This window comes from Oncorhynchus clarkii, chromosome 14, assembly GCF_045791955.1.
Source record: "Oncorhynchus clarkii lewisi isolate Uvic-CL-2024 chromosome 14, UVic_Ocla_1.0, whole genome shotgun sequence".
NCBI lineage: Eukaryota > Metazoa > Chordata > Actinopteri > Salmoniformes > Salmonidae > Oncorhynchus > Oncorhynchus clarkii.
In genome coordinates this window covers 5,598,385-5,720,280 of record NC_092160.1, presented here as the reverse complement: position 1 = coordinate 5,720,280, position 121,896 = coordinate 5,598,385, and the positions used below count along the sequence as shown (strand labels likewise).

At 42.6% G+C, this 121,896-nt stretch overlaps 6 protein-coding genes and 1 long non-coding RNA gene across 9 annotated transcripts; 5 read left to right on the top strand and 2 right to left on the bottom strand.

Annotated features, from left to right (window-relative positions):
• Window positions 1-13,953: 13,953 nt before the first annotated feature.
• Window positions 13,954-32,755, top strand: LOC139366164 (pre-mRNA-splicing factor RBM22-like). 2 transcript variants are annotated; one of them, XM_071103336.1, is made up of 11 exons: window positions 13,954-14,061; window positions 18,000-18,053; window positions 18,148-18,177; window positions 21,949-22,081; window positions 29,539-29,639; window positions 29,750-29,922; window positions 30,136-30,336; window positions 30,497-30,661; window positions 30,833-30,921; window positions 31,007-31,135; window positions 32,170-32,755. In XM_071103336.1, the coding sequence occupies exons 1-11, from the start codon at window positions 14,008-14,010 to the stop codon at window positions 32,304-32,306; spliced, it is 1,266 nt and encodes a 421-aa protein (XP_070959437.1). In that variant the 5' UTR covers window positions 13,954-14,007; the 3' UTR covers window positions 32,307-32,755. The 2 variants fall into 2 exon arrangements, with proteins under 2 accessions (XP_070959437.1, XP_070959438.1); XM_071103337.1 differs by lacking the exons at window positions 13,954-14,061; window positions 18,000-18,053; window positions 18,148-18,177 and adding an exon at window positions 19,005-19,120 and having other exon boundaries at window positions 19,399-22,081; window positions 32,170-32,692.
• On the bottom strand, window positions 32,663-39,231 carry LOC139366165 (myozenin-2-like). Its single transcript, XM_071103338.1, has 6 exons — window positions 38,896-39,231; window positions 37,710-37,794; window positions 36,257-36,414; window positions 35,225-35,375; window positions 34,538-34,712; window positions 32,663-33,535 (listed from the first exon to the last, which is right to left on the bottom strand). Exons 2-6 carry the CDS (start codon window positions 37,786-37,788, stop codon window positions 33,349-33,351), a joined length of 750 nt encoding a protein of 249 aa, XP_070959439.1. The 5' UTR covers window positions 37,789-37,794; window positions 38,896-39,231; the 3' UTR covers window positions 32,663-33,348.
• Window positions 39,232-42,273: 3,042 nt separating this feature from the next.
• On the top strand, window positions 42,274-49,476 carry LOC139365787 (soluble guanylate cyclase 88E-like). Its single transcript, XM_071102860.1, has 18 exons — window positions 42,274-42,393; window positions 42,758-42,898; window positions 43,075-43,214; window positions 43,365-43,499; window positions 43,787-43,910; window positions 44,107-44,226; window positions 44,358-44,442; window positions 44,582-44,668; window positions 45,077-45,194; window positions 45,354-45,483; window positions 45,678-45,824; window positions 45,982-46,128; window positions 46,266-46,422; window positions 46,549-46,658; window positions 46,832-46,921; window positions 47,884-48,042; window positions 48,391-48,540; window positions 48,751-49,476. Exons 1-18 carry the CDS (start codon window positions 42,274-42,276, stop codon window positions 48,910-48,912), a joined length of 2,322 nt encoding a protein of 773 aa, XP_070958961.1. The 3' UTR covers window positions 48,913-49,476.
• A 2,721-nt stretch (window positions 49,477-52,197) lies between these two features.
• Window positions 52,198-52,617, top strand: LOC139365922 (profilin-3-like). The gene has a single exon (XM_071102981.1). It carries the CDS (start codon window positions 52,198-52,200, stop codon window positions 52,615-52,617), a length of 420 nt encoding a protein of 139 aa, XP_070959082.1.
• Window positions 52,618-55,062: 2,445 nt separating this feature from the next.
• LOC139365921 (ADP-ribosylation factor-like protein 3) lies at window positions 55,063-59,922 on the bottom strand. Its single transcript, XM_071102980.1, has 6 exons — window positions 59,686-59,922; window positions 57,826-57,972; window positions 56,521-56,637; window positions 56,221-56,271; window positions 55,810-55,995; window positions 55,063-55,598 (listed from the first exon to the last, which is right to left on the bottom strand). The coding sequence occupies exons 1-6, from the start codon at window positions 59,701-59,703 to the stop codon at window positions 55,551-55,553; spliced, it is 567 nt and encodes a 188-aa protein (XP_070959081.1). The 5' UTR covers window positions 59,704-59,922; the 3' UTR covers window positions 55,063-55,550.
• Window positions 59,923-70,826: 10,904 nt separating this feature from the next.
• On the top strand, window positions 70,827-90,390 carry LOC139365919 (regulator of G-protein signaling 14-like). Of its 2 annotated transcripts, none has more exons than XM_071102979.1 (15): window positions 70,827-70,935; window positions 72,453-72,474; window positions 72,680-72,828; window positions 72,957-73,049; window positions 73,266-73,409; window positions 76,234-76,413; window positions 76,632-76,671; window positions 76,810-76,901; window positions 79,686-79,904; window positions 80,048-80,124; window positions 86,939-87,065; window positions 88,168-88,249; window positions 88,836-88,876; window positions 88,987-89,080; window positions 89,247-90,390. In XM_071102979.1, exons 1-15 carry the CDS (start codon window positions 70,888-70,890, stop codon window positions 89,558-89,560), a joined length of 1,722 nt encoding a protein of 573 aa, XP_070959080.1. In that variant the 5' UTR covers window positions 70,827-70,887; the 3' UTR covers window positions 89,561-90,390. The 2 variants fall into 2 exon arrangements, with proteins under 2 accessions (XP_070959080.1, XP_070959079.1); XM_071102978.1 differs by having other exon boundaries at window positions 70,846-70,935; window positions 76,807-76,901.
• Window positions 90,391-91,194: 804 nt separating this feature from the next.
• On the top strand, window positions 91,195-104,736 carry LOC139365918 (uncharacterized). Its single transcript, XR_011626706.1, has 5 exons — window positions 91,195-91,279; window positions 103,341-103,454; window positions 103,628-103,705; window positions 103,822-103,872; window positions 104,028-104,736. It is a non-coding gene; the product is annotated as an uncharacterized lncRNA (long non-coding RNA).
• The last annotated feature ends 17,160 nt before the right edge of the window (window positions 104,737-121,896 follow it).

Sequence of the window (121,896 nt, the reverse complement as noted above, 5' to 3'; positions counted from 1 at the left end):
AGGCCTAACATTGTCACTAGTTCCTATCACACCAGCCGTCCTGGGAATGAAGCTACTACTTTAACCCTTGATTAAGAATACATTACTCATGTACTGTGCTCAGGAATTCTGACAATATAGTCAATTGCATCCTTCCGAGCATGAGTCATGACCATGACCATGGGCTTACCTCATCTCATCTATCTTCCATTCTCCTGAGTGAGTGTCATCCCCAGAGTAACTACTAACTAGGCCTATATGATGTGTGTATGAGTCACTGTACAGGATAATTCAGCGGGGGAATTATGACAGTGGAAAATCATTTCCCTGGGCCTGGGCTGCTGAGGGAATGAGAGGAGGCCGTGGCTAATCGTTCAGTAATCTGATCCACCGCCACCACCGCATACTGCATACTGGAGCGTTCAGACACAAACATAGGCAGCCATACACACACAGTCACACACACACATAGCCACACACACACACGGCCATGCATGTGCGCGCGCGCGCACACACACACACACGCACACACATACACACAGACACCCCCCGTGACTGCCAACAATCTGTCTTGCCATAGATATTCAAGCTGATTTAAGTCAAAACTGTAACTAGGCCACTCAGGAACATTCAATGTCGTCTTGGTAAGCAACTCCAGCGTAGATGTGGCCTTGTGTTTTAGGTTATTGTCCTGCTGAAAGGTGAATTCTTCTCCCAGTGTGTTGGAGAGAAGACTCAACCAGGTTTTCCTCTAGGATTTTGCCATTTATTTTTATCCTAAAAAACTCCCTTGTCCTTGCCGATGACAAGCATACCCATAACATGATACAGCCACCACCATACTTGAAAATATGAAGAGTGGTACTCAGTAATGTGTTGTATTTGCCCCAAATATAATAATTTTTATTCAGAACAGAAAGTACATTTCTTTGCCACATTTTTCACAGTATTATTTAAGTGCCTTGTTGCAAACAAGATGCATGTTTTGGAATATGCTTTATTCTGTACAGGCTTCCTTCTTTTGACTCATTCAATACTCATTTAGGTGAGTATTGTGGAGTAACTACAATGTTGTTGATCTATCCTCAGTTCTCATATCACAACCATTAAAAAATCTAACTGTTTTAAAATCACCATTGACTTCAAGGTGAAATCCATGAGCAGTTTCCTTCCTCTCCGGCAACTGAGTTAGAAAGGATGCCTGTATCTTTGACTGGGTGTATTGATACACAATCCAAAGCCTAATTAATGACTTCACCATGCTCAAAAGGGATATTCAGCATCTGTTTTTTGTTTTTTACACATCTAACCTCCTTGATGTTTGTGCTTGAATCTGTGCTTGAAAGTCACTACTCAATCGAGGGACCTTACAGATAATTGTATGTGTGGGGTAGTTATTAAAAAAACATATTAACCACTATTATTGAACACTGAATGAGTACGTGCAACTTATTAAATCGATTTGTTAAGCACATTTTTACTCCTGAACTTATTTAGGCTTGCCATAACAAAGGAGTTGAATACTTATTTACATATTTATCATTTCAAGACATTTCTACAAACAAAATTCCAAAATAACCTGTGTGGGTTAGTGACACAAAATCTCAATTTAATAAATTATATATTTATATCTTTGCTTATTCGATCTGGTTACTAACATCAGCCAACAGCACAGCACCAAATTCTTGTTTCAACAACATCTAATCTGTTCTTCAGAACCAAAGAATTGTACCGCTTGACTGTTGAGCAATGATCAGCATTGGGAAAGGGGGATACCTAGTCAGTTGTACAACTGAATGCATTCAACTGAAATGTGTCTTCTGCATTTAACCCAACCTCTAGGAATCAGAGAGGTGCGGGGGGCTGCCATAATCAACATCCACGCCTTTGGCACACGGGGAACAGTGGGTTAACTGCCTTGCTCAGGGGCAGAACAACAGATTTTTACCTTGTCAGCTCGGGGATTCGATCCAGCAACCTTTCGGTTAATGGCCCAACGCTCTAATTGGCATGCAATAGCGGGCGCACATAACCAGACTTAATTGTGACCAAAAAGCGCTTGTTTAATTTTCTCCGGGTTTGCCTGCCAAAAACAGAGAAGCCTACCTACATTAATATTATCCATTTAAATACAGTTTAGCAATCTACTATGGACACATATTTTCCAGAATAATAGGCTACCTGGTGATTTCATTGATCATTTTCCTATTTCACATAGGCCTAGTTTGGGTGGGTTAAAATGATATACCTCAGTGGTGATACTGGCTAAGCCACTAAAGAAAGCAGTAACATCACACTACCTTCAATACTTGTGTACAATGTGACATGATATCCATAGTTGATTTTGACTGCTAACATGAATGACTTTCAGCGCAAAATCTGTATCTTGCATTTTGAAAATGCATCATGCTTTATGGCTGTAATGACAGGCTACATTGGCACAGCCATCGTGCGGGCATTAGCCCTGTGCGAGTGCGCGAGGGTCGCAAGCTTTGAATCACTCCTTTTTAGGGGTCACAGGTCAAAAAGTTTGAAAACAATTGAGCTCGCAAACAGATTTCTGATTTGCTGTAGGCCTACAGCTACACTCTTACGTTAAAGCAATCTATGATTATCATGAAGCTCGCGTGTCCCAATCTTCATATTACTTTTGCTTTGACCTTCAAACAAACAACATGCGCGATGAAACAATGCAATAGCCGCTCTAAATGCAATGTGAATAGGGTATATTCAGTAGCCTATTATCCCTGGTATAGCCCTCTAACCTGCATCCGATGCATTCAGAAATGAGCTGCTACTCAAGAGAATATTTCAGGGACATCAAATTATGATGCTGCATGAGGTTCCGGACCGTTGACTGTAGCTGGAGGTTCCGGACTGTTGACCGTCGTTGGAGGTTCCGGACTGTGAACCGTCGCCGGAAGCTCTGGACTGTGAACCGTCGCCGGAAGCTCTGGACTGTGAACCGTCGCCGGAAGCTCTGGACTGTGAACCGTCGCCGGAAGCTCTGGACTGTGAACCGTCGCCGGAAGCTCTGGACTGTGAACCGTCGCCGGAAGCTCTGGACTGTGAACCGTCGCCGGAAGCTCTGGACTGTGAACCGTCGCCGGAAGCTCTGGACTGTGAACCGTCGCCGGAAGCTCTGGACTGTGAACCGTCGCTGGAAGCTCTGGACTGTGTATGCGCACTGGAGACCTAGTGCCTGGAGCCGGCACAGGTGGTACCGGACTGGTGACACACACTTCAGGGCGAGTGCGGGGAGCTGGCACAGGACGTATTGGACTGGGGAGGCACACTGGAGGCCTAGTGCCTGGAGCCGGCACAGGTGGTACCAGACTGGTGACACACACTTCAGGGCGAGTGCGGGGAGCTGGCACAGGACGTATCTGACTGGGGAGGCACACTGGAGGCGTAGTGCGTGGAGCCGGCACAGGTGGTACCAGACTGGTGACACACACTTCAGGGCGAGTGCGGGGAGCTGGCACAGGAAGTATCGGACTGGGGAGGCACACTGGAGGCGTAGTGCGTGGAGCCGGCACAGGTGGTACCAGACTGGTGACACACACTTCAGGGCGAGTGCGGGGAGCTGGCACAGGAAGTATCGGACTGGGGAGGCACACTGGAGGCCTAGTGCGTGGAGCCGGCACAGGTGGTACCAGACTGGTGACACACACTTCCGGGCGAGTGCGGGGAGCTGGCACAGGACATACCGGACTGGGGAGGCGCACTGGAGATCTGGTGCGCGGAGCCGGCACAGATGGCACCAGACTGATGACCCGCTCTTCAGCCCGTCTGCGCTGCAGCCTACTCCTTGCTAACCCCTCTCTCCGGTATCCTTCCTCACATTGTTCCATCGACACCCAGGTGGGCTCTGGCACTCTCCTCGGCTCAACCAGCCACCCCTCGTGCCTCCCCCCAAACAAATCTTGGGGTTTCTTGGTCCCCTGCGTTGTCGCTGTCCCTCCATGCTCCTTGGCGACTTCTGCCAAGGAAGGGTCTCGTGTCCTCCCATGATTTCCTCCCATGTCCAAAACACATTCTCCTCCATGGCACGCTGCTTGGTCCTTGCGTGGTGGGATGTTGTTTGTGTTTAGTTGCCTGTGTGCACGTCATGACTTCACGTTTCGCTGTTTCATTATTGTTTTGTTTGTTTCACGGAGATTAAAAATATGTGGAACTATACTCCCGCTGCGCCTTGGTCCGCTCATTATGACAATCGTGACAAAACGGACTGAACTAAGGGGGTAAATGCACCAGAGTTCAGAAAAACACTTTAATCCAATTTGGTGTCAAAGCCCCCTTGTTTGCATATATCCCAGGGTGCCTTTTCCATGAATTTTTAAGTTACCAGTACCACCCGTGACTGTGTTTGCTAGGGACAGAGACATGTTGTTGCATTCATTCATTTTCAGTCCTGTGGCCTTCACCAAGTGAGATCCTAAGTGAATTGATTGTCATTCAAATTAAATTATTTAAGACGATACATATATTTTATAAGGCCTTCTAGTTTTACCCTAATTACTAGCAGCGTGCATGCCCCGCCCACCCAAGGACTGTCTTTTTCAGCTGTCTATTTCCTGTTTTTGAAAGGAGCAAAATCCACTTGTCACTTATAAATCTCTCTGGATTGATTGCTTTCATTTTATTCCTGCGACTCTTTCATACTCTTGCTTGTGCCTGTCGTTTTTTCCCTGTCAACGTTACGACTGTGGAAATGTTTGTGATGACCAGTCAAACACACCCCGGTAACAGTTGAAATGGGTTCAAAATACATTGTCTTTCCGTTGAACCTATAAGAACGCTAAAGCTTAGTCTGGGATTTAACGCACCTTATCAACACTTGCATCACACGAAAGAGAAGAAAGGGAACTTTATTTTTGATGGGTGTTCATTTGGTGGAATTTAAAAAAGTTCTAATTTAATAAGAGTTGAAATGTTTACATGCGCGTTTAGATGCGCTGAAATGAAAGCAACTTCCAAAAATGAACACTCGGATTATAGTGATATTATGTTTGATCTCACAAACAATGTAAAGTATGTTTATATTAGGTGTAATCTCGAGCCAGCATGTTGATTTTTAATCCGAGGTTATCCTGCTTTTGATACACATTGAATTATGCAAGAGAATGTGACAACAGTAATTCAAATAACATGTATTGGTCACATACACATATTTAGCAGATGTTATTGCGGGTGTAGCGAAATGCTTAATTAATGAGGCAGTCGAGACGGTGCAGGTGAGTGCAGGTAGGGTAGACAGAGCATGTTTTTGCAGTGGTTGCAGCCTTGTCCCACCCCTTTATGTAAATATATTAATATATGAAAATACAACCAGTGTGTTTATGCAAATTAGGCACATACTTTTCTTTATTTTAACACAAAATATTATTTTAGAAACCTGATACAATAAGAACATGTATATGTGTGTGCATTCTAAGAAAACATTCTTATATTTGACAATAGATTGAATCCCTGAACTCCATGTCTGTGCCAGTGAAATGTTTTATGTGTTATAATTCAGTCAATTTCTGATGAAATATAAAAATTTGTCCAACTGTTGCATTTCTTAAAATTGTTTTTAAAAACGTAACAATTTCGATTACCATTGCTACTAATACAATTGCCTGAAACTCATAGTTTACAGGCCACATCAGGCTTGCAAGTCACATACAGTATGTGCTGGCTTGCAAAGTGATGTGTAATTCCTATTGGAATCCAGCCAGAGTGGGGATATCCAACTTTTATTAATCCGCAACCGGCCTTCAGAATGACTGCCAGGGTTAGGAAGACTAAGATATGAGGCTTCCTAAACAATTTAAACTGGAACAACCATTTCAGTAGCATGTGCAATACGTCCAAGTAGCAGATTGGAATAGTTTAGAAAAAGTTATGTTATTTAAAATTTGAGTAGCATAAGATTAATTAAATCAACCAATGTACGTACATGGAAAAACACAGATATTGAAACAAACAATTCTAGAAATCGACCTGCAATAGAGCGTGCTGGGAAATATGATAACGATGGGCGTGGTTTTGTTTCAACTCTGGATATTAACACCAACACTGGGGTTCTGTTAAACCACTGAGTGTTCATTTAACTCTTGAATCAACACTAAAAGTATTACACACAAAAAAAATCAACAAGTTAACACTGGCCAATTTGCTGTGTGCTATGAAAGGGACACATCTGCAGGCTTCCATACATTTCAAGAGTCTTTTAGAATTCTGAAGAACCGTAGATGTCAAGAACCACACACTTAACTCAAAGGTTGTTTATCGGGTAAGAGTTTTCCTAAGAACCTTCGTAATGTTGGCAATGATGCCCTTTATCTACTACCCCAGAGTCAGATGAACTCATTTGTATGTCTCTGCATGCAGTTTGAAGGAAGTTGCTAACTAGCACTAGTGCAATCGCTAACTAGTGTTAGCGCTCATGCTATTCATACTGGACACAGAGGCATAGAAATGGTATCCATGAGTTCATCTGACTCTGGGGTAGTAGATAAAGGGCATCATTGCCAGCATTACGAAGTATCCCTGCAGATGTGTCCCTTTCATAGCACACAGCAAATTGGCCAGTGTTTACTTGTTGATTTTTTTCCTGAGTAATATTTCTAGTGTTGATTCAAGAGTTAAATGAACACTCAAAGTATTCATTTAAGAGCTGAGAAAGAACCATTTAAAACCTTGCTTTTTTTCAGTGTAGTATCTATCGGGTGCAGTGCAAGCGTCAAATTCTTGAGAGAGAGAATTGCCATCAATAAATATGCTGCTTAAATGTTTTATGGTGATCAAGAATATTAACAGTTTACTTTGCATGCCCACCAGCAATGGGGCAAGCAACAAATATTAGCATAGACCTACTGGTCTTTTGCTATGTCAACATTTCTTGAAATTGATAGTTTACTTATGAAGCTTGCATCTGGAATTTGTTGTTAAAATGTATTATTACATAATCAAAAAGTGTCGATGAAAAAGACTGAAAAAGACTGTCTGGTACCCTCAATAAATATGCAAAGATTTGTAGCTGAACAAGACATTGCACATAAAGATTTTTTTTTTAACTCGATTTGAACTTGTGACTTGACTTGCTCTTAGAATGCACGACTTGGACTTGACTCGACCCGTTCTACTTTGGACTCGACTTGAGACTCTGACCTTGTGACTTGAGACTTACTAGTGACTCGAATAAGTGACTTGGTCCCACCTCTGCCTTTTTTTATTCAAACAACTCTCAAGGTTTTCCTCTAGGTTTTACTGATATGATCTGGTGAATCACTAATACTGGGCTGTGCTGTAGTTGTACTGTCCAAATATGTTTACTTCTACGACACTCTCCCAGTCAGTACCGAATGCCACTCCGTTGATCTTTTCCAAGAAATCCAATTTCAACATATTGGACATTGTCAGCATTAGGCTGATCTGAATAAATATCCTATATAAACATCTAATGAATCGATCCCTTACAATCAATTGGCCAAAGAGCATACAGCGGACAAACTAATGGAGAGGGAGAAGTCAAAGGATGAAGTACTATGGAACAGCCACTACATGTCTATGGGTGCCGCCAGCAGTCTTGTGCTGGGGAAGAAGGATAGGGTCAGTGGACCTAATGTATTGGAAGTTTTCCTGGTTCCCCTCTTATTCTATAGACTGGGTTCTGGGTTGGCCCCCCACACACACTGAGCACTAGTGATGGGCGTTCCGTCTCTTTTCAGTGAGCCGGCTCGTTCGGCTCAGCTCACCAAAAAGTGCCGGCTCTTTTGGCTCCCAAATGGCTCTTTAAAAAAAATATATGTTTTGTATTTTTTCAAGTCGAACCGTTTGAGATAGTTTGACTATGATTGGTGTTAAAACAATTCTAATTAAATTATTGAATGAAAATCATACTCTACCTTAACCACGATGTATTTAAAAATGCATTGGTTTGTTATGAAAAAGAATGCTATTAAACATTTGAATTTAACAAAGTGCATATAAGTCTAACCATTCAAAACTAATACAATCTGAACAGCATAATAGAATATTGCACCAAATCAAATAAAAATAAATAACAATTTGCAAAACTGCAGCATCCCACAAATTGAAATAAATGTAAAAAAGAAGGATGCTATTACACATGTGCATTAAAAGTATACCTTTTTTAATGTATATAAACAAAGTGCAAATAAATGTAACAATTCAAAACGAATACAATCTGAACAACATAATAATAGAAAATCACACCATATCAAAGAAAAATAAATAACAATGTGCAAAACTGCAGCATCTCACTTAAAACATTAAACTGGTCCCTCTTTTCTCTCTCTTCTTTATTGCCATGTTATAACCAGCAGCACACAATAACGCTGACCATATTTTGCTTTTATGAGAGATTTGCATTCAGAAATGCAAGCTGCCTGACTTACGAGGGGCTGATGCGGTTTCTTCTCTCAGTAATTATTTGTCCCGTTTTCGGAGAAGACCCTCTCAGAGGGAACGGATGTGGCCACTATGCAGAGTCTCCCTATCATGACTTTAGTAAGCCGTGGGTAGACAGAGGCCTTGTTCTTCCACCAGCTCAGAGGATCTGCAGATAATTGGAGGAGGGGCTCCTCCAAATAAGATCAGACATCCATTATGACATCTACTGAGGGATTCCTTCGTGCTGCATCCCTAGTTGCTCTCTCGTCAAACAGCATCCAAAGAGCAGATGTTTGTGGCACTACTGCTGGTGCTTCTGCTCCATCTGATCCCTCTTCTTCCTGTTGCCCTGGTGCCTGAGCCAGCTGACTGCCGGGGCTGTCCCTCCCTGCTGCTGAGGTTATTCTTTGAAGAGCCTAATCAATCTCTCTGGCATCACTGAAGGATAACTTCTTAAACCTGGGGTCAAGTGCAGCGGTTTCTGATAGTACGTGATTATATTCCATTCTGTTGAACTTTCTGTCCATTGATGAACATATGGTGTCCATCAACTCTGTCACATGTCCTGTGGTTACATTTGCTTCTCTCTGGAGGCTGGCTGTGATTCGCTGCAGGCCCTTACACAGGAGTATCATTTTTGAGGCTGTCACATAGCTGAAAAGAGAGAACAGTAACTTATTAGTTCAGGTTCATGTTTTGTCTACTGATACTACATTCGCATCTACTGCTCATATACATATATAATACTGGATTAAATAATGATGTAGTAATAACTGCTTACTGTACCTCTCTCCACTAATCTCCACAGTGACCTGCTCAAAGGGTTCCAGGACTCTGCACACCTCCTCCACCACCTCCCATTCCTCTTGGGTCAGAGCATCAACAGGTGCATTGACAATGGCCAGGGTAGAGATGATGGCATCCTTTGACTCAAGAAACCGCTTCAACATATAAAATGTTGAATTCCACCTGGTTGTGCAGTCTTGTTTAGGCCTCAGCTCAGGCAGCCCCATCTGACGTTGTGTAGACTTTAGTTGTTCAGCATCTACTGTGCTCCTGTGGAAGCATTCCACAGCTGCTTTCACTTTGTCCACAGTGGACTTCATCACCTTCAGAACATCTCTTACAATCAGGTTGATTGTGTGGGCAAGACATGGATGATGGGTTCATTTAAACATTTTCATGGCTTTGGTTATGTTAGCTGCATTGTCGCTAACACAACAGACCATTTTTCCATCTACTTGCCATTCTCTGACCACTCTCGACGGTTCTTCTGACAAGTTCTCTGAGGTGTGTCTGTCGCTGAACTCAAAGTAGTCCAGAAGACAGCTAGACATCGAAAGATCTTCAATGAAGTGACATGTAACCAACATGTAAGAAGTGGTTGCCCTTGATGTCCAGCAGTCAGTGGTAAGGCAAACTGCAGTAGCTTTTTGGACTCTTTCCCACACTGAAGCCTGTGTGCTCTTGTACAGTTGTGGAATAAGTGATTTTAAAAGGGTTTTCCTGCTTGGAATTGTGTACATTGGATTTAGACTATTGCTATAATTTCTAAAACCTCTGTCCTCCACGATCGAAAAAGGCTGGAAATTGGTGACAATAATTTTAGCCAATGCAATATCAATTTGGCCTTGTTTTTCTACAGACATAGACTTTGGCATAAAGTGGTCCATAGAAGCCTGCGTTGCTGTGGGTCGCGGAGGTGGCCTACTTGACTGAGAGGATACATCTCCGCGTGTGGAGGTGCTGTCTCCACCACTATCACTAGCAGGCCCGCTAGTTTCTCGAAGCTCCGCTACAGCTAGCTTCACAGTTGGGTGCATATTTCGCATATGCCTGTGTAGGTTGTGCATAGAACCAGCTTTATATGAGATTTTGTTTTGGCAAATCTTACACTGTGCTCTAATATAGTCTACATTATTAAAATGCATCCAAATGCTACTGTGCTTCTGACTAATTTTCCAGCTGTTGTTTTCACAGTTGTCCTTCCTCCCTCCTCGGCTGCTAAGTGAGTGACTGTGAGTGAGTTGGCTCGGCCCTCCCTCACGCATCTTTGGTTCATTGGTTGACACTGCGTGTCTGATTGACAGGAACAACAGGTGAGGCTGTTAGTCTGAGCAGACAGTCTGAACGAATGTGTGAGCTTGAGCATTTAGGCCTATATTACTTTATTTATTTGTTGTTCTTTGAATTAGTTAATTCTATCCATTTAAATATTTGTATTATTCATATCTTAATTTTTAAAATATTTTTATAAATAGATTTGGATCTCCTGATATGCAAGCCGGCTCCCAACATTCAGCTACAAGAGCCGGCTCTTAGAGCAGACTCATTCGCGAACGACCCATCACTACTGAGCATGGCTTTGAGGGGCACTGACATGGAAAAATACAAGAACTAGTATGTTGTGGGGCTACTGTGGTTCCCATCAGCCTAAACTTTTCATGAATAGCATTACATTCTCGTCAACACAGCAGCATGTTTATAACATGCTTATAACAGCCTTACATATCCTTTATAACAGCACATTAGGATGAAGTTCTGCTGAGATTTGATCACATAGCAGCAGCAAACGTAAAAAATGCACTGGCACTTCTCTATGTGGAAACTGTCTGAATTTGCCTCAATAGGAAAACGTGTGTATAAAAACGTGTAAACGTAGGATATACATCTTTGTACTACTTAGTCATGTGCATGTATATCATCACTATAATGATGTTATGTAGCCTACAGTTTCTCAAAAACTATGTAGGGTGGATACTGAAGTTGGCTACTTTGAAGGAAGGCTCTTCTCGACAAACGATGTAGCAGCCTAATCACTACTTGCCTTCCCTCCACATCAGTCAGTCCTAGCGGGACATAGCCTACATAACCAACTTTCCACTGTCACGTGAAACGTTATTGAATTAAAAATGAATTGTTGGGTGCAGTCAGAAAAAAATGTGGTCCAAAGTGCTCCATCTTTAGGTATAAAAATAAGGAAATATATGTACACTTTTTCTCGCATAATTCCAATCAGCAACATTGCAAAAGATGAAGACAACCGCAGGTTGTTTTCCCACTTCGACAGTGTTTTCAGATTCTGTCTGTACACTCATTCAGAATGGTAAGTAGACTTACTGAACAGTTACAATCAATCCTAACGATACTCACAGGCCACAAAGTTACAATGATAAGTTATTAATATCTTGCTCGTGCGAAGTTGTATCACGGGGCTTCACTTGCTTGATGTAGATATTAAAACACCCGGACACAATTCCAGGCGGAAAACTTCGACTAGAATTCATACAAATGGCCTTCATTGGTACCACTATTGAATAGCCAAAAACTGCTGTGAGATTCAACTCTGTAATTACCCGGGCTTCGTTTTCAATTCATGGGAAATTCAGGCCAAAACTGTGGCTGCATTTTCAGTCTGCGCCAAGGCGAGTGGATGATAGCAAGCCAGTCGAGGCTAGTAGTTGAACGATTAAGCCGCGATAAGCTCGTCTTGACCAAAACATTTGCACCAGAAAACGATGTACTTTGTCACACTCACCTTCTCAATCGGCATCTGGTAGAATTAATACTTGGATTCAACCAAAGCAAACACGACGCCTCATCTCGCTTTCCCTGTACCCGGGCTCCGTTCTCCCGTTTTTGCAGACTTGTCTGATGAGAGAAATGTCAGAATGTCCCTCTTTCTGCAGAGCTATACAACACTGCCCCACAATGGTCGACAGGGGGCACCAGCACGGCATCAATTGTCCCTAATCAGGTTACAGCGTTATCTCATTAAATGAATAGTTAAATTACATATTTAGCTCATCTTCTGGACAGTCTGTCCAGTAGTCCACACAATATTTTAATTTGTTTATTTAGTAATACGGATGAAAAGGAGTTCAGAAATAGTTCCTACCTGTTCATTCATTTATACATTGGTTGAAAATGTGTGATATACTGTAAATTCATTCAAGTACTGCTTGCCAAGTAAGTACTGAGATTATGGCTGCATTGAAATAGTAATCACACAATTCAAACCATTGTCACCCCACTACTTTCAAGAGGCTCTCCAGACCATTGAAGAGCCCAACCGAAGAGGCATTCATGCAAACATTATTCAATATTCATCATGGCAGACCTATGCTTAACATGTAATCTGTAATAATAAGTATAAGTAGTCTGCTATTTTTATCACGTTTTATGTGGACTTGTATTGCTTATCTCTGTCAAGGTTGCTGACAACACATTGACAGACGAGACCAAAAAACAAACATACTGCTTGTATGCGAGATGTAATGAGGGCCACTTCAATTGGAGACTTGAAGTTGAAGGTTAAGCAAATAAATAGCTGGAAACACTGTATGTTTCCATGGCTTCACCTTTCTTCTTTCTCTCTAAAACAGAGAGGGGCTAACAACAAGTGTCTGTCTTAACGCCGATGTCTCATTCCAAACCCTTCACCCCGCTGAACAAGCAAATAATGTAAAACTGATTCAGGATCAGTTTTCAGGGGAATAAAGTCACCACACATCTATGTCCTCTGACCTTGAGACACATGTGGCCTGTAATTTGATTTTGGAGGGGCTAAACCCGGGACGAAGCCGTCCTTCAAACAGATTTGCCTGTCTCGCCCAGATCTTATGACAGGGGGCAAGGGGGGTAACACCACACAACTAATTTGGAGTCCAAGACAGGCAAGGAAACCAACACTGAGAGAGTTAACTTTATTGTCTTTGTCTTCCCCAAAACGAAGCAGACGCAGTCCTCAGTCAATACTATGTGTGTCCTGTGGCTAAATGTGGGAGTATATCAGGCATTTAAAATCCGCCCTGGCCACAGGGGCAATCGATAAATAAACAGAGGTTGTCGGATGAGTACATAATTAAAAACTATATTGATGTGTTCTGAGGGAGGGACAGTGGCTGTCCTGTGCCATGTGAAAACACAGGAGACTGCTATACCCAGTGATAGGTGAGCCAGTTCACGGCAGGAGAGGGCATGACTGCCTTTATCTGAACAACATCCAAGTCCAGAGTTAAGATCAACCAATGTCTTCAACCTAGAGGTCAACTACTCAAGTCAGTTTGGGAAATGAATTTAAATTAATCAAAATAATGACCCATAATTTCTTACGAAAAAATTAACCATTTCATGAACTTCAAACAACATATTTCCTGAATTGAAAGTCTGGGATTGTACAGTTGACCCCATCTCTGTCTGAGCCCAACCTCCTGCCTGTTGTGCCAAGCAGAATACTCCAACCTCTAGGCTTGTAGATTTATTATTATCCCTGTATGTGGTGTCTCAGCAGAGAGCCTCTTCCACGACCTTATATAAACGTTAGGGTGTTATGACTCCATTAGTGTTCATCCCTAATCTGAAACATCCTCCAACTACAGCTCCAATGTGCTAATTGGGGTTTTCCAAAACCAGGCGCACATCTTCAATTAATTCCAGATATTCATTAATATAGTTGCATAATGATTAATGAGTTTATTTTTCATATTTATATTTGTTTATTTAAATAAAATAGGAGGTTAATGTCATGAAAAGAAGCATGCGCCGTGCTGCATTGTGGGATGTGAATTCATTGTCGGGGCGGTGCATGCGCGGTAGGGTTGTGTTTTACTACCACAAGTAAAAATGGCGACGTCCCTAGGAGCTAACACATACAACAGACAGAATTGGGAAGACGCGGTAAGTATTAAATCGTAGAAATATTGTGTGTATTATAACCTGGAAAAGGAGGGTATTTGACACCATAAACTAACGTCGTAATTAATTTCACTTTGCCAATACTTCAGTATGTGAATCATGATTTGCTACCAAAGGCTAACGTCAACTAGCGAACGTTAGTAGCGCAAGCATGGCTGTGTCGCAAGTTAGCTAGATAACTAGTCAACTAGAAGCGGTTTAGCCACAGGTGAAAGGGGTAATTAATAGTATTTGGTTTAGATGTTTACATTTCTTCATAAACTGGCGGTGCGTGGGTAAAATCACCGGGGTAGCCTTCCCCCTGTTAATTCATATGCTTGCGACCGTGATATATGACTAAAAAAGGCCGAGCCAATAAGACAACTAATTGATTGGGCAACTGCTCGGCCTCCGACCTCAAGCCGCTACAGAGGGCAGTGCGTACGACCCAGTACATCACTGGGGTCAAGCTTCTTGCCATCCAGGACCTCTATACCAGGCGGTGTCAGAGGAAGGCCCTACAAATTGCCAAAGACTCCAGCCACCCTAGTCATAGAATTTGTTATCCATGCATAGTCACTTTACCTCTACCTACATGTACATATTAGCTCGACTAACCTGTGACTCCTCTATATAGTCCCTCTACAGTTATTTTATTGTTGTACCTTAATTGTTAATCATTTAATTTTGTTTTTACTTAAGTTTGTTTTAGTAAATACTTAACACTTATTTTTTTCTTAAATGCATTGTTGGTTAAGGGCTTGTATGTAAGCACGTTCATGCAACGCATGTTCACTCACCCTACTTGTAGAGAAACGCCACTGCCGCCATCCTCTTTCATGTTGACAAAACGGTCTATCACTCTGACATACACTACATTTATTTTTTGTTGTCCTAGGCTACCTGGCTAATATGCTTGCTCACTAGCCTAACTTACATTCATGGGCAACGTTAGATAGTTAATATTAGCCTTCTACATCTAGCTACTGTACATGTTTAACTTCCATCCTCTAGGCCAGGGTAACAACAATATTTGAATTAATGTTTGGATAAGAATCTCCCTTGTAATCATTGGCCTGTATGGAGAATTAAGTAAAACTTCAAGTCCAAATCCCTATCTCTATCCATGGCTAATTTAACACAATGTGCAACAATTCCAGTTTTTCTGTCAATGGCGTGCGCTCAATAGGATTTGATAGGACTGACGCCAAATCCAAGCTGGCTTCGCTTGACACTTTTTTTTTGTTGGTACGCCTGGACCATTCACATTTGAGCTCGCTCGGTTTAGCTCAACACTGATTGGCACTTAAAAAATAAAAATAAAAACATTTTGGGCAAGAGAGGCCAGATGCTCTACTGGCTTCCCTTGCCTTCAATTCTACAGGTGGCAGCAAAGCAACCTTGACTTTTTCCACATTTTGTTACATTACAACCTTATTCTAAAATGGATTAAAGTTTCTTTCCTCATCAATCTACATACAAAAACCCCATAATGAGAGAATTTATTTAAATTTAAAAAATTATAATGGAAATATAACATTTACATATTTGGCTTCAATTCAAATATAAGTCTTATTGTAAAGTAGAATAATTTGTTCTAGTAATTATTATTTAATGCAAACAATACCAGAAAATGCAGTTTTAAACAATCAAGCTGGGTGTTGGTGCTTTTTAAGTGAAATATGAAAAAATTGTAGTGTAATATTTGAATGTTTTCTGTTTGTACTTTTTGGCTGAAGTCATATTTAAAAGCTCACAACTCGGGCTCTGTTAAAGATATCTCAGTGATTTAAAAATATCTGGATTTTGGACAGTTTTCAGAACTATAAAAAAAATCACAACAGTTTGACACTGAAGGGCTTCCCTAGGCTGCCGCACGTCAATTCTTTAAGTTCAACAGTGCTTGTTCGTCCCATTGGGCATATCAGCTTAGAGACAAGGGAGAGATACACTGCTCAAAAAAATAAGGGGAACACTAAAATAACACATCCTAGATCTGAATGAATGAAATATTCTTATTAAATACTTTTTTTCTTGACATAGTTGAATGTGCTGACAACAAAATCACACAAAAATGATCAATGGAAATAAAATGTATCAACCCATGGAGGTCTGGATTTGGAGTCACACAAAAAAATTAAGTGGAAAACCACACTACAGGCTGATCCAACTTTGATGTAATGTCCTTAAAACAAGTCAAAATGAGGCTCAGTAGTGTGTGTGGCCTCCACGTGCCTATATGACCTCCCTACAACGCCTGGGCATGCTCCTGATGAGGTGGCGGATGGTCTCCTGGGGGATCTCCTCCCAGACCTGGACTAAAGCATCCGTGGCGTTGGTGGATGGAGCGAGACATGATGTCCCAGATGTGCTCAATTGGATTCAGGTCTGGGGAACGGGCGGGCCAGTCCATAGCATCAATGCTTTCCTCTTGCAGGAACTGCTGACACACTCCAGCCACATGAGGTCTTGCATTAGGAGGAACCCAGGGCCAACCGCACCAGCATATGGTCTCACAAGGGGTCTGAGGATCTCATCTCGGTACCTAATGGCAGTGGACGTCGGGCCCTCATACCACCCTCATGGAGTCTGTTTCTGATCGTTTGTGCAGACACATGCACATTTGTGGCCTGCTGGAGGTCAATTTGCAGGGCTCTGGCAGTGCTCCTCCTGCTCCTCCTTGCACAAAGGCGGAGGTAGCGGTCCTGCTGCTGGGTTGTTGCCCTCCTCCACTTCTCCTGATGTACTGGCCTGTCTCCTGGTAGCACCTCCATGCTCTGGACACTACGCTGACAGACACAGCAAACCTTCTTGCCACAGCTCGCATTGATGTGCCATCCTGGATGAGCTGCACTACCTGAGCCACTTGTGTGGGTTGTAGACTCCGTCTCATGCTACCACTAGAGTGAAAGCACCGCCAGCATTCAAAAGTGACCAAAACATCAGCCAGGAAGCATAGGAACTGAGAAGTGGTCTGTGGTCACCACCTGCAGAACCACTCCTTTATTGGGGGTGTCTTGCTAATTGCCTATAATTTCCACCTGTTGTCTATTCCATTTGCACAACAGTATGTGACATTTATTGTCAATCAGTGTTGCTTCCTAAGTGGACAGTTTGATTTCACAGAAGTGTGATTGACTTGGAGTTACATTGTGTTTAAGTGTTCCCTTTTATTTTTTTGAGCAGTGTAGTTATACAGTTATATTGACTAATACGTACACACGACTTGGACAGTCAGGGGAAAAGGGGTCCCTCAATAACCATCACATAGTCAGAATAGCACAGGCTCATGTGAACTGGCAGTGTATGAATTGTAAGGATGTTGAGCCCTATCTTTTAGGGGTTCAGTTACAACCGGTTACGCGAAAGCAACCTGACACATCAACCAGCCATGAGAAGTACTGTCAGGTTGCACAGATCGTATTCTGGGTTGACTTTGGAGGACAATCCTCTCTTGTCCCAACTTATATGCCCTCATACTTCAGACTTAATTTTGTATGATAACTCTTGTCATTGTAGAGCCTCCAGAAATATTAGCCTATTATGTTAGTATTTTGATTCTAACTCAAAACACACTTGTAAACAAACACTCACCTCACTCTCTCTCTTGGGTGCGAACCCTGCAACCCAAGACTTCACACAGGACGTTTGTGCTCTCAGGAGATGCTTATATTTAGGCTTCCTGATGAGGTGGTTGATGTTGAAGACCTGAATGGTTAGAAGTTTGACTGAAACCACATCTTCCAACAGATGGTAAAGTAGGTGCTACTGGATCCAGCACTTGTAGCATATGGCCAGAGTACACACTGGGTCAAGCAAGAAATGTGTGAGAATGTGTAGCTTGTGACCAGAGAAACTATGAGGCTCTGTTATTATGATAGACCGGGATTGCTGCGTGTTGGCTGCACTTTTAGTTAACATTTTTTTGTATTTTCCTCCAGGATTTCCCAATTCTGTGTCAGACATGTTTGGGGGAAAATCCATACATCCGCATGGTGAGTTTATCTTTCCAGTTTGTATTTGCACTTGTTATTTTGAAATTCAAACTTGCTGCAGAATCCTTAATTTTAAACTCATTTTTTTTAACAGAGCAAAGAGAAGTATGGGAAAGAATGCAAGGTAATATAATTCATTATTCCAGTTTAGTCCTCTTGTGCAATATAGGAAGCGCAGTATTCAGTGAATACATATCTTGAAATATTGTGTGGGGCCCTGCCACTATGTTCAATGGCCATGTTTAACCCCCTAGAGTCTATTTCTACGGCTAGAGGAAATCTAATTAGCATAATACCAAAAAATCCCCATAAAAATCTGTCTGTTTTTAATAGATTGTTTTTTTGCATTGGATATGTCTCAATCGAACTGTTGGAATCATGGAAATAGAATGATTATTATAATTCTATAGTTAGAATATAATAGTGGGGACTTAGAATAGTGTTTGGCCTGACAACAAATGAAAATGCCAGGGAGGAGTTACGGTGACAGGGTAGGAACCAGTGTTAAGTGTTTCCTAGGGGACCATACAATCTGTTTTCTCTTAGCTACTTCATGTAGCTAACGTATTCATGCTTTGCGTATTTCTCTTTGATTTAGAAGATACTGTTTCACAAACATGCTGATTTAGGTATAAACCATCACTCGTATTATCAGACTGTGTAGCTAATTACATTTGTTCTCAGTACATTTATTAGCTAGCCAGCTAACTAGCGATTAGCATTAGCGGCTAATAAGGTTGCGAAGGGTCAGGAAATTTTCCATGGGAAGTTAAGCCCGGGAATGTTGGGAATTTTGCTTAAATTCATCAAAAAGTTAGCTTATAACAGTGAAACTTTTTTTGTGGGATATACAAAGCAATTCTAAGTCTTGTGGCATATTTTGGTTAAACCATCCCCAATTAAATGGAATTGCAACCCTCTGCATGCACAGTGCATTCTTCATTACATGTGCAGTGCACTCTTCCATCACATGTACAGCTGATTCACAAGATCTTGCACACTAATGAGATGCTGTTGAGCCCACGCTACTACACTGTCTGAGCCGATGACTACATACATGCTTTCTGGTAAGTTTTGATTACAATACTGGGTGGGGTGAATACATTTCATGACAATTTTTTGTCAACTAGTAAATAGTATCCTACAGTAAAGTGTGTTTAAATAATTTCTAACTTGTTAACCGTTTCTGCTAGTTAGTTTTTGCTACCGTTTGGGTTTTAGCTTACTTGAGCCTGCTAACTGAGGAGTGTTTCATTTATCTTACAAAGGAGTTGTTTAAATCTAACTGCTTAACTATCTGTACATGGAATTGTATTTTACTTTCTTTTTTTTCTAATCTTTACAGGAAAATGCCACAGCCACTATCTGATGTGTGGAGACATTTCACTGCAGCTAATGTAGAAGGAAAAGCTGTGTTTACTTTTGCAAATACTGTGCTAAATCACATGTTGGACCACAGAAGGTATTTGCAATGGTGACAGACAATGCTGCAAACATGAAGGCTGCTTAGTCAAAAGTGGAGGAGTCCTACCCTCACATCACACCCATTGGCTGTGCTGCTCATGCACTGGATATGCTCCTCAAGGACCTCATGGCACTGAAAACAATGGATACACTCTACAAGAGATCCAAGGAACTGGTTAGGTATGTGAAGGGTCATCAAGTTATAGCAGCAATCTACCTCACCAAGCAAAGTGAGAAGAATAAGAGCACCACATTGAAGCTGCCCGGCAACACCATTTGGGGGTGTGTTGTCATGTTTGACAGTCTCCTGGAGGGGAAGGAGTCTCTCCAAGAAATGGCCATATCACAGTCTGCCGATATGAACAGCCCCATCAAGAGGATCCTCCTGGATGATGTATTTTGGGAGAGAGTGGTAAGCTACCTGAAACTCCTGAAACCTATATCAGTAGCCATTGCATGGATTGAGGGAGACCATGCCATCCTGTCTGATGTTCAGACTCTGCTTGCAGATATGAGAGAAGAAATCTGTACTGCCCTGCCCACTTCACTGTTGCTCCAAGCAGAGGAAACTGCAGTTCTGAAATGCATCAAAAGGCGTGAAGACTTCTGTCTGGAGCCCATACACACCGCAGTGTACATGTTGGACCCTAAGTATGCTGGCAAGAGCATCCTGTCTGGTGCAGAGATCAACTAGGCCTATGGTGTCTGGATGAGGGCAAGGCTCTTTGCAGTCTGGTGGAGTAAACTTCTAAGCAAGGGCTTTGGGATGGCACGACTGCCAATCTCATCAGCCACCTGGTGGAAGAGACTTTGTGGATCTGCGGCTCTTTCCCCTGTTGCCTCCATCATCCTCCAAATCCCACTAATATCAGCCGCCTCAGAGTGCAACTAGTCCTTGTTTGGGAACACACACACCAAAGCACGCAACAGGCTGACTAATACAAGGGGTGAAAAATTGGTGGCCTGGCAACGAGCCATCCTCAACAAGGTTGGACAGTGAAGATGCGGCCTCAGAGTGCTGTTAAAAAGGTGGACATTGAGGAGGTCCAGGGAGAAGACATGGAAGGCAACCAAAGCTATAGTTTCTAGACTCTCATTTTAGAGATGTACAGTTGAAGTCGGAAGTTTACATGCACCTTAGCCAAATACATTTACAAAATGTTTCACAGCTCCTGGCATTTAATCCAAGTAAAAAAAATACCTGTCTTAGGCCAGTTAGAATCACCACTTTATTGTAAGAATGTGAAATGTCAGAATACTAGTAGAGTGACTTATTTCAGCTTTTATTTCTTAAATCACATTCCCATTGGGTCAGAAGTTTACATAACCTCAATTAGTATTTGGTAGCATTACCTTTAAATTGTTTCACTTGGGTCAAACGTTTCGGATAGCCTTCCACAAGATTCCCACAATAAGTTGGGTGAATGTTGGCCCATTCCTCCTGACAGAGCTGGTGTAACTGAGTCGGGTTTGTAGGCCTCCTTGCTCGCACACGCTTTCTCAGTTCTGCCCACACATTTTCTATGAGATTGGGGTGAGGGCTTTGTGATGGCCACTCCAATACCTTGACTTTGTCCTTAAGCCACAACTTTGGAAATATGCTTGGGGTCATTGTCCAATTGGAAGACCCATTTGCACCCAAGCTTTAACTTCCTGACTGATGTCATGAGTTGTTGCTTCAATATATTCACATATGTTTGTCTTCATGATGCCATCTGTTTTATTAAGTGCACCAGTCCCTCTTGCAGCACAGCACCCCCAAAACATGATGCTGCCACATGTCCTAACCGACTTGCCAAAACTAGTTTGTTGACAAGAAATTTGTGGAGTGGTTGAAAAACAAGTTTTAATGACTCCAACCTAAGTGTATGTAAACTTCATCTGTATGTTGAAAAACACGTTTTAATGACTCCAACCTAAGTGTATGTAAACTTCATCTGTATGTTGAAAATGTTTTTGGGAGATGCGAAGTATCATCGGGGATCATTCAATATTCTTTCTTTTGTTGTTCAGTGAAATCATCCCATGTGAGGAGTCAACTCATTTAATAAAAGTTAAATACGTAGTTATTTTTTATTGGACGGATTTAATCATTTGCAATTATGTCTACTCGTGAGGTAAAATGTTTGTTTCTGTCTCCATTTGATATGGTAAATATATCCAATGAAAATATCTTCATTTTAAATGGTATTAATAGTAATTTGCATATATATTCGTTAATTCCCATATATTCCCATTCATTCCCACGGAATGAATATTCCACCTCTGAATATTCCCCAAAATGTCCAACCCTAGCGGCTAACAAGATTTAGGCCCAGCTTGCTAAGAAAATACAAGCTAGCTGTTTGCAGATGTAAGAAGCGTAGCACCACAGCTAAATGACTGCAGCAGAAACACTGAACTCTTTGCTCTCCACTTCTCCTCCCATCAGATCTGTGCTCGTCCCTTCACTGTGTTCCGCTGGTGTCCAGGAACAAGGATGCGCTTCAAGAAGACAGAGGTGTGTCAGACCTGCAGCAAGATGAAGAACGTCTGTCAGACCTGTCTACTTGACCTGGAGTACGGTAGGTCATATAATTCATAGATGCCTTACCTGTACCACCTTACTCAGTGGTTTCCACAAGTATGTAGAGTAACCGGTCTTCTGTTGAGCTTAAAGTCTTGTTTAAAATGTTACTGCAAGATAATGCCCATATCTTGAAAAATAAATGAATGGTTTTGTTTTTCCATGTTTTTGATCTCAAAATAAAATATTTTAAATGGATAGAACATCTCATTTTATTTAAGTCTACTACAATGCTTAACTTCTTATGGCTGAGATCCCGTTAACGGGATCGATACAACAGCCAGTGAAAGTGCAGGGCGCCAAATTTTAAAACAACAGAAATCTTCTTAATTAAAATTCCTCAAGCATACAAGTATTTTACACCATTTTTAAATATATACTTGTTAATCCCACCACAGTGTCCGATTTCAATTAGGCTTTACGGCGAAAGCAACACAAACGATTGTTAGTTGAGTGCCTATTCACAGAAAAACACAGCCATTTTTCTAGCCAAAGAGAGGTGTCACAAAAAGCAGAAATAGAGAAATGAATCACTAACCTTTGATCTTCATCAGATAACACTCATAGGACTTCATGTTACACAATACATGTATGTTTTGTTCGATAAAGTTCATGTTTATATCAAAAAATCTCAGTATACACTGGCGCGTTATGTTCAGTAGTTCCAAAAGCATATGGTGATTTTGCAGAGAGCAACATCAATTTACAGATTTAATCATCATAAATGTTGATGAAAATACAAGTGTTATACATGGAATTTTAGATCCACTTCTTCTTAATGCAACCGATGTGTCAGCAAAACATGCAATCTGAGTACGGCGCTCAGACGACAAATCAACCCAAAGAGATATCCGCCATGTTGGAGTCAACAGAAGTCAGAAATGGCATTATAAATATTCACTTACCTTTGATCTTCATCAGAATGCACTCCCAGGAATCCCAGTTCCACAAATGTTTGATTTGTTTGATAAAGTTCATGTATGTCCAAATACCTCCTTTGTTAGCTCGTTTGGTAAACAAATCCTAACTCACGAAGCGCGTGCAAGTCCAGCGGAAACTATTGACAAAGTCCAAAAACAGGTCGTAGAAACATGTCAAACAAACTATAGAATCAGTCTTTATTGAAGATTTATGTTAAAAACATCCTAATGTTCCAACCGGAGAATTCCTTTGTCTGTAGAAATGCTATGGAACAGAGCTAACTATCACGTGAGCGCGCGAGACTGAGCTCGTGGCTATCTGCCAGACATCTGACTCATTCCCCTCTCATTCTCCCCCACTTCACAGTAGAAGCATCAAACAAGGTTCTAAAGACACTTGACATCTAGTAGAAGCCTTAGGAAGTGCAATATGACCAATATCCCACTATCTTCAACAGGGAATGAGTTGAAAAACTATTAACCTCAGATTTCCCACATCCTTGTTGGATTTTTTTCTCAGGTTTTTGCCTGTATATGAGTTATGTTATACTCACAGACATCATTCAAACAATTTTAGAAACTTCAGTGTTTGCTATCCAAATACAGTGGGGCAAAAAAAGTATTTAGTCAGACACCAATTGTGCAAGTTCTCCCACTTAAAAATGTTCATCATATGATGACAGACAACTATGACAGACAAAATGAGGGGAAGAAATCCAGACAATCACATTGTAGGATTTTTAATGAATTTATTTGCAAATTATGGTGGAAAATAAGTATTTGGTCACCTACAAACAAGCACGATTTCTGGCTCTCACAGACCTGTAACTTCTTCTTTAAGAGGCTACTCTGTCCTCCACTCGTTACCTGTATTAATGGCACCTGTTTGAACTTGTTATCAGTATAAAAGACACCTGTCCACAACCTCAAACAGTCACACTCCAAACTCCACTATGGCCAAGACCAAAGAGCTGTCAAAGGACACCAGAAACAAAATTGTAGACCTGCACCAGGCTGGGAAGACTGAATCTGAAATAGGTAAGCAGCTTGGTTTGAAGAAATCAACTGTGGGAGCAATTATTAGGAAATGGAAGACATACAAGACCACTGATAATCTCCCTCGATCTGGGGCTCCATGCAAGATCTCACCCCTTGGGGTCAAAATGATCACAAGAACGGTGAGCAAAAATCCCAGAACCACACAGGAGGACCAAGTGAATGACCTGCAGAGAGCTGGGACCAAAGTAACAAAGCCTACCATCAGCAAGGGCATTGAAGATGAAACGTGGCTGTGTCTTTCAGCATGACAATGATCCCAAACACACCGCCCGGGCAACGAAGGAGTGGCTTCGTAAGAAGCATTTCAAGGTCCTGGAGTGGCCTAGCCAGTCTCCAGATCTCAACCCCATAGAAAATCTTTGGAGGGAGTTGAAAGTCCGTGTTGCCCAGCAACAGCCCCCAAACATCACTGCTCTAGAGGAGATCTGCATGGAGGAATGGGCCAAAATACCAGCAACAGTGTGTGAAAACCTTGTGAAGACTTACAGAAAACGTTTGACCTCTGTCATTGCCAACAAAGGGTATATAACAAATTATTGAGAAACTTTTGTTATTGACCAAATACTTATTTTCCACCATAATTTGCAAATAAATTCATTAAACCTACAATGTGATTTTTCTAGGGGAAAAAATCTAATTTTGTCTGTCATAGTTGAAGTGTACCTATGATGAAAATTACAGTCCTCATCTTTTTAAGTGGGAGAACTTGCACAATTGGTGGCTGACTAAATACTTTTTTGCCCCACTGTATGCATATTACTAGTATATCTTAGCTTCTGGGACTGAGTAGCAGGCAGTTTACTCTGGGCACCTTATTCATCCAAGCTACTCAATACTGCCCCCAGCCTTAAGAAGTTTTAAACCACATCAGGAGACCACTTTTGAGGTCTGGGAAACACTGGAGAATTTTTGAATTGGGTGTAGTTACCTTTTTAATTCAAGTGGGCACCTAGGCTTTTTAACAGTGTTTTTGTAGTGCACATGATGGTAGAGTTTGCAAAACATATACCCACTGGATTGATTAATATAATCATATCATTCTGCCATGTAAGCACAGGATATTTTGTAGTTAAAGTTTAATTGAGCAGGTTTTTGGGAAAGCCTTACCATCTAACAGAAGACTTTTCATTAGCATCATCGCTAACAGCTACACAACGTGGTAGACGTGCGCACCACACACACAGATGGGCATTCTCATTGCCTCTTCGGAAAGGTGGTTCCCTAATTTTCATATTTGGACCAGAATGAGGTGCTCCACTACCCATTGTTCCTGCAGTGATGATTCTTCATCAAATGTTAACTGCAGTTAATCACCAAAAAGCCTAGGCCTACCAGTAGCCTATGCAAATTAAAGAGCCAAATGAATGGCTCTCTCACCGATTCGGTAAGGTACACTGACTGACGGGTCACTCACTTTTGCGTCACTGCCTGGCAAGCCCCGGCATCCTAGGAAGTCCTTTGGTTTACTTGTCCCGATGCGATACCATGGACATATAACCACGTATCATTTATGAATGCCAAAGGGATATGAGGTTGATTTTTATTCAGTCAGTTCAAAACCTGTTTTAAACTGGTCAGCACTCACTGTTCAGTTTTCTTTTATTTTATGTTACCTTTATTTAACCAGGTAGGCTATTTGAGAACAAGTTCTCATTTACAATTTTGACCAAACAGAGTTACACATGGGATAGACAAATGTACAGTCAATAACACAATAGAAAAATCTATGTACAGTATGTGCAAATGTAGTTCGATTGGGTGTGCTATTTACAGATGGTCTGTGCAGGTACAGTGATCAGTAAGCTGCTCTGACAGCTGTTGCTTGAAGTTAGAGAGAGAGATATAAGTAATCAATCAACGCACAGTGAATGGCCTTCTATTCGCCACTACACTCAAAATAAAATAAATTGTCAAAGCCTCTTAATGATTATGTACATAGGGCATCAGTCAATACAATGAAGGGTTGAGTACCAGGTACTAGACGGCTAGTAACAGACTAAAGTTCGGGGCAAGGTACTGCGCAAAACTCAATTCGCCTTTGGGACAACGACTCCCATTGTCAGGACAGAGACATATACATAGATCTCTGGCTGCAGTCAAATTTCTTTACACGGACAAGGGAGAGTGCATGATGCTCGTGAAATTGCATGTCCCATGTTAGGTTCACTGAGTGTACAAAACATTAAGAACACCTTCCTAATATTGGAGTTACACAAATCCCACCTTTCGCCCACAGAACAGCATCAATTCATTGGGCATGTAATCTACAAGGTGTCAAAAGCGTTCTACAGGGATGCTGGCCCATGTTGACGCCAATGCTTTCCACAGTTGTGTTAAGTTGGCTGGAAGTCCTTTGGGTGGTGGACCATTCTTGATACACACAGGTAAAATTGTTGAGCGTGAAAAATCCAGCAGCATTGCAGTTCTTGACACAAACCGGTGCACCTGGCACTTACTACCATACCCTGTTCAAATGCACTTAAATATTTTGTCTGGCCCATTCGCCCTCTCCATGTCTCAAGGCTTAAAAATCCTTCTTTAAACTTCTCTCCTCTCCTTCATCTACACTGATTGAAGTGGATTCAACAAGTGATCATAGCTTTCACCTTGACTCACCTGGTCAGTCTATCATGGAAAGAGCAGGTGTTCGTAATGTTACTCAGTGTAAGTGGTAACGATGAGCCGAAATCCACAACTTAAACATTGGTTACTTAAGTAATATTTACATTCCGTTTTACACAACACCATATGTATATTCTAGTAGACGCGTCCTATATAACTACTGCCGTACACACTTTTTCTGTTCATATACTGTCCATAATGTCTATTATACACACCATCATATACATAGTGCATTCGGAAAGTATTCAGAACCCTTGGCTTTTTCCACATTTTGTTATGTTACAGCCTTATTCTGAAATTGGTCAAAGTTGTTTCCCCCCTCATCAATCCACACACACAAAAACAGGGTTTTAGAAATATTTGCAGCTTTATTATTATTATTATTATTATTTTTTTTTTTAGTATTCAGACCCTTTACTCAGTACTTTGTTGTTGCACCTTTGGCAGCGTTTTCTGCTTTCAGCTTGGCACATGTTTTTGGAGTTTTTCCCATTCGTCTCTGCAGGTTGGATGGGGAGCGTCGCTGCACAGCCATTTTCAGGTCTCTCCGGAGATGGTCGATAGGGTTCAAGTCTGGGCTCTGGCTGGTCCAGTCAAGGAAATTCAGAGATTTGTCCCAAAGCCAATCCTGTTTTGTCTTGGCTTTGTGCCTATGGTCGTTGTTCTATTGGAAGGTGAACCTTTGCCCCCAGAATCTTGTTTCTCATGGTCAGTGTCCTTTAGGTGCCTTTTGTCATGTGCCTTTTACTGAGGAGTGGCTTCCGTCTGGCCACTACCATAAAAGCCTGATTGGTGGACTGCTGCAGAGATCCTTCTGGGAGGTTCTCCCATCTTCACAGAGGAACTCTGGAGCTCTGTCAGGGTGACCATCGTGTTCTTGGTCACCTCCCTGACCCAGGCCCTTCTCCCCCGATTGCTCTGTTTGGCAGTGCGGCCAGCTCTTGAAAAAGTCTTGGTGGTTCCAATCTTTCATTTAGAGTGATTGAGGCCACTGTTTTCTTTGGGACCTTCAATGCTGTAGAATTGTTTTGGCACCCTCCTCCAGATCTGTGCCTCGGCACAATCCTGTCTCTGAGCTTTACGGACAATTCCTTTGACCTCATGGCTTCGTTTTTGCTCTGTCATGTACTAGAGGTCGACCGATTTTTATGATTTTTCATCCGATACCGATTTAATTAGCCAATGTTTTTAATTGGTTAATATTTTTTTTTTAAATCTAAATATTTGTAATAATGACAATTACAACCATACTGAATGAACAATGAACATTTATTTTAACTTAATACACAATCTATTTAGTCTCAAATAAATAATACATGGTCAATTTTGTTTAAATAATGTAAAAACGGTGTTGGAGAAGAAAGTAAAAGTGCAATATGTGCCATGTAAAAAAGCTACCGTTTAAGTTCCTTGCTCAGAACATATGAAAGTTGTTGGTTCAATATTCCCAGTTAAGAAGTTTTAGGTAGTAGTTAATATATGAATGAAATTATGACACCAACTATTTCTCTACTATTTGTATTTCATATACCTTTGACTTGGATGTTCAAATAGACACTTTAGTCTTGTCAGCCTATTCTCAGGAGTTGATAGGCTTGAAGTCATAAACAGCGCTGTGCATCAAACATTGAAGAGCTGCTGCAAACGCAGTAAAGTTTGAATGAATGCTTACGAGCCTGCTGGTGCCTACCACCTAACGCTCAGAGTGCTCTTATCAAATTTATTATAATATAATAAACACAGAAATACCAGCCTTTGGTCATTAATATGGTTAACTTGAAACTATAATTTTGAAAACGTTTTTTCTTTCAGTGAAATACGGAACCGTTATGTATTTTATCGAACGGGTGGCAACCCTAAGTCTAAATATTTTTACATTGCACAACCTTCAAGGTTATGTCATAATTATGTAAAATTATGGCAAATTAGTTCAGTTAGCAACGAGCCAGGCGGACCAAACTGTTGCATATACCTGGACTCTTCTTGCACTGAACACAAGAGAAGTGCCACAATTTCCCTAGTTATTGGTGGTTATCAACCATGTGTAGTTAACTAGTCATTATGTGAAGATTGATTGTTTTTTTTATGAGAAGTTTAATGCAAGGTAGCAACTTACCTTGGCTCCTTGCTGCACTCGCGTAACAGGTGGTCATCCTGTATGTAATCGGCCATAATCGGTGCCCAAAATAGCAGATTACCGATTGTTATGAACTTGAAATTGGCCCTAATTAATCGGCAATGCCTAAAATCTGTGTATGCCGAAAATCTCTGTATGCGAACCCCAAAAATTGTATTTGATTGTGTTTGGGGAGGCCGGTGACAAGCTTAGGTCCAAAATAAGCCCATAAAAAGTTTGCTTGAAGTGGAAAATGTAGCTGGCTAATTAGCCGACTGCCAGCGCTAATGGACAACGCTGCTTACCACTTGTTCAAGTCATGGGGACCTTGACTTTACTAAAGCCACATGTAATTGGGTTTTTCCACCTGGGTACCAAACCGTACCCGAGCTGGTACGGGTGGATACATCTTTATTACATTTGGGTGAGTTTTTGTTAAATATAAAGCATACTGAGGAGCGGGGGTATTGCACCTTCGCCCATATTTTAAAACCGGCTGGATGAATCTAAGCAAAAACAAATAACCTGTAAATATTAACATTCTTTTGATGAGGAAGTCACACCGAATTTGGGAAACCCTGAGCTACAGCAACATTCTGTAACAATGTTCAAACCTACATCGGTTACATTTTGAAATGGAAAACCAAAGCATGCCAAATCAGAACAGAACCGAACCCATAAAAACTAAGTCCCCATTCAGTACCGAATCCAAGACATTTACATGTCTGTGATCGACAGGTTTGCCAATCCAGGTCAGGGACACCGGGCTGGACATCAAGGATGATGTGCCGAAGTCAGACGTGAACAAGGAGTACTACACACAGAATGCTGAGAGAGAGGTATGTGTGGAGAGACGGCTGCATCCCCGGTATTTCTGTGTTCACAAATTCAACTTCCAGTGTTTTACCCCTGTTAACCCCCCTATCTCCCTGACTCCCTTTGTCCTCAGATAGGGAACTCTGATGGGACACGGCCAGTGGGTCTGCTGGGTAAGGCCCCCAGCTCCAGTGAGATGCTGCTGAAGCTGGCCCGTACTACGCCCTACTACAAGAGGAACAGACCCCACATCTGCTCCTTCTGGGTGAAGGGAGAGTGCAAGAGAGGAGAAGAGTGTCCTTATAGGTGAGAGCGCAATCTAAAAGATAGCTCCATCTCTTTATAAGGGCTACATTTGGGTCATGTTTGTACAGTACAATGACTATATAGATACAGCCCCTCCTGTCTGTGTGATTTGTAATGACATTTCACTTGGTGGTGCTGTTGAGCAAGAAATCAACCTACATTGACTGGGGAGAACTATTCCTTCTCATGCACATTCTCTCCCTGCCGCGTCAGGCACGAGAAGCCCACAGACCCAGATGATCCCCTGGCAGACCAGAACATTAAGGACCGTTACTATGGTATTAATGACCCAGTGGCTGACAAGCTGCTGAAACGGGCCTCCACCATGCCCAGACTGGACACGCCTGAGGACAAGACCATCACCACACTCTATGTAGGGGGGATGGGAGATACCATCTCAGATGCAGAGCTGAGGTAGGTTTCTGATTATAGTGTCAGTTGATTTGAACTTTTTTTTTGTGTGTTTTTTTACTTTTCCAAAATATACCAGGATTGCTGGTAGTCAGTTTGAATGATCTGTGACGCAGTTGGGAACTTGTGCCCTCAATCGTTGTCTGTCTGTCTGTTTCTACAGGAATCACTTCTATCAGTTTGGGGAGATCCGGACCACCACCATTGTCCAGAGGCAGCAGTGTGCCTTCATCCAGTTTGCCACACGGCAGGCAGCTGAGCTTGCTGCAGAGAAGTCCTTCAACAAGCTCATCATCAACGGACGCAGGCTCACCGTCAAGTGGGGCAGGTAAGAGGTCAAAGCTTACGAGGAAAGGAGGAGAATGTATTGGAAGCCCTTCCTTTCTAGCTAGATGGTGACAACCTTGTAGGGCAAAAATATTTGGGAGTCTTTATATATGGTCTCCATGCATCCCTGCACCCTACTCACTGTGTACCCTAATGTGTTGTGACTGTCCAGGTCTCAGGCAGCCAGAGGAAAGGAGGCCTACCAGGATGGGGTCAGTGAGATGGGAACCAGATTAGACCCTGTGCCAGGACTGCCTGGAGGTAAATCTGTCTGGGAGGCTTTGAAAGACTGTGTGTGTGTGAGCCTGTCTGTGTTCTTGTTCTGACTCTCTTCTCTCTCCCACAGCTCTCCCCCCACCCCCTGCTCTGGAAGAAGACGTTCCCACTAACTACTTCAATTTGGATCCTGGTACATCTCCTAATGTCATGAACATCTCTCTGCCCCCACCGCCCGGCATCAACCCACCACCTCCAGGTACCAGTCACACCTTTGTTGCCCTGGAAAAATTCTGGCCATACTTATAAACTCAGCCAAAAAAGACATGTCCCTTTTTCAGGACCCTGTCTTTCAAAGATAACTTCACAGATCTTCATTGTAAAGGGTTTAAACACTGTTTCCCATGCTTGTTCAATGAACCATAAACAATGAACATGCACCTCTGGAACTGTCATTAAGACACTAACAGCTTACAGACGGTAGGCAATTAAGGTCACAGTTATGAAAACTTAGGACACTAAAGAAGCCTTTCTACTGACTCTGGAAAAACACCAAAAGAAAGATCCCCAGGGTCCCTGCTTATCCTCGTGAACGTGCCTTAGGCATGCTGCAAGGAGGCATGAGGACTGCACATGTGGCCAGGGCAATAAATTGCGATGTCTGCACTGTGAGACGCCTAAGACAGTGCTACAGGACAGACAGCTGATCGTCTTCGCAGTGGCAGACGACGTGCAACAACAACTGCCCGAGTTACACCAGGAACGCACAATCCCTCCATCAGTGCTCAGACTGTCCGCTATAGGCTGAGGGAGGCTGGACTGAGGGCTTGTAGGCCTGTTGTAAGGCAGGTCCTCACCTGACATCACCGGCAACAATGTCACCTATGGGCACAAACCCACCATCGCTGGGCCAGACAGGACTGGCAAAAAGTGCTTTTTGACAAGTCAGGGTTTTGTCTCACTGGGGGTGATGGTCGGATTTGTGTTTATCGTCGAAGGAATGAGCATTACACCGAGGCCTGTACTCTGGAGCGGGATCGAGGTGGAGGGTCCGTCATTGTCTCGGGTGGTGTGTCACATCATCGGACTGAGCTTGTTGTCATTGCAGGCAATCTCAACGCTTTGCGTTACAGGGAAGACATCCAAATATTTAATATATTGCTGAAAATATATGCAGTTGACCATGAGGACATGTTCTTTTTTTGCAGTTTAGTATGTCACTAAGCTAGCGCTCACACAATGTGACACCTAATGTGTACCTTGTTCATTTATGTTGTGTTTTTTTACCTTCAGGTTTTGGTGCGCCTATGTTCCACATGGGTTCGATGGGTCCCCCTCCTCCCATGGGCATGAGACCCCCAGGACACATCCACTACCCGTCCCAGGACCCCCAGCGCATGGGAGCCCACGCTGCCCGCCATGGCGACTAGTTACCATGGTGATACTTTGCTATGCCAAACATCTCTGGTTGAGATAATTGCCCTGGGCAGAAGTTTCTCTTAGGCACAGGTCTAGGATCAGCTTACCCTCCCCCAGTCCTCACCATTGTAATTACGGGGTGAAATGCATAACGGGCCTTAGATCAGCATCCAGTGGCAATGTCATCTAACTTTGAGGTTCACCCGGGTGTTAGAAAATGTCATGGATCAGTGTATTTAGACTTACAACATCAGAATGGAGAAATTGTTGAAATGTACAAGGCATCCTGCAGAGCAGCCCCTTGAAAGGACAATTTTTAGACCTGTTGATTTTCATTCATATCATGGATTTGATTTTTGATACAATGTTCATTTTCCACAAAAATGATTCAGTTTATTATTGTGATGTTTTGTTGTCCACTTCTGCCATTAAAACAAGTTCTCTATCATTTACATTTAAAGCAATCAATATCACAAAATCAATCCTTTATAACAGAGGGCGAGAAAGACAGACTGAGGAAGGAAGTGTGTTGGTAGGAAAGAGGGAAGGGAGCCAAAGGTTATGTCGAGTTGTAGAGTTTGGAGGCAAGTGGTGAGGGAAATGGGGCAGTTGGGCTAAGGAAGTGGGCGTTTTTGATTAAAAAAGAGACAAATCACCTCTCCCCTCAACTGGCCTTTGTTTGTTTGGGCTCAACTCTCATAATGAACTGTTGATTGATTCAGAAGTCCTCAGTTGGCCTCCACACAGGCCCATCCACAGAGCTCTCATCAGGAAACAATCTTATCATTCACCAGTCTTTCCCTATGTCACTGACTGAATACCAGAGGGCTCGAGTTAGAACTTGCCCCTAACCACAGACCCTTATCCTAATATAACCATTAAATAGATGAAAGCATCTTAATATAAAAATAGTTTGGGGCTACCTACTCTAGAGGGAGTCATCTTTGAATCAGGAGGGAAGGGTAATGGGAGCAAAACGATGCTTAAGTCTTTTAGCCTGCGATTTCACAAAGGTCAAGGAAGTTTGAAGGTAATAGGTGAGTGGTGGTCCTCTCACAGGTCGGTGGATTCAGGGGAGTAGTCGTGACCCCATCCCCGTGGTACTCTGTTGAAGTTGGGCCGTTTACACATGCGGTCCAGGGTCGTACCAGGGAGGCGCTGGGAGTCCAACAGCTCGAACCCCATCACTGGGATGACCTTCATACTCTTCTGCTGTGCGCCTCCGAATGGCATGGCCGCTCTGAGGGAGAGGGATGCTTATGTTAGAAGTGTATATTTGAGGAAGAGAATGACTCCGTAGCTTACATAACACCGAAGACGTTCTCTGGGTATCAGATCTTTCTCACTCAACAGGTGGGTAGAAAGAAGCGTTTAGATGTTCTGTGATACCCAGGCATCCACACAGAGCTCCACTAATGACCCTGGCTGGCCTGGTTTAACTAATCTTTTAGGTCGGAAATAATCAACATCTGTTGGGAATTCAGTGAGAACCCTTAAGGAATCATCCGACTATAGATGGGGCTTCTTCCCAGTTGTCCCACACAGTTTGTATGCCTCACTTTAAACTTAGACTTAATTAACCCCAGATACCTTGCTAATTAAAGGAGTTAATCAATGCATCCATGTGTGCTTCAGTTACTGAATGATTGGTACCAAAATGACTGACGGTAGACTAAAAGTTGTGTGTGTGAGGAGAGTCTCAGACCAAGTTTAGCTTTTGTTCTTGCCTCATCGGTGTGACGCAATCTTGCGTGTGCCAGGGTAAGATGAGCCCCTTTGTGCGCCATCAGTCTTTAAGGGGCTGAAAGGCATGCAAGCCCCCGGGGGATCATTTCTCACGAGCCCATGTTAAAATAGCCGCCCGCCTGACAGCCACAGTCCAAGGGGGTGCGAGCCAGAGGCAGGATTGCTTTTCAAACAGTGGAAACATGGACGCGTGCCGAGGGAAGCTAATTTAAGAGATAATTGTGATATTAATTTGATAACATGCTTCGGTCATCTGCGGCTCTATTTGATGATGGGCGATCGCTAATCCTGTGCTAAACGTGCATTAAGCCTCAGACCGAGCCATGTTCGCTTTGATGAGTGGGGTCTTGAATTTGTCTTTCCAAAGAATACATGCATAATATTGTCCTGCCTTTGTACTGTGAAGTGTGAAGTCCTCAGAGGTCCTCTAGTTAGACGGCCTCTGTTTGTGACTTGGCTACATGTGTCAGGGTTCCATGTGATCTCAGTTCCTCACCTGTTGAAGCACCTGTAGTTGGCAGGCTGTAGTGTGACCCCCTGTGGGAACTGGGTGCTGATGGAGGACCTGAGGTCGTCACTGTCACCCAGGGCTTCCCTCCAGGGGGAACAGTAGGACCTGCTTGTCAGGTTAAACTTCTCACGAGGGATCTCCTTCAGGGGACCCACGTAGCCTGAGGTCAAAGGTCAGTCCCAGACTCAGTCCCTGAAAGCTCTTGGGGTTTACACATTTAAAGCAGGTTGTTTGATCTGATGTTGGTCCTGGCTACAATAGAAAGTGTTAAACTTGGTGTAAATCCAGCACAATAAACAAGGCTTCGCTGGATGTCACTCAGACCCAAAAACGAACCTACTGTTAGGTCAGGACACAGATACACTCAACACACTAGCACCCAGAGTGTTATCAGATATTCTCAAGCACAGCCTTAAAAACAAACTGTCAGAGCAATAGTGTTTTGTTTAACCTTGTCCTTCCAAAATGTAACGTGTCCAACATGGGTGGTTAAACCCCCTTTGTCATAACAGCACACTCAAATGGGTAGTTCATCACAAAATCAAAGTTTGTCATTTCCATAGCTCAAAAGTAATCTGAAGTAAAGCTGACCAATATTCCAACCTCTGAATGTAGGGGGTGACCTATCCCTTTAAGCCATGTGGTTCTAATCCCTCTCATGTTACCAGCTACCTGGGGCAATGACGTTGGGGCTGCCGTTCATGGCCTCAGTCTTCTGTAGAGTGGTGATCAGGCTGTGGTTGCCAGGCATCAGATATGCCTGGTTCTCTTTCCCCCTCTGGGGCCCCTGTATGGTCTGGGGGGGCAAGGGCTCTGGAAGGCCCTGGGCAGGGACACAATAACATTCTGGATTAGCTCCATTCAAACTCAGTTGTGTGCATTATCATGGGAAAATAACCACCATGGAATAACAGCCAATTTTGGGGACAGTTCCACTGCCTCAATCTCTCCATCATACAGCCAATGATATCCACTCATTACAGTAGATTTCGCCTAGAATATCTATGTTACCACCTGACAGGTGCTATATAGAACCTAAAAGGGTTATTTGGCTGTCCCCATAGAATAACCCTTTTGGGTTCCAGGTAGAACACCTTCCACAGAGGGTTATACATGAAACACAAAATAGTTCTAGCTCTTTGCTTTTCCATGTAGAACCCTTTCCACAGAGGGTTATACATGGAACCCCAAAAAGTTATACCTGGAACCAAAAAGGGTTGTCTTATTGGGACAGCCAAAGAACCCATTTGGAACCCTTTTTTCTAAAGTGTGGCCCTCTTATTTATACCAATAACCTTGGCCCAGTTCTCATACTCCAAGGGGACAGTGTACAGCAAAGCAGAAAGTGAGAGAGGACGGCCAAGGTTTCACTGCCTCATCAAACAGCTCTGCCATAAATCCAACAAGCTAACAAGCTGCTTGCACAATACTGCACATCAGGATGACAAGTCCGTGGGTCTAACAGTGTGGATAGCTCAGTGGATATGTATGTATATATATGTACAGTATTGCCTTGTGTTTCCATATAAATAAAATGTCTTTGAACATTAATTGAGCATTCTGTTCTACATTGAAATGTCATGGCATCTCTAGTGGAGAGAGGCAGGGTGTGTGTGTTTGAAATGTGAGAATGTGTATGTATGAGAATGTCTGTGTGTGTGTGTGCGTGAATTTGTCCGTGCATACATGCACGTGTGTTCTTACATTGCTGTAATGGTCATGGACTTGGTTCTCCAGTGTGAATCTCTCCACCCGTCTCAGTCTCTCCTGGAACATGCGGGAGCCGCGGTTGGACGGAAGGTTCAATTCCTCCATCATCACATCCTTGGGAACACTGATCTTCTTCCCCAAGTTCATACCTCCTGGCACACAAACAAAAGCACAGCATAAAGATAAAGTATTATATTTGTCTTTCACTAGGTCTCAAAGTGCTTTCCATTGTATGGGGGTAAGTCACTCCACGTACCACTAAGTCAAAGTAATTAAACCCTTTTAGTAAGTAAGACAAGTAAGCAGAGAAAGGCATGAACTGGAGACACAAACAGACAAATACAGAGAATAAGACAGTTACAGGGACTCAGATCAGATAGAATCTGATTTGCTGTATCTGTCTTTGACTTGCACAGTAGCATTTCTATCTGCTGGCCTGTGTCAGTCAGAGAAACCCTGTGAATGTTGAATCACAAAGAGAGAACCTGGCTTCCCCCAGCAACAGGGGTTTCCTCATGACTCATGAAGTGTTCTGAAGTGTTCTTTTTCAGTACGTAGGAGATTAAGGCTCTCTGGCTCCTCTCAGCTCCAAACTATTTATTGAAGATCAACTGACCCGACCCATAAACCATAACCTCAGATATCATATCATCACTTATCCACAAAGCCTAGTGTTGAGTTTCCTATTTGGCCCCATGCATTGCCATCAGATTGTAGCATTACACTATAACTTTGGAATAGCCCTGAGAGATGCAGGCTGAGGGTGTGTAATGTTTTTTGTGGTGCAGTGTTGCATGGGTAACTGGGTATGTAAATAGGATGTTTGGAAGAAGTATCTCTTATAGGAACTCTGTCTTTCTCTTTTTCTGTCTTTCTCTCTCTCACTCACTCTCAGTAAAGTTTATGTGAATTCCTGCCTTATGCCAGCTGCATTGTCGACAGGACTTGCCTTTTGAAGTGCCTGTTTAAAACCCACCAACCGGGGGATCACATTATGCTGAGTCAGACGGGCCTGACGCCAGCACCTGCTGCTGGCTGAGACCATCAGAAAACAGACAAACAAAACCACACGGAATGCCTCCTGAGTATTGTTCGGCCCACTGAGAGTTCTAACTCCAGAGTTCTAATGTAGAGTCTCTAGGGTTTAATCCGTTAACGCACTCTATACGTTTGTGAGTACTAATGTGTTGCGGCGTGTGATTAATAATTATACTCTGTAGCCTAGGCCTGGGTGTATGAACTGTTTGCTACTGCTGTCTAAGTCAAACCTAATGTCTCCGCTTTGGAGTTTAGTCAGGTTTATTCAGTCTGTCTAGGCTGACAGACATTTGAACTCTGCTGTTCTCAGAGCTGATCTCCCCTTTGGGAGATCAATAAAGGATATTTAGTTGAATGTAACTATAGAATTGAATGGGAATAGTAATTGAATATATCTCTATAGTCTTACCTCCCCTGGCCTCTGTACACAGAGCCTTGGCTTGCTGTATCCTCTGCTTGGACAGGTCATCATACACTGATTGCATCATCTTCCTCTGGTGGGGGATGGATGAGGTGAAAGGATGAACAGAGTTTCACGTTAGGCTCTGGTTTGGGAATACACGCTCACACACATCTTTTAGATCTTTTACAAGATCACAGTAGTTGGCTACAGTGTGTCACTCAAAGACGCCCCCCCCCCCCCCCCCCCCCCAAAAAAAAAAACATGCACATATATATGAATTAATCAGAGTATCATTTTAACAGTTCCACACAACTCATCTTTTGTGTATGGAAACATGAATAGAACTCATGAATATGTTGTTTGAGCGTAATATATTCTCTAGATCTAATATAGAAAGTCCCTTAGAGAGCTTTTTTCTGGAAGCTATCATTAACTCTGAACACCACAGTTAGATGTGTGCTCCAAACATAAGCTGTAGCTGCATGACTGCTCCCCATCAGCGGTGGTGTAAAGTACATAAGTAAAAAATACTTTAAAGTACTTTTTTGGGGTATCTGTACTTTACTTTACTATTTATATTTTGGACAACTTTTACTTTTGCTTCACTACATTCTGAAAGAAAATAATGTACTTTTATCCCATAGATTTTCCCTGACTCCCAAAAGTACTAGTTACATTTTGAATGCTTAGCAGGACAGGAAAATGGTCCAATTCACACACTTATCAAGAGAACATCCCTTGTCATCCCTACTGCCTCTGATCTGGCAGATTCACTAAACACAAATGCTTGGTTTGTAAATTATATGTTGGAGTGTGCCCCTGGCTATCTGTACTTTTTTTTTTTTTACTAGAAAATGGTGTCGTTTGACTTTTACTTAAGTAGTATTTTACTGGGTGACTTTCACTTTTACTTGAGCCATTTTCTATTAAGGTATTTTTACTTTTACTCAAGTATGACAGTTGGGTACTTTTTCCACCACTGGCCATCAGCATGGCTGGTAGATGGATAACAAATAGCATGTATAAACAGAAAGTTACATCTGTGTTTCCTGCTGTAAGACATGTAGATTACATTTTCACACACATCCGTTGACATATTCACACTGCACTGTGCTGGACAATACCCAAGTTGGAGTAAAATCTTGCAGGTTGCCTAGATCAACCCCAGATCCTGCCTATGATTCCATCTTACCTGTCTCTCTTCTCACAGGTTCAGCCGTAGAGGTGATGTGAGGTGAAATGAGGTGATATGAGGTGAGTATATCGCTGTGTGATTTATCGTCTCTGAATCTGGGATGCCTCCCTATCCCACTCTGATGCTTCTCATCTGTGAGGGAACAGTTTGTATACCAGTAATCCCTGGATGCTCCGGGTGCTTACCTCACAGGTTATTTTAACAGAGGCGAGGAGCGAGAGAGCCAGGGGATGAGGGGGAAAGGGGGTAAGTTGAGAGGGCTGGTTGGGAGGGGGGTGTAAGGGTGTAAGGATTTACAATCCTGCCCTCCTGTGTCCCTGATAATACAAATCTGATCCCCTCTGTGTGTGTGTGTGTGTTCTGACAGAACAGCTGTTGACTCCGTCCAGACAGTGACACTGAGCCCTCAGACGCGGAGGCCAAGCATTTAGCTGCTCCTTGGCATGATGAACGGATACATACACACACACACACACACACACACACACACACACACACACACACACACACACACACACACACACACACACACACACAGAGGATGATGACGACATCAGGATGCCCACCTGTGTTTCACAGAATTCGTGACGTGCCAGTCAAAGAGTTGAGGTCATTGGGGTGGAGAGGGCATAGGCGGGTTCAAGGGTTAGAGGTTAGTTTTATTTTTTGTGAGATTTGCCCGGACGCATTCACTGTGCTGCTCTTGCTTTCCAGGGCCCCACTTTACATTTACAGAAGACCATTGAGGCATTGAAGAGCTTGTGCTTCATATTGATTTACTTTCTAGTGTTTTTCCATTCACTGTAGTGAGCAATAATTGCTCAGGCATTAATTTCATTTTTTCTTGTCTAGCTGATTACCACCGCTTGAGGCAACCGTGAAGTGCTCGCTTGTTTTATAAAACAAAATCTTTTTTTTTTTACTCATTATTTTTATCCCATTTTATTTTTTAAAGCCATAAACTATGTAATCCAAAGGCTGTTTTGAGACTGATCAATACCAGAGTTTTTTTCTGATAAGGATGTTTTCTCATCACAGTTGAGATTGCTTATTGATTTTCTCATCATTCGAATGGCTCTAAAGTCCCCTGTCTGTCCTGTCAGAAAACAGCCCAGTCTGTCCTAATAAATCATACAAAATCTTGCGTTTATGTAACTTTGTAACAATGTGAAACAAAAATATGAACACAACATGTAAAGTGTTGGTCCCATGTTTCATGAACTGAAATAAAAGATCCCAGAAATGTTCCATATGTACAAAAAGCATATTTCTCTCAAATTTTGTGCACACATTTGTTTATATCCTGTTAGTAACCATTTTTCCTTTGCGAAGATAATCCATCCCCTGACAAGTGTGGCATATCAAGAAGCTGATTAAATAGCATGCTCATTACACAGTGCTGGGGAAAATAAGTAAATAAATAATAATAAAATAAAAGGCCACTCTAAAATGTGCAGCTTTGACACACAACACAATGCCACAGATGTCTTATGTTTTGAGGGAGCGTGCAATTGGCATGCTGACTGCTGGAATGTCCACCAGAGCTGTTGCCAGAGAATTGAATGTTCATTTCTCAACCATAAGCCGCCTCCAATGTAATTCTAGAGAATTTGGCAGTACGTCCAACCGGCCTCACAACCGCAGACCCGTGTACCGACGCAAGCCCAGGACCTCCACATTCCGGTTCTTCACCTGCGGGATCATCTGAGACCAGCCACCCGGAGAGCTGATGAAACTGTGGGTTTGCACAACAGAAACATTTCTGCACAAACTGTCAGAAACCTTCTTAGGGAAGCTCATCTGCATGCACGTCGTCCTCACCAGGGTATTGACCTGACTGCAGTTTGGCGTTGTAACCGACTTCAGTGGGCAAACGCTCACCTCCGATGGCCACTGGCACACTGGAGAAGTCTGGTCTCAATGGATGAATTCCGGTTTCAACTGTACCGGGCAGATGGTGCCGTGTGGACAGGCGGAGTGCTGATGTCAACGTTGTGAACCCAGTGCCCCATGTTGGCTGTGGGGTTATGGTATGGCATTAGACGGACAACAAACACAATTGCATTTCATCGATGTCAATTTGAATGCACAGAGATACCGTGACAAGATCCTGAGGCCCATTGTTGTGCAATTCATCCGCCGCCATCACCTCATTTTTCAGCATGATAATGCACGGCCCCATGTCGCAAGGATCTGTGCACACCTCCTGGAAGCTGTAAATGTACCAGTTATTCCATGGCCTGCATACTTATCAGACGTGTCTTCCATTGAGCATGTTTGGGATGCTCTGTGTTCAACAGCATGTTCGATAACTTCACGCAGCCATTGAAAAGGAGTGGGACAACATTACACAGGCCACAATCAACAGCTTCATCAACTATATATGAGGGAGACGCGTCGCTCTGCATGAGGCAAATGGTGGTCACACCAGATACTGACTGGTTTTCTGGTCCACACACCTACCTTTTTTAAAAAAGGTATCTGTGAGCAACAGGTGCATGTTTGTATTCCCAGTCATGTGAAATCCATAGATTGGGGCCTAATTTATTTATTTAAGTTGACTGATTTCCTTATATTAACTGTAACTCAGTAAAATCTTTAAAATTGTTGCATGTTGCGTTTATATTTTTGCTCAGTGTCGTTACCCTGTACCTGCTGATGTAGCACCAGTGAATGTAAAAAGTGACACATTTGGATTAGTGTATGTTTTTCAGCAGATAACTATCATCCTGAAAAATTGGACAGCCAAGACACCATTTGGTATCTAACTCTTTAGCACAGAACATAGAGGGGAAACCCACTTGACTGGTGTCATCTGCTAGTGAGGGCTGGCCCCTCTCCTAGACAGTGTGCTGCTGTCATGTGGAGTGGGCTGCAGGACCACCAGGTAGTGACAGCTGACAACAGGACAATACGAGCCCATTGAAGCTAAGGGTTTGTGTAATGAAGGTTCCTTTAAAACTGATTGTCTAGAGGATCTGCAGATAAAACAGTGGCTGGAAGGAGGGAAGGAAGGAATCTAGCTGTCCTCAACACAAGGTAGTCTTATAGGATAATTCAAAAGAGACTTAGACAGAGCCGTAGGAAAGTGCTGGCAAATGAGGTCGGAAGCAGCGTCACACGCACACACTGAGGCTTTTAGACCTCGGTAACAAGGATTCAACTAAGTTTTAGTTTGATTAAGTCATCAGTCAAATGGACCAAACCGTGTGAGGAACACAGGCTTTGAGCTCGGCTTTGGCTAACCTACATCTCATTCGCTCGTGTCGCAGGTGCTTGGATCACTGAAACTCTTTTTCCCTACTGTGTTTCTGTGGGCTGAGCCTGTTCTGTTCCTAGGTCTTGGTCCCAGTGCAGACTGAAGCAGGGTGAATGATGTATGGACTGCTGTGTGAGTCTCTGCATGACTTCATCAAGGAGTCGTATGGAGATGATGTGTGGAAACTGGTCAGAGAGAGGGCCGATGTCAGGCTACACTCCTTTGTCACCCACCAGGTAGATTTTTGACATTTTGCTCACCAAATAAAACCGTTATGGATTTCTGTTTCGAGGGGTCCTGATATGCCAATTGATACAGTATTTAGAAATGTTCAGGAGCACTCTACATGTAGTTCTAGTTTCTAATTTATAGTTTGAGCTCTATAGATTGCCTTGAGTAGAAATGTCTCTCTGCAGGTCTAAAGTCAAAGTGTCTGTAGTTCTGTCTGTTGCTGTTGATGATCTCCATCAGCATCTGTGTCTCTCTGAAGGTATACAGTGAAAGTGACTGAGGTTCTGTCTGTGAATAGCTGTGTGTGTTTGCAGGTGTACAGTGAAAGTGACCGAGGTTCTGTCTGTGAATACCTGTGTGTGTTTGCAGGTGTACAGTGAAAGTGTCATCCCGCGTATTGCCAAGGCAGCCAGCGGAGTGACAGGAACCCCCTACAACGAGCTCATGAACTCCTGGGGGGTCTATTTCCTGGGCTTCGTAGGGAAGTACGGTTACGACAGGATCCTCAAGGTGGGACTAGCGCTTACACTGGAACTGTGTTTTTGATTATTGCTTTTCAGCATTATTTATCTGTATTGTATTTACCTGTGTTGTGTCTGTGCTGAGTGGTTGCATTTTCTTTTGTTGATAAGGGTTATTTATATATCTCTGTGTTGAGCTCATGTTTCTGTGTCTGCGTGTCCCAGGTGTTGGGTCGTCACGTGCGTGACTTTGTGAACGGGCTGGATAACCTCCATGAGTACCTGCGCTTCAGCTACCCCAAGGTCCAGCCCCCTACCTTCTTCTGTCAGGAGGAATCAGCTACCGGAGTCACCCTCCACTACAGGTCTGAGAGGCGAGGATGAGAGAGAGAGAGAAGTAGAGAGAGAGAGTGTGAGAGAGAGAGAGAGAGAGATAGAGAGATGAATAACTCCACCACCCATACACCAAAGACACTCTCACCCCTCCCCTCCCCTCCCCTCCCCCTGCCCTGTAGGAGTAAGCGTAAGGGTTACCTCCACTACGCCATGGGCCAGCTGAGACAGATGGGGAAACAGTTCTATGATACGGATATCCACGTGGAGGTGCTGTCTGAACAACTGGTGGGAGACTACTCACACGTCACCATGAGGTCAGTCAGACTACACAAACACTCCCTGTGTTCCAAATGGCATTTGGGACTCAGGAAACCTCTAAACAAATCAACCTCCATTTGTATCATGTGCATTCGACTCAGTAACGTCTGCTTAGTAGCACTGAAGCCATGATACAATGGATAATCACGGAGTGTATCTATGTACATCTTTTCATGAAGTCTCATTGTTTACATGATTTGGGAATCGCATCCACCGTGTGTGGATGTCATGTATACATTGCATGAGTAAGTGGTGTGTTTTCTGTGTTTTCCGTTTTCTGCAGGCTGAACTTTGACAACTCTGCCTACCGTTACATCATGAAGGAGGATGAGGAGGAGCAGGAGATTCTGCCCATCACCAGCGACTTCTTCTTCGAAGTCTTCCCCTTCAACATCGTTTTCAGACAGGTAAACCACCAGTCGCTCCTCTGCTCCTCCTCCCGTGAAGACCACTCCGACATCATCTGGATATCCGTTAGCATCAGCATTGCCTCTTTGCGAAGGAACACGTGTCGCTGTACCGTGCTAAATCCACACGTAAAACGAAGCCATCCGTGCTTAGACATACCATATTTCATGAATCTCCTCTGTGTGCTCGATGTAGGACATGGTGGTGCACAACGTGGGCTCTGGCCTGGCCACAGTCTTCCCTGACTTGGATGGGAAAAAGATCAATGATGCCTTCCTGCTGGCGCGCCCACTGGTGGAGTTTACCTGGAACATGGTGAGACCTCTTCTGTTCCCAAACACTTCTAGTTCCTACCCCTTAAAACATCACACACGTTTGCTATTCTCCTCTTCTTCTCAATGTCCTGTACTGACATTGAACATATTATCTGGTTTAAATCCACGCAGATCATCTCCCACCCCAACAACCTGTTTGAGATCATGTCCAAGGAGCCAGTGAAGAGAGAGAGGAACCTTCATAACAGAGTCCAAAGTAAGAGAGGAACACATATAAAGGGGGGGGGGGGGGGGGCAACACAGAACTGTGTGTTTTTCTGAGAGTACCTTCTATCCCCTCCATCTCGTAGGGTTTCTGAAGGTTGACAGTTCTGCATGTTCTCTCTCTCCCTCAGATTCGGACTATGAGAATGCTAACCGTACAGCTGACGTAGACGTGGAGCTCATGGCCTTCCAGTCCATCATCGGCGATGACTACAAAGGTCACGATCCTTTAGAACGGTGTTTCTCAATCCTGGTCCCAGGAACCCAAAGGGGTGCACATTTTTGTTTTTGCCCTAGCACCACACACCTGATTCAAATCAAATGCCTGATGATGAGTTGATTAGTTGAATCGACTGTGTTAGTGCTAGGGCAAAAACAAAAATGTGCACCCCTTTGGGTCCCCGGCACTAGTATTGAGAAACACTGCTTTAGAACCCTCACACCAACACTGACCTGACCCCTGTGTGTGTGTGTGTGTGTGTGTGTGTGTGTGTGTGTGTGTGTGTGTGCGTGTGTGCGCGCGCGCGCGCGTGTGCGCATGTGTGTGTGCGCATGTGTGTGTGTGTGCGCATGATTGTGTGCGTGCGTGTGTGTGTGGATTTGACGCTGTTCTTCTCCCCTCTCAGATGGCAACAGTGCTAATGCTATGGAGAGCTGGGGTGATGGCAGTCGCTGTCTGAAACTGAAGGGACAGATGAGATACATGCCTGAGTGGGAGTCCATCATCTTTCTGGGAACCCCTGTGTAAGACACACACACACACACACACACACACACACACACACACACACACACACACACACACACACACACACACACACACACACACACACACACTCATTGGTGGTTTGTCCTGTTCTGTTGAATAGCATTGTGTGTGTGCTTGTGTGTGTGTTTCTATAGGATGGAGAGTCTGAGTGCCATGTTTAAAACCGGTCTCTATATCAACGACCTGAGTATGCATGACTCCAGTAGAGACCTGGTACTGGCAGGAACCCAGCAGTCAGAGGAACTCAAGAGAGCTCTCATACAGGTATATATCATATGATACTTACTGATTTGTACTGAAGCATCCCTAATAATATCCTATTGCCTATATTGTGCACTACCTTTAACCAGAGTGCACTATAAAGGGAATAGGGTGCTATTTGGGATACGACATATGTCTATGGTCAGATTGACTCAGTGCTGTGACACTTCTCTAATGCCGCCCTGTGGTGAGTGCAGGAACAGAAGAAGTCCAGTAAACTGGAGGAGAGTATGAAGATGCTAGACTATGAGATGAAGAAGACAGATGATCTGCTCTACAGGATGATCCCTAAACCAGTGGCCAAGAGACTACGCAAGGGAGAGCCTGCTGTCAACACCTGTGAGGTCAGGATTGACTGTTAGAATGGCCAAGGTTGGGGTGGCGTGTGTGTCTCATCTGTCTACCCATCTCCCTGGCCCAACTGTCCAGCCTGTCCCACCTGTCTCCCTGTCAACCTGTCTCCCTGTCTCACCTGTCTCCCTGTCTCCGTCTCACCTGCAGGTGTTTCCAGACGTGACCATCCTGTTCAGTGATGTGGTGGGCTTCACCCGTATCTGCAGCCACATCACGCCCATGCAGGTGGTCTCCATGCTCAACACCATGTACACACTCTTCGACACACTCAGCGAGAAGCACCGTGTCTTCAAGGTGTGTGTGTGTGTGTGTGTGTGTGTGTGTGTGTGTGTGTGTGTGTGTGTGTGTGTGTGTGTGTGTGTGTGTGAGTGTGAGACAACTGATCACTTGGCGTGTGTGTGTAATATGTTAACCCTATTCTCTCCTCCTAGGTTGAGACCATAGGGGATGCATACATGGTGGTGGCGGGGGCTCCAGAAAAGACTAAATACCACGCCCACAACATCTGCGACATGGCCCTGGACATGGTGCGCTCCATAGACCACCTCAAAGACCCCTCCAATGGCAACAACATACAGATCAGAGTGGGTGAGTGGAGAGGCAATGGGAACCACTCTCATCCTGAGTCTCAGTGGCTGTGTGCTGTGCGTATACACATGTTGGTGAAGCAGATGTGTGTTTAGTTGGGTCAGTAACAGAAGATATGCGTTGCAGGGATCCACTCTGGCATGGTGGTGGCCGGGGTGGTGGGCCATAAGATGCCACGCTACGGTCTTCATGGCGACACAGTCCACACCGCATCAGCCATGGAGAGCAACGGCAAGGTAGAGAGAGAGAGAGACAGAGAGAGTCAAAAGAGAGTCAAAGAAAAGGAATGGGAGAGGAGAAGATAAATGAAGATGCATTTCTAACATCCAGGTGTTCTATGACTGATCATGATATGTGATCTGACTCTTCTCTCTCTCTCTCACTCTCTCACTCTCTCTGTCCCGTTCAGGAGATGCACATCCAGCTCAGCAGCGCTACCTATGAGCATCTGAAGGGAAGTCACTTCATCTTCGAAAGGAGAGGCACTATCACCATCAAGGTCAGGGGTCACCAATGTCACAATGGCAACCTTACCGACCCCTGTAACTAATAGCGACCAACTGGTCATCATGTCCACAGCGTGAGGTCATTTGAAATTTGAAGCCAGCACGGACTCTCAGTCTTCCCATTCAAGAATCGAAGTCATCATGACGCATATAATTAGAGTGATAATATTTCTATGTCATGGCCCTCCCACGTACAACACAGCTGGAGGGCTAAGACCATAATTACTGGAATGAATGCTATTATTTCCTAATCAATGTCATCAAAACATTCAAATTTTCACCCAAGGAAACAGTTGTTCTGTAATCAGATGTTTGTGTAACATCCTTCTTCCTGCTGTTGCTCCAAGCTGTTTTTAAAGCATTGTGGGAGAATCTGAGAACGAGAGACCAACTGTCGTATAATTTCAACTATTTTAAACAATCAACCTCACCCTATACTGGTATTCGCAAACCATAGCTTGGTGGTGGGGGTCTAAATGTCATCACTGGGTCTGTCTTTGAGCCAAAGGAAATGCTAAAGTAAATGACTGCTAAGGGTTTGTGAGCCAGCCAGCTGATTATCAGGAGGCAGCAGTGACTCCCTTTCTCATCAAAGGCTCTCTGCTCCCTGCAACTTTAATGATCAACCTCACAGCTGTCCATTAAAACCAACTCTTCTTATCACTTACTCACACAGCGAGCGTGTGTGTGTGTGTGTGTGTGTGTGTGTGTGTGTGTGTGTGTGTGTGTGTGTGTGTGTGTGTGTGTGTGTGTGTGTGTGTGTGTGTGTGTGTGTGTGTGTGTGTGTGTGTGTGTGTGTGTGTGTGTGTGTGTGTGTGTGTGCGCGCGCGCGCGTGCGTGCGTGTCTGTATGCTTGCTTATGCATCCTGTGTGTATATGAGCTGTGCCTGTATTTGTGTGATTTGTTGTCCTCTTTTGTAATTGAAATCTTAACTGAAACCTCCCTCCCTCCCAGGGTAATGTAGAGATAGAGACATACTGGCTGAAGGGAAAGAGGGATAAGGATGGGAATGCCCAGGCTGCCTGTCCCCAGTTTGAGACCCAGACCATCAGCAAGGCCATCAGTAAGGCCACTATCTCAGCCCCTGAAACCAGCGGAGACCAAGACAGACTGGTAATGTAGCCTACTGTATCTATGGTCTGGTGCTTTCTGTCAATAAGGAAATAGATTGTGAATGGCTGCCCCGAGGGCACATATGAATTCATTTGAGTTTAAATGGGAACATTTATGTTGTGAAGAAACCAAATGAAACATCACAACTGCTCATAGCAGATAGTCAATATAATAATATTTCCACTCTCAGCCCATATCAAAATCTTATGAAATTAGCTTTGTGCCTGGACTGCTCATGGCTTAGCTTAACTGTGACATCAAATGCCTTGCTAAATCTTGAGAATCTTTGTTTTCATATCGCCGGTCTATCCCTCGTGTCATGGCTCTATCCCTCTCTCCTTGATCCAGGTGTTCCCGTCGGTGGCGAGGGAGGATGAGGATGATGTGAAGTCCATACGTTCCCACCGTATCAAGATGGATATCTCGGGCCATCACTCCCTGGTGGAGTCTCTGGAGGAATGCCGTGCTGAGGAGATGTCTGTCAGCAAGGTGAGAAGGGTGAGGCTCACACTGCTGGATTGTTACCTATGGAGTTCACTTAGACGGAAGGAGAGAGTTCAGATTTTACTCTGACACATTTTCTCTCGCTCTCCGCTTTTTTCACCTATTCCTTTCTTTCTGCCCTCTCCCCTCTCACTCCCCTCTTTCATTCTGTCCTCCTTTCTCTTGCCCCTCTTTTTCTACCTCTCTCTTTTCTCCCTCTCCCAGTCTCACTATAAGGATGCCCTCCACCATAACAACGGTCTACAGGACAGTCACATTGAGCTAGACTCTCCAGAGTTTGACGTGCATAATTCCATCATGGCATCTCCAGACGGCTCCGTTGACTCCCACTGCTCAGAGAAGAGTGCCATGTGCTCCGTGTCGTGAACCCTTAGTCACCATGACGATATAGGCCACTTAGGGCAAAGGCTCAAGCTGTGGCTGTGTATAAATAATGATAGTTATACTGTAATAACTTTCTTGAACAAAAATGATGTTTTTATATAGTTGTTTCATTTGTTACAAAACGCTGAAGGCTCGGGTAACATTTAACCATGGACATTGTTTTGTTGCAGAGCTCTGTTGTGCCTTATTTGTCCAATGTGTCCATGTTACGGCAATCTACAATATGTACAATTTAAAGTAGTCCACGCTAATTTGTGATGACGCCAGAAATGTTTAATCTGTATGAAGATTAGTCATATATATTTAATAATATCCTGTTGACCTGACATAAAAGAGAATGCATATGATTCCTACATATTGAATAGAGCACATATAGTTACTTTGTAACACATTCTAAATGCATTCTGGCCTTTCACTGCTAGCCCCCGCTGCACTGTGTGAGTTCCCTACGCTGTGTTAGCCTTTCTCACGCATAGCCTACTGCACAAGAGAATAGAACAACATGTCAACACTGTGGAAATAAAACAAGGTGACAGCATAGCTTGAGCAAGTCTAATGGAGCTTATTTTCATTGACGCTCACACATATACTGCATTGGCATTTGGGTTACAATAGAGACCACTTAGAGGCAAGTCACTAAAGGTCAAACATACACTGTGTGTGTGTGTGTGTGTGTGTGTGTGTGTGTGTGTGTGTGTGTGTGTGTGTGTGTGTGTGTGTGTGTGTGCGCGCTTGCTTCAGTGGAAACTGTTTCATGATGCATGGAAAGGGAACGCACAGAACAGACAAGTCATTATACATAAGCAGTAGATTTGTTCTGCACTATATTATTCATGAAATGGTGATATACAGAACACACAACCCATGACAGACAGATTTCCAGGAAAGGGCAATACATTGTGTATGCTATATACAGTATATTCATTTATTCACGTTAGTGGGTACTGTGCGCATGCACTCAAAAGTTATGTACAGTAGTGTAACATCCTACTGCTCCTCCTTGAAACACCCAAATAGGTCTATGCCTCCCATACTTCCTGAACACTGTTGCATGCTGGGTAGCATAACACAGGAAATTAATGTAGAAGCATGAAAACATCATACAAAGTCTGAAAATAATAGAAAGCATCATAGTTCAGAGAAGACTTGTTGCCTTCCTCTCCTGTCTGCATGCCTCTCTAGTTCTCTCATGTCCTTCAGACCACGTTCCCAACAGACTGGCAGTCGGATGGAGCTGCCGCGGAAGGTGGCAGGCATCCCTGCGATCCAGACTGAAGCCGCGTGCGGGCCGGGAGTCCTTTGGGGACGGTTCCAGGCCGCAGCGGAAGCAGAAAGTGTAGAAGAAGGCTACCAGGAGCAGAAAGCGGACCACGCAGAAGATTATCAAATCAAATCAAATGTATTTATATGTTCCTCAAAATGTAAGTATCTTTAATAAGGATAACCAAAGATTGAGAAAATGTTGTGCTTTAACTCATTGGAAGTCTGGTTTTAAGCTTCTTGCACTTCCTATTTTGCCACATGGCTCTGTTTTTAGAGGATTGTGGGTAATTCACATTTTTAGACTTTTACACAACAGACTTTTATTGTATATTAGTATTAAGCAGCTTCTCACTGGGCACACACTGGTTGAATCAACTATTTTTCTATGTCATTTGTCAGTGTATTGTGGCATGGAATCTACATGGAAAAATAATATATTTTTGAGCTGATGAATTTAAGTTGTAATCTTATTGATCAATGTCTCAACCAAATATTACCCAATTATCCACGTTGAAATGACGTGGTGTGCCCAGTGGGTTGTTATGAGGTGTAATGGATCATGTTGAATGAATATCAAAACAGTCTGGCAAAATTACGTCCTGCAGTGCTGGCTATACAATCTCTGATGGTCCTGCAGTGCTGGCTATACAATCTCTGATGGTCCTGCAGTGCTGGCTATACAATCTCTGATGGTGGATTGAGCACTGTGCTCAACAATGCCTGCCAAAACGGGTTAAACTGGCAAATGATCAGATACATAAATCAGTGTTAAATAGGAAAATACTCCTGAAGAAGTGATCTAATTCTGCACTGGACAGGATTTGAAACACCATAATAGTGTTTAGAAGCTTTGGAAAGAGGAAACAACACCAAAACTGAAGGTATCAAATTCTACCGTAAACAGAACTCGAAACACTAAAATAATGTTTTCAACCTTTCTGGTAGGGCTCCCAGTCCCTGGCAAGGTGTTGCACAACACTTGATTTAAGTGGTGTTACAACACACCCTGTAATGTTTCAAAACATCTCATTGTGATGTGTTTCAGTAATCCAGCAAAGTTAAAGTTTTGTCTCTTTCGCGTTGGTGGCAGCTCAGTTGGGGGGAGTGTTTGTTTTTCTACAGGCATCTGTGTCTTCAAACATCTCAACAGTTAGACGGTCTGCGCTTCAGCCTGTTGACGAAGACGGAGATGGATGAAGTGAAGGAGCCAACAGGGGAAGGTCATCATGACAACCATTCCTTGCTAAGAGGCGTGACATCACCACCATTCAAACACATATTGGGGAAAATAATCATGCCGAGTCACCAACAGTAGGCCGAAACGTTCAAATCAAAACCTGTCTCTCTTCTGTACACAACACAATCACCTCAATTTGGAGAAGGCAGACTGGAAAAATAGCTCTACCCATTTCCCTTCAAATGAAGTAAAACCCACTTTCATATGGTAGAATGGACTGTTCAATAAATTGATGTGGGATGAGGCTTAGACTAGAGGACTGTGTAGGGTAGGGAACAGGTGATGAGGTATTTTTGCATCTCCTACGGAGTCATCACCATGAAGGCTTGCCAGGCTTCACACATGATTTAAGAGGCTAATCTTGTGATGGTTCAGCTTCTGATTATGTGTCACAACCAAAGTCTCTCCCTGCATATCAATGATTCAAATCACAGAAGCATGACTTTATTTTCATCCTCTCCAATACTGCCATCTGTTGGCCACACAGGTTGGCTTCAGCACCATGTGGCCAAGGATGATGTTGTTGCAAAAATAGATATTAGTCAGCCACAGCATCTTTCATTAGCCGTAGGCTTTGATCTGCATACAGGTTGCTATGGAAATTCCTTTATCAAAATATTCTATCGCTATGGTAACACAGAATTAGACATTTTGCTAGCAATCAAGCTTTGCTTTGTACTGTCAACACGACAAAAGCCAGATACAGCTGAACAGTCAAAACAACTGTCAACAAACAACCCATCTGTCAGCTGCTTGATTGAACAACGATGGCAGAGTGGAGGGACTATATCAAAGCCACTCTGAAGGAGAAGTTTGTGGAGGACGTAGCCATCGTTGGCCTGTACGACAACAAGGCCGTGTGGGCCTCCAAGCCTGGAGGTGTCCTGGCTGCCATCTGCCCACCGGAGGTGGAGGCTCTGGTGGGCAAAGACAGAGGAAGTCTCCTGCAGGAGGGGGTCAGCGTTGGAGGTCGGAAGATGGCAGTGATACGAGACCATATGACAGGTCCTGAGACAGAGATCCTATTCATTGACATCCGGACCAAAGGCAGCGAGAGCTTGGCTCTCACGGTTGCCCTGACGACCAAGGCTCTGGTGTTTGTGATGGGAAAACGAGGGGTGCATGGCGGCATAGTCAACAAGAAGGTGTGTGACATGGCCAAGTACCTCCGCGAGAGGGGTGTGTGACAATCTCCGTCCATATACTGGACCACTGTATCAGGAGGCAGTGGATGGGTTTTCCTGCCTTCAAAATATCTTTCTCTAAAGGTCCGGTGCAGCCGTTTTATCTCAATATCAAATAAATTCAGGGGAACAATTAAATACCGTACTTTGATTGATTTCAATTAAAATGGTCAAAAATAATTTAAAAAAATAGCTTCTTAGCAAAGAGCAATTCCTCAAGCAAGAATTTTGCTAGGACTGTCTGGGAGTGGTCTGAGTGGTGAGGGGGGAATTGAAAACTAACTGTTATTGGCAGAGAGGTTTGGAACTCTCTTTCTTGTTTCTCTATGAACTAATTTACTGCCTGGCGATGTCACCAGGAAGGCCAAAACTACATCCCAACGAAACAGGCTGAAATTCCAGGTGGTATTTTCATGCAGCTGTTACATTAAAATGGCATTATGATAATTTGATCAATTTCACAGTATTACTCCAACCTCATAGTGTGGAAATACAGTTGAAGTCGGAAGTTTACATACACTTAGGTTGGAGTCATTAAAACTAATTTTTCAACCACTTCACAACTTTCTTGTTAACAAACTATAGTTTTGGCAAGTCGGTTAGGACATCTACTTTCTGCATGACACAAGTAATTTTTCCAAACAATTGTTTACAGACAGATTATTTCACTTGTAATTCACTGTATCGCAATGCCAGTGGGTCAGAAGTTTACATACACTAAGTTGACTGTGCCTTTAAACAGCTTGGAAAAACCCAGAAAATGATGTAATGGCTTTAGAAGCTTCTGATAGGCTATTTGACATCATTTGAGTCAATTGGAGGTGTACCTGTGGATGTATTTCAAGGCCTACATTCAAACTTAGTGCCTCTGCTTGACATCATGGGGAATCAAAAGAAATCAGCCAAGACCTCAGAAAAAATATTGTAGACCTCCACAAGTCTGGTTCATCCTTGGGAGCAATTTCCAAGTGCCTGAAGGTACCACGTTCATCTGTACAAACAATAGTACGCAAGTATACACACCATGGGACCACGCAGACATCATACCGCTCAGGAAGGAGACGTGTTCTGTCTCCTAGAGATTAATGTACTTTGGTGCGAAAAGGGCAAATCAATCCCAGAACAACAGCAAAGGACCTTGTGAAGATGCTGGAGGAAACAGGTACAAAAGTATCTGTATCCACAGTAAAATGAGTCCTATATCGACATAACCTGAAAGGGCGCTCAGCAAGGAAGAAGCCACTGCTCCAAAACCGCCATAAAAAATCCAGACTGTGGTTTTCAACTGCACTTGGGGACAAATATCGTACTTTTTGGAGAAATGTAATCTGGTCTGATGAAACAAAAATGTAACTGTTTGGTTAATGACCATCGTTATGTTTGGAGGAAAAAGGGGGAGGCTTGCAAGCCGAAGAACACCATCCCCACCGTGAAGCATGGGGGTGGCAGCATCATGTTGTGGGGGTGTTTGCTGCAGGAGGGACTGATGCACTTCACAAAATAGATGGCATCATGAGGCAGGAAAATTATGTTGATATATTGAAGCAACATCTCAAGACATCAGTCAGGAAGTTAAAGCTTGGTCGTAAATGGGTCTTCCAAATGGACAATGACCCCAAGCATACTTCCAAAGTTGTGGCAAAATGGCTTAAGGACAACAAAGTCAAGGTATTGGAGTGGCCATGACAAAGCCCTGACCTCAATTCCTATAGAATTTTTGTGAGCAGAAATGAAAAAGAGTGTGTGAGCAAGAAGGCCTACAAACCTGACTCAGTTACACCATCTCTGTCAGGAGGAATGGACCAAAATTTACCCAACTTATTGTGGGAAGCTTGTGGAAGGCTACCGGAAATGTTTGACCCAAGTTAAACAATTGAAAGGCAATGCTACCAAATACTAATTGAGTGTATGTAAACTTCTGACCCTCTGGGAATGTGATTTAAGAAATAAATCATTCTCTCAATTATTATTCTGACATTTCACATTCTTAAAATAAAAATGTGAACTGACCTAAGACAGGGAATTTTTACTTGGATTAAATGTCAGGAATTGTGAAAAACTGAGTTTAAATGTATTTGGCTAAGATGTATGTAAACTTCTGACTTGAACTGGGCGGCAAGGTAGCCTTGTGGTTGGCGCGTTGGACTAGTAACCAAAAAGTTGCATGTTCAAATCCCCGCGCTGACAAAGTACAAATCTGTCGTTCTTCCCCTGAACAGGCAGTTAACCCACTGTTCCTAGGCCGTCATTGAAAATAAGAATTTGTTCTTAACTGACTTGCCTGGTTAAATAAAGGTACAACATATATATTAGATATAGGAAAGTCATGTTTTTGATTGCACTGGGCCTTTAAAAACTCTGAGGTGTTCCATGAGCAGGAGTGATTGAATATGATTTTGACGCTTGTACTTGACGAAGGGTTTGAAACCAAATAGACTGAGAAGCAAATATGACTAATGCTTTTAATGTAAAAAAAAATCTCTAAATCTCAAAACACAAATACTTGTACAATACACACATACTTTATACATACGCTACTCTGGTGTTTACCGAACTGACTGACTGACTCAAACAAAATTATTACATCTTTATGTCAATATGTGTAATATTATAAAAAGGAAAACACAGAGACTCTCCAAGTGAAGCTTCCAGGGGTGGGGTAAAACAGAAATTACAGGATATGGACATAATGCTAATTTAAGTACATTTGATCATTTTATTACAGCATATTCACATAGGGCATATTTGTAAATATATAAAAAAAACTTTCCTTAAAATTCTAGGGCCAGTATTCATCTTTCATTGGAGCACCATTTAAAATATACCTCACACACACACACATTGCAGTAATAAAATAACCAGACAGTGTAAAAATACAATATTTGGGTATGTTTCTCTCTGGTGAAAATGAGGATTGATACAGTAGGGCTGGTAGTTTATTTCTTCTTATTTACAATGTTGTTGCAAATCCAGTTCATGCCATCCTGTGGTGATCGAAAACAGAGCAGAGTGAGGAGGAAAATATGGTTACATTCAAATCTCATCAGCAGGGACATTTTGGTACATGTTCAGGTGTTTTCGGTCATTCTGATTAGTGCTACACAAACCTTCAGGAAGAATATACTGATTTCCTGATTCTAATATGCACCTCAACCAGTCAATCATTTGGTCTAATTCCAGTTTAAAAGTACTGACCTGTACTCCCTCCCCTGACACTGCTGAGCAGGCTTGGATCTGCCACTGGCGGTCCCGGTACGTGTGCAGGTTGAGTCCCTCAGCGATCTCACTGGCGGGTGAGGCCGTGGCCAGGTCCTGCTTATTGGCAAAGATGAGCACTGGCACACCCTTTAAGTTCTCCTCATCGATCAGCTCTTCCAGCTCCTAAAGAGAGAGCGAGAGAGAGAGAGACAGCAAGAGAGAGAGCAAGAAAGAGAACTCAACGCACAGATACAGATCAGTGACAACTATGTAATTAGACATAATCAGACAATCAAATGGGGCTGTAATCAACGAGATAAGGCTGTGAATGTAATCACATCAGCTAGATAGCTATTACATACAGCTATTACAGACAGCTATTACAGCTATGAGGTGTGCCATGCTTACCAGTCCCGTCTCCTCAAACCGCTTCTTGTCTGCGCTGTCTATGACATAGATCTGGAAGTCGAAAACAATGAACTATAAACATTTAAAAGAGCCAGGAGACATATAGTGATCAAAGGTATCATTTTGCCATAGACATGACATATTTACTACATGCAATATCATCCTCTAGACCCACAGCATTCATATCATGGGACTGTTGCGCATAGTGGTTCTCCTTACCTTAATGAGCTACCATTGATCACAACATGAGGATCACGAGACAGAATGCAGTAGATCTGAATGACCCTGTTAGGTGCTCACCAGTAAGTCTGTGTTCTCAAGGTATTTCTTCCAGAAGGGACGGATCTTCCTCTGTCCTCCGATATCCCATACATTCAGCTTCATGCCATGTGAGGCCACACTCTTAATGTTAAAGCCCTTGTGTCAAACACAAACCACGGGTTAGTACTGTATGACAGGGCATTTCATTAGAGAGCTGTTGTTGAGGACCTCTACCCAGCTAGCAGCTAAAATGATGAAATAAAGTCAAGTCAAGCCCACCATTCATCACTGTGATCTCAACCAAAAAATCTGTCAGAACAACAGGGAATGAACGAGACTTAAGACAGTTACACATAGACCTGTGAACAAAGGACAACCACAACAACAACTTTGCTCAACCAGGGTTGTGCTTTTCATGTCTAAGAGGAAGTGTTGTTCTGACATGGGCCACAGCCTTTTTCAGAACACTGCCTCTATCTGGCTCAGCAGTGAGAGGTTGTGTAACAACATGATCCCTCAGTAGAGACAGGCCTCAGCCTCATGCTACCAGCGTGCTACCTGCTGAGCCAATCCTTACCATCCTGCTTTCTCACTGGAGTCCACCCTGCTCTTTCACCTTTCCTCTACCTTATTCCCAACCCTGGTCCCAGAGGCCACGGCTACATTGGAGTCATTCTCTTTTGTCTGTGCCGGGGTGATGTGATGTTTTGTTGATAGTACATTTACATCACATTTGAGTAATTTAGCAGACACTTTTATCCAGAGCGACTTACAGGTAATATATTAAGACATCTAGGTGAGACAACCAAATATCACAGTCGTGGTGTAAGTGCATTTCTTCTCAATAAAGCTGCTATCAGCAAAATCAGTGGCGGTAGGAAAAGACAAGTGCAAGTGTGGAGTAATGCTATAGCTGTGTATATGCGTGAATGTGATGGTGTCGTACATGCTGTGAGAGTAAGAGAGAGCAAGAGAGAGGGAGAGAGAGGGGGGGGAGAGAGAGAGAGTGTGTATCGGTGTGTGTACGTGTTTTACTATACTTGTGAGTACCAGAAGTCCTCTCAAGAAAAGTTTTGCTGGTCCTCACCTGTAAAAACGCTATTTTATTCTTAAGGGTTAGGTTTAGGGTTAGGTTTAGGGTTAGGTTTAGAATTAGGGTTATGGTTAGGGTTAGGTTTAGATTTAGGGTTAGGGGTTAAGGTTAGGTTTAGGGAAAATAGGATTTTGAATGGGAATCAATTGTTGGCCCCCGGACAGTCCTCGCAAGTATAGTAAGACATAGTTGTGTGTGTGTGTGTGTGCATTGTATGTCTGTGTGTATGTCTGTGTGTGATGCCTTCTGACCTGTGTGGGTGTGATAGTGTTGATGTCTTCTGAGGCAAGGCTCTTCAGGAGGGTGGTCTTGCCTGCATTATCCAGACCCAGTAGAACTATCCTCAGCTCCACACTCTCTGTGGTCCCTTTCAACTTCTGAAGGACCGAGAGCAAGCCCTGAGGAAGACATAGTACAATTCAGTCAAATTCTGTTAATTTTATTACTACTTGACACCGTAGTTCATTTACCATAACATAACAATCCCAACACACTTGACTATGGAAAAGTTACAATTTATTATAATGTGATCATATCAATTTCAAGGTGTTGAATGAAATGTATGCATTTATCCATCCATCCGATTTGTAGCTAATGACAAAAAAAACCTCAGGTTTTGTATATTCTGATTGCATGATAGGCCCTAGTAGCCCCCTTTCTAGTGGCCACAAGTAGAGCATGCTCCACATCATTTACATAATCATCAGAGGGAAAAAACAGGAAGTACACAGATGGAGGGATTTTTTAATTATTGAACCTTTATTTAACTAGGCAAGTCAGTTAAGAACAAATTCTTATTTACAATGATGGCCTACCCCGGCCAAACCCGGACGACGCTGGGCCAATTGTGCGCCGCCCTATCCCAATCACGGCCAGATGTGATACAGCCTGGAATCAAACCAGGGACTGTAGTGATGCCTCTTGCACTGAGATGCAATGCCTTAGACCACTGCGCCACCCGGGAATGACTGGCAACATTTCCATTCAGATCATTTCCATTCACTTAATGACATGCTGTGTGGTTTATGAGACAATCTACAGAAACCAAATTGCATTTTTCCCCCCCAGTAGGGTTCAGTACAACAAACACCTTGTTATGACACACACTGTATGTTTAGAACCTAAGTAAGCCCCTGACCTAAGAAATGAGGGCATGTTGTCAAAGCCTTGTCTCTTTGAAACAGTTGACTTACAGCACGATGACTCCCTTTCTCGCCCTCCCTTTCTATCTATCCCTCTTGCTCGCTCTCAGTGTCTCTCTCTCTCTCTCTCTCTCTCTCTTCCTCTCTTTCCCTATCACTCCTGTGTAAGCTTTAATCTGCCACTTCATTTAGAAAAGCAGTAGCGTTTATTTCGGCCCCATTAATGTAATAGCCTACTGACTAATATAATAAGATTAATGCATGTTGCATAAACAGACTCTCTGACTACTGAAAAGAATACCACAAACACACTCTCTGACTACTGAAAATAATACCACAAACAGACTCTCTGACTACTGAAAAGAATACCACAAACACACTCTCTGACTACTGAAAAGAATACCACAAACACACTCTCTGACTACTGAAAAGAATACCACAAACACACTCTCTGACTACTGAAAAGAATACCACAAACAGACTCTCTGACTACTGAAAAGAATACCACAAACAGACTCTCTGACTACTGAAAAGAATACCACAAACAGACTTTCTGACTACTGAAATGAATACCACAAACAGACTCTCTGACTACTGAAAAGAATACCACAAACACACAGGTATATAAAAAAAACATACCCAACGAGGACAATCACACACATAGAACATTCACCAACATTACCAGTAAGAGACTCTTTCCTGACAATGAGCACTTTTGCTTGTCACATTACATATACAATGAAATGTACAGTTAAGGCCAGATCCACTTATTCAACCAGTGACATTTTTTTACCAACCAGAGCCCAATTTGTTGAGTTATACATACAGATGACATAGAACATTCATTACAAAATAAATTGCTAACACTCTTGTGGAGCTCACTCATATCAAGAGAACACTCCAATTATTTCCCGTCGGTCACACAAACACACAACGAGCCATTAGAAGCCTCCATATTAGGCCACATACCTTTGTAGCTTCTCCCATGGTGGTGTGTGTTGTGTGGTGTAGCCGATAGGCTGCAGCTACATTCTCTGCTAAACCCAACAGGTACGCCAACTGCTATCCAGGATAGGTCACCTGTTAGTTAGGGTGACAACAAGGCACCTGCTTTTGCCTCTTCCTCTTAAAAAACCCTGGTGTGTGTGTGACTAAGTGTGTGTGTGACGGTCGGCGAGTTGTCTCCCTACATTAGCTTGCTCAGCACTGTTGGGTCGGCGAAGAAGAAAAGTCAAAGAGGGGGAGGGGGGTTTGGGACTAGGATTAGGAGACCGGAATTAGCCCTCGTCTTCTGTCCACAGTCACCCTCAACCCCCTCTCCCTCCCTCCCTCCGTCCATCCCTCCATCCCCACTTGGAGCTTTACTTGGATTATCTCTGAGCCACCTGCTAGTGAGGAAACTGAAGAAACAGCCTAACTGACACTCCACCACACACACACACATGCACACACACACACACACACACACACACACACACACACACACACACACACACACACACACACACACACACACACACACACACACACACACACACACACACACACACACACACACACACACACACACGCGCGCACACACACGCACACACACGCACACACACACAAAATTAAGCCTGACTACCATATGGTACTGCAAACACATACCCACTGTCCTCTCTTCCCGCGCACAAACACATACAGTATTCACACTCACACCAAAACCCGTATAAATAAAGAGAGCACACACAGTGTCCCTATATGCAGGCAGTAGGATTACATGCAAAAGGCCCGAGAGAGGATTACAGCATTTCCTGGTGCTTTTACTCCACTGAATGGAGACGCTGTGCAGTAGGAGTGGCTAATCTGGTTGCTAAGAGCCCGTCGCTTGGTTACATAATAGAGCCGCCCTGGCCTGGCCAGGCCTCTTACACACACATACACACGCACACGCACACGCACACGCACACGCACACGCACACACACACTGAGTTAGAAAACTCTGATAGTCATATTTTCAAATCTTTACTTGTTTATTAAATGAAATGCAATTTCTCACAAGTGATGGAACAAACACACATATTAGAAAGAGTTGTGGAGGGTGAAAATAATCTAGGCTGGAATTTAATACATTTACAAGAAAATAAACATTGTTATTCCTTTTTTAAAGTACTTTGAAAGTCTGGAATGAGACAGACAGAAATATCCAGGTTTGTTTGAGGACTTAACCTTTGTTTTCTGGCTCAAGGTAAAGTCTTCTACATGCACAGATACAGATGCATAAACAAGTGAAAACTGAATGGGTATGTATGTTTCTCTGGGCCTGGTCAATAGCCAAATACTTCTGTTTTGTGGTTTAATACCGGTAACAGGTATTATAAGATTTCAGGCCTCTGCACTGGCAGAGGCTGGAAATATCAATTGTGGCTACTCACTGTTAACAGAACATCTGACAACCCTACATTGTGTTCACACAAGCGCTCAAGGAAATTGACATTTGCAACATTTGTTCCATGTTGTTTGCTATCCACGGTTCTGAATCTCCGCTACTATTTGCTTATTTGTCGTGCCAAAAGGTATCATTAAGTGCAAACAGCCCAAACTGTTGCAAATTCCCCTGATAGCCAGGTGTAAGGAGAGAGAAAAGGACCAAAAAGCTGGCTGACATCTTTCAGTCAAAGGTAGACTAAGACTAATGTAATTTTGGTAACATTTTACTTGACACCCAGTGTCATAACACGTCATGACTCGGTCATAACCATGTCATAATATGTCATAACAGCTGACATAACTTGTCATAACCTGTCATAACACTGATCGTAACACTGTCATGACCCATATATTTACAGCTGTTGTGACATATATTCTGTTATTTTATGACTGGTTATGAAACCTACATAAGAGTGTTAAGTGTTAAGAGATGTAGGTTAATGCTTCTTGACAGTGACATAAAGTGCATTTTGTTAGTGCAGGTAGAGTGACACAGGGAGGTCATAATGCTTCATGACAGTGAGTATAAAGTGTATTTTTTATGTTATTTAAAATATGATGGAGAAAAAAAAACATGACTCCAAAGAATACTCTCTTAACACTCTCTTACATACCCCAACCAGAAGCCATGGATTACAGGAAACATCTGCACTGAGCTAAAGGCTAGAGCTGCCGCTTCAAGGAGCGGGACTTTAACCCGGAAGCTTATAAGAAATCCCACTATGCCATCCGAAGAACCATCAAACAGGAAAAGCGTCAATACAGGACTAAGATCGAGACGTACTACACCGGCTCTGAGGCTCATCGAATGTGGCAGGGCCTGCAAACCATTACAGACTACAAAGGGAAGCAAAGCCGAGGGCTGCCCAGTGACACAAGCCAACCAAATGAGCAAAACAAATTCAATGCTCGCTTCGAGGAAAATAACACTGAAACATGCATGAGAGCACCAGCTGTACCGGAAGACTGTGTGATCACCCTCTCTGCAGCCGATGTGAGTTAGACCTTTAGACAGGTCAACATTCACAAAGCTCACAAAGGTCAGACAGATTACCAGGACGTGTACTGCTAGCATGTGCTGTCCAACCAGCAAGTGTCTTCACTGACATTTTCCACCTCTCTCTGTCCGAGTCTGTAATACCAAAATGTTTTAACTTCACTAGGGTAGGGGGCACTATTTTCACTTCCGAATGAAAAGCGTTCCCTAAGTAAACGGCCTGCTACTCAGTCCCAGAAGCTAGGATATGCATACAATAGATTTGGATAGAAAACACTCTAAAGTTTCCAAAACTGTTAAAATAATGTCTGTGAGTATAACAGAACTGATTTGGCAGACAAAAACCTGAGAAAAATCCATCCAGGAAGTGGGATTTTTTTATGTTTGTAGTTTTCTATTGATTGCCATTACAGTATCCATTGACTTAGGACTCAAATTGCACTTTCTATGACTTCCACTAGATGTCAACAGTCTTTAGAAATTGTTTCAGGCTTGTATTCTGAAAAATGAGAGAGTAAGACCATTCTGAATGAGTGGACCCTACAGTGTCCCAGAGGTTTTCAATGCGCGCGACCGAGAGCGCACGTTTCTTGTTTACCTTTTATATTGACGACGTTATTGTCCGGTTGAAATATTATCGATTAACTAGGCTAAAAACAACATGATGGTTGATTATAAACATGGTTTGACATGTTTCTACAAACTTTACGGATACTATTTGATTTTCCGTCTGCCTGTTGTGACTGCGTTTGAGCATGTGGATTACTGAACAAAACGCGCAAACAAAACTGAGGTTTTTGGATATAAACAGGGACTTAATCGAACAAAAATAAACATTTATTGAGTAAATGGAGTATTGTGAGTGCAACCATATGAAGATCAACAAAGGTAAGTGATTAATTGTATTGCTATTTCTGACTTGTGAAACTCCTCTACTTGGCTGGTAACGGTTTGTAATGATTTTTCTGCTGGGCGCTGTTCTCAGATAATCACATGGTATGCTTCCGCCGTAAAGCCTTTTTGAAATCTGACACCGTACTTGGATTAACAAGAAGTTCATCTTTAAACCGATGTATAACATTTGAATGTTTTATTAATTTTTATAATGAGTATTTCTGTTTTTTTATTTGGCGCTCTGCAATTTCACTGGATGTTGGCCAGGTGGGACGCTAGGTTTTAAGCAGACCACCATAGTCGTGTGATGTCAGGACAACAACCGCTCCCTCAACGTGATCAAGACAAAGGAGATGATTGTGGACTAGAGGAAAAAGAGGACCGAGCACGACCCCATTCTCATCAATGGGGCTGCAGCGGAGCAGGTTGAGAGATTAAATTTCCTTGGTGTCCACATCACCAACAAACTAACATGGTCCAAGCACACCATGACAGTCGTGAAGAGAGCACGACAAAACCTATTCCCTCTCAGGAGACTGAAAAGATTTGGTATGGGTCCTCAGATCTTCAAAATGTTCTACAGCTGCACCATCGAGAGCATCCTGGTTGCACCATTGCCTGGTATGGCAACTGCTCGGCCTCTGACTGAAAGGCATTACAGAGGGTAGTGCAAATGGCCCTGTACATCACTGGGGACAAGCTTCCTGCCATCCGGGACCTCTATACCAGGCGGTGTCAGAGAAAGGCCCTACAAATTGTCAAAGACTCCAGGCACCCTAGTCATAGACTGTTCTCTCTGCTAACACACGGCAAGAGGTACCGGAGCTCCAAGTCTAGGTCTAAACACCTTCTACCCCCAAGCCATAAGACTCCTGAACATCTAGTTAAATGGCTACCCAAACTATTTGCATTGCCCCCCCCCCCCCTCTCCACACCACTGTCACTCTCTGTTGTCATCTATGCATAGTCACTTTAATTAACTCAACTAACCGGTGCCTCCGCACATTGACTCTGTACCGGCACCCCCCTGTATATATTGTTATTTTTTACTGCTGCTCTTTAATTACTTGTTACTTTTATCTGTTATTCTTATCTGTATTTTTTGAAACTGCAATGTTGGTTAGGGGCTCGTAAGTTAACATTTCACTGTAAGGTCTACTACACCTGTTGTATTCGGCGCATGTGACTATACAATTAGATTTGATTTGATTATGAGTAGAAACAGACTTTTCAGGTCTCAAATATGACTGGCGAGTGTGTCTACCTTTAAATTGAAGTTCTTCTGGATCTGAGGTGAAGTTGCCACAGGGACTCTGGATGGTGCAGGTGTATATCCCCTCGGCAGGGGTATCTATGCCTATCCTCTCCAAGGTCACTGTGCTATTGTTCTCGCCCTCCAGGGGAAGCCCATCCTTCAGCCAGACAAACACCAGCAGGTCATGATCTCTCACCGGTAGGTCGTGGGCACACTCCATTGTGAAGTCATCACCCTCCTCCACTTCAAATCCATTACTGGTGTTCAGAAACACTTCAAAATCTGTTGAATCGAAGAGTGGTTAAAGAGGGGTTAAAAAGAGTTGTACAGAATACATATATTGTTTGTCATAGATAGGGGCCAGAGTTTTGTGATTTTTTTGGTTTGTCATATTCCACTAGGTCACTTTCTGTACAATACCTTTTATGCAATTCTCTACATCTGAAAGAGGAAGGAGAGAATATCAGAGAGAAACAAATTAGGACAGCACAGAGTTCCTGTCTCTGGTTATCTCAGAGACATTTTTGTCAGAGAGAGACAGATATATACAGTACCAGTCAAAAGTTTAGACACACCTGCTCATTCCAGGGTTGATCTTTATTTGGACTATTTCCTACATTGTAGAATAATAGTGAAGACATAAGAACTATGAAATAACACACATGGAATCATGTAGTAACCAAAAAAGTTTTAAATAAATCAAAATATATTTTATATTTCAGATTCTTCAAAGTAGCCACCCTTTGCCTTCATGACAGCTTTGCACACTCTTGGCATTCTCTCAACCAGCTTCATGAGGTAGTCACCTGGAATGCGTTTCAATTAACAGGTGTGCCTTGTTAAAAGTTCATTTGTGGAATTTCTTTCCTTCTTAATGCATTTGAGCCAATCAGTTGTGTTGTGACAAGGTAGGGGTGGTATACAGAAGACAGCCCTATTTGGTAAAAGACCAAGTCCATATTATGGTAAGAACAGCTCAAATAAGCAAAGAGAAATTATAGTCCATCATTCATTTAAGACATGAAGGTCAGTCAATGTTGAACATTTGAAGAACTTTGAAAGTTTCTTCAAGTGCAATCGCAAAAACCATCAAGTGTTATGATGAAATTGGTTCTCATGAGGACCGGTACAAGAAAGGAAAACCCAGAGTTACCTCTGCTTCAGAGGATAAGTTCATTAGAGTTACCAGCCTCAGAAATGGCAGACCAAATAAATGCTTCATAGAGTTCAAGTAACAGATACATCGCAACATCATCTGTTCAGAAGGGACTGCGGGAATCAGGCCTTCGTGGTCACATTGATGCAAAGAAAACTCTACTAAAGGACACCAATAAACACGAGCAATGGACATTAGACCGGTGGAAATCTGTCCTTTGGTCTGATGAGTCCAAATTTGAGATTTTTGGTTCCAACCGCCATGTATTTGTGAGACGCAGAGTAGATGAACGTATGATCTCCACATGTGTGGATCCCACCGTGAAGCATGGAGGAGGTGCGATGGTGGGGGGTGCTTTGCTGTTGACACTGTCTGTGATTTATTTAAAGTTCATTACACACTTAACAGCATTCTGCAGCGATACACCATCCCATCTGGTTTGCACTTAGAGGGACTATGATTTGTTTTTCAACAGGACGATGACCCAACACACCTCCAGGCTGTAACCAAGAAGGAGAGTGATGGAGTGCTGCATCAGATGACCTGGCCTCCACAATCACCTGACCTCAACCCAATTTAGATGGTTGGGATGAGTTGGACTGCAGAGTGAAGGAAAAGCAGACAACAAGTGCTCAGCATATGCGGCAACTCCTTCAAGACTGTTGGAAAAGCATTCCTCATGAAGCTGGTTGAGAGAATGCCAACAGTGTGCAAAGCTGTCATCAAGGCAAAGGGTGGCTACTAATCTAAAATATATTTTGATTTGTTTAATATTTTTTTGGATACGACATGATTCCATGTGTGTTATTTCATAGTTTTGATGTCTTCACTATTATTCTACAATGCAGAAAATAGTAAAAAATAAAGAAAAACCCTTGAATGAGTAGGTGTGTCCAAACATTTGACTGGTACTGCCACGATCGTTTAAAGATGGATTGGACAGCGTGGTAGGCGTACATTTTACTTTTATTAAAATGACACCGAAAAACAACAAAATACAAAAACGAACGTAACTCTACATGCAGTGCAGAAAGAAATTACACACAAACAAGATCCCACAATCAAAGGTGGGAAAAAGGGCTGCCAAAGTATGATCCCCAATCAGAGACAACGATAAACAGCTGCCTCTGATTGGGAACCATACTAGGCCAACAAAGAAATAGAAACATAGATTTTCCTACCCAAGTCACACCCTGACCTAACCAAATAGAGAATAAAAAAGTCTCTCTAAGGTCAGGGCGTGACAGATACTGTATACATTCATATTTAATTAACATTTCTACAACCACCATATCAAAATGGAGAACTCAACTATGTATTGGAGGCAGTGAGTATACTGACTGATATGAAATTAATACTGACCAATGGTATTGAGACATTAGGTAGTGTTAGAGCACAGGTGTTCACAGGTGGCTGTGAGGGAGAGTTAGAAAACATTTATATTTTGAGAGCAGCCATAGTTAGAGTTTGTCAGAGTTTCAAGAAAGATCAAGTGAACACAGGAACACTAAGCTAGAATACTATAATGGTCTGATTTGAAAGATAAAATGTCAGGGTAATATGTAAAGTGAAGGGTTTACCCTCATCTGCTTTGTGATTCCCAGACACTTCAGGTGAGGGGATTATGTCACACCTCAGACACTCCAAAGGAACACAGGTAGAACGGACACTGCCTTCAGTGAGAGAGAGAGAGCGAGGTGAGAGAGATAGAGAGAGAATAGTGAGGTGGATAGAGGGAAAGGGAGAGGGAGTGTGGAGGGCGAGGAGGGAAAGAGGGATGGAAGATTGAGAGCCAGGATAAAGGGAAAGAGAGAGAGGTATACATAGAGCATTTGATATGGGGAGGAAGAAGAATCCATAATATTCACAAGGTAATAACAAACAACTTGATTTAAAAAAAATTGGTAACAGGATTGTTCCTTACTGATCATGAGAAGGCAAGCAAGCGAATAGAGGCCTGTCCCTGTCATCGTTTTCATAGGTACCATCTGACAGAGACAGGAGACGTCATTCAGTGTCTATTAATCGAAAGAGTTAATCAAAATAGAAATGGGTTCAAATGTAAATTAAACCTAAAAACAATATTTACTTCAGGGCATTCTCAATAATGTCAAAACCTAGAAAACTTTATATAAAAAAAATTGAATAACATTTGTTTAACCTGTTGACAGTATAATTAAATACATTAGCCTATAACATTACATTATTGAAATGAATAAAGTATTTTACCTCTTGTGCTGAGTCTCTCTGGTCATGCACTGAGTTCCATTGGTGAGGAGTGAGGGGCCGTCTTTACTTTGCCTAACATACAGAATTACCTTTTGTTTCTGGAGAAGACCATCTACAATGGGACTGATATCAATGCAAATCACCTCATCACCCCACAGTTCCTAGACAGTAACACAAGACTGTGTTTGCGCCCTACTTGGTGCCTGGAGTTTGTTGTTGGATTGGTGCACTAAGACCGTCCTTGGTGCTATTGGACTATTTAACAGGATTCAGAACACAATTAGTAAGTAATTAGTCATTAACCTTGCACGAGCCTTGGAGTGTGCAAGCTGGAACGGCTCATAGGAACAGGAGCCTATCTCCTGTTTCTGTAGCATGAGGCAGCTTGATGGACCCCCTGGACGCTAATGTATCACAGAGCCTTAAACCCAATCTCCTCAATGCTGTGTGCCAAGCAGAGCCGCATTGGGTCCCATCTTTGGTATGACTCAGCAGGGCATCGAACTCCCAACCTTCCAATATCCGGGTGGACACTCAAACAACAAGGCCACTGAGTTGGTCAGAACAAAATGCCAGTGATCAAATGGTCAAACCTGGACTTGGCTATATAATATTTGCACACAGGGACTGACTCACAAAAGACTGTTGTGTCAATGCACCTGTTATCAGAATGAATTGCAGACATTATAACTGACCCATGCAAATTCTGTGTTGACTTCCAAAGTAGCAAGATACCTTTTTCCATAGTCAGAACATTTAAAACATGAGGAGCAGTAAAAAAGTACAGTACACTGCATCATGGGATATGAAGTTAATCTTTCCCCACTACATGCCAGTCTTGCTCTGAAGCCATAAAGGTCCGTTCTGAGGTCTTCAGATTCACTTCCTCTATGGCCACCAGAGAGTGCTGTTGATCAAACAAATACACTGACAAAGTACCACACTTTTTTTCCTCTCTTTCTCTCGCGCTTCTTTAATTACTTTCTTCCTCTCTTGCCAATTAGCTTGCAGTTTTTACCAGTCATTGATGCCTAATTGAGGATAAACTGTAATTTCCACCTCCCAGAGAGCTCAAATAAATCAATTCCTATTAGTCTCTGGGCAGGAGAAGGAAAAGCAGTGGAGTGTATTCATGGATGCCAAGGGAAGTCAGGCTTCCCCCAAAAACATTTACATAGAAAAAATAAAAAAACATAAAATACATTTTCTTTCATCTCTCTGTGTTTTCATAATTTTCCTTTAATTCGCAAGAGGCTGAATGTATCTCACTTGAGAAAGCGTGTCAGCTAGCGAAACAGCTTCCCTCTGTCTCTGTATGTGTAGGCCATCTATCTGATGCTGTCTGGTCATAAAGAGCATGACATTGTTGCTGCCCATAACGTTTAATGCAAGGGAAGCCAGAGAAGCATTTGGCCTCCCTTATTGAAAAAAAGTACAAGTTAATACCCAATCAGCATTGAGCTAAACTGAGTCAGCTCAACTGTGAATGGTCCTGGCGCACCAAAATAAAGTGACAAGGGAAGTCAGTTTGGATTTGGCTTCACTCCTACCACATCGCATTAAGATAAATACGTCATTGACAGAAACGACTTGAATTGTTGCATCTCGTCGTGTTGTTGTCCTCCAGTGACTAGCTAGCTAGCTAAAATTGGCCCTTTCCTAAATTATCCATGGATAGAGGGAGACAGCCTATAGGGAGGAGACGATGAGACAGCCTATAGGGAGGAGGTTAGAAACCTGGCAGTGTGGTGCCAGGGCAACAACCTGTCCCTGAATGTGAGCTAGACAAAGGAGCTGATAGTGAACTACAGGAAAAGGAGGGCTGAAAAAGCCCCCATTAACATTGACGGGGATGTAATGGAGCGGGTCGAGAGTTTCAAGTTCCTTGGTGTCCACATCACCAATGACCTATCATGGTCCAAACACATCAAGACAGTAGTGAAGGGGGCACGAGAAAAGATTTGGCATGGGTCCCCAGATCCTCAAAAAGTTCTATAGCTGCACCATCGAGAGCATCCTGACCCCTACCTACATGTAAAATGACCTCGACTAACCTGTACCCCCGCACATTGACCCCCTCTATACAGCCTAGTTATTGTTATTTTATTGTGTTACTTATTATCATGTTTTTTTTTTACCTTAGTTTATTTAGTAAATATTTTCTTAATTAACTCTTGAACTGCATTTTTGGTTCAGGGCATGTAAGTAAGCGTTGTATTTGGTGCATGTGACAAATACAATTTGATTTTATTTGAATTGGCACTTTTCCCAATAGTGAAAGAATTTGGGGATACAAACAGTTTTAAAATTGCCAAAATGTAGTTGTAGATATAGACCTAAGTTTGAATTATACAATTTATTGTTAAGCTTGCATTCCTAAATCGCATGTCTTCAAATGATTTTTGTATCTCTTCAAGGAGTATCTTAGCTTTCACTTTAAACTGCTGCTTTGTTATCAAACTCTTCTCTTCTCTCTCCTCTAGCACTATGTAAAAACAACATCTTATTCCATCCCAAAAGCTTTCAGCGGGCTCTGCCAATGCTTCTCCTACCTGGCGAAGGGGGCCGCTCAGAATAAGTTTGGGAAACTGAGCACCTACAACCATACCTGCCCACCAACTAAAATAAATGTTTAAAAAAAAACAAATTTACATTTTCAGAAATTAATAAATACATTTCTGAAATGTTTGTCTAACTTGAGTAGCCTATGAAACACCTACATAGGCCTACAGTGTTTTCACCAGCCCTATCTCTGATGGGGTGGGAAGCCGAACCACAGCTCTTGTGGTTGGTGCTACTATATCTCAAGTACAGTAGCATTATTTGCTCAGACAAGTTTTCACCTGCATACTTTCAGTACAGGTGCGTGTATTCATCCTCATAAGCCTTACAGCCTGCACTGCCTAGTCTGTGCAATAAGTACAGTAGGGCAGAAACACACAACCCAACCATCCACATCAGAGAGTTTCTCAAGAGGCAACACAAGAGCAGTGTGATCACTGTAACCACACTTCCCCTTTTGTGGCCTGTTGCCACAGCGACACTTCCCTTTCAGTCAGGAAGTCCTAAATGAGGAGGACCCAAGTTTGTGTGTCAGTGCAGGGCGGATCACTTTGCTGTGACCCCCCCAGTGTGTGAGCATCGTTTCGCATTCCCACCGGTGCTTCGGCCATGCCAAAGAATATGAAGACTCTGGGTGTTCCTGGTGTTGGTCACATGGTAAGTTATCGGTTTCTCTGTAGATTTGGGTTGAATTCAGTGAGGTGCAACATTACGAGACATGTGAATAAAACGTATGTTCAAATTTATCGTGCAACGCTCGTGTACACTATGTGGCCGGTGAGTTTTTTTTATTTGACCTTTATTTAACCAGGTAGTCCAGTTGAGAACAAGTTCTCATTTACAACTGCGACCTGGCCAAGATAAAGCATAGCAGTGTGAACAGACAACACAGAGTTACACATGGAGTGAACAATTAACAAGTCAATAACACAGTAGAAAAAAAAGAAAAAAATAGTCTATATACATTGTGTGCAAAAGGCATGAGGAGGTAGGAGAATAATTACAATTTTGCAGATTAACACTGGAGTGATAAATGATCAGATGGTCATGTGCAGGTAGAGATACTGGTATGCAAAAGAGCAGAAAAGTAAATAAATATACAGTATGGGGATGAGGTAGGTAAATTGGATGGGCTATTTACCAATGGACTATGTACAGCTGCAGCGATCGGTTAGCTGCTCAGATAGCAGATGTTTAAAGTTGGTGAGGGAGATAAAAGTCTCCAGATGTTCTCAGTATGGGCCTACAGATCCCCTCGACCATCCCTTGGTAAGTTGCTACATCCTGTCACTAGTCAGTAGTATCATGTGTTGATGTCATGTCTTGTATGTGGTGCATTGAGTCATATTACAGTGTGTGTTGGGTGATGTGCCTCATACCCTCAGAGGAGGATGTTGAGAAAGCTTTAAAGTGAGTCAGTGTGGATACGAGGAATGAACCACGGATGTACAAGTTCTGCCCCTTCTCCCCATGGTTGTCATGGTGACTGGATTCCCAAGGTGTCTCCTGTTGTGTGAGTGGAGTCCCCAAATGTTCAAATGAATACACGCATATGTTGCCATGCACTGCTAGCATGCACTGTATGCGTGAGGCCATAGGCTCTCCTTGGGTCTGTCTCATGTGTGCTCTAAAAACAAGAATTTGTGTGCGTGTCTGCCTGTCTTTGTGTTTGCATATTATTACTCTCACCACAGAGGTGAAGGCTAAGATTAACTAGAGCTGAAGAAACAACATTTTCTGTCCTGAAAGCTGAATGAGAGAGAGAGAACGAGAGCAGTAGAGTGACACCCTCTTCCTGTGTGAGCTTGGGCCTTGCCTGCTTGAGTGCTTTACCATAGAGGGGAACTGTCAGAACAACAAAGCCATGCAGCTGTTCTCTTTCCTCTCCACTTCCTGATGCTGTGTTGTTGTGTTTTTGAGACCATCCTTCATTCACTCACTGCCTGAGAGATCTGGTTAAGTGATTTTATGATTTTTCATGTTTTGTGTGGTATTCTGATCTGTAAAGTTGGTCTGTATTCCTGTTCCATAAAGTTGGTGTCCACTTATGTTTGTTTCTAACTTCAGATTTGAATGTATTTGAATGTCTGTGTCACTGTGACCTGTATGGTATGCATCATGTTATATTGTACTTAATTGAGACTGACACACATTCCCCTTACTTGTCTCTGCAGAGCCAGGCAGTGTCAGACGGAGGTAAGTAATTGATGGTGTGTGTGTGTGTGTGTGTGTGTGTGTGTGTGTGTGTGTGTGTGCTCACTCTCTCACACATGTGTGTCTGTCTGAAGACTATTTCTCAGAGCTGAACATGTCTGTGTGAGCAGTAACGCTAGTCTGATACTCTGAGGCTTTAGGGTGTGTACATGGGGTGTTAATAGTTAACATGTGTGTGATTTTTCAGAGCTGAACATGTCTGGTCGTGGCTGTGGGGGCAGTCGTACAAGTCTACCAGGGGTCCAGGGGGATGATGCCCAGGCCAGCGGTGTCGTCAGCTGGGCCGTGTGCTTTGAGAAGCTGTTGGAAGATCCCATGGGAATACGCTACTTCACAGTGAGCCATAGATGCATACACAAACAAAAACACACACACACACACACTCTCTCCTGATCAGGTCTGATGGGAATCTGGGAATCTAGGTAATCTGTTTATCAGTTATGCTCTTTGTTGTGTCATGCAAGGCCTTCCTGAGGTCAGAGGTGAGTGCGGAGAACATCCTGTTTTATCAGGCCTGTGAGAAGTTCCGGAAGATTCCTCCCAGTAGGATGAAAGAGGTATTGTGGGATTTCTCTGTCTTCTCTTTCATGAATCCTAGCTATGTGTTTGACTGTATTTGTGGTATTACATTTTCCATGTTGACTATTATGTACAGTACGTGCTATGAGACAACATCTAACTACATGGGAGGAATGAGTGTGTGGAGTTAAGGTCGGTTGATGGAGCTGAGGTTACAGGTGGTCTGATGACTGTGTTTGATTCTGGTTCTGTAGTTTGCTGAGGAGGCTCGCTCCATCTTCCAGACGTACCTGTCTGAACATGCTCCCTACTCTGTGAACATCGATGACACAGCTCGCGTGGAGGAGGAGGACCTGCAGAAACCTGAAGTTGAAATGTTCGACAAGGCCCAGACACAGGTCTGCTCTACTGTCACCTGGCGGCCGCATACACACACATCTCACACAGACCAGCTGCACAAGGCTACTGTACCTCATAATACCTCTCCCTGTAAATTCCATTTAATTCAATTAAAATTCCAGACATTGAATTCAAAGATAATTAAATTCCTCTGAATTTCAATGTTAGGTAAATTCCAAGAATTCCATTTAAAATTCAATATTATGCCTAACAATTCAAATTCAAATTCAATTTGCTAAGGCTTTCAGGCTGTTCATGTCACTGTTCAGACAGCCTAGCTATACTGAAAATATGGAAATACAGGTTGACATTATTAAAACCAAATCCTACTGTAACGTGTATGCTGGGAGTCAGGAAGCAAGTACAGGGAGTGCAAATGTAATAATAAAAAGAACATAGTACAAAACAAGAAACACGAAAAGCGTACAGACATGGATGGAGATGTAGTCCAGGTGAGTGTCATGAGGCGCAGGTGGCGACGTCGAGTGCTGGTGAGAGGGAGCGGGTGTAAATGTGACTGTATCCCCTCCCTGACGCGTGGCTCCAGCCGCAGGACGACGCCCGACCAGAGGGACGGTCCCGAGGACCAGGAGCGGCCCGACGCTTCTGCTGAGGAGCGGGAACCTGTAGAGTCAGCTGAGGCGTGGGAACCTTTAGAGCCGGCTGAGGCGCGGGAACCTGACGAGCCGGCTAAGGCACAGGAACCATGGCGAGCTGGCTGAGGCATGGGAACATAGTACAAAACAAGAAACAAGAAAAGCATACAGACATGAAACAGAAACAGAGTCAATAACGCCTAAGGAAGGAACCAACGGGAGAAACAGATATAGGGGAGGTAATCAGGAAGGTGATAGAGTCCGGGTTGAGTATAATTGGGTGCTGGTGAGCGTAATGATGGTGGCAGGTGTGCGTAATCATGAGACAACTGGCGACGTCGAGCGCCAGAGAGGGGTAGTGGGGGTAAACGTGACACCTACGTGACACCTACAGTCAATTTGTTATACTATGTGCATTCATCTAATTAACTGGGAAATGTAAAAATATTGAATTCTATTTCAATTCAATTCCAAATATGACATGTTTTTACAATTCCAAATCAAAAGTCCAAAGAGTCTATTCCATAACTTGAAGATTTTTTAAATTTGAATTTAGATCAACGTTATTCTCCAATTTATGAGTAAATTCAATAATTGTATTGGAATTTCAAATGACATTTAAATTGACACTTGGAATTCAGTTCTCTGTTTGATGGAGATACATTTAAAGCAGGGATGGGTAACTCCAGTCCTTGGGGTCCGGAGTGGTGTCACACTTTTTCCCAATCCCTAGCAAACTTCGCTAATTAAACTGTTGTGTGTGCACACCTTCAGTTGTGCTGTTGAGTAGACAAGCACTGCCAATAATAGTGAATAGGATAACTAACAGCCCCTCTCCCCCATGCCAACGAACTGACTATAAGGGTTTGAATTTTGTTGTTGTTGTATTTTACACCCTTTTTCTCCCAAATTTCGTGATATCCAATTGCTTTTCTCCAGTTTAGACCTCATTCTTTACATAAGCAATCAACTAAGCCTGCAGAATACAGAGAGAAAAACTACAGAAGAATTTGTAGCCTACTTATAAACATACCAACTATGACAACAAGACACGGACCGAGTTTATGGCTAGCTCCAGTATATTTATTTGCTCATCTTGTCATGGAAATATTTATCAAAAGGTGACTTACACTAATTCCTGGTGCTGAGCTTTATGTTGATGGCGCTGCAGATGCTGATGGTATCGGACTATGTAAATAGAACACATAGGCCAGTCACATTAGGGCGGCAGGTAGCCTAGCGGTTAAGAGGTTGTGCCAGTAACTGACAGGTTGCTGGTATGAATCTCTGAACTGACTAGGTGAAAAATCTGTCAATGTGCCCTTGAGCCGAACACTTAACTCTAGTTGCTCTGAATAAGAGCGTCTGCTAAATGACAAAAAGATAGCACCTGGCTAATAACATTGATTTGCTTTGGAAAGTATAGCCAGCGTATTATGAACACTAACAAATATAGTTTGCTAGCTAGTTAGCTAAGTTAGCTACGTTACCTCTGCTTATTTTCTGTGCTGATGTTCTCTGATCGGATGCTTTCTTCTTTGAAATGAAGGGGATAAACCTTGGAATAACTTAACTTTTCAACTTTCGACAACCTGGCAACCCCCTAAGTTGATACTTCAGGTCCGTTTCGAAATCCTCTGGCTGAAAGTGCTGGTGACAACCACAGACATTTGGATATTTCTCCACAGGAGTATTCACATCATAGGCAGCATTCTTTATTGCCGCCAGGCACTGTTGGCTCCGAGGAATATCTCTGTTAGGTAACCGTTGAAATGTTACCCCAGCAGCCTGTGCTTTCTTCTAGTTTACACATCCAGCTACTGAGCACCGCACCATGACTAAACATTTACAGTTGTTGTTGACACAAAAATAAATAGTTATACGCAGTTCTCAACTGGATCCACCTCGCCCGGGGTTGTACTTCATCCTGAAATCACTACGAATTCCGGATATTGTGGTTTGATTACAACCAGGAAATGTAGATGGCCTGTTTCTTCCAGAGAGATGCAGAAATGCTTGTATTTGCACATATTATATATTAATATCATATTAATGGACATATACAGTGAAAGAGCAGTGGTGAAATGTATCTTTTAAAGCAAGAAAGTAGAGCAACTCAAACTTATTACCAACAAAAGTGTAGAAGTATGGTGCATGCAGTGCCATGACCTGAACCGGTGTGTCTACATGTCTGTGTCTGTTTGTCCCCGTCCCTCCCCTGTGTCAGATCTTTAAGCTGATGAAGATGGACAGCTACAGGCGTTTCGTCCGCTCCCCTCTCTACCAGAAATGTACCCTGGCCAGCGTGGAGGGCACGCCACTACCGAGAATCCCCCCTGAGCCCACCAGCACAGGATCATGGGAGAACATGGCCACTGCCAGCCCCTCCCTCAATGACAGCAAGAAGGTGGGATGGATGGATGTGTTTTAACAATAACTATGGAAGCAATGTTTTGATCATTTGAAAAAAAAATTGAAATGATTCTATCATCCCGCCATTCCGCTCTGTGGAAAATGAATCCCGTTGTTAGGGTGGAGACAAAAGCATCTCGTCATTATATCCAGTTTCTCTGATGTAATCCATTGCATGGGTATGAGTAATAGCTTGTAACCTGTGTTCAGCAGAAGAAGAACAAGCAACGGGAGAAGAGGGGATCATGGGGAGGTAGGCTTCCGCTCATCTATAATATCTCTTCTCTTCCCATGGTATTCTCTGGTAAATTTTCACCACTCCACACACGTGTCTGTTTCTCCCTCATCCTTTCTCCCTCCCTTTCTCTCTCCTCCCCTCCCTTCTCAGTAGAGGTGTCGTACCCCAAGGTGAATGTGTCTCGTACGGAGTCTCAGATGTCCAACAGCAGTGTGGAGTTGGGCTCCTTCTACAGGCAGATAGAGGTAAAGTGCAACAATGAAAATAGAAAAGGAAATATTTACTGCAGAACAAACATAATTGGATAAAAGAATAACAATAAAAACTGAACAACTAAAAAGCTAAAAAGGTGTGTTTCAATATTTATTATAAATGTGTCCACAGTTTAGTCTCAAACACTGAGAGGAAGCATTCGTATATAAAATATCAACATAGTCTAGTAAAGTCTAGTAAAGGCATAAATGTAGCTGATACTAGCCTCCTGGCTGCAAAAGAAAAACAGGTCTTATTCCTAAAATAAAATCTAAATTTCAGCTTCAATTTTTTGGTAAGATGTTGAACATGCAATTTAAAAGAGAGGCCGTCATTAAAATTCCAAGATATTTATATGAGGTTACAGTCTCAACCTACAAGCCCCTAACCAACAATGCAGTTTAAAAAAAACTGAATAAGAATAAGAAATAAAAGGAAAAATTAATGAAAGAGCAGCAGTAAAATAACAATAGTGAGTCTATATACAGGGGCTACACAGGAGGTACCGGTACAGAGTCAATGTGAGGGGGCACCGGTTAGTAGAGGTAATTGAGGTAATATGTATATGTAGGTAGAGCTATTAAAGTGACTATGCATAGATAATAACAGAGAGTAGCAGCGGAGTAAAAGAGGGGGTGGGCAATGCAAATAGTCTGGGTAGCCATTTGATTAGATGTTCAAGAGTCTTATGGCTTGGGGGTAGAAGCTGTAGAAGCTTTAGAAGCCTCTTGGACCTAGACTTGGTGCTCTGGTACCGCTTGCCATGCGGTAGCAGAGAGAATAGTCTATGACTAGGGTGACTGCAGTCTTTGACACATTTTAGGGCCCTCCTTTGACACTGCCTGGTATAGAGGTCCTGGATGGCAGGAAGCTTGGCCCCAGTGATGTACTGGGCTGTACGCACTACCCTCTATTGTGCCTTGCGGTCGGAGGCTAAGCAGTTGCCATATCAGGCAGTGATGCAACCAGTCTGGATTTTCTAGATGGTGCAGCTGTAGAACCTTTTGAGGATCTGAGGACCAATGACAAATCTTTTCAGTCTCCTGAGGGGGAATAGGTTTTGTCATGCCCTCTTCACGACTGTCATGGTGTGTTTGGACCATGTTAGTATGTTGGTGATGTGGACACCAAGGAACTTGAAGCTCTCAACCTGCTCCAATACAGCCCCATCAATGAGAAGGTGGGTATGCTCGGTCCTCCTTTTCCTGTAGTCCACAATCATTTCCTTTGTCTTGATCACGTTGAGGGAGCGGTTGTTGTCCTGGCACCACACGGCCAGGTCTCTGACCTCCTCCCTATAGACTGTCTCGTCGTTGTCGGTGATCAGGCCTACCACAGTTGTGTCATTGGCAAACTTAATGATGGTGTTGGAGTCGTGCCTGGCCGTGCAGTCATGAGTGAACAGGGAGTACAGGAGGAGACTGAGTGTGGCGGATGTGTTGTTACCCTTACCACCTGGGGGCTGCCTGTCAGGAAGTCCAGGATCCAGTTGCAGAGGGAGGTGTTTAGTCCCAGGGTCCTTAGCTTAGCTGAGCTGTATTCAATGAATAGCATTCTCACACAGGTATTCCTTTTGTCCATGTGAGATAGGGTAGTGTGGAGTTCAATAGAGATTGCATCATGTGTGGATCTGTTAGGGCGGTGTGCAAGTTGAAGTGGGTCTAGGGTTTCTGGAATAATGGTGTTGATGTGAGCCATGACTAGCCTTTCAAAGCACTTCATTGGCTACAGACGTGAGTGCTACGGGTCGGTAGTCATTTAGGCAGGTTACCTTAGTTCTTGGGCACAGGCACTATGGTGGTCTGCATAAAACATGTTGGTATTACAGGGGGTGGTTGAAAATGTCAGTGAAGACACTTGGTACAGTTGGTCCCGGAACATATTCGTCTGTGCTAACAAAACAGTCCTGTAACTTAATATCTGCTTCATTTGACCACTTTTTTACTGACCGAGTCACTGGTGCTTCCTGCTTTAATTTTTAGCAGGAATCAGGAGGATAGAATTATGGTCAGATTTGCCAAATGGAGGGTGAGGAACACATCTTTGTACACATCTATGTGTGTGGAGTTAAGGTGGTTTAGAGTTGTTTCCCCTTTGGTTGCACATTTAACATGCTGATAGAAATTTGGTAAAACTGAATCAAGTTTCCCTGCATTAAAGTCATCGGCCACTAGGAGCGCCGCCTCTGGATGAGCGTTTTCCTGTTTGCTTATGGCGGGAATACAGCTCATTGACTGTGGTTTTAGTGCCAGCATCGGCCTGCGGTGGTATGTAAGACAGCTACGAAAAATACAGATGAAAACTCTCTAGGTAGAGTAGATAGTGTGGTCTACAGCTTATCATCAGATACATTGTGTATCTCAGAGGCCGGATTCTCTCTCTGTGTTTTGGCTTCAACAATAAGTGCCTCAGTCTTGTTTTGATTTAGTAGGAGAAAGTTGTGAGCCATCCAAGTATTTTAATCACTAATACAGTCTAGTAATTTTTCCGTGGAGCTAAAATCCTCGTGACACAGAAATGTAAAGATGTGTATCGTCTTTGTAGCAGTAAAAATAAATCCTGTGCTTTCTGATAACGCTGATAAATGCATCATACTGGGCTTGACTCTGTCATCTGGGCTGTGGGAGGAGAATAGGCTGACATACCATACGTTGTATGTAGAAAAATATAGACTTCAATGATTAAGTGTATTCATTCCCTCCCTTTCTTCCTCTCCTCTCTTTCGCTTTCCCCCACTCCCACTCTCTCTACCTTCTCTCCCTCCCTCTCTGATCCAGAACGGTCGCTCCAGTCCCCGTCCCTCAGACCAGGGGCAGGGTGATGGAGGTGGTGGTAGTGTGGAGGGGGGTTACTGCTGTGTCTACCTGCCTGACGGCAGTGCCTCCCTGGCTCCTACACGGCCTGGTCTCCTCCTAAGAGAAATGCTGTCAGGCCTCTGTGAGAAGAGAGGTTTCCCCCTTAAAGACATCCTCATCTATCTCCACAGCAAGAACAGGGTGAGCCCAGGCCCGCACCCTCAGCTCAAGTTTCACTTTATCACCCCGTTCAGGGACTGAGCTCTGGGGCGAGAGTTTTTTGTTAATAATGTTATTTTCTATAGTGATGGTATCTATTTTTTGTGTATATGCTCTCCCTACAGCAGCCACTATCTCTGGAGCAGGACTGTTCCGTACTGAGAGACCAGCAGGTCTCCCTGGAGCTGAGGGTAACGTTTGCGTAAGTCAGTGCCTATTCCTGTCTCACTCATCATCAATGTATTTGTAGGTTTATGTGTTAAAACTTCTTAGGGCTAGGAGGCAGTTTTCGGAAGTTCGGATGACTGACGTGCCCAAAGTAAACTTCCTGTTACTCAGGCCCAGAAGCTAGGATATACATATAATTGGTATTATTGGATCGAAAACACTCTGAAGTTTCTAAAACATTGTCTGTGAGCATAACAGAACTGATATGGCCGGCGAAAACCCGAGGAGAATCCATCAAATATATATATTTTTTTAGGTCACCACCCATTGAAAATGCTTGTCTATGGGAAATTCAAAGGAAATCCTCCCAGATTGCAGTTCCTATGGCTTCCACTATATGTCAACAGTCTTTAGAAAGGGTTTCAGGCTTGTTTTTGAAAAATGAGCTAGAATTTGTAGTTTTTCAAGGTGGCTCTCATTTGGACTGTAGTCTGGTGGCACGTATGGATGACGGTGCCCACTTCGTTATTTATCTCCGGTATTGAACATATTATTCTCCGTCTTAAATTTGATTGTTTATTGACATATTAGTGAAGCTGAGGATTGATTAGAAACATTGTTTGACTTGTTTGGACGAAGTTTATTGGTAACTTTTGGGATTGCTTCGTCTGTATGTTGAACGACTGGAACGGTTGGATTACTGAATCAAACGCGCCAACTATATAAAGAAGGACTTTATCGAACAAAATGACCATTTGTTGTGTAGCTGGGACCCTTGGGATTGCAAACAGAGGAAGATCTTCAAAGGTAAGTGATTTATTTTATCGCTATTTCTTACTTTTGTGACGCCTCTGCTGGCTTGGAAAATGTTTTTAATGATTTTGTATGCGTGGCGCTGTCCTTAGATCATTGCATAGTATGCTTTCGCCATGAAGCCTTTTTGAAATCTGACAAAGCGGCTGGATTAACCTGTTGCGACGACCAAACCCGGATCCGGGATTCTATTTATAGACCTAAGCTCATTACCATAACGCAACGTTAACTATTCATGAAAATCGCAAATGAAATGAAATAAATATGCTATCTCTCAAGCTTAGCCTTTTGTTAACAACACTATCATCTCAGATTTTCAAAATATGCTTTTCAACCATAGGAAAACAATCATTTGTGTAACAGTAGCTAGCTAGCGTAGCATTTAGCGTTAGCATTAGCGTTAGCATTTAGCAGGCAACTATCACAAAAACAAGTAAAGCCTTCAAATAAAATAACTTACCTTTGAAGAATGGTTGTTCTTAGCGCTCTGTCCTAACAACAATCAAGCACCCAAGCTAACTGGCTAACATTGGCTAGCTTGCTAGCTTCTTTCAGACACAAATGAGAGAACTGCTCACTGACCATTTTACTCGCCCTAGCAGAGCTGGTTAGACTGTTTTTATGTTATCCAGAGCATTGGTGACTGCAACTGCGCTTCTGGCAACAATTTATGCTTTTTTGCCAATCTTTACTGACACCGGCCATATTCAATGGGTGTTGAGCGTTCATAAATTCATCAGTTATTCTGCACTCTGGCACACTCAGACGAGAGTGGATAGCCAGAGCGAATTTACCAGCTATGTCTATCCACAGTTGTCACAGTGACATTCTATTGAAATGGTTACTTGCATAATGGAGTCTTTTGTTAAGACATGTAGCTAGCTAGCTAGGTATACAATTAACCAAAATCCCAACTCATGACGTTACTACCCTTCATGAATCTGCAGGTAGCTAACCAACCAGGTTCAATATTAGCTAGCTAACATTAGGCTATTAATAACTAGCAAAGAAAATGTCTCTGAGATACAAATAATAAGATCATACATGTAACGTTAGCTAGCGAGCCAGCCAGCTAATTTTAGCTAACTATCTAACAGTACACTTTAACTTGAAATGAAAACTTCCTGTCAAAATTAGAAACGTGTAATATCTGAAAATGTAGCTAGCTAGACTATCTTACCTGTGCTCTGAAATCTGAGTATTTAGCTAGAGCTAATTTACCAGCTATCAACAGTCATCGCAGTGACATTCTATTGAAATGGTTAATTGCATAGTGGAGTCTTGTTAAGACATGTAGCTAGCTAGCTAAACAATGAACCACTATCACAACTCATGCTGCTACTACCCTGCATGAATCTGCAGGGAGCTAACCAACCGGATTCAATGGTAGCTAACAAACATTGGCCTATAACTAGCAAAGCAAATGGCTCTGAGATACGAATAATAAGACCATACATGTAACATTAGCTAGCGAGCCAGGAAACTAATGTTAGCTAGCTAGCTAGCCAGCTAACAGTAGCCTTTACTTGAAATGAAAATTACTTTCTGCCAAAATTTGAAAGTGTAATATCTGAAAATGTAGCTAGATAGACTATCTTACCCGTGTACATCATGGATGGACGCCTCTCCCTGTCACGGATGCCATGGTTGCCCTTAGTTTGTAGATGTAATCCATAGACATGTGTTTTCTCCATCACCTTAGCTATCATACTCTAATTCCACTGATTTCAAAACTCGGTCCTCCAGAAAGTGGAGAGCAACACTTATGCAGTTCTACTACGGGATACAGTTTTTTAAGTGCAGCGTTAGACAGGATTACCTACACATACTGACCAGCTCAAATAGACAGAAGCATGCTTTATGGCAGACCAATTCAAACTCATCTCGGCATATCCTGCCCACTCATTATCTCAGCCAATCATGGCTAGCGGGAAGGTTGCTAACTTTTTCTGTGGCAAAACAAACTGGGCTTGTAATTTAACAATTTTATTTTTACATTTCATATTTACAGATGGCATAAAAGTCTGTTATTAAGGCACATGAAACTTCACATGTTCCACAAGGGATTTCTGCCAAAAAATGCATTTTGATTTAAAAAACGTTTATGTTCAAATGGCTCTCCTGTGAAGTAGTGACCCACAACATACGCCTAGTATCCTGAGATCAGTCACAAATGAACTTTTAACAAGGCACACCTGTTAATTGGAATGCATTCCAGGTGACTACCTCATGAAGCTGATTGAGGGAATGAGTAGGTGTCCAAATTTTTGACTGGTACTGTATATGATGGGATGTACAGACATTATGTACAGTATGTGGATAGAGTATTTAGTATATCTGTAGAATACACAGGATAGAATAGTACATATGTACAGCAATAGTTTAATAGGATGGCATTGACTAGAATACAGTCTATACATATGAAGTGGGTAAAAAGTATGTGAACATTATTAAAGTGACCAGTGATTCCATGTCTATGTACAAAGGCAGCAGCCTCTAAGGTGCAGGATTGAGTAACCGGGTGGTAGCCGGCTAGTGACATTGACTAAGTTCAGGGCACGGTACTGGGTGAAGGCTGGCTAGTGATTGCTATTTAACAGTCTGATGGCCTTTGTCCAAGCTTTGATGCACCTGTACTGACCTCGCCTTCTGAATGATAACGGGGTGAACAGACCCTGCCTCGGGTGGTTGATGTCCTTGATTATCTTTTAGACCTTCCTGTGACATTTTGCGGCTGTAGGTGTCATGGAGGGCAGGCAGTGAGCCCTCGGTGATGCGTTGGGCAGACCGCACCACCCTCTGGAGTGCCCTGCGGTTGCAGGCAGTGCAGTTTCCATACCAGGCGGTGCATTTGCCGTACCAAGCGGTGATACAGCCCGACAGGATGGGTGTATAAAGTTTGTGAGGGTCTTAGGGGCTAAGGCGTGCACGGCCCCGCATTCATGGGTGAACATCGAGTACAGGAGGGGGCTGAGCACACACCCTTGTGGGGCCCCTGTGTTGAGAATCAGCACTGGGGGTGCTCTGTCAGGAAGTCCAGGACCCAGTTGCATAGGGCAGGGTTCAGACCCAGGGCCCTGAGCTTAATGATGAGCTTGGAGGGTACTATGGTGTTAAAGGCTGAGCTGTAGTCAATGAACAACATTCTTACATAGATATTCCTCTTGTCCAGATGGGATAGGGCAGTGTGCAGTCTGATGACGATTGCATCGTCTGTGGATCTATTGGGGTGGTATGCAAACTGAAGTGGATCTAAGGTGTCGGGTAAGGTGGAGGTGATATGATCCCTAACTAGCCTCTCAAAGAAATTAATGATGACAGAAGTGAGTGCTACGAGGCAATAGCCACTTAGTTCAGTTACATTTGCTTTCTTGGGTACAGGAATAATGGTGGATATCTTGAAGCAAGTGGGAACAGAAGACTGGGATAGTTCGAAAGATTGAATATATCCGTAAACACTCCAGCCAGTTCGTCTGCACATGCTCTGAGAACGCGGCTAGGGATGCCGTCTGGGCCAGGATCCTTGCGATGGTTAAAACATGCATAAATGTCTTACTCACATCGGCCACGGAGAACGAGAGCCCACAATCCCCGGGAGCCGCCCACGTCGGTGACACCGTGTTATCCTCAAAGTGGGCGAGGAAGGTGTTTATCTTGTCCGGGAGCAAGACATTGGTGTCCGCGACATGGCTGGTTTTCACTTTGTAATCCATCTCGAGTCCCTGCCACATATGTCTCGTGTCTGAGACATTGAATTGCGACTACACTTTGTCTCTGTGCTGACGTTTTTCCTGTTTAATAACATAACTGCACTGAACGTATTCAACCATATCCCAGTCACCTTGCCATGGTTAAATGCGGGTGTTCACACTTTCAGTTTTGAGCGAATCTACAGTTTTTGGTTTGGGGAGGTTTAATAGTCACAGTGGGAACAACATCCCCTATACACTTCCTGATGAACACTGTGTCAGTGTACACGTCAATGATATTCTCATTGGCAACCCGAAATATATCCCAGTCCACGTGATCAAAACAATCTTGAAGCATGGATTCCGATTGGTCAGACCAGTGTTGAATAGACCTTAGCATGGGTACTTCCTGTTTGAGTTTCTGCCTATAGGAAGCGAGGAGAAGAATGGAGTCATGATCTGATTTGCCAAAAGGGATGGTGGGGGAGGGCCTTGTAGCCATCCTGGAAGGGAGAATAATAACAGTTGAGAGTTTTGATGCTGAAGTACTACAGGCAATGTGTTGATAGAATTTCAGCAGTGTTTTCCTCATATTTGCTTTGTTAAATTCCCCAGCTACAGTAAATGCAGCCTTAGGATATTCAGTTTCCAGTTTGCAGAAAGACCAGTGTAGGTTCTTGAAGGCCGTCCTGGTATCGGCTTGAGGGGGAATATACACGGCTATGACTATAACCGAAGACAATTCTCTTGGCATTTGATTGTGAGGAATTCTAGGTTGGGTGAACAAAAGGACTTGAGTTCCTGTACGTTGTCACAATCACACCATGAGTAGTTAATTAATCCTGTCTGCGCGCTGTACTGAGAACCCAGCTGGCTTTTTTGGATGGGGACAGTATATCCTGAGAGAGCCATGATTCCATGAAACAGAGTATGTTACGGTACCTGATGTCTCTCTGGAAGGAGATCCTCGTCCTGAGCTCGTCTACTTTATTGTCCAAGGACAAAATATTAGCGAGTAATATACTCAGGAGAGGTGGATGGTATGCACACCTCCTGAGTCAGATTAGAAGTTCACTCAACTGAATACCTCCGCTCCACCAGGGGCGTCTTGGAGCAGCCTCTGGGATAAGTTCAATTGCCTTGGGCGGGTACAAACAAAGGACCCCAATTCGGGAGAGTTGTATTTCTGGTCGGAATGCTTGTGAGTTACCGCCTCTCTGATATCCTAAAGTTATTTCCGGATGTTTGTAATAACACAAAACATTTTCTGGGCTATAGAAATACTGCAAAGTTGCTTAAGAGCTAGAAGCAGAGCACCATCTTACTTATTCATCCCACACACACATTAAGAGGGTGTGAACGTTGCTGAATGGGTGTAGACAAATAAGAGCTCTCCAGTAGGTAGTAAAACATTCAAAGGCCATTTTCTCAAAAGTGAGGTTACAACTTTCTAAGCAGAATTACTTTCCCATGGTTCCTCAAATGCAGTGTATGATATACCATTTTGTAGCTCTGTGTCTCTGCTTTAATCAAATGTAAAAAACACATTTTAAATGTCTTTCCTTAATGCGTTTGAGCCAATCAGTTGTGCTGTGACAAGGTAGGGGTGGTATATAGAAAATAGGTCTATTTGGCAAAAGACAAAGTCCATATATTGGCAAGAACAGCTCAAATAAGCAACAACAGTCCATCATTACTTTAAGACATGAAGGTCAGTCAATGCCTCCACAATCAACCGACCTCAACCCAATTGAGATGGATTGGGATGAGTTGGACCGCAGAGTGAAGGAAAGCAGCCAACAAGTGCTCAGCATATGTGGGAACTCCTTCAAGACTGTTGGAAAAGCATTCCAGGTGAAGCTGGTTGAGAAAATGCCAAGTGTGCAAAGCTGTCATCAAGGCAAAGGTTGGCTACTTTGAAGAATCTCAAATCTAAAATGTGTTTTGATTTGTTTAACACTTTTTTTGGTTACTACATGATTCCATATGTGATATTTCATAGTTTTTATTATTCTACAATGTAGAAAATAGTAAAAATAAAGAAAAACCCTAGAATGAGTAGGTGTGTCCAAACTTTTGAATGGTACCGTAAATCTTTTTATACTCTGGATTCCGACATTGCTCATCCTAATATTTATGTATTTGTTAATTCCATTATTTTTATTTTAGATCTGTGTGCATTGTTGTGAATTGTTAGATATTACTGCCTGCTGGAGCTAGGAACACAGGCATTTAGCTACATCTGCAATAACTTCTGCTAAATGTATGTATGCGGCCAATAACATTTGATTTGAATTGTGTACTGTTTCTGAATATGTATTGTATATTGCTGTGTGTGTGTTTCAGGTTGGAGGTGGTTTTCACTGGTAAGACATTCGGCATCATAGTGAAGTCCAGTAAGACTCTGCTGGATGCCCTTTCTATGGTACTACAGAAACACCAACTCAGAACACACGAAGCCATGGTCACCATGGTGAGGACTGTGTGTGTGTGTGCGTGCGTGTGTGTGTGTGTGTGTGTGTTATAGAATGTCTTGAGTGAATGTGTGTGTGTTCTAGAAATTCTGAGTGAATATGTATTGGTATTTTGTATTTTATTAGGATCCCCATTAACTGTTGCAAAAGCAGCAGCTAATCTTCCTGGGGTCCACACAAAACATGAAACATAATACAGAATGACATAATATAGAACATCAATAGACAAGAACAGCTCAAGGACAGAACTACATACATTTTTTAAAAAGGCACACGTAGCCTACACACAAACTATCTAGGTCAAATAGGGGAGAGGCGTTGTGCTGCGAGGTGTTGCTTTATCTGTTTTTTTTAAACCAAGTTGGCTGTTTATTTGCGCAATATGAGATGGAAGGAAGTTCCATGCAATAAGGGCTCTATATAATACTGTACGCTTTCTTGAATTTGTTCTGGATTTGGGGACTGTGAAAAGACCTCTGGTGGCATGTCTGGTGAGATAAGTGTGTGTGTCAGAGCTGTGTGTAAGTTGACAATGCAAACCATTTGGGATTTTCAACACATTCATGTTTCTTATGAAAATAAGAAGTGATGCAGTCAGTCTCTCCTCAACTCTTAGCCAAGAGAGACTGGCCTGCATAGTATTTATATCAGCCCTCTGATTACAATTAAGAGCAAAACGTGCTGCTCTGTTCTGGGCCAGCTGCAGCTAGTCTTTCCTTGCAGCATTGGACCACAAGACTGAACAATAATCAAGATTAGACAAAACTAGAGCCTGCAGAACTTCCTTTTTTGAGTGTGGTGTCAAAAACAGAGCATCTCTTTATTACGGCTAGACCTCTCCCCATCTTTACAACCATTGAATCCATATGTTTTGACCATGACAGTTTACAATCTAAGGTAACTCCAAGTAATGTAGTTTCCTAGACTTGTTCAACAGCCACAACATTCATTACCAGATTCAGCTGAGGTCTAGCACTTAAGGAATGATTTGTACCAAATACAATGCTCTTAGTTTTAGAGATGTTCAAGACCAGTTTATTACTGAGAAAGTGTGTGTGAGAGAGAAAGTGTCTGTGTGTGATCATATGTCCTGTTTTTCAGAGTGGGAGTGATGTGCCACTGAGCATGAGCACCAATGTGTTCAAACTAGCCAATAAGACGCTGCAGCTCCACAAGGTCAAAGGTGAATACATACTGATTAGCACACACCTGTTAACTAGTTCTTTGTCCCATGGTGAAAATAAGAATGGACAGGATTCAGGGCATTGTAGTGCTGGGGTTGTGTAACCTCACTGGTTTTCCAGTCCATTTAAACTCGGTTAGAAAATGTCAGCTATGTACAGTGTTTTATTTCCTTCTCTGTTTTTCTAATGGCATCAATTCCTTCTCTGGCTCGTTCTATTCCGCCTGCCCGTACACTATTTCTTTCTTTCTCTCCTCTCTTCACTCTCTCTCCCTTAGATGTCTGAGTACATTTGGCTTGTTGAGTGCTGTGTCACTGTGAGTTCACTCACCTCCTCTCTCTACTGCTCTGGGACCAGAACTGCCTTCACTTTGGATATGTGGTCACTCGCTGAGGCCTACTCATTACTCATGAGAAAGAGGGACTAGGAGATAATGAGGAGAAAGGGACTGGGGAAGGGGGGGGTTATTCTAGCTTCTTCTGGGAAAAGCTCCTTTTAAGTGACTGATGTCAGGGTTTTGCCTTATGTCAAACTCCATAACATGTACAGTAGCCTGCCTATAACTGACTATTGTTGTTTTTACAGTTAGCAGTTCCAGGGTCAGTGGCTCAACTCCAGTCACACAGGTGAGTCCTGCATAGTGATGGCCAGTTCGCGTGGTAGGGAAAATGTCCTGGCCCTACTCATGTGTCCAGAGTTTAGCAAGTGTTTGTCTGTTCTTCTGAAACATTTCCAGGATCAAGCTACATCTCCAGTAGGCCCAGAGGTCCGTGTGTCGCCTCAGGCAGCCAACCCCAAGCCCAGAGTCAGGAAGAACCAAGAGATGGATGGTACGAGTCATGGCTTATTTACTGAGCCTCTCTAGGACTAAACCCTGGAGACTTCCTAATAGCTGTAACAATAACCTTTTAGTCTCACCTTAGCCCTAACAAACTGTTTATATGTCTCTATTCTTTCTTTCTCCCCTTTTCCCCATCCCCTGTGTCTCTCTCTCAGCGATGATAGAGCTGTTGTCCAGAGCTCAGGCCTGTCGGGTGGATGACCAGAGAGGCCTGCTGACCAAGGAACACCTAGAGCTGCCCCAGTTCCTCTTGAAACCCCCTAGCCAGGACCAGGAGACGCAACAGGGGGAGGATGGAGAGGCTGCAGGGGGAGAGGGGGATGGAGCCCCCTCAGACATTAAAGAGGAGTCAGATAACCAACCCACTACCTCCTCCACTCCCACCCCTGTTGGAGCAGCAGAGTCAGGAGTGTGTGTAACAGACTCATCAGGTTCCAAACACATAGGTTCAAAACAAACAAGTGTCTGATAGATAAAAACATTCTAAGTGTCACTTTTACTTTGTGTACCTGGTGTAAGTGTGAGTGTGTGTATAGGACCCATTTTACTGTGTGTGTGTGTGTGTGTGTGTGTGTTTGTGAACATGCTGAAGTCAGGTTTGAGCAAGGGATGTTGACACATGTAGCAATTAATCCTGTTTAAAGATTGTTCATCAAATATTATAAGTTGTGCACAGGAAGTTCACAACTATTAAGAGACCTAGTCAAGCACTTTTGCTTATGATTGTCTGAATAAGGTCAGCGTCCACTGTGTTATCACTGTGTCTGGTACAAAACTGTATTAACTCTGTTTGTTTTAATCCCCAATGTCAAAGGTACAATATGTCATGATATGAAGGATCTATTTTAGCTTCCAGTTCCTCCCCTGACGTCTGATAAAAATAAAAAAACAGAAGTTTTGTTTTTCAATTAAGGAATTACTTTCAAGATGGTCTTTCATATTTTGCGGTATTTTACTTATCATAATATTTAACTTGAACTAATAGTACTTTTAGTACATTTTCTTTGGTGTGTGATTTGATATTTAATTAAGGTGTTTGGTATTTTGCATTTTGAGTACTTTTCTCTCTTGTGAAAGTTTGATATTTAATTTAATTGATTCGTTGGCCTTTAATACTTATGAGCACATTTTTGTTACTTTGCTGTGTTTGCACTTTGAATGCCAGGTCCCCTGTGACGGCCAATCCTTTTCTCACCGTGTTATCAGAGTGCTACTCAGGGTCAAACTTCAGTATTAACCTATAATGTTCTCATGCATTGTACAGTGCATGAATAAATGATGTGATATTGATCTAATTTACCCCTGCATGCTGACTGTTTACTCTCTCACATCCACCGCAGAGTGAGCTCTTGTGGACAGACTATGTAACATAAACTCTAATCGAGCATCTGATGCTATTTAGCAAGATTTGAGTTAATGGTCCCTGAGATGAATAGCAGTGTTGTCACCCGAAATGAACATGTCACTGGGACTGCGCTCTGATTGACTCTGACCATCCTTCACCTCCATAAACTTGCTGCTGGAAGGTGCTCCCTCTTTGAATATGCTTTTCTCAGACGGAGGCAGGTACTGGGGATTGCTTGTCTGTGAATCAGAGATTCAATTATTATGATAGAATCTTTCACTAGACTACTCCGGCAAGCTGACATTCAAATGCGAGGCGGTCTATGGCTGGTAAGCTGCAAACCACCTGCATCGTAACACCTTTACACTCTACTGAAATAGTTTTGCAAATATTTACATACAGTGAAAGGAATGTCAATGCCAAACTATCCAGACTGATTGATCAAATAATGCAGTGGGTAGTCTGGGGAGTGTGTGTAAAATAAATAAAGGAATGGTAAACGATAAATTCTGACATTTCTAGTACTAAAGGACTGTCATGCTTCGACTGCACACAGAATGTAGTCCTTTGTTATCAATCATGTATGTTTGCAAAAATGCTTGAAAAACAATTTCAGTAATAAAGTGTTATTTATGGTGTGTGTGTGTGTGTGTGTGTGTGTGTGTGTGTGTGTGTGCGTCCTTGCATGCCTGGCACGTCAGTGGAACAGTGAATGGGCTGAGAGGGGTGTGCACTGTCAGAGGCAGCAGTGCACCAGTGAAATGAGGAGCACTATCTCCCTACCAGCACATTTCCACTGAGTGAGAGAGAGAGAGAATAAGGGAAGGAGAAATAAGGAGAAAGGTGTGTATCCTTTTGCCCCTCGGTTTTGCAATAATCTGTAATTTTCTTCTGATTTCTGCATGTGTTCTGAGGTCTACATGTACCCTCCTCTCTCTTTCTCTTTCTCCCTCTCATTTTCATTCTCACTCTGTCTGTTTCTCTCTACCTCTCACTCTTTGGGATGAAACGCTTAGCTGTATTTAATGCTGTGAGTTATTGAGGTTCTAGACCAAATTGCCTTATCTCCTCATACAGACCCACATATATGTAATATCCAGGTAGCGCCATAGAACGAGGCAGGTGGAAAGGTAAGCTTACTGTGTGTGCGTGTGAGAGGTTTAGTCATTTGAAAACAATACCAACGGTGGTTAAAATGTGATCCAAATTCAAGCTCTTATGGTACATTATCCCTGCCTATATGTATGAGGGTAGAATATCACTAAGTTTGCACTGTGTGGCACATTTGTTATTTTTCTTCCGAACTCGATCCTTTGTTAATGGGTGCTGAGATACTCATTGTGCCAGCAGTCATTAGGCTATGCATTTGAATGCATGGGTTGTGTAAAACTAGACCCATCCATTAGATAACAAGTGCTTGTAAAATGCTTGGTCAGTGAATCACTATGGGTTCAACACAGCAGCAGGGAGTGTGCTCAGCCAGTGAAGGGCAAAGAGGATATGTTCTGTATGGTAAACCTGAAATGAGCAAGATGGTGGGGAAGCATGATGTAAGGAACTGATTCAGGCTCAGATGAGATGAGATGTGCTTGGCTGAGCTGTGACAATGCCAGAGAAAGTGAGGCAGCACTGGCCCCTGTTTCGGGATTAGTAGAGGGTAGAGACAGTGGATAAGGCTGAGTGTGGTAAAGCTGATGACCAGTGATTGTGTACTGTATAGGACACGTCTTTGGGATTGGTGTGTTATTCAGTGTGACGTTGTGTGATTGTTCCATTCTCATCGTCTCATGTTCACCTGTATCTTGCTTGGCTTCGTCTATTTTGTGTGTGCGTGTGACATTGGTGTCCAGATCACCAAATAATTGATTCAAACACATTGTTTTGCAATGAAGGTCTACAGTAGCCTTAACAGCACTCTGTATGGTAGCCCAATGGTGTAGGCGGAGGACAGATAGTTTCTGTCCTCCTCTGGGTACATAGGTTGTTTCTGTCCACTGGGAACATTGACCTCAATACAAAACCTAGGAGGCTCATGTTTCTCTCCCGCTTTCATAGACTTACAGTAATAATGACAATTTCCGGAGGACGTCCTCCAACCTATCAGAGCACTTGCAGCATGAACTGACATGTAGTCCACCCAAACAAAGGATCAGAGAATGAATATAGCACTGAAAGCATACGCTACAGCTAGCTAGCACTGCAGTGCATTAAATGTGGTGAGTAGTTCACTGAAAGAGACAATAGTTGAAAAGTTTAGGAAAAAAATATGTATTAAAAAAATGAAAGAGAAAGAGAGATTGTGTTGTATTTTTTTATATTTTTTACTTTTGCTTACTTAGCTAGGGAATGCAGCTAGCTAGTTTAGCCTACTCAAACACCCAGCTCAAACAGAGAGGGATGCTATGTCAGTGTAGTATCTTTGGATGCTTCTTAGATTGATGACACCGGACATGTCAGTACGTTTTAGTATTTAATTGTAACTTAGAATAACATTACCGGAATGTACCAGGCGTAAGATAAGATTTTTTGAGTCAATAGTGCCATCTTGGTAAACATAATACTTAACATAAATATACCAGGTTACTACTGTAGATTCCCCCTTTAAGGCTAATACTGTACATCGCTGCTACTCGCTGTTTATCATATATGCATAGTCACTTTAACTATACATTCATGTACATAATAACTCAATTGGGCCGACCAAGCAGTGCTCCCGCACATTGGCTAACCGGGCTATCTGCATTGTGTCCCGCCACCCACCACCCCCCCCCCCCCCCTTTTACGCTACTGCTACTCTCTGTTCATCATACAGTATATGCATAGTCACTTTAACCATATCTACATGTACACACTACCTTAATCAGCATGACTAACCAGTGTCTGTATGTATCCTCGCTACTGTATATAGCCTGTCTTTTTACTGTTGTTTAATTTCTTTACTTACCCATTGTTCACCTAATACCTTTTTTGCACTATTTGTTAGAGCCTGTAAGGAAGCGTTTCACTGTAAGGTCTACACCTGTTGTATTCGGGGCACGTGACAAATAAACTTTGATTAGATTTAATAACCCAACTTAATTCCTTTCTGAGCTAGGCTGCCAACTAAACATTTAGGATTTTTTCATAATCACGTCATTTTTTTTTCTTTTTTTTTCGGGACATCTATGAAGATGATTTTCCTTAGGATCTGAAATAGTCTGGCGGACATCTCTCTCTAATAGAGCGTCTCAAAGGTGGTGTAGCTGGTACCACCAGTACTTCACCACCTGATGGTGAAACAAAGTCATTTTGTGGAGACTTTACAGGTGGTCGTCCCAGACTGGTGGTCTCAGGTTGTTTATCCAACTGCAACTCTGGGGAACATTCCAATGTCCTGTCCTGCTTGTTTAAGCATTGATCCAAGTCCACAGATCAAACTGGAATTCGAGCTCAGATCTGATCCACGTGTCTCCTTAGTCTGTGCAATTCCAATGATCACAGTAAATGACACTGGTCCTGAGCAATCATCAATTGTAGCTGGAATCCATTTGAGATTAAATCCATAGTTTAATGTGTAGACATCAACTCCAGGTGAGAAAGTTCTGAGTTTGGCTCTGTTGTCATGATTCTGTTTTGGATTCCATTGCTTTTGTTGTATTTTCACTTTCAGGTCTGTCTTGACGAGATCCAAGGTTGACCTTAACCTCCTTGACGTCAGCATTTCTGCAGGTGACAACCCAGTTGTAGCTTGAGTAGTGATCCTGTAGCTAAACAAGAATATTGACACTTGTTTCAATGGCGTCACCTTGAATCTTCCTCATCCCCCCCCATTCTCATGGATGTAATGGCGCGGTAGGGGGTGATCTCCTGTTACTCTGACAATCTGCACACAGGCTAAACCTCATTTTCCACATCCTGGTCCATCTTTGGCCACCAGACGTATGACCTCGCTAGGCCTTTCATTCTCGACGTTCCTGAATGAGACTGGTGCAACAACTTCAGTAGTATACCCCGCCCTTGTGTTGGGATAACTACTCTTGAACCCCACAAAATGTACCCATCTCGAACACTCAAGGCCAAGCAGCGAGCGTAGTAGGCCATCCTTCAAGGATAAATTCCTGCACTTGTGATAGCATCACATCCTTTGCCTGATTAGTGCTGTGTTCACCGGTGCTTCATCCAACAAATTGATCATCAAGACTTGGTCATTTTCTCCTTCCTGAGTGATGATTTCAGGAACGGGCAGCCTACTCAGTGCATCAGCATTCCTATGGTATCTACCTGGCTTGTAGGTAATTCTGTACTCGTAGGCCCTGAGTCACACAGACCAATGCTGAACTCTTGGAGAGACCGTTTGTGGTACTGGCTTAGATCAGAGGCTTATGGTCAGTCACAATAGTGGATGTTTTACCGTATAAACACTTGTGGAATCTCTGTATTCCGAATGTGACAGCCAGTCCTTTTAGCAAAAACTCCTTCCTGTCTTTCTGACCATTTCCAGGCCACATCCTTCCTTAACAGTTGATGTAGTGGAGCTAAGAGGGTAGAGATGTTACGGAGGAAGCGATTGTACTAGTTCAGCTCTGTTACGCTTGTCAGAGCTGGAGCTTCCACGACAGCCCTCACTTTAGCTTTGACAGTGTGTAACCACTTGGCATCCACCTTGTGACCCAGGTGAACTGTTGCCCTCCGGTCAGAGGCGGTTCTAGCTTGTATGGCTCCCTGGGCGGACCCCCCCCCCCTTCAGCTCCCCCCCCCCGAACAAAAAAAGGTTTATTTTTATTCAGACATTTGGAACAACACTAATAAATAATCATAACATTTAAAACTATATAAATATACAAATATATACAAAAATAAGACTCATAAATATAAAAAAGAAGTAACAAAGACAAATAGAAACTCGAGCATCAATACATTATCCATCCCCCAACACTGTCAACCAAGTATCAAGACTAAACCAATTCACCTTGGGGGTGTGCAGACTGGTTTTATATTACTCTTAATGATTTCTGTGAAACTATATGTTCACAGTATTATGAATGCATTATGGTTTATTTGGTAGAATTTCGTAGTGTGACTGATTTTACTAATTGCATTAGTAGCTACCCCCACCCGCCTCCCCATCTCATACTTCTGTGTGGGATACCTTTCCAGGCAGCAGCCTGCCTTGCTCACAAACTAGAATCAGGGAGCCCACTCCGACAAGGTTAATTGACCCACAGTCCCACACGATGACATGATATCATTGACGTGATGTGCAAATCAGCGATAGAAAACCAATTGCGCAAATTCTGTTTTTTTTTGTGGCCGCGCCCTGTGCCGCCCCCGGCAAGATGCCGCCCTGGGCGGCTGCCCATGTCGCCTATACCTAAATCCGCCACTGCCTCAGGTTAACGTTGAAAGAAAATCCTCCACTTTGGGTATGGGGTATTGCTCCAGTGACGAAACTCCTGTTACAGTCAGCTTGTAGTCACCGCATAATCTGATTGAACCATCTGGTTTGAGTATGGGAACAACTGGTGCTGCCCAATCAGAGTACTTGACAGGAACAATTATATCCTCTGCTAAGTCTGTCAATTTCCACATCCACTTTAGGCTTCATGGCATATGGAACTGATCTTGGCCTATAGAATTTGGGAGTAGCAACTGCTGCAATGTCAATGTCTCTGTAGAGATGTGTGATTTCAGCCCAGTTCAATTTATTTCCTCCAACCACCCTCTCTCTCCCTAGTAAGCTGGGGCCAGTATCTTCCACTACTAAGATACTTTAATTTTCCCCTTGATATTCCACTTGAACATCAGCAACTCCAATCACAGTGATTTCCTCCCCTGTGTACGTTTTGAGTTTAATGGGGGTGTCTCTCAGTTTAGGCACTTAACTCATTTAATTGGGACCTGTTCATCAATGTGATGCTACATCATGTGTCTATTTCAAACAGTACCTTAAATCAATTTATTCCCATTTCCACAATGAAAGGCTTTACTTTTTTTCATACTGTATTGGCCTCCAGCACACTGTACACTGAGAACGCTTGCTCTTCGTCTGAGACACCCACTTTCACTTTCTGTAACTTGATTTGAGCCGTAGTTAGAGCATCGCTGGGTATTAGTTTTTCTTCTGTCTGTTTTCTTTTCTGTAGCCCGTTGCTTTTTTATTGTGGCCCTCCCTCCCAAAGTGTCCTATTATCCCACACGCATAACACTTTTCATGTTTTAATTTACAGTCAAACGCTGCGTGTTTGCCTTTGCAGCGATAACTATCTCTATTGGCTGCTACCCCGAGGCACACACACCAGCCGATCGTGTGGCATTTGCGATAATGTATTCCCATAGTTACGGTCCAGTGCTAGTTTTCTCAACTCAGCCATATATTCCCGCATCGATTCGGTAGGTTTTCTCATGCCTGAATTAAACTTGAATCGTTGCACTATTTCACTGGGTTTGAAGTGATCTTTTAATAGATCGACCATATCTCTAAATTACTTGTCTCCTGTTGTATCTGGGCTCAGCAGGTTTCTCATCAAACTGTATGTCTGTGCGCCGGAAACGTTTATGAGTATGGATTTGTGTATAGCGTCAGTTATTTTATTAGTGACAAAGAACTGTTCCTGATTTTTAGGATCAAATGGTGGCAGTGAGCATATTGTTCTCTCCCCTCACAAAGTCATTCATTTGTCCTATCCGTATCCAGGGAATCAATCATTCAGTCTCTTCCACTGCTCAGTCTCACATCCAGCGTTACACGCCAGACACTCCGTTGAATTCGTGGCAAACAAATCCAACGCGGTCATCCATAGTCATCCTCGTCACAAAATATGCAGCGGTGGAAAAAAGTACCCAATTGTCATACTTGAGTAAAAGTAAAGATACCTTAATTAACAGAAAATGACTCAAGTAAAAGTCACCCAGTAAAATCCTACTTGAGTAAAAATCTAAAAATATTTGGTATTTGATATACTTAAGTATCAAAAATAAATGTCATTGCTGAAATATACTTAAGTATCAAATGTAAAAGTATAAATCATTTCACCATATTCTTGTTTTTTAAATTTACGGATAGCCAGGGGCACGCTCCAACATTCAGACATAAGTTACAAATAAAGAGTGTTTAGTAAGTCCGCCAGATCAGACGCAGTAGGGATGACCAGGGATGTTCTCTAGATAATTGTGTGAATTAGACACTTTTCCTGTCCTGGTAACCATTCAAAATGTAACGAGTACTTTTGGGTGTTAGGGAAAATGTATGGAGTAAAAAGTACATAATTTTCTTTAGCAATGTAGTTAGGTAAAAGTTGTAAAAAATATAAGTAAAGTACAGATACCCCCAAAAAACTACTTAATTTGTACTTTCAAATATTTTTACTTTAGTACTTTACACCACTGCAAATGTATATTAACCTGGGATGCTTCTTAGATTGATGACACCGGACACGTAAGTACCTTTTAATATTTAATTGTAATTTAGAATAACATTACTGGAATGCACCTGGCGTAAGCTACCTGAGGCATTTCCGAGCACGGTTATATGGCAGACATTTTAAAGGCTACGGATAGTGGAAAGCAAACCCTGTATTGAGTCAATACGGCTATCTATTGGTAAACATAATACTTAACATACATTTACCAGGTTACTACAGTTAGCTAGCTGGCTATGGCTATCTAACATTGGAACTCTTCCAAGTCAAGGTAAGCTTTTGGTTTAATTTATTTATTGCCAGTGTAACTGCTAAACGACTTACTGCTTACTGCATGATTGATGCAGGTTTACTAACACTTTAGTTCTAGTAGTTATGTTGACTTTGACATGAGCTAATATGATGACAACGATGTCAGCTGTGTGTAGTGGTTATGATATGAAGGTTTGGCTTGGAAAGTATTTTTTGCCTGGTCACATACAGCTGACGTGTTGTGCACAACTTGTTAAGATGCTGCGAATTTTCGCAGCTTTTTGTTAAAAATCGCGCAACATTTCAAAGTCCTGCTACTCATGCCAGGAATATAGTATATGCATATGATAAGTATGTGTGTATAGAAAACACTCTGAAGTCTCTAAAACTGGTTAAATCGGGTATGTGGCTATAACAGAACGTGTTTAGGAGTAAAAATCCCTGGTAAAACTGTTTACCAAAAACACAAAAATAATATTCATCCGCCATTCAATGAATTGTCTAAGGCGACAGAAAATATATGCGAATATCCTTGGTTACGTCACGAATAGGCCCTTCCTGTCTTGAGGCGCACCACAGAATGTTGTGAAATTGAAAACATGGACGATGATTTCCAGACTTGCTGCTATCGAATACAGATCGCCCCGTGATCAATTTTATAGATTATTAACATTTATTAATACCTAAAGTTGGTTTAGAAAAGTAGTTTGAAGTGATTTGTAAAGGTTTATAGGCAACTTTTATCATTTTAAAAAGTGACGTTGCGTCTTGTAAATGGGCATTTTCCAGGAACTGACTGGCCTTCAGCAAATGACATTTTGGGTATACAATGACGGATTTAATCGGGAAAAAGACCCAATTGTGATGTTTATGGGACATATAGGAGTGCCAACAAAGAAGCTCGTCAAAGGTAATGAATGTTTTATATTTTATTTCTGCGTTTTGTGTAGCGCCGGCTACCGCAAAATCTGTTGTTTAGGTGACGTTTTGGTATTTTGGGGGGGTGCATGCTATCAGATAATAGCTTCTCATGCTTTCGCCGAAAAGCATTTTACAAATCTGACTTGGTGGCTAGATTCACAACGAGTGTAGCTTTAATTCAGTACCTTGCATGTGTGTTTTAATGAAAGTTTGAGATTTATCGAGACATATACTATAGTTCTATAGGTGGCGCTCTGAAATTTCCGCTGAGGTGTTCCTGTGCAGGGATCACGTCGGTAAGAGGTTAAGACCACAAGCGAAGGGAAAATGTGAGAGGAAAAGAGCTTGCAGATGAGAGAAGGAATTCTACAACGAGCAAAGTGATCATGCTGTTTGAATGTGGCTGCTATTAAAGTGAACTGTGTTTGCGTGTGATATTCATTCTGCCGATTCTGTTGAAAAATGTATTTTAAATGGAAGCAAAAGCAACGAAACGGGGTTAAACATATCTGAACGTGTCCAATATAAACTCTCGTTTGCAACTGTTGCCCTAATGATTACAACCTAGATCAGCTTGATGCAGTCAAGAGTGTATTGGAGAGTGTAAAAAAATGTCTTAGACCTGTGCACCTACATTGTAAGGCTTCATTCATAGGCTAGGTTGTCGTAACCTCATGATGGGTATTGGGGAAATTGTAGTATCATGTAGTAACCTAAACCTATCGATGTTACATTGAGCTGGGTGAATGGACTATAAAGGACAGACATCCAATATGCTGTAATAGAAATAAGGCCATGCTCATAAAAAAATATATACTAAACGGCATTGACCGCCACTGGTGTATGTGTTCCTACCTCTTCTCTCTGATATAATTGTCACTAGCACATATGCTAGTTAGGTGGCTAGGCTTTACTTCACCCTCCAAGTTTCTGCCTGTTTATAGGGTATGAGTTGTCCATTTAATGGGAGAAAAACTTAATAGGGGATTGGAACCACATCAGTGACAGTCGGAGACAGAACTGTGGGGCTTTCTGCCCACTCTAACACTGTAAGCAAATGGCACCCCATAGGAGGTTGGCTGGGGCAAAAATGATCTCAAGTGATTATGTGCCTCTGACAGGTGCTTATTTATGGAGGATGCGTGCACAGTGTTGCTATTGGAAGGATGTGTGGTCGACTAATGACTTTGAAAAGGCCATATGATTATTTCAATCATTTTGGGATTAGGTCAGCTCACTGCACTAAAGGGTATCTGCTCAGTGTCTGTGACATCATCTCTGTGTTAAATAGTTAGCAGCATGTTAATGATGTCATCAGTTAGAACAGCAGGTGGTGACATACCGTACAGCCGTTCCAGATTGAGGGAACAGTCTTCGGATCTATGAATGTATTCTCTCTTTCTCAGTCTCTCTCTCTCTCTCTCTCTCTCTCTCTCTCTCTGGATTTCTCTCTCTGTCTTGCTCATCACACAGAGCCTCTCATCACATTCTACTCTCAGTGAGAAAATTAAATATGTATGATGACCCTACATTTTAAGCATGCAAAACTCGGTCACCAAGCCAAATTAGGGGTTGGACTGTTACTGGGAGACTAATACATTACATAACACACCAGTTCACATCATAACTCACCCAGGGATTATTAATCCTAATTTCTACCGCCTTTTAACCCTATTCTGTGAGAGCTGCCCTTTCGTCCCATCTCTAAATCATTATGATGGAGGGATGAAACAAGGAGAGTGAAAGGAGAGAAATAGAGAGAGTTGCAGCCAGCGTGATTTTTCCTACCATTTCAGAAATCTGTGTAAGGGGACATTCCTCTTGCTGTGTGTGTGTGTGTGTTCGTGCTTATGTGAGTTACGATATGTGTGTATGTGGCCTGCCATAAATGTGTGTGTGTGTGTGTGTGTCCATGATTTTGTGTGAGGGTAATAAACACATCTAAGTGTCCTATTCGGATGTTGTGTCACCCTGGCTGTCGTTGAGTCAGTCATGTGGACTAATCGATGGGAAGTGTTTTCTCTGAGCCACAGGGTGTTCCACTGGGGCAACACACACATGAAACACTCTAGTCTACAGACCCTTATTCTACAAGCCCTTGTTTATAATAGCACTTCTATAACACAGGGAACAAATTATTCCCAAATACAGAGACAGGCCCTGGAATGGAGGGATAAGGAGGAGAGGAGAGGGAAAGTCCAGTCAGCTAGGCCTCAAATCAACCACATCTAGGTCATTTCCCTCAGAGAGACTGACAGACTACCACAGAACACTCAGTCCTGGTGAGGGAGAGATTGCATGTACTGTACATACAATATGATGTATGCTGTTAATATACAGTGCCTTGCGAAAGTATTCGGCCCCCTTGAACTTTGCGACCTTTTGCCACATTTCAGGCTTCAAACATAAAGATATAAAACTGTATTTTTTTGTGAAGAATCAACAACACGTGGGACACAATCATGAAGTGGAACGACATTTATTGGATATTTCAAACTTTTTTAACAAATCAAAAACTGAAAAATTGGGCGTGCAAAATTATTCAGCCCCCTTAAGTTAATACTTTGTAGCTCCACCTTACAGCTGTAAGTCGCTTGGGGTATGTCTCTATCAGTTTTGCACATCGAGAGACTGACATTTTTTCCTATTCCTCCTTGCAAAACAGCTCGAGCTCAGTGAGGTTGGATGGAGAGCATTTGTGAACAGCAGTTTTCTTTTTTTTTTTTTTTAATTTTACCCCTTTTTCTCCCCAATTTCGTAGTATCCAATTGTTGTAGTAGCTACTATCTTGTCTCATCGCTACAACTCCCGTACGGGCTCGGGAGAGACGAAGGTTGAAAGTCATGCGTCCTCCGATACACAACCAACCAAGCCGCTGCTTCTTTAACACAGCGCACATCCAACCCGGAAGCCAGCCGCACCAATGCGCCGGAGGAAACACCGTGCACCTGGCCACCTTGGTTAGCGCACACTGCGCCCAGCCCGCCACAGGAGTCGCTGGTGCGCGATGAGACAAGGACACCCCTACCGACCAAGCCCTCCCTAACCCGGGCGACGCTAGGCCAATTGTGCGTCGCCCCACGGACCTCCCGGTCGCGGCCGGTTACGACAGAGCCTGGGCGCGAACCCAGGGACTCTGATGGCACAGCTGGCGCTGCAGTACAGCGCCCTTAACCACTGCGCCACCCGGGAGGCCCGTGAACAGCAGTTTTCAGTTCTTTCCACAGATTCTCGATTGGATTCAGGTCTGGACTTTGACTTGGCCATTCTAACACCTGGATATGTTTATTTTTGAACCATTCCATTGTAGATTTTGCTTTATGTTTTGGATCATACTTTCGCAAGGCACTGTACATTGTTCCTCTTTTGGAGGACATTTATATTCAGTGTTCTGGATTACTTTTAAACATCAGGGTCTATTAAACAACCTAGAGTCGATGTATAATTAGCATAATACGAACATTTCCATAAAGTTGAAGCTAGACGCATTGGATGCGTCTCAATCCACCACATCCGTCGATGTCGCACTTCCGCATCTACGGTGAAAGGTGACAGAGCTAGAGCAGTGTTTGTCAGACCGTGAGACATCCCGAAAATCGATTATCTCATAAAAATCGTCTGTAGGGTCCGAATGGTTTGGCTTTTATGAGCCCTCTAAGGTGAGTTGAGACTCTCACGAACACGATGGTGTTCTCCGTTTTGCTCTACGACTCTTGGGACTCGTCTGAAGTAGGTACAGCCGATTTGCCATTTTATGTCTGTAGCGTCCGAACAGTTTGGGGTACGCACTAATATGACCCCTCTGTGGAAAGGTGTGACTCTCTCGAACATGTACATGTGGGTTTCTCTTGGACGCCCACAGGCCTCACAAGACTCGTCGGAAGGTTCCGCGGTACCAGTTGAAAACAAATGAATGGAAGTACTGTATATATGGAGACTGTTTAGTGCCAAAAATAAGGGGTTAAATACATAGAAAAAAATAGCTAACATTTCCTGATCTTTCTTATATCTCTCAGATATAGGACAGACATTTCAGAACGAGCTTCCTTTAGAGTTTTTAGGGGGGATTATCTGTTGTTCCATGTAGTGAATATTTTTATTCAATGCATTTTCATTGGCTAATAGCAGTAGGGACAAATCTAATTTTTCATAAAACAATTTTGGTATATCGTTTTTTATACTTCAATGGGGCCAAGCACTTGTCACCCTCACAAGCAATCAGATCCAAATAAGGTGCAAAGGAGTAATGCTCTCCCTTGGTCAGTGTCGCCACCAGCTGGACTTTGACGATCACTGCATGAACTAATGAGCTACTCTTCTCTTATCCTCCTCAGATTGACAAAAAGAGTGTGATCATTTGTGTACAGCTGCAACCTCAACCCCAGCTTTGTCATCACTGTGAACCTCAGTAAAAAGACAGCCCAACCATGGATCAGAAAATCAATGAAGTGAGTCCCACCTGTAGCATCTTAGCTAGTTGTGACAAAACAGCAGTACAAGCACAAACCATCCAGCATTTGAACATACCATCCAAATCCCCATTCCCGAAGAACCACTGCCCCTAGGGTATGCTGTCTGGCGTAGCTGTGATTGACACCATCTCTCTGTGTTTTGTGTCTAGTGCCCCACCACCACCTCCCCCCAGAAACAGATGAAGAGTAGGTCCAAATCCACCGATGAGATCCAGCACACCAAGAGGGTGAGCAGCCACCTCGTTGTGCCTTACATGACCTCTATTCACTTTTTCATAACTCTGTACTTCTTCCTGTGACTCATCTCTAGCCTAATCTCTCCATTCCAAATTTCTCCTCACAGCTTTCATCACAGAAATCCCTTCCCGGTGGGCCGGACCTGGACAAAGTCAAGGTGTGTGCGTTTGTGCGTGTGCATGTGTGCGTGCTTTGCACTCCTTTTTTCCACTAACGGGATTATCAGAATTAATAGCAACTAATACACAGTTCATTTTGTGTGTGTAAATTGCTTTTCACTGCGATGTCACAAACTGTGTTTGCACCTTTCAGGAAGGCCCAGAAGGTTCTGAGACTCCCTCGTCCTCCACAGAGGAGCTGAAGTGATGACGGCTGAGGTCCCTAAGGGAAATAAGGCCATGAACCTTCCATCTGCTCATTAAACATGAACACATACTGTACACACACATAGACTCACATACACACACACAGTCACATACCTACACACACTTATACGTTTGTTTAAATGCAAACATTGAATTGATAAACTGAGTTGGTGGAAAGTCATGTGATCAGTCAGAGAGAAACACACACCAACAAGATCTCACGATTTAACCAATTTGACTTCAGATTCTGACGTTTATCCACGTTTCTCCAAGCATAACATTTAGACTGCGCCAAACGTCAAATTTCAAAGTGTTTTTGACACCATGTGTTGACTCCTGTTCAGCATCAAATTTAAGGTAAGGGTTAACGTTTTGGATAGGGTGAAGATATTAAGGTTAGACATGAATTCTGAATGGTTAAGTTAAGGGTTAGGATTTGGGATAGGTTTAAAACAAAACATTTAAAATGTGTTTCTACCACTGGGAGATAACATGTAGCATTCGGATTCAGAGTCATGGGATTATGTCCATTATGTCTCATGGGATTATGTCCGCACCGCTGTAGCAAAACCCAAGCCTACTTGTTAGTAATAGTGCTCATTTTGAAGTCAATCTGGAGCGATCTGCCTACACACGCACACACACACACACACACACACACACAATGACAACAAGAACACAAGAAATGGGCACATGTGGTGATCCTGTATCATTGTACTGTGAGTTATCTGTACATACCAAACTGAATGTGCATTCTTCACAATAAAGCAGTGCTGTTGAGTGGACCCATCTCTACATTTTCCCTTAGAATTTGTCAAAATGCTGAGAATATATAGGAACTGGGACATAGACATTTCTGAGGGAAAATATGTGGTAGTCAACATCATGGTTTATGAGGAGGGAGGGAAAGTTCAAAAGGGGAAAGTGTATATATATTTTTTTTGTTGGTATTTTACCCCTTTTTTCTCCCCATTATTGTGATATCATCTTGTCTCATTGCTGCAACTCCACAATGAGCTCGGGAGAGCGTCCTACAAAACCACGCTTCTTAACACCTGCCCTCCTAACCCGGAAGCCAGCTGCACCAATGTGTCGGAGGAAACACCATTCAACCAAAGTCAGCCTTCAGGCAATCGGCCCGCCACAAGGAGTTGCTACAGCACAATGAGCCAAGTAAAGCACCCCGGCCAAACCCGGATGACGCAGGGCTTATTGTGCGCGGCCGGTTGTAACAGCCAGTTGTGACACCACCTGGAATCGAACCCGGGTGTGTAGTGACGCCTCAGCACTGTGATGCAGTGCCTTAGACCGCTGCGCCATTCGGAAGGCCTGGTACTGCATATTTCAATTTTAGCTTGATTTTGTTTTTAGTTTTACACTGTCATGTTTCAAGGCAACAGTATTTTTGCTGGCATGCATTAAGGCTGGCCCGGTGTTCCTGGTACTCTGTGTTGTTTCTCCCTGTGCCATACTGGGCAGCACTGGCAGCAGTAGTGGCAACAGAGACAATGCCCTGGTGCTGGCACAGCTGGCCTGAATTAGCATCATTAATGGAGGTTTACCAGGGGATCCTGGACCTTTGCCAGACACTGCTCTCAGTGCGTGTATGTGTGAGCGTGTGCATGCAGGTGTGTGGTGCTAAAATCCAGGATTAGTCTCTAACCTGCTATTACCTCCACGTTAATCTCTTTTCAACACCAGCTGAAGAATTACAAATACTGTATCTATTCCAGCATATTCCCAGGTTGTCTTTCCCATGTGGTCCGTCCCTGAGGAGGAATGTGAACACTGAACTCAGTTGCTCTCTTGTTTGTCAGGCATTATTTGTCTGGGTTCAACAGATCTGGGAGAAAATACTGCTGATACGAAAGTCCTGTGCAAAGAGCAATAATTAACTTTCGACTACTCTCTGTCTCAAGGCTTTTACCCAAGGAGCCTTACGGAAAGTCCTGAGTGTTCTCTCGCTCACTCACTCACTCACTCACTCAGTCACTCACTCTCAGTTTGTGTGTGCCACCGTGTGCATGCGTGTTCAGAGCCTCTTCAGTGGGCCTACCTATTCCATTTCTGATTGAAGCACAGTCTTCTCTGGTCAACAATACTGTTTGTGAGAAATACATTGTGCCTCCTATATTCATAATGTGGAGAAAACATTACCTTGAATTACACCGAGGACAGGCAGAACTGGAGAACACTATACTATTCCAATTTTCTAACCACTAGATGTCGTATTTCCCCTGCTGCTTTTAAGAAGCAAATAACATGAGTTGTTAATCAAATACAAACGCCTTCATCTTATGCAGTTTCTAATCTACACTCAGAGAGGCTAAAGTTAAATGATGACCTTTTGAACAAACACCTCTGATAGAAACTTAGATGGGTCAATTTACTAGAAACTACTATCCTGAATATGTCAGTTTAGGTGTGATTGATGTGATATTAATGTTCTCAGATGTTGTTTTTTTGGTCAACGATGTGAGTCCAAATGACGTGAGCTGTTCATCAACAAGAAATGTGGTGTCCCTTTTCAAACTTTAGTCAGTTGTTAAATAGTATGTCTGGTATCAAGATTTCCTTATATGGAGTATCTTCTTTGACACTTCATCAAAGGCACAGTAAAGCTAAGGGACAAAATAAGTTAAAATTGATGTGGTGATATGATAGTATCATATTATGATAAACCCTAAAGTAAGTCTATATATTGAGGATAATGGTCATCAGATTACTGACCATGCATGTAACCCCTGCATTTTGAAGCTATCTAACCATTCTTCCTACATTACATGCTTTGCACAGATTTTTAAATGATGATACAATGTATCCATTCATAAATAAGGCTACATTAACATGTCACCCAACATGAAGTTGGTTGACAGTTGCTTAATGATTGATTATTCATATCTGGCTCAAGGGCCTTTTCTGTGCTTCAAGAAAACCTATATAGATTTCTCATAGAGGTACACATACAGTTCAGGAAGAATTGTGTTAAATAATGAAAAACTGAATTCATCAATTTCACATTATCATGTGAAAAAAATGCAACAGGCCCTGTGAGTCTCTGGAGGATCTGGCAAGGTAGCGAATCATTGCATCAACGACTCAGCGTGACTATAATGAACATGTGTCTTGCACAGTTAATTAAGCAATTATTAAGATGCTAGATGCAAATGCTGGCAATCCAATGTTCTAGCATAAATGTATTGAGTCAAGTAGATCAGGGATGTCAAGGTGCAACCCAAGAATATGCTATGTGCAGTATAAATTGTTGAATTTGAATTGAATTTTAAATTGTCTACTTAGACAATTTAAAATTCACAAATATTAAATTATGAACATATAGTCAGTTAAATAGTTGCTCTACAAACAAGGAATGCATTTACTCAAATCAACTAATAGGTTTATTAGTCACAAAATAGCACTCAAACAAATACAGTGTACATGAATACATGATACTAAATAAGCAGAGTAAATGTCTAGCAAAAAATAAGACTTAGGTGTTTGCACGGGTCTTTACAATGATATCGAAGAGATAAAATCTGTCTTTACACACAGGAGGCTTGCATACAAGTTCTCAGTTAAACCAAAAGTCCTCTGCTCGACTGTCTTTTTATCCATGGAAAAACTGAAACTCACCCCCAACCTAAATAAACATTACTTTGCACTCTTCTAGAAAAAAAGGAAATCACACCCGAATTCATTCATATTCCGAAATATCTATGTAACGACTGGACACAGGAATAATCCCACCTGATAAGAAATCAACCCATCATACAATTTTGACCGATCTCTCTGAAAAGACATCAACCCAAACACATACACACAACACACACACACACACACACACGCACACACAAAGTATTTCAGAGTTACACTCAGTTATATCTCTAGATCTATATACAGTATTAGCCTACTCTTACGTTCAGCTCTGTTGGTACAAATGACCACACTCAGATAACAGCTCGATTTTGCACATTCCAACCAGAAAGACAACGCAGAACATCAGAGTGCTACCATCACAAAAAAAAAATTACTAGGCTTTTAAGAACACATTAGTGGCCTTCGCAGGTGTCCCCCAGTCTGAAAACCCTCTAAAGCATCAGCTTATAAATGAAAAAAAGCATTCACCTACAGAGAGAACGAGACACCTTTGAAAAAAGGCAACGGACTGTTTGACAACCATTAGTACAGGAACTTTTTTTCCTGCTGGAGTTTAGAGGGGGAAACTGAGGACAGTGATATTTCTGAGGACATTGATGTTATCTTCATCTGACTGACAGGCATGATGTCTACAAAACAAGTGTATCTCCAGTGCTGCCTGGGGGCAGAGGACTGTTGACCCCTTACATCAAAGACAGCTGTCAATTAATAAAACGCAGCCTGCCTTTGTTCACGTTTAATTGGCCGCCATCTCGTCTGTCTCTCTTGCTAGCTGGTGAAGGGATGCACACAGAGAAAGCAGATAGGGTTATGTAAGGCCAGTGTTTGTCCCTGTTCCATGACTGTCTGATAGGTGGCCAGTACTGCAGTTTAATGTCTGGAATTAAAGTTGGTGTGAATTATTTTTGTCTTGAAGCTAGAGAGTAACATTGGCATATGCACCTCGCAATTAACTTAGAACACATACGGTATTAGAACGTGTGGAACATTTTGGTTCTTTATGAAACTACAACGTTAACCAATTCCAGCAGTGATGTTTGTGTCAGAACAAAAAGTGTGTCCGGTGGATTCAAGGTACTTTGTAAATAAGTACAACTTCGGCTTTGGCTTGAACATTGAATTCAGACATAATTGTTTGAATTCAGTGAAATATAAACTGTGTTTTTAGGGGTACGGACCCATGACACTCCCTCTTCCCTGCATCCCAAATACCTCCGGAAGGAGGACAGGTCGTCATTCCTTTGGTCCGCTCTGGACCTCAAAAGCAGCAGAGAGGGGCACCAGAAGGATGACACTCCCTCTCCTACCTCCTCCCCCAAACCCAGGGAGGGGAAGATACAGGTACATTTTCACCCTGCATGCGATGATACCATATTTAGGTCCTACAAGAGAACATGTAGTAGGTTGAATGTGGGGGAGAGCCTTCTGATGTCCTTCAAGGTTCCTTATCTGGTGAAAATGAAATAATTTATTAACGTCAAATTTTGGTTTGTTCTACAGGAAGAAACATTGTAATAATGTGTTCTTTCAATCTTTTTTCTTTCTTTTTCTTTCGTTCTCTGACTCTGTAGTGTTACTCTCTGCTTGTTTTGATCAGCCACCACTAATAGGACCGGACATAGAGCTTATTCCTAGCAGAATGAGAGAACTCTTCATCAACTTCTCCAAGAACCCTTTCCTCCTCCTCCTCCTCCTCGTCTGTTCTTTAGACACACTGAGTTCAGTGTTCCAGCTGGCTGGCGGTGAGTAGATTACACTCAGCTGTCCCTCCAGGGGTTTATTAATGAGTTATTCATTAGGTAAAGACTGATTCTCTGTCCCACCATAACTAGTGGATGGGTTACACCGTCTGTCCTCTCTGGACGTGTCTAGTCAGATAAACTGACTCGTCCATTTTGATAACTATGAGGAGGAAACCAGTTGAAACCTGTTGACTACAGTATATGACTATGACTAATGCTGTTGTATAATACTACACATAATATAAACATAGTATAAACTAGACTAACTAAACTGATATATACTATTAGAACAACAGGACCTTGGGACTATAAGGTTATCTGAAATTTGTCAAAAGTAAGTTAGTTACATATAATTGGTCTTCGTATGATTCTTCATATGTCTGCGAAGTTAGATTTTTTTTAAAGTACATTTTAAGTGATTTTTTTTGTAATGCTCAATCGGCATAAACCAGGGTTTCCCCAACTCGGTCCTAGGGACTCCAAGGGGTGTACATTTTGGGTTTTTTGCCCTAGCACTACACAGCTGATTAAAATAATAAATGAATTATCAAGCTTTGATCATTTCAGTCAGCTGTGTAATGTTTGGGTAAAAAACGAAACGTACACCCATTAGGATCCCGAGGACCGAATTTGGGAAAAGCTGGCATAAACCCATTTTAATCTGCAATCCAATCACAAGCCTGAACAAATACATATGGACCAATCAGAACACATCTTTGCAAAAGGGGAATGGTTAAGTGATCTACTGAGAACCAGTATTGAAAAAGCTAAGGTTTTCTTAAAAATGTATAATTCAGAAGTGTCAGAACCTTATGGTTGAACCCAGATTGACATTTCAGAACCATAAGGTTCAACTGTATCTGTGATGGCACCCCCTATAAAAAAAACAGATATACAAATGTCTCAGGATTTTAATACTCTGCACTTTAGGTACCTTTTACTACAAAACAGTTCTGAGATCTGGGATGTGAAAATTTGATGCTCAATATCTCATAACTATGCTTTGCACAGATAGAACCTGATATTCCCAAGGTAATGGCAAACTGATTCACAACTTTTTGGATAGGGTACTGTAAGTCAAATGCTGTAAGTACTCTGAACTAGGTGGAAACTCTGTCTATTGACCTGGGGTAATATGTCCTGTATGTGTGTTACTGAAGGTAAGATAGCGGGGGACATCTTCAAGGACAATGTGGTGCTGCCTAACCCATTAGCCGGGCTGGTGGTGCAGATACTGGTCACAGTACCAGTCCAGAGCTCCTCCACATCCACCTCCATCATTATGTGTGTGAGTGGTTCTGTCTATCGTTGTCTTATTTATTTTACCAGGTAAGTTGACTGAGTTCACATTCTCATTTACAGCAATGGCCTGGGGAATAGTTACAGGGGAGAGGAGGGGGGATGAATGAGCCAATTGCAAGCTGGGGATAATTAGGGGACCGTGATGATATGAGGGCCAGATTGGGAGTTTAGTCTGGACACCGGGGTTAACATCCCTATTCTTACGATAAGTGCCTTGGGGTAGGCCATCATTGTAAATATGAATTTGTTCTTAATTAACTGACTTGCCTAGTTAAATAAAGGTTAATTAAATAACAAATATTTTAAAATCTTTAGTGACCAAAGAGAGTCTGACACCTGTTTAACATCCCATCCGAAAGACGGCACCCTACACAGGGCAATGTCCCCAATCACTGCCCTGGGGCACTGGGATGTTTTTTTTTTTTAGAGCAGAGGAAAGGGTGACTCCTACTGGCCCTCCAACACCACTTTGTTACAGTGAGTCTCAGGTGTATGAACTGTCTGCTGCTAATAAGGGTTATCCACAGACACCTCTCATTCACTGTGTGTATGTGACCAGCGGGCATGGCATATCAGTATGCCAGGACTGTCTCTGTCACAGCAGCCAATCTCAGAGAGGACACGAGAGGGGAATTATGGACAATTACTAACCTTACGAACACATATCACTAACCTTTGCACATTAAGCTGTAATGTTTGTCGTCTGGGGAAGGAGAGGAGGACCAAGGTGCAGCGTGGTAAGTGTTCATATTATTTAATGAAATATGCAACACTAGACAAAACAACAAACCCAACAAACAAACAGTCCTGAAAGGTGAAACAAAAACACTAAACAGGAAACAACCACCCACAAAACACAATGGAAAACAGGCTACCTAAATATGGTTCTCAATCAGGGACAACGATTGACAGCTGCCTCTGATTGAGAACCATACCAAGCCAAACACAGAAATAGAAAATCATAGACAAACTAACATAGACAACCCACCCAACTCACGCCCTGACCATACTAAAACAAAAGACAAAACAAAGGAACTAAGGTCAGAACGTGACATAAGCACTACACAGATGGCATTGTCATGACAATTACCTTTATGCACAGAACTCAAAGATCAAAACACTTTATTGTCTACTTAGGGTGAAATTGACTCTTTCATTACACACATAACTCAGTCACATAAGTACAATGCATAACAAGGAATATACAGTATAAGGATAGATTACACATTCCAGCATTAAAAATAACTAAAAGGGTAGCTTATCAAAAGTAATCAGTACAAGTACCCGTAACAAGGGATTAGACGGATGTAAAGAGATCAAACATACAACAAACAACTTGGCTATGTCTCTGTGTTCAGGGTGTTTGCTGGGGCTACCATCCACTACTGTTTCAACTGGCTGTCTGTGCTGGTGCTGCTGCCAATGGAGGTGGCTACAGGGCTGATGACCCACTTGGCCCACATCGTGGTCACCAGCTTCAACATACAGAGTGGAGAGGTTGCCCCTAAGCTAAACTCATCATACCGGTATTAAGCATTAAAACAGTCAATACAAATACCTAATGAATACCTGTCATAAACATCCATTCTCTCCCCTCTCTCCGTCAGTTGGATAGCATGTGATCACCGCCATCACCATGGGAGATGAGAGCATGAGGAACAGGAGCCTGGTGAAGCACTGGTGCCACACCAATCTAGTTAGGGTACTGACCTCTGTCAACACCATCACTGTCTCAACACTGTCGCCTCCTCACTGTCATCGCTGTCATCATTGTCACCCCCAGACCATCTGTCTAACCACATCACAGTCCCAACAATTGAAAGGAAACACTTTGAAGTTTGTGGAAATGTGAATCGAATGTAGGAGAATATAACAGCAGGAAGGTCCCACTTCTAGCCATCACTCTGGTTGTAATTCCGATGGTGTCCACAAGATGGCAGCAGTGTATGTACAAAGCATCAGACGGATAACTTGAAGTATGAGCGAAGTATGGGCTCCCTGGCCCTGCTCAGCTCCTGCTTGGTGCTCCTGTTCAAGCTGATCAAGTTCAGGAGGCAAATGTCATCTAGAAGGTCATCAACACAGGTGGGTGCCCGATGGAGATAGATTGCAAAATGTTGAAACTAAATATGAACGCCATGCAAATTGGCCTACGGGCTACCTGACCATGTTCGTGGGAGCAGGGATGACCTTCATTGTCCAGAGCAGCTCTCTTCCCCTCTGCCCTCACACCACTTACTGCATAGGTGAGGGACCTCTGGCTAGGAAACACATCTACCTACTCCATTCCATGCACGAGTAACAATAAATATGGGCTAAAATACCACGATTTTCAAAGATTTTCTGTAATGATTGATTACCAATATCATAGACAGAATAATAATAATGAATAGAGAGGGGTGTTTATGAAATATTGCATCTATTCACAGAAATAACATTGATGTACTGTATACCTGAAATATATACAAACACAATCAATTAACTCATACAGAGTCATACATTATAATTTTATCTCATTGCACACATGCTGGTCCAGACTAAAACCCCTGTGGTTTGTGAGATAGCATGGCTATAAAGAAAGACAGCAGGCAAACACTTGCAAGTACAATCAGATAAACACTGACCCACTTGGCATCTGGGGTGGCAGGTGGCATAGTGGTTAGATCCTTGGACTAGTAACCGGAAGGTTGCAATATCATAATCCCCGAGCTGACAAGGTAAATATCTGTTATTCTACCTCTGAACAAGGTAGTTACCCCACTGTTCTTAGGATGTCATTGAAAATAAGAATTTGTTCTTAACTGACTTGCCTAGTAAAATCCAGATCACATAGTTTGATAAAGTCAGAGTTAACCTTTGTATCTTCATTTGAAATATGGTTTTGAATATTTACAAAAACAATGGATTAACAGATCCATCATTTTTTGATTATCAGGTTAGAAATGCTAATATCAATGAGGTATGGACACTAAGTACAAACACATCTAAAATCAAGGAGTATGTTTTATTAGTTCCTTTAAGACAGTGGCTGGAAATCTACAGTGGATGAGAGACTACTGTGTCACTCCAGAGTCACACTGTTCTCTGGCTGTCTGGTGTTTCTGGAGGTGAAGGCATAGAGGAATGGATTCACACAGCTGTTGATCAGAGCTCCAACAATGCTCAAACTGACCTTACAAAACTTTACCAGAGCCTTATCTTTCACCAATATAGCTGCCACTGCCAGCACGTTGATGCCATTGACAGGAGTCCATAGTATGAAGAACATCACAATGTTGCTGGTCGCTAATCTGGTCATCCTGGGGCTCCTGGAGAAAGCTGTTTTGTTCACTTTTCGGTGGAGGCAGATATACAGTTGAACTCGGAAGTTTACATACACCTTAGCCAAATACATTTAAACTCAGTTTTTCACAATTCCTGACATAATCCTAGTAAAAACTCCCTGTCTTAGGTCAATTAGGATCACCACTTTATTTTAAGAATGTGAAATGTCAGAAAAATAGTTGAGAGAATGATTTATTTCAGCTTGTATTTCTTTCATCACATTCCAAGAGGGTCAGAAGTTTACATACACTCAATTAGTATTTGGTAGCATTGCCTTTAAATTGTTTCACTTGGGTCACGTTTCGTTTCGGGTAGCCTTCCACAAGCTTCCCACAATAATTTGGGTACATTTTGGCCCATTCCACCTGACAGAGCTGGTGTAACTGAGTCAGGTTTGTTGACCTCCTTGCTCACACACGCTTTTTCAGTTCTGCCCACAACTGTTCTATGGCAGCCACTGTTCTTCCTTTATTGAAAGGGGGAGGTCAAGCTGATCCTAACTGTTAGAGGCCTATTTCTATTTTGCCCTGCTTATCAAAAGTGTTGGAAAATCTTAATAATCAACTGACTGGCTTTCTTGATGTCTATAGTATTCTCTCTGGTATGCAATCTGGTTTCCGCTCAGGTTATGGATGTGTCACTGCAACCTTAAATGTCCTCAATGATGTCATCATTGCCCTTCATGCAATGTTGTGCTGCTATTTTTATTGACTTGAGCTTTTGACACGGTAGAACATTTCATTCTTGTGGGCCAGCTAAGGAGTATTTGTGTCTCTGAGGCCTAGTTTGCTAACTACCTCTCTCAAAGAGTGCAGTGTATAAATTCAGAACATCTGCTGTCTCAGCCATTGCCTGTCACCAAGGGAGTACCCCAGGGCTTGATCATAGGCCCCACACTCTTCTCAACTTACATCAACAACATAGCTCAGGCAGTAGGAAGTTCTCTCATTTATTTATATGAAGATGATACAGTCTTATACTCAGCTGGCTCCTCCCCGGATTTTGTGTTAAACACTCTACAACAATGATTTCTTAGTGTCCAACAAGCTTTCTCTAACCTTAACCTTGTTCTGAACACCTCCAAAACAAAGGTAATGTGGTTTGGTAAGAAGAATGTCCCTCTCCCCACAGGTGTGATTACTACCTCTGAGGGTTTAGAGCTTGAGGTAGTCACCTCATTCAAATACTTGGGAGAATGGCTAGGCGGTACACTGTCCTTCTCTCAGGACATATCAAAGCTGCAGGCTAAAGTTAAATCTAGACTTGGTTTCCTCTATCGTAATCACTCCTCTTTCACCCGAGCTGCCAAACTAACCCTGATTCCGATGACAATCCTACCCATGCTAGATTACGGAGACATCATTTATATATCAGCAGGTAAGGGTGCTCTCTCGCTTGATGTTCTTTACCATTCAGCCATCAGATTTGCCACCAATGTTCTTTATAGGACACATCACTGCACTTTTTACTCTTCTGTAAACTGGTCATCTCTGTATACCCGTCGCAAGACGAACTGGTTGATGCTTATTTATGAAACCCTTTTAGGCCTCACTCCCCCCTATCTGAGATATCTACTGCAGCCCTCATCCTCCACATACAACACCTGTTCTGCCAGTCACATTCTGTTAAATGTCCCCAAAGCACACACATCCCTGGGTTGCTCATCTTTTCAGTTCGCTGGATCTAGCGACGGGAACGAGCTGCAACAGACACTCAAACTGGACAGTTTTATCTCCATCTCTTCATTCAAAGACTAAGTCATGGACACTCTTACTGTTGTCTGTAACCAATAATGTTTGTGCCATGTTTTGATCTGCTACCATGTTGTGATGGTACCATGTACTGCTACCATGTTGTGATGGTACCACCTGAAGGCACTGTAGTACTGACATTAACTACACAGCGGTTGGGAATTGGTATGGGAGCTGAACACATAGCAACCCAGACCCCTCTACAGTTGGAGATTACCCATACTGGCTCCAAAAACATTCAACAAAAAAATAATTGTAAAAAATTAAATAAAAAAGTTTCTGATTTAGGCAATATATATATTGGACTTAGCAATGGAATCATGAGTCGTATTAGTATATATATATACATTACCAGTCAAAAGTTGACACACCTACAATGATATTTCTTTATTTTTACTATTTTCTACATTGTAAAAAAAAGTAGTGAAGACATCAAAACTATGAGATAACAGATGGAATCGTATAGAAACAAAAAAAGTGTTAAAATATATTTTGATTTGTTGATATTTGAGATCCTTCAAAGTAGCCACGTCTTTGCCATGATGACAGCTTTAATGATAGCAGAAAAATACAATGGTATGGTATTTATGAAGGATATTGTGAACAAGAACAGTAAAATTGTCACAAGCAACTAACAGTGTATGGAGGTGTATACTCAATACAAAATGGTAACCAACTCATCGCGGTTCTGCCACAAAATTGGAAGAGACAATTATCTAAAGAAGAAATGTAAGAATTAGTCTGACATCCATTAAAAGTCCTAAATGGCTTAAAAATTATTAGTATAAATTGACAAATGTATCCGTTTCACTTAAAGTAAAAAGGTTTGACAGCAATAACCGTTTTAAAATTCAAGTCAGTTGGGAGCAGGTTTTTGATTTCTCAAAACCTTGGCATTCGGTCTGTGAACTGACATATACAGCAATTGACACATCAATCCTTTCGTTTCAATTGAAGCTATTATACAAGATACCTGCTATAAAAGTAATGTTCAATATATGTGGCATTGAACAGTCAGACTGCCACGAGGAAACAGAGTCAATAGAACATGTTTTCTGGTACTTCATCGGTGGCTCGCTTGTGGAGAGGTCCAGGCATGGTTATTAATGTCATACTATTTGATAGGGGATCTGAAAAACCCTGATCAGTCAATGGAAAATATCATTATACTCTTGAGGAACGCATGCATTTTTAGGGCAATATCGGTAGGTTCAGGAACCTCTTAAGACCTCATAGTAAAATGGAGGGATGAATTGCAAAAGGAAATAGCAAAATGGCATTATACTGGGAAAGATGGGTTCATCTGTGGACATCGGAGTTAAGATCAGAATGAAGGGTGGATTGGCCCATGTGGGTGAATGAAATTAGGAATATTGTAATGAATACTCAGGGAGAAAAAGGTGTAGATTCACACGCAGAGCACAGCAGGTGTTTATTTCGCCTTCTCAGAAGGCAGGAGTCGTGGTCACAGGTAGGCAAACAGGCAGGTGAATCAAAACTAGAACTGAAGGCTATAACTGGTTCTCACAAACGAGCTAGGAAAAGGCTTAATAGAGTCAAAACTTAATAGAGCACCTCACAAAGGCACAAACAGAATGAACTGAACTAAATAAGGAGCTGATGAGTCCAGGTGAGAAACTAACACAGGTGAAATCAATGAACAAAAATGAAAGACAGAGCTATGTTCAAGAACACAAAGAAAGAGGGCTACGTTCAAGAACACAAAAAAAATAAATACAGAACCTTACAAATATATGTATAATTATTTAACTACAGGTACAGTGAATGTGAGAGAAATAGCTGTAAGTAGCAGTAGAAGTATAGCTGTCTGTTAGTTTAGTCCAATTAGGGTAGGGATGGTAGGGGGGAAAAGTATAGAGAAAATAAAAAATAAAACAAAAAAACAAGTGGGAATATAAATGATGCAAACAATCAAATTGATAGAACCTACAATCTATTTGCAATATTAAAGCTGATCTTCACAAGCACTTACAGTTGGGAAGGCCACAATTTGGGTAGCACGCGCATCAAACATAGAACAGCTTGTTGTGAAGTGGCCATATGTTACGACTCCTACCGAAGGTGGCTCCCCTTCCCATTCGGGTGGCGGTCGTTGTCACAGGCCTACTAGCTGCCACTGATTCTTTCCTCCCCCTCCTTGTCTGTTTATTGGTTACACCTGTTTTGTATTTGCTGATTAGTTGGGCTTTATTAGCGAGCCGGCCCGCCTGCTCTTTGTGCGGGATTGTTTTGTGTAACTTGTGTGCACGTCTGTGGGTTACGTGTTTCCCATTTTGTGGGTTTTGCTAGACAGTTTAAGTCCCTGTGTTTGGGGCTTTTGTTTTGTTGTACGCCCTGTGTTTTTGTGGGTTGGCTTATGTTCTCCGTTTTGTGCATTAAATTAGCACTACCCTGAACTCTCTGCATCCTGCGCCTGACTTCTCACCCACTACACCCAGAACATTACAGAATCCCGCACCTTTTAAACGGAGTCAGCAGGAGCAGCGGCTAAACCTCTCCCATCGATGGAGGAACGTGTTCTCCACTATACCACCGTCCTCCATCGGATCGGATCCGCCATGGACCAAATGATGGAGAGAATGGACTGATGGGAGAGGAGTGGTCTCCTCTCTCCAGCTTCGGCTCCCTTTCTCCTCTCTCCCCATCCCCCTGCTCCAGCGCTCTCCGTCTTGCGCTCCCGAGGGATTATGATAACTACTGTAAGTCAGTAGCACATAATTTCGCTAAACACCTGCTAAACTTCAAGGTATAACATTGAATGGTCAATTATCATGGTCAAGTCATATTGAAAAAGTTGCTGTGAAAATGGGGAGGGGTATGTTTCTTATAAAAAGATGTTCTGCGCTTTTGACACAAATCAACTATGCTAGTTGTTCAGGCTCTGGTCTTCTTGATTACTGTTCGGTAATATGGCCAAGTGCAGCGAAGAAAGACCTAACAAAGCTGCAGCTGGCTCAAAACAGAGCAGCACGCCTTGCCCTTAACTGCACATACAGAACAAACATCAACAACATGCATGCCAGTCTTTCCTGGTTGAGGGCTGACGAGAGATTTAATAACTGTTACTCATCTAGGTTTTATAAGTATTACTGTAATGAAAAAAATCTAAAACATTAAACTCAGACACCCATACCCCACAATATATGCCACCAGGGGTCTCTTCACAGTCCCCAAGTCCAAAACAAATTCATGGCAACGGACAATATTATGCAGAGCCATGATCACATGAAACTCCATTTCATCTCCATTTACTCAAGCAACAAGCAAAATTACATTTAAAAAAAGATTAAACAACATGGAACACAGGGGACTGTCGTGGGGACAAAAACATATGCACACACACACACTCCAACACACAAATTTGTTTAAGTTGTATTGTCTGTACTATTATATATACAGTGCCTTGCGAAAGTATTCGGCCCCCTTGAACTTTGCGACCTTTTGCCACATTTCAGGCTTCAAACATAAAGATATAAAACTGTATTTTTTTGTGAAGAATCAACAACAAGTGGGACACAATCATGAAGTGGAACGACATTTATTGGATATTTCAAACTTTTTTAACAAATCAAAAACTGAAAAATTGGGCGTGCAAAATTATTCAGCCCCTTTACTTTCAGTGCAGCAAACTCTCTCCAGAAGTTCAGTGAGGATCTCTGAATGATCCAATGTTGACCTAAATGACTAATTATGATAAATACAATCCACCTGTGTGTAATCAAGTCTCCGTATAAATGCACCTGCACTGTGATAGTCTCAGAGGTCCGTCAAAAGCGCAGAGAGCATCATGAAGAACAAGGAACACACCAGGCAGGTCCGAGATACTGTTGTGAAGAAGTTTAAAGCCGGATTTGGATACAAAAAGATTTCCCAAGCTTTAAACATCCCAAGGAGCACTGTGCAAGCGATAATATTGAAATGGAAGGAGTATCAGACCACTGCAAATCTACCAAGACCTGGCCGTCCCTCTAAACTTTCAGCTCATACAAGGAGAAGACTGATCAGAGATGCAGCCAAGAGGCCCATGATCACTCTGGATGAACTGCAGAGATCTACAGCTGAGGTGGGAGACTCTGTCCATAGGACAACAATCAGTCGCATATTGCACAAATCTGGCCTTTATGGAAGAGTGGCAAGAAGAAAGCCATTTCTTAAAGATATCCATAAAAAGTGTCGTTTAAAGTTTGCCACAAGCCACCTGGGAGACACACCAAACATGTGGAAGAAGGTGCTCTGGTCAGATGAAACCAAAATTGAACTTTTTGGCAACAATGCAAAACGTTATGTTTGGCATAAAAGCAACACAGCTGAACACACCATCCCCACTGTCAAACATGGTGGTGGTAGCATCATGGTTTGGGCCTGCTTTTCTTCAGCAGGGGCAGGGAAGATGGTTAAAATTGATGGGAAGATGGATGGAGCCAAATACAGGACCATTCTGGAAGAATACCTGATGGAGTCTGCAAAAGACCTGAGACTGGGAAGGAGATTTGTCTTCCAACAAGACAATGATCCAAAACATAAAGCAAAATCTACAATGGAATGGTTCAAAAATAAACATATCCAGGTGTTAGAATGGCCAAGTCAAAGTCCAAACCTGAATCCAATCGAGAATCTGTGGAAAGAACTGAAAACTGCTGTTCACAAATGCTCTCCATCCAACCTCACTGAGCTCGAGCTGTTTTGCAAGGAGGAATGGGAAAAAATGTCAGTCTCTCGATGTGCAAAACTGATAGAGACATACCCTAAGCGACTTACAGCTGTAATCGCAGCAAAAGGTGGCGCTACAAAGTATTAACTTAAGGGGGCTGAATAATTTTGCACGCCCAATTTTTCAGTTTTTGATTTGTTAAAAAAGTTTGAAATATCCAATAAATGTCGTTCCACTTCATGATTGTGTCCCACTTGTTGTTGATTCTTCACAAAAAAATACAGTTTTATATCTTTATGTTTGAAGCCTGAAATGTGGCAAAAGGTCGCAAAGTTCAAGGGGACCGAATACTTTCGCAAGGCACTGTATACTGTATATATTTTTGTATTGTTGCTATATATTTGTATTTTACATTTGTCTGACTGTCCTCGTCTATCAGTGTTTTGTAACTTGTCTTGTTTTGTGTTTTTTTGTGGACCCCAGGAAGAATAGCTGCTGCCTCTACAAAAGCTAACGGGGATCCAAATAAACTGAACGTGGATCCTCCCCTCCCCTCAGTATCCCTCCACCCTGATACCCTGTCAGTCATTCCATCAGTAGCCCTCCGCCCTGAAAGTCAGTTACTTTCCACCTTGTCAGTGACTAGCCCTCCACCCTCCACCTTGTCAGTCAGGCTGGGATGGTATCAGCTCATATGAGCTGATATGATCTGATTACTGATGATCAGGGCATGGAGAAGGATATGACACAGGAGTTGACTGCTCGATCGATTTTCCAGCAGCATACCACCCGCATCCCACTGCTGGCTTGCCTCTAAAGCTAAGCAGGGTTGGTCCTGATCATTTCCTAGATGGGAGACCAGATGCTGCTGGAAGTGGTGTTGGAGGGCCAGTAGGAGGCACTCTTTCCTCTTGTCTAACAAAAAATATCTCAACGCCCAGGGCACTGATTGGAGAAATTGCCTTGTGTAGCGTGCCGCCTTTCGGATGGGATGTTACACGGGTGTGTTGACTCTCTGTCGTCACTAAAGCTCCCATGGTACTTATCGTAAGAGTAGGGGTGTTAACCCCAGTGTCCTGACTAAATTCCCAATCTGGCCCTCATACCATAATGGCCACCTAATCATCTCCAGCTTCCAATTGGCTCATTCATCCCCCCCTCCTCTCCCCTGTAACTATTCCCCAGGTCGTTGCTGTAAATGAGAATGTGTTCTCAGTCAACAAAACAAAGCACAAATTAAAAGTACGTATCTCAAAGCATCGTAGCACCATTAGGGGCAAAAACTCAATTTACCCAGTTGCGGCCCACTTTTTGGATGCAAACCACTCGATTTCGTCTCTGCGTTATATTGGCATCAAACATGTCACC

Coding starts and splice junctions, on each gene's coding strand:
- LOC139365922 (XM_071102981.1), top strand. CDS start 52,198: ATGGCAGAGTGGAGGGACTATATCAAAGCCACTCTGAAGGAGAAGTTT.
- LOC139365921 (XM_071102980.1), bottom strand. Junction 56,638..57,825: donor ACACTATCACACCCACACAG/GTCAGAAGGCAT, acceptor GTTTGACACAAG/GGCTTTAACATTAAGAGTGT. Junction 55,996..56,220: donor GGTTTGAGGAGACGGGACTG/GTAAGCATGGCA, acceptor CTCTCTCTTTAG/GAGCTGGAAGAGCTGATCGA.
- LOC139365787 (XM_071102860.1), top strand. CDS start 42,274: ATGTATGGACTGCTGTGTGAGTCTCTGCATGACTTCATCAAGGAGTCG. Junction 42,394..42,757: donor ACTCCTTTGTCACCCACCAG/GTAGATTTTTGA, acceptor GTGTGTTTGCAG/GTGTACAGTGAAAGTGTCAT. Junction 46,423..46,548: donor CAACATACAGATCAGAGTGG/GTGAGTGGAGAG, acceptor TATGCGTTGCAG/GGATCCACTCTGGCATGGTG.
- LOC139366164 (XM_071103336.1), top strand. CDS start 14,008: ATGGCGACGTCCCTAGGAGCTAACACATACAACAGACAGAATTGGGAA. Junction 22,082..29,538: donor TCTACTTGACCTGGAGTACG/GTAGGTCATATA, acceptor TGTGATCGACAG/GTTTGCCAATCCAGGTCAGG. Junction 31,136..32,169: donor CATCAACCCACCACCTCCAG/GTACCAGTCACA, acceptor TTTTACCTTCAG/GTTTTGGTGCGCCTATGTTC.
- LOC139366165 (XM_071103338.1), bottom strand. CDS start 37,788: ATGATGCAATCAGTGTATGATGACCTGTCCAAGCAGAGGATACAGCAA. Junction 36,415..37,709: donor GTGTACAGAGGCCAGGGGAG/GTAAGACTATAG, acceptor TTTGTGTGCCAG/GAGGTATGAACTTGGGGAAG. Junction 33,536..34,537: donor AACTACAGGTGCTTCAACAG/GTGAGGAACTGA, acceptor CCTCTCCCTCAG/AGCGGCCATGCCATTCGGAG.
- LOC139365919 (XM_071102978.1), top strand. CDS start 70,888: ATGCCAAAGAATATGAAGACTCTGGGTGTTCCTGGTGTTGGTCACATG. Junction 73,410..76,233: donor TCGACAAGGCCCAGACACAG/GTCTGCTCTACT, acceptor CCCCTGTGTCAG/ATCTTTAAGCTGATGAAGAT. Junction 76,902..79,685: donor CCTTCTACAGGCAGATAGAG/GTAAAGTGCAAC, acceptor TCTCTGATCCAG/AACGGTCGCTCCAGTCCCCG.